Here is a 121896-nt window from a genome sequence, read left to right as displayed (position 1 = left end):
CCATTATTTACTGGAAAACACCACCAGCTACTCCTTCCCAGCTCCTTTTCCGTGGGGTCAGCTGGGCTTGGCTCCCCATTGCAAGCACTGCCTCCCGGGTCACAGCACCATCGTGGCACCCCTGACAGATGGAGAGGAGGCAGAAGCTTGTACATCAGGTTACAATGCCCAGAGCAAGGAGTACAGCCTGGCCATCTTTTGCTGCATTCTGGCAACTCATTTTCAGGTTATGACCCATCAATAGTGCATGCAGCAAACCCTCATTCATTTAGTTTAAAATGGTTAAGAAAAGCCCTGAAAGCAATGTTATATGAAATTACATGTTAACTATACTAGTAAATTCCAGTCGCTTTATTAAATGTGGCACCATTTACGTGTGTGGAAAATGGTTACAAAAGGGGTACAAGTACTTTGATTTAAAATGGTCTCTAGTGCATTAATGTGGTAGGGAGTGTGCACATCACTTTTTAAGCCTTGGTTTTATTGCTTTGGCACCTCCTTTGCTTAGCACTGTTTGTCACCTGCTGGCCCAGTCTGTCTTGCTTTCTGACCTTTACCCTGGATAAGGCTAGGTCTAAGAAGCAATATGTGAAAGCTGATGTCTGGATGCTCTTCATCCATTGGTCAGGTGGAAGATTGCAGAGGGATGTAAAAGAGAGAATGCCCAGTGGAACTATATAGGTCAGCATAAGGTTTAGGGCACAGTGGAAGCAGGAGGAAAGTTTCTCCATTGCACCTTAAGTAGAAACTAAGTTTTTACAATATTCTTCCAATTATTTACCACAAGCAAGTTTCAGCGGCAGCTATCGTGCTTGATTGCTAAAGGTCCTTTTCCCACCATTGTTCACCAAACTGTTTTCATTATTAATCTTTAAAGAGTCCAACAGGTTCTTGATTCGTTCACTTGTTGGTCCCCTCTTTCTCCTCTTGCTCTTGACACTGTTACTTGTTACAGATGGCAGCAGTAGGGCTGCCAGTCCCCAAGGCTGGCTATTACTTAATGAAGAATGACCTTTATCTTCCTGCTGTAAAATCCAGGCACACTCTCTGGCCAAAGCTACAAATCTATCCAGCTGGCTTTGATTAACATTCTTGCTCACATTGAGGGTCTGTTCAAAGGGGTTCTGAATGTAGAGAGGAGAAGGCTCAGGCTTATTTTGCACCTTTCCCTGCAGATATTTCAAAGATAGGAAAGACATATTTCACATGGGTATTATGCACACAGCAGACAGAACAGTTCAGCTAAGTTATTACAGCAATATTAACTACTATCACTTTAATTGCAAAGGTGTTTTGACCTATTAAGGAATTTATTTCATAAAAAGGAAAGCAGATGTTCATCAACTTAATTAACCTGTCAATGTAACCATGTCATTTCCACTATTTGCATTCTTTCAATGTCTATTTCTTGCTCACCACAGCACATTTAAATGTCTCATTATGTCTTATGCAATTATATTGTTATTTTGACAAAAACAGAATCTGAAAATAGTGTGTGCAGAATTCCCTGAGTAAAATTCATATGCCAGAATATGACACAAAACACTGTTAACTGTCACAGTTACTAACCAGATTTTACTCATTTTGTGTTGACACAACCTGTGGTGAACAGTAATGCCAGTAAATAGTTTCAAACTCAGATTGGATGGCATCTATACTCTGGGTTCCCAACCCAGATCAGTTATTTAAAACTGCAAAGCCTTTTGGGATACACTGTTTGTATGAAGATCAAAAAATGTTGGATTTTGTTGTACAGTCTAAGTTTTAAAAAAACAGCTCTCCAATCAGAGAAGTGGGATAAAGGCAGCAGCTATTACTACCTTTCGTGTAACAGAACATTAAACTGGGAAGCTGCGAAGGCTTATAGTTAATGCTTTACAATACAAAAATAATTAGTGCAGAAACACTATCAAGAAGTAGGTGTTCAGTGGTTTTGCTTTCTTCTGCAGCATTCTTTGAGACTGTCAGCTTCAAACTAGTTTTATGGACAAGATCAATTTACAGGCATTCTGTATAATTTCTGCAACTGCAAAGTGTGCTACAAATTGCAAAATACAAAATGTTTCCTGAATGATACAATTTATTTATGATCATTAATCTTTTATGATAATGAAGAAATGTACATTCAATAGATAATCACATCTTAGTACGGTCTATGGATAAGGACAGCAGAATTTGGCCCTTTATGCAAAAGGGCATAATTTGTATCTCTCTTACATAGCGAGAGCTGTAACAGTTAAAGAGTAATGGGGAGAGATCAAAATGCATTTACCTTTCTAATATTTATAGAGTTTTTATTGAAAGCAAAATTCCCAAAATATTCAAAGAAGTCACCCAGCAGCACATCTGAAATGAAAAAGGTAAAATCAAGAAAGGGATATGGCTTTCACAGAAATAGAAGACACTGAATGAAGATTTCGCTTACCTAACGTTTCTGTATTTTCTGTAGGCTTAATTTTGTTCAAATTGCTAGCAAAGGTACAGTCATTACCTTGGATTATGTGCTTATCTTCTGAATCTGAAATGACAAGTAGTGAAAAATGTGATTAAATGTGATATACAGTTAAAAAGTCTACCATATTTATTAAGCATAACTCAGACATCCTCTTCAAAAAGAAAGCTATTCCTACAATCATTGCAATTGGATACAGAAGGTAAATTACTGTTTACAATTAATTATGTAAAGTGATTAAATTTATGGATGGGGGAAGTAGAGTGTTTAGGACTAAACAGGAGAGTTTCAAAAGCACAAATGAGTAAATGCATGACTCCTATTTGTTCTATTGAAAATCAGCCACTACAACACCTAGGCTGTGTCCAGACTCAGGGGGTTTTTCGGGAAAAGTAGCCTTTTCCCGAAAAAACTTCCCCTGCGACCAGACTCAAGCCGCGTTCTTTCGAAATTATTTCGAAAGAACGCGGCTTTTCTTTCGATGGCGGTAAACCTCGTTTCACGAGGAAGAACACCTTCTTTCGAAAGTTCCTCTTTCGAAAGAAGGCGTTCTTCAATGTAAATAGGGCTTCCTCGAAAGAGAGCATCCAGACTCGCTGGGTGCTCTCTTTCGAAAAAGCGGATTGCTCTTTCGAAAGATCCGCCTGCAGTCTAGACGCGATCTTTCGAAAGAGGCTCTTTCGAAAGATGCTTTCGAAAGAGCCTCTTTCGAAAGAAGCCTGCAGTCTAGACATAGCCTTACAGAAGGAGGCTTCACTTTTGGCATATGCCATCACTAATCAGTGGGGGTTACAAACACAAGTAAGAACTGAATGATCAGTATACATCCTCTTTGGATACTGTCGAAACGAGCGTCACATTCAGTAAAAGGTATGGAGAATAGTTTATTTAGACATGCTGCAGCATAGTGAGAACCCACCAAAGTGTGTTCTACCTTAGAATACAACTACAACTCCTCTTATAGTAGGAGCTACATAAGAAACTATCACTCTGCGCATGCTTGTTACTGGGCAAACTTTCAGCATAATTACATTCTCTTTGATGATAAAATGTTTCACACTCTCACACTTTCAAACTACGTGACCTTCTTGCCTACATGAAATGGCAGCTATTTACAGGATGGATTCCACAATACTTATCACAGTGAATTGGGATTTTCAAGTAATAGTCCAAGACACCTATTGCACTGACACTGTGGTAATTCCACATTTGAAATTTCAAAGGGAATTAAAAATAAAGCTTGTTGGTAACAGTTTTTAAACTAAGAGATGGGGGAAAGCTGATTGGTGTGGAGAAGCATATAAATCAGATGGAGACTTCTCTTACAGGAAAATCCATTGATAGAGATTCTCTAAGCTGTAGTCAGAAAGAGAGGAGGGGAGAGGACAAACCATGGGCTAGAGCAGACAAACAACCGCATATAAAGGAATACAATGCATCAGGGAAGGGCAAACAAATAAACAGTGGCAAATTTTTAAAGTGCTTCTACACGAATGCTAGGAGTCTGACTAAGAAGATGGGTGAACTAGAGTACCTCGTATTAAAGGAGGAGATTGACATAGTAGGCATCACTGAAACCTGGTGGAATGAGGAAAATCTGTGGGACACAATAATACCAGGATATAAAATATATTGGAAGGACAAAGCAGGTCGTGCGGGTGGTGGAGTGGCACTGTACGTGAAAGATAATGTAGAATCAAATGAAATAAAAATATTAAATGGATCAACATGTTCAATAGAATCGCTATGGATAGTAATTTCATGCTCCGATAATAATAATTTAGCAGTAGGGATATATTATCGACCATCTGACCAGGACAGTGACACTGACGTTGAAATGCTGAGGAAGATTAGAGCGGCTACCAAAATAAAGAACTCTATAATAATGGGGGATTTTAATTATCCCCTTATTGACTGGGTACATGTTACCTCAGGAAGAGAATGGCTCAAATGACTCAATGGCTTAAATGACTGCTTCTTGGAGCAGCTGGCACAGGAACCCACAAGGGGAGAGGCAATTCTCGATTTAGTCCTGAGTGGAGCACAGGATCAGGTCCAGGAGATAACCGTTACAGGACTGCTTGGGAATAGTGACCATAATATAATAACATTTAACATTCCTGGGGTGGGAAGAACACCTCAACAGTCCAGCACACTGGCATTTAATTTCAAAAAGGGATATTACACAAAAATGAGGAGGTTAGTTAAACAGAAATTAAAAGGCACAGTGACTAGAGACAAAACCCTGCAAGCTGCATGGAAACTTTTTAAAGACACCATAATAGAGGCCCAACTTAAATGTATACCCCAAATTAGAAAACACAGTAAGAGACCTAAAAAAAGAGTCATCGTGGCTTAACCATCATGTAAAAGAAGCAGTGAGGGACAAAAAGGCATATTTCAAGAAGTGGAAGTCCAATCCTAGTGAGATAAATAGAAAGGAACATAAACACTGTTAAATTAAGTGTAAAAATGTAATAAGCAAAAAAAGATTGAGGAACAGCTAGCCAAAAACTCACTAAGAAATAGCAAAATGTTTTTAAGTACATTAGAAGCAGGAAGCCTGCTAAAAAACCAGTGGGTCCCCTAGATGATCAAGATATAAAAGGAGCAAACAAGGACGATAAAGCCATCGTGGAGAAACTAAATGATTTCTTTGCTTCAGTCTTCACAGCTGAGGATGTTAGGGAGATTCCCAAATCTGCACCGTCCTTTGTGGGTGATAAATCTGAGGAACTGTCCTGGATTGAAGTGTCATTAGAGGAGGTTTTGGAACAAATAGAGAAACTTAATGTTAACAAATCACCGGGACTGGATGGCATTCATCCAAGGATTCTAAAAGAACTCAAATGGGAAACTGCTGAACTATTATCTGTGGTTTGTAACCTATCCTTTAAATCGGCTTCCGTACCTAATGACTGGAAGGTAGCTAACGTGACACCAATATTTTAAAAGGGCTCTACAGGTGATCCTGGCAATTACAGACTGGTAAGTCTAACTTCAGTACCGGGCAAATTAGTCAAAACAACAGTAAAGAATAAAATTGTCAGGCACGTAGAAGAACATAATTTGTTGGAAAAAAGTCAGCATGGTTTCTGTAAAGGGAAATCATGTCTTATTAATCTATTAGAGTTCTTTGAAGGAGTTAACAAACATGAAGATAAGGGGGATCCAGTAGATATAGTATACTTAGATTTTCAGAAAGCCTTTGACAAGGTCCCTCACCAAAGGCTCTTGTGTAAATTACATTGTCATGGGATAAGAGGGAAGGTCCTTTCATGGAGTGAGAACTGGTTAAAAGACAGGAAACAAAGGGTAGGAATAAATGGTAAATTTTCAAAATGGAGAGGGGTAACTAGTGGTATCCCCTAAAGGTCAGTCCTGGGACCAATTCTGTTCAACTTATTTATAAATGATCTGGAGAAAGGGGTAAGCAGTGAGGTGGTAAAGTTTGCGGATGATACTAAACTGTTTAAGATAGGCAAGACAGAAGCAGACTGTGAAGAACTTCAAAAAGATCTCATCAAACTGAGTGATTGGGCAACAAAACGGCAAATGAATTTAATGTGCATAAGTGTAAAGTAATGCACGTTGGAAAAAATTACTCCAACTATACGTACAGTATGATGGGGGTTAATTTGGCTACTACAAATCAGGAAAAAAAGATCTTGGAGTTGTCGCAGAATACTAGGACTGGAAGGGACCTTGAGAGGTCATCAAGTCCAGTCCCCTGCCCTCATGGCAGGACCAAATACTGTCTAGACCATCCCTGATAGACATTTATCTAACCCACTCTTAAATATCTCCAGAGATGGAAATTCTACAACCTTCCTGGGCAATTTATTCCAGTGTCTGACTATCCTGACAGTTAGGAACTTTTTCCTAATGTCCAACCTAAACCTCCCTTGCTGCAGTTTAAGTCCATTGCTTCTTGTTCTATCCTCAGAGGCCAAGATGAACAAGTTTTCTCCCTCCTCCTTGTGACACCCTTTTAGATATCTGAAAACTGCTATCATATTCCCCCTCAATCTTCTCTTTTCTAAACAAACCCAATTCCTTCAGTCTTCCCTCATAGGTCATGTTCTCTAGACCTTTAATCATTCTCATTGCTCTTCTCTGGACCCTCTCCAATTTCTCCATATCTTTCTTGAAATGCGGTGCCCAGAACTGGACACAATACTCCAACTGAGGCCTAACCAGCGCAGAGTAGAGCGGAAGAATGACTTCTCGTGTCTTGCTCACAACACATCTGTTAATGCATCCCAGAATCATGTTTGCTTTCTTTGCAACAGCATCACACTGCTGATTCATATTCAACTTGTGGTCCACTATAACCCCTAGATCCCTTTCTGCCATACTCCTTCCCAGAGTATGAAGTGGATACTATCGTGGATAGTTCTCTGAAAACGTCCATGCAGTGTTCAGAAGCGGTCAAAAAGGCAAATAGGATGTTAGGAATTATTAAGAAAGGTATAGAAAATAAGACACAATATCTTATGCCCCTGTATAAAACTGTATTACGCCCACATCTTGAATACTGTGTACAGATGTGGTCTCCTCACCTCAAAAATGATATTTTGGCCTTAGAAAGGGTTCAGAAAAGGGCAACTAAAATGATTAGGAGTTTGGAACGGGTCTCATATGAAGAGAGGTTAAAGCGACTTGGACTTTTCAGTTTAGAAAAGAGGAGGCTAAGGGGGGATATGATAGAGGTCTATAAAATCATGAGTGGTGTGGAGAGGGTGGATAAAGAAAAGTTATTTATTAGTTCCCATAATAGAAGAACTAGAGGACACCAAATGAAATTAATGGGTAGCAGGTTTAAAACTAATAAAAGACAGTTGTTCTTCACACAGCACGTAGTCAACCTGTGGAACTCCTTGCCAGAGGAGGCTGTGAAGGCTAGGACTATAACAGAGTTTAAAGAGAAGCTAGATTATTTCATGGAGGTTAGGTCCATAAAAGGCTATTAGCCAGGGGATAGAAATGGTGTCCCTGGCCTCTGTTTGTCAGAGGCTGGAGAAGGATGGCAGAAGACAAACCGCTTGATCATTGTCTTCGGTTCACCCCCTCTGGGGCACCTGGTGCTGGCCACTGTCAGCAGACAGTCTATTGAGCTAGATGGACCTTTGGTCTGACCCAGTGCAGCCACTCTTATGTAACTGACTAAAAACTTTGACTGCTATTCTCCATACGCAAGCCTGGGTGGGAGCATATCTAAAGATTAGAACAGATGACTGGTGAGTTAGGACTCTTGAATTCTATTCCACACTTTTTCACTGGAATACCCTCTTTGTTCTTGAGCAAAACCTAATCCATTTCCCATGTACAAAATGAGTAAAACACATCACAGGGACACACAGCAAGTATTTGCAAGTTATATTTTTACTGAGGAGGTCTTAATATCTTTTGCTATTAACTTCTTTACAAGTTTAATACTGATGTCAAAGTTGATTACTATAAAGTAATACACATCATATCAAATGACAGTGAAAAGATTACATTACATGGTCATTTCGGGCTCATTTATTGAGGAACAGATGATCAGCAGACCTAAACAACAATAACCTGGACTTTTAATAAAGGCTGATTTTTAATTGCCTGATGCAAAGAACAAGCTCACTCTGAGCCAATTAAAATTACACTTTTCTAAAAGCATTGCAACTCTTCTACTGCACTTAAATAAATGATTTGGTATAAAATTAATATCAATGGAAATTAATACTGCAACCGTAACATTTATTTAAAAGATATAATAAATCAAGTGTCTGATTCTCCAAAAAAAATCATCTTGCAACAGTTAGTCGGTAGCAATGTTCAACAACTCAGACATTTTTTTCAAATATATGGTACTAGATTTACCCAGCGTTGCTCAAGCACTTCACCCCCCCATAAAAAACCAAAAATTAACAGGTATATGCTTCTTTTAAATAATTGCTCTGGGATGGGGCTGAGGATGAGGGGTTCAGTATGCAGATTGCCCCGGTGAGAGAGGACTACCCCAGCCCTCTCTCACCATAGCAGCTTGGGACCAGGTGAGAAGTGCCTCTCTATAGTGGCTATGTTCCCATACAAATTGGGGGAGAGCTTCAGCTCTCCCCTCTCTCCCCCGCCACCCAATTTCTTATAAGATGCCCAAGGGGTGAGAAGCTCAGGGCTGGGACAGGTGCCCCCAGCCAGCCCCTTTCACCTGCCTGGTGATTCTGTCTCTTTTCTGTATGGTTTTAAGTGTCTCTGTACGAATCAAGTGAGGGGGACAGAAGAGCTTCACCTCCCCCTGCTCTCCCTGAAGAACAACTGGGGATTGAGAGGCTCAAGGCTAGGGCAGTCTTGGACTGGGGGCTTTCACCAGCCTAGTGATTGTCTCTTTTCTGTATAGTATTATGAGACGCAATCCCATTACAGGCACATTTCATTTTCCTGGCACAACCAAAGCCTTACTGTTCTGTAATTTAAGAGGAATCTCTACACAGAATTATGTGGTCTTAGCACTTACTATTTAAGCGGAGTTCTTGAATAGAGACGCAGATGGACAGACACACTTCCTCAAATATACAATAGATTTGCAACACTCAAGATTACTTTGAACCATCAAAAGTGACAGAGATTCACACGGTGAAATCGGAGTAGAGAGAAAACACATGAGAGTTAATTCAGTCCTACTCTGAAATGGAGCTGTTCTTACCTGCTAGAGCTTTAAGTTGGTCTAGTGTTGGAATAATAGGCGGTGTTCTCTTTTGGAGGAAAAACAAGGTCATCATTGTCAGAGAGAAGTTTGTAATCCAGTGACCAGGAATATTACTTGTGATGCCATGTACACGGGCCCAGCACCGTACGCTGAACACAAGAGCTCTTACACGTGAGTCAAGGCTACCATATATATAAAGGAGTTCTGAACTTCTCAGGGCAACTCTGTGAGACACAAGCCCAAGGAATAAATTATAAACATTTAAGAGAATCACCAACTGTCAAATGTAACCATAACTCATGCTGCTTTAAGATATAACAATTATAAAGAAAGAGGTTTTTTCTTCAAATTGTTGCAAATGACATAAGTAGTACAGAGCATATGAAAATGTCTAGGATGATGTTCTGGATGGCTCCATAATGACAGACTTAATTGAAGAGAAATCATATCAATACACTTTAGGAATGGAATTTGTGTTGTGGAAAACGTCCATAAAAACAAATGCCACCTGACAATGGAGAAATAAAGTACTCTAGAGTCAGAAAATGCAGAATTAATTTTGTGCAAATTTAAGTTAGACTCATATGACTTTTGGGCATCTTGAAATATGATATTTGTCATAATTTTTTAAATACAAAACCAAAAACAGTTTGGAATATTGCATAAAAATCAAGTAAAATTTAAAGACCTAAACCTCAATGAGAGCTACAAAACAAGCCATATTTGAAGACAGTCAGTTCAGCAGTTTTCAAATTATGAATGTTTAAAATAAAACATCCCCAAGTCTGTAAGAGCCGAGTGTAAAGTGTGTGTGGTTTTTTTTGTTTTGTTTTTAAATAAAGAAAAGTATTAATACCACAGGTGGCAGTTATGGATACACAACTCAGGAGATACTGGCTCCCCGTACTGCCTGTACTCCTCTAGATCATGCAGCACCACCTCAAAATGACAACAAACTTCCTAAAGTCTGAGTCAGATTCTTGGAGTAGAAAAGTTACTTTTCTTTTAAAAGGTGCTTTACGCCATCCCCAATGATATGCTATTTTAGGCCAAGCAAAAGTGACGACAATTCCTCCTGCATCTGTATGTGCATCAAAAAAGAAAAAATAATGCTTGCGACAAGCAAAGCTACTGAAACACATTTTGTGGCCTTAGCTTGTTCCACAGCCTCATTGAGTATATTTACACTGCATACTAAGCCTGAGCTTTCACTCAGATTTGAGCCCAAGCCCACCTACCACCTACATTCAAATCTGCCTGAGTTCGGTCAGCAAGCACTTAAGATCTGAATTCTAGAACCCTGGTAGTGAGGTGGGTTAGAATCTCTCACCATGACTCAGGTCCAACTCTTGCCATTCTGCATGGTGGCAGCCGATTAAGCCTCAGACCCAAGTCACCTGCTCTATTTAGCACATAATGGATGTGTTACAATTGCTGTACCTGGCTCTCAGCTGTACTAACCCCAGATTTCCAAATACATGGAGAATACGCCAGCACAAGACTTGGAAATTAAGTCCACAAGCTCCGATCCCACAATCCCAGATTTACAATGCAATGTAAATATACCATTCACATGTAACATTTCAATGTGTCCTCACAGTTAATTAACAAAAATTAATGAGTCAAGTACAAGATTTTACTGTAAAGTGTATGTGCAGTTAAAAAAAGGAAAGGGGATTATAATGCTATAAAAACAGATAAAATGTACATATACAGATACCCTTCCCTACACACACACTTCAGTTAGCACATTCTCTTCTTCATAAGAGTGTCCACAAGCAGAATTACATTAAGGACTGAAGGAGCAGGAAAGGGTATGTATTTAATTCTAACTTTAATAACAACAATGCAGCGAGAGAATTAAGTGGCATACAAACTACAATGGTACGCAATTTTAAGACCGTTTTCAGTTGCTTATAGCCTGCAAAACTAACAGGCAGAAATTTTTCATGCCAGGCTGTATGCCTTAGGCTAAAATTTTTGGGAAAGTTTCAATGAAAATGGTTCAGCCACTTCCCAGAACAAGAATAGGAAAATAACCTGCCTATGTTAAAATTAGGGATGTAAAATAAATCCTGTTTAATTAGCTAATCAGTTAAATGTATAGTTTAACCAGTTAATCAATTAAAGGAGCGAGCAAGGAGCTGCTCCAGCCTGGCCAGAGCAGACCCTGCCTATGGCATCTCTGTTACACGTGAGGCTGCACCAGCTGGCCTGGAGCCACTCTTGCCTGTGGCAGGCCAGGGCACCCTGCAGGCAGTTACTGCTCTGATGTCTCGGTCAGAACAACCCCTGCCTGCAGGGCACCCAGGCCCACCACAGCGCTCCAGGACCCTGGAGCAGCCCCTGCCTGTGCTGGGCCAGGACACCTGATTGGGAGCAGCTCCTGCCCGTACGGTGCCTGGGCCTGGTGTAGGCCCTGTCTGTGATGGCCCCCTCTCACCAGTCAACCAGTTAAATCTTCATATCCCTAGTTAAAATTAATGTTTCACTAAGAAGCACTAGCACTGCTGTGCTTTGGAACTACAATCTGAAATTTAGCTAGGGGTTCACATTGTATCAGGAATGTACCTTTAGCTGTTCCTATGAAATATCAAGCAAATACGGCAACAGCTGTTTTCATAGTCTTAGCTAAAATTTGGCAGCTAAATTCTCCAAATGTTTCACGTGTTGTAACAAATCTCAATTTCTTTCTTCTAAAAACAATTGCCTGTTGGCACAACAGATGCACCAATATATCTTGAATGCTAAGCCAATATAAAAGAATTCTGTTTGTCTGGGTTCAGTCCAGAAAAGACAACTTCAAATAACCTTAAGCCTGATCACTAAAAGGCAACTGAAGGAATATACAAAACAACATTGGTATTATACCATTGCCTTGTCCGGAAATAAACAGACAATCAAAAAAAATTTATGAAAACACCTTTCATAGCCATTTTATTGTATTGTTTTGTATCTGTCCATTATTTGACATGTTTTCATGTCTCCAGTTTTAGAAAACATATTTATTATCTGTATTTTTATGGCTAAGTTAAAAAATACCAGCCCTCAAATGTATTTAAAGAAAGAGTTGTCAAATATTTCCTATTAGGCTCATGTGGTCACACAGAAAAGGAAACCAATTTTTTCAAATATATCATTTGTTCGACAGACACACACACAAGCTTCTATAAATAACTTTCATCATAGTTTTCCAACATACTAATTATTGTCCTAGTTACATTTTTTTAAAAAATGCTACTGCCATATCATTACCTATTGTTAGTTGTTAGGTCACACTGGAACCCTGTTGGTTGATGGGAAAATCTCACCAATGGACAGCGAGCATTGAGTATCTTTTGTACACCCACACAGCCTGGGCCCAAATTGTCAATGCAATCACCAATCACAGAGAGGATTCTCTGTGATGCTGTTCTTTCAGAAGGTACTCTCTTCATCTGATATTCCATATAAAAGGCACCTGTTTTCTAACACAAAAAAGAGAAAGGTAAATTATCAGCTCTGAAAATAAGGTAAGATTCTGGGAGACTTCTGAAAGAATTGGAATCACTTGTTAAAAAGGGTTCACAATTAAAATTTTTAAAAAACACACATTGCAAGTAGTTTGTAAGACTCAAAGCAAAATATTTAATTGTTCATTTTCTTTACCTCTCTTACATTCTTTCCAAATTAGCAACAAACAACAACTAGAAAATTAGGAATTAAATTACTTAGGTATATCAATGCTGTAATCTCACTACTGTATACAATTAAGTAGTGCAATAGTTTCAAAGATTTTTTTTTCAGTCATGCAAAAACTGAAAGGTCAAGATAAAGCACACTGTTTTAGTGACCTAATTTAATAATAAAAAATAAAAAACAAGAAGTGCAACCAAGCCACAAAACATGTTATTTCCTCTCTTAAGGTGTTTGTTAGCTTGTACCAACCACACTAATGAGGTTCTTTGTTAAAGAATATTTCCTTTCAGCTGTTGGAAAATCCCGAAGATTCACCAAATTGGTTAATCATTATTGCATAATGCAGCCCAGCTTCTTTAAGATTCTTACATTCACTGTTTCAGAAAAGAAAGCTAATGGTCTACTTATCGAGTCAGAACAATTCTCTATAGCAGTATTCTAACTGAGCCAATGTGCCTTTTCCTAGTGCACTAGGCTAATGTGTCTAATGCATTTGGCTAATTCATGTCTACTTTGGGTTACAGGCAATAATACTTGTTTCTTTACACCTGTGAAATAGTAGTAATAAAATAATAAAAATAATAATAATAATAATAATAATAATAATAAAATAGAATTTTTCAATCATTAAAAAAAATTGCAGGTGATCTCAGCCTTACTGTCCTCACCACATAATATGCAATCCAAAAGGTAGGGGTCCAGGCAGAGACAGATGAGTCCTAGAGGTGAATACCTGGCTGCAAAGATGGTGTCGCCAGGAGGGCTTTGGCTGCCTTGAATATGGGATGCTGTTCCAAGAAAAAGGACTGCTAAGTAGGGATGGGGTTCACCTTTCAAGGAAGAGGAAGAAGTTATATGGATACAGGCTGGCTAACCTAGTGAGGGCTTTAAACTAAGTTCAATGGGGGCAGGTGACCAAAGCCCACAGGTAAGAGAAAAACATGGAAGATGGGTCAGAAATGGGAGGGAGCATGGGTTATTTATAATAGCAGAGATAAAGGAGGGACAAGGCAGAACTGGGGGGCAAAATCAAATCAGTATCTTAGATGCCAGTATACAAATACAAGAAGTATGGGAAATAAGCAGAAGAACTTATTGTGCTAACAAACAAACAAAACTATGACATAGTTGGTATCACAGAGACTTAGTGAGATAATACACACAATTGGAATATTGGTAAAGAAGGATTAAGCTTTCGCAGGAAGAACAGGTAGAGGTAAAAGAGAGGAGGTACTGCCGTATTTATTAAAAAAGTATACACTTGGATAGGTTGAGATGGATATAGGAGATGGACTTGTTGAGAGTCTCTGGGTTACGTTAAAAGTAGTTAAAAAAACCAAAGGTGATGTCATGTTAAGAGTCTAGTACAGATCATCTACCTAGGAAGAAGAGGTGGATGAGGCTTTATTTTAAACAACAAAATCATCCAAAGAGCAGGATTTGGTGGTGATGAGGGACTTCAACTAACCAAACATATGTTGGGAAACTAACACAGAAGGGCACAGATTATCCAATACATGTTTGGACTACATTGGAGACAATTTTTTATTTCAGAAAGTTGAGAAACCTATGGGGGAGGGAGAAGCTGTTCTAGATTTGATTTTAACTAATAGGGAGGAACTGGTTGAAAATTTGAAAGTGGAAAGCCACTTGGGACTTCATGATTCTAAGGACTGGTACAAGGGAGAAGAGCACAATAGAGACAATGGATTTCAGGAAGGCAGTAAACTCAGAGAACTGGTAGTTAAGGTCCCATTGCAAGCAAGACTAAAAGGAAAAACAACTGAAGAGATTTGGCAGTTTTTCAAAGGGGAATTAAGGGCCCAAAAGCAAACTATTCCACTGCATAGGAAACACAGAAAGTATGTCACGAGGCCACTTTGGCTTAACCAGAAGATCTTACATGATCTAAAAATCAAAAATGAGTCATATAAAAAGGGGATACTATGTCAAATTACAAAGGATGAATACAAGCAAATAACTAAGTATGCAGGGGCAAGATTAGAAAGGCAAAGGCACAAAACGAGCTAAATCTACATAGAGAAATAAAGGGTAACAAGAAGACATTCCACAAATATATTAGAAGCAAAAGGAAGACCAAGTACAGGGTAGGCCCATCGTTCAGTGAAGAGGGAGAAACAATAATAGGAACTTTGGAAATGGCAGTGGTGATTAATGATTTCTTAGTTTAGGTTTTTGTTAAGATGATTGATGGTGACAGGATGCTTAACCATAGTGGATGCTAGTGGAAACAGGAAAGGTTTAGAAGTTAAAATAAAAAAAACAAGTAAAAAATCCTTAGAAAATTAGATGTCTGCAAGTCACCAGGGCCTGATGAAATGCATCCTAGAATATTCAAGGAGCTGATGGAGGAGGTATCTGAACTTTTAACTATCATCTCTGAAATATCATGGGAGACAGAAGAGATTCCAGAAGACTGGAAAAGGGCATGTATAGTGCTCATCTATAAAAAGGGAAATAAGAACAGTCCAGGAAACTACAGACCAGTCAGTTTAACTTCTGTGCCAGGAAGATAACAGAGCAAGTAACTGAGGAATTCATCTGCAACATCTGGAAGATAATGAAGTGATAGGTAATAACCAGCATGGATTTGTAAAGAACAAATCATGTCAAACCAATCTGTTAGCTTTCTTTGATAAGATAACAAGCCTTGCGGATAAGGGTAAAGTGGTGGACATGCTATACCTAGACTTTAGATAAGCATGACCTTCTTATCAATAAACTAGGAAAATGCAACCTAGACGGGACTACTGTAACGTGGGTGCATAACTGGCTAGATAACTGTTCTCAGAGAGTAGTTATTAATGGTTCACAGTCATGCTAGAAGGGCATAAGTGGGATTCCATAGGGGTCTGTTCTGGGACCGGTTCTGTTCAATATCTTCATCAATGATTTAGATATTGGCATGGAGAGTACGCTTATTACGTTTGCAGATGATACCAAGCTGTAAGATGCTGCAAGTGCTTTGGAAGATAGGGTCAAAATTCAAAATACAGGCAGTCCCCCGGTTACGTACAAGATAGGGACTGTAGGTTTGTTCTTAAGTTGAATCTGTATGTAAGTCGGAACTGGCGTCCAGATTCAGCCGCTGCTGAAACTGACCGCCAGTTCTGACTTACATACAGATTCAACTTAAGAACCCCAGGCGTCCCCAAGTCAGCTGCTGCTGAAACTGATCAGCGCTGATTCCAGGAAGCCTGGGGCAGAGCAACTCTGCCTCGGGCTTCCTGTAGTCAGCGCTGGTCAGTTTCAGCAGCGGCTGACTTGGGGACGCCTGGGGCAGAGCAGCTGGGGTGCTGCCGGGTTGGTCCAGTAGTGCCCAGAGCGGGCGCTGAAGGACCAATCGGCAGCGCCCCAGCTGCTCTGCCCCAGGGTCCAAAACAAAAGCCTGGTCTGCTTGGGGGGGGGGGCGCACACTAGCCGCGCCCCCCCCCCCAGCAGACCAGGGACATGGGGAGCAGAGCCGCAGCGGCAGCGGGGTGCCGCGCCTCTGAGGCTTTGCTCTAGCAAAGCCTCAGAGGCGCGGGACCCCCCCGGGCTGCGGCTTGAGTCCCGGTGCCTGTGGTCTACTGGGGACCGTCTCCAGCAGACCACAGGCACCAGGACTAAAGCGGCAGCCGCGGGGGGGTCCTGAGGCTTTGCCAGAGCAAAGCCTCAGAAGTGCACGGAACCGCCGCTGCTGCCGCTTGAGTCCGGGTGCCTGTGGTCTGCTGGGGACTGTCCCCAGCAGACCACAGGCACCCGGACTCAAGCGGCAGCATCGGCGGGTTCCCGCGCTTCTGAGGCTTTGCTCTGGCAAAGCCTCAGAAGCGCGGGAACCCGCCTGGTGCCCCTGGTCTGCTGGAGACGGTCTCCAGCAGACCAGGGGCACCCGAGCAGCTTACGAACGGGGCGTTCTCCCCCGGAGCTCGCAGGTAGCAATCCGCTACCTCGACCTCCGGGGTGAGAAAGCCCCGTTCGTAAGTGCGGATCCGCGTAAGTCGGGGACTGCCTGTAATCAGGATAAACTTGAGAAATGGTCTGAGGTAAAAAAAATGAAGTTTAATTAGGACAAATGCAAAATACTCCACATAGGAAGCAACAATCAATTTAATATAGTAGACTTCCGATAATCCGGAACCTATGGGACCTAAGTGGTGCCGGATTATCAGATATGCCGGACAATCAGGAGATACTATAAACTGGTTATATATATACTGTATACATTATATACTGTATATAAAGTGTTCTTAACCCTTTTTATGTACATACTGTATACAGTATACTGTAATATTGTCATTTTTTTAAGCCTTTTTTACCCTTTTTGCTCAGTTGAGCTGCTGCCGCTGTTACCTTGTGGCTCATTTTTTGCTGAAGCTCACTCACTAGGCTCTTGTCATTTTGATGCCGGACTATCAGGAGTGCCGGACTATTGGATGCCGGACTATTGGAGTTTTACTATAGATACAGAATGGGAAGAGACTGTTCAGGAAGGAGTACTGCAGCAGAAAGGCATCTAGAGGTCATAGTGGACCACATGCTAAATGAGAGTTAACAGTGTGACACTGTTGCAAAAAAAGCAAATGTGATTCTGGGATGCATTAACAGAAAGTTTGTGAGCAAGACACGAGAAGGAGTTCTTTTGTTCTACTCTGCGCTGATTAGGCTTCAATTGTGCCCAATTCTGGACACCACATTTCAAGAAAGATGTGGAGAACTTGAAGAAGGTCCATAGAAGAGCAACAAAAATTATTAAAGGTCTAGAAAACATGACACATGAAGGAAGACTGAAATAATTGGGCTTTAGTTTAGAAGAGAGAAGACTGAGAAGGAACATGATAGATCTTTTCAAGTATTTAAAAGAAGGAGGGAGAAAAATTGTTCTCCTTGACCTCTGATGATGGAACAAGAAGCAATGGGCAGCAAGAGGAGGTTTAGGTTGGACATCAAGAAAAACCTCGTTAGCGTGGTTAAACACTGGAATAAATTGCTTAGGGACATTGTTTAATCTCCATCACTGGAGATATTTAAGAGCAGGTTGGATAGACATCTATCAGAGATGATGCTGGTGCTTGGCCCTGCCGTGAGGGCAGGGAACTGGACTTCATGATGTCTTGAGGTCCCTTCCAGTTCTAGTATTCTATGATTCTATGTAAGCACAAATGCCATCCCTTACAAGTGTCTTTTCTGTAGCAAACCTTGTGGTAGTAAGAGGTTCATTTTTTGGCTGTGGGTAAGTATGTCTCCAACTAGAATTGTTGGCATCCCAGAATACTCTCACTTAAGTTCACATATATTGTGAAGCACGCGGTATGTCCCAATCACATGTATTGTGTTAAAAACTCTATACTCCCAACAAGTCAGTAAGCAATGCCAACTTATCTTTAGTAGGCAGAAGGCATATTCTACTACTATTCTGCACTTGCTCACCATGTATTTAAACTGCCTCATTCTCCTGAAACACATCAGAGCAGCAACCTGGAGATCTGAAGACATCTTAAGTTGCCTAAAGTTACAGTCACTGCCCTGAGTGGGGTTTTTGGGGGAGGCAGGTGAATGGGGCAAGGAGGAAAGAGATAACATAGATTGCCCAAGCTGGAAAAAAACGAACAGACTTCTAACACTTTGGCATCATGCAGCCAGCCAGTGCATGTGACGTAGGTATCCATGGATGTGTGCTGGAAATCCACCAGGACCTACATAATTAATGTAATATCTTTTCCTATTAATATACGTGAAACGGTAGATGTATATATATGTCCCAATCAATTGCACAGGCCCAATTCAGGAAGCCTATCTGTTCAAGCTAAGAAATATTTTCAATTATGGGGAGCCCGGGCCATAAATATGGCCGCCACTTTTTTCCAAAACGGAGCTTTTTCGAAAAAAGGCAGTCTAGACGTGGATCTGTCGAAAAATAACCCCTTTTTTGACAGATCCTGTATTCCTCAAAAAATGAGGTTTACAGGATGTCGAAAAAGGGTTTATTTTTCGACAATCTGTGTCTAGACTGCTGTCCCCCCCCCCCCCCCGAAAAAGCTCTGTTTCGAAAAAAAGCAGCAGCTATGTGTATGCTAATGAAGCACAGGATATTTAAATCCCTGCTTCGTTAGCAATTTTGTCATGCCTAATCTACATCTCTCTGTCAACAGAGAGGTATAGTCTAGACACACCCCCAGATGGTCTTGTAGAATTGCTGTTGCTATTTTAATTCTAACAGCAACTTACTGCCTCTGCATTCTCTAGCCTCAAAATTGCCTCTGAAATCCCTACCAATGTCTCCTGGTGGTAGATGGAGCAGGCATACAAAAAAGAAACATTGCCTCCATAAAAAGCAGTAACTTTAGACCCTGCTAATTAGGTATAGGAGGATCTATACTTTTAGCCAGCATATATTCCTCTCTCCCTCACAGTCAGTGAACTCGATTGCCCAACACCACCCTAAGAATATGTGCAGCGTGATAGTGAATTGTGGCATCATGAATGCACAGCAGTGGGGCAGGCTACCCTGTGTTGACAGGTACACACTTAGTGACCCCTTCATTTACATGCAGTAAAGACAGTTTAATACTATTTCCTTTGTTTGATATAACACCATTACACATGGACACTATTTGCTTTTATCTATAAGTCCACTTGTTATTAATTGACAGTATTTTAACTTCACCAGTTCAGTGAGAAAACCCAAAATGGGCTTTCATAGCCCCACTGAAAATTTATAATGATACAACAGCACTACCAAAGAAAGTGGCTTTAATATCTTGATGAAGAAGAGCTCCACTAAATAGCATCAACAAACAGAGTGCATTAGAAAAAAAACCAAGCAAGATAACCTGTAGCTTTAATTTTACAATACAGGGTGGACAATAATGATTTTTTTTTAAAACTGGATTTCCATTTAAATTGAAATCTCATTTAAGTTAAATACAACTTTATAATCTGTTACGTTTTGTAATTTTAATTATTTTTGTAGATAATAGTATCAGCCAGGACATGTTTGTGGCCAGAGTTTTAAAGAAAGTTAAACCATTGAACTAGAGGAAGTCAATGGCTAAGCATATGGAAACCAACTTTTAACAGTCATTTTGTAGGTGCAGAAAGTTATTTTCCTAATTTCAGCTTACTTCATTAGTTCAGCTCAATGACAAGTTCATTAAAATTTAAGAAACCGACTAGTAGCTGAATTATAAAACCTTTATTTTCCTTTTCCAACCTATGAACAAAAACTAAGTGTGAGAGGAGATTTATAGTTCTGAAATCCTGAAGGACATAGTAAAGAAATACAGGTCAATTCACTAGCTACAGATAATTTTTAGTTTAATACATCAGTTAAGTTTTAAAAGAAAAAAAATATTTTGACATTGTCTTATTCTCATGTAGCCAACACATTTAAGATCACAATTTTCTAACGTAACACAAAATGTAAAGGTGAAGAATGAAAGAATAAATGCACACTAAGATTAAGCTGTTAAATAAAAGTGCATAAACAGTCTATCCCAGTATTTCTCAATTTTATTTGTCCATGGAACCTTAAAAAAAAAAAAAAAAAAAACCACACACACACACACACACACACACACCGGGGGGAAATGGTTGACAAAAGACCGGTTCTGGGAAGGAGGGAGTTATCGGGTTCTTGCGGAACCCTTACTTTCACTTTGGAACCTCAGGGTGCCGCAGAGCACTATTTGGGAAACACTGGTCTATCCTCTTGGCTAACAAGAAGTAATATAAATTTTAATGTAAAGGCTAACCCAATTTTTCTTTAGAAAAATATGTACAAATGCAAAACCAGATTCAAAATGATTATTTAAATCAACATTTCCAGCTTGCTGATCTACCTCAAATCCACCCTATTAAACTGATTTAATAAATAAAAATCCAAAGTAAGACATCTCAGTCCTGCTCATATCCGAGGTAATGGCAGAGACAGATTTCAATAGGAGGTTCACCTATGGACCACTGTTCTTTGGTTTCGCTCAACTGACTTAACAAAATATTTAGAGGGACTACACATACATATTGCCAACATTCTAGTATATGCATTGCATTCATTTTTAATTACAGATGTCGCCTCAATTTGTTCTAATGAAGTTAGTTGGAGCAATAAAGTAAGTTATACAATGCCTGTACCAGAAATACTTCCACAAATGCCACCAGTAAATGCCAAGAGTTAGGAAAAACAACTACTCATTCAAATTCCTCCACATAGCAGTGGAATACAGTAGCATATGTAGGAGTTGTGTCAAAGTGGAGAGCAGAAGTGAGGGATCATTAGCAGTGTCCCCTCTAATTTTTTCCATCTATGTGCAGAATAAATTTTGTTATGTATATTGAGGTTTGTGTGGATGTGCACCACCAATAGAAACACATGCTACTGGCTATGGGCACTCTGCTTATCAGCTGGGTGTCATTTGAATCTCTCCAGGAGCTGCCCAAGCACTCCTGTTTAGAGGAAACACCGGTCATTGGACAAATTGTGGCCAGGTCTACGCTAGAAAGTTAGGCTGACCTAGTTATGTCACTCAAATATGAAAAATTTGCACCCCTGTGTAACAGTTAAGCCAACCACAACTCTAGGTTGACAGAAGAATTCTACCATTGATCCAGCTACTACCTGTCTTGGGGAGATGGATTATCTACAGCAACAGGAGAACCTTCCTTTGCTGTGGTTAGTGTCTACACTGAAGTAGTACAGTGGCCCTGCTATAGCAATGTAAATGTAAATATAGATCTAGTCTTATAGTCAAAATGTGGCATCCTAGAAATATAGGACATGCATGGAAAATTCAACAATTGTATATTAAGTTTTAAATCCTGCATACTCCAAATTCTCAGGAAAAAATCCTGTGTGTCTTATTTAAAGTATGCCAACTTGCAAGCAAATTGGTTACTTCACTCAGCAAGTTGGGTGGGGAGGGTATACTTCTATTTTAAGCCCTAAGGGTTTGTCTTGGTGCTTGTTAATTTGACATCTGAATGCCTCACTATTAACTATGGAGTACAGTTGATATACAGCAGAGTGAACATCACTGGCAACACTATAGTTTGCTTGATACCGTTGTAAAGAACAGAATTGCCAGACACGCAGATGAACATAATTTGATGGGGGGGAAAATCAACATGGTTTCTGTAAAGGGAAATCATTCCTCAGTCTACTAGAATGCTTTGAGGAGGTCAACAAACATGTGGACAAGGGGATCCAGTGGATACAGTGTACTTAGATTTTCAGAAAGCCTTGACAAGGCTCACAAAAGACTCTTAAGCAAGTAAGCTGTCATTGGATTAGAGGGAAGGTCCTTTCATGGACAGATAACTGTTTAAAAGATAGGAAACAAAAGGCAAGAGTAAATGGTGGGTTTTCAGAATGGAGAGAGGTAACTAGTGGTGTCTCCCAGGAGTCTGTACTGGGACCAATCCTACTCAACATATTCATAAATTATCTGGAGAATGGGGTAAACACTGAGATGGCAAAATATGCAGATGATACTCAGCTGCTCAAGACAGTTAAGTCCAAAGCAGATTGTGAAGAGCTTCAAAAGGATCTCTCAAAAACAGGTCACTAGGCAACAACATGGCAGACGAATATTAATGTTGATAAATGCAAAGTAATGCATATTGGAAAACAATCCCAACTCTATATCTAGGTATAAAAGTGATGGGGACTAAATTAGCTATTACAATTCAAGAGAGAGATCTTAAGAGTCACTGCACATAGTTATCTGAAAACATCCACTCAATGTGCTCGCAGCAGCCAAAAAAGCCAAACAATGTTAGGAATCATTTTGAAAGGGATAGAATAAGACAGAGAACATTTTATTGCCTCTGTATAAATCCATGGAATGCCTACATAGTGAATATTGTGTGCAGATGCAGTCCCTTCATCTCAAAAAAGAAATCTTGGCATTAGAAAAAGGTCAGAAAAGGTAAACAAAAATGATTAGGGGTTTGGAATGACTGTCATAAGAGGAGACATTAAAAATATATAGAAAAAAAACTTTAAACAATCTTTCTAAAAACGTACCAAAAGATTATTTAAAAAAAATTAAGTGTTCAGCTAATTTAGAAGAAAGATTGGATGGCTAGCACCATTCACCAAATGAAATTAATAGGTAGCAGGTTTAAAACAAACAAAAGGAAGAATTTCTTCACACAATGCACAGTCAACCTGTGGAACTCTTTGCCAGAGGACACTGTGAAGACCAGGACTTCAACAGGTTTTCAGAAAAAGAACTAGATAAATACATGGAGGATAGGTCTATCGGTAGCTATTATGGTGTCCCTAGCTTCTGTCAGAAGCTGGGAATGGGCAACAGGGGATCGATCACCTGTTCTATTTATTCCCTCTGGGGCACCTGTCATTGGCCACAGTCAGAAGCAGGGATGTAAAATTTTGATTAATTAGCTAATTGAATAGTCGATGCAATTTGCATCGACTATTCGATTAGTTGATAAGGGCACCTCTGCCTTTGAAGTGTTGCCACACTTCCCCAGAGCTGTTGCTACACTTCAGTGTGAAAGCAATGGGGCCAGCAGGAGCCTCAAGCAGTCCCCCAGTATCCCTGTGCCGTTTCAAAGTGGCAGCACTGCCTGGGGTTAGCAGGAGAGTCCCCAACTGACCCCGGGCTCCACACGGCACTGCCACTTTGAACCGTTGTGTGCAGTCCGGGGCTAGCTGGGGACCCAGGCTGCACACGGCAATTCAAAGTGGCAGCGCCGCGTGGAGCTCAGCATTAGCTCAGGAACTTTGAAGCATTCCCTTGTCTCCTCCCCCCTTACTGCCTCTTTTTTTTTAATAGAGGCAGCAAGGGGGAAGAGGAGTGACTAGTAGTGTGTCAACTATACGATAAGCATTTGCTTATCGGACAGTTGACTAGTCAACTAGTCATTAACATCCCTAGTCAGAAGACAGGATACTGAGGTAGATGGACCTTTGGTCTGATCCAATGTAGTCTCTCTTATGCTTCTTGCCATGATGAGAAAAACCACTGTTTATTCTTACTCTGTTTCCACATTACAGATCTCAAGCTCTGTACTTCCAAAACAATTAAAAGTCTCTCAAGAGTTTGTGTCTGAAATCTTTTGAAAACTTCGGAATAGCATTTCCACTGCTTTACTTATATCCACTATGTGGTTAAATCTGCGAAATAATTGCTACAAGTTAAAGACATGCAGTTTATCCTTACCGCTCGTGTAGAGTTCTGCCCAATTTCATCCAAGTCCAAAAACATGTCTAAATCGCATCCTAATTTGCCAAAGGTGTTCACTGATGAGCCAAATGGCTTCACTGTGCTCTCTGGAAAATATGCACAAGCAATATCTTGAATCAGAGAACAGACTAGAAATCGGAGCTTGATGTTCTCCTCTGTTAGCTGATACTCATCCATTAGGGTATATAACTGATTGCTTACCTATTTAAGAAAAACAAAACAAACAAACATCAAAATATATGAGTTCCATTTTCTTATTTGTGTTTGCTTAGCTCCCAGTGTTTCTGGCCTAATTTAATATCCCCTCAGAGGCTATTTCTTCAACTCCTTAAAATGAATGCCAGTGATTTGTCACATATGCTCTTCTAGACGTCAACAAAATAAGATGCTCTAGAGATTTGGACACCAGTTCCTTCATTTCAGAAACCATTGTCAACACAGCTATAGAAATTGAGGATTCTTCCTTATGGAGCAGCAAAATAAAATACAAAGGCAAAAGAAGACAATAGACTCAAATGAAAACATTAATACTATTGGCCAGGATATCCAGCATTTTGATTCTCTCAGAGAGATCAAAGTATTCACCATAAATGTTACAAATGCCTCCTGGTTTCCCTAATTTCCAGGCTATTCAACCTACCACTGGGGGGTTGATCTAGTAGTTCTAGCCCACAGTACCTCTCCTACACAGCTACAATTTGGTAATGGCTTAAAAAAAAGTCTTTTAGTTTTGAAGAAGAGATGGGATGCGCCCCTCACCTCCACAGATCCCTTCATCCTATCAAGCCATCCAATCCATTACTGGTGCAATTTCCTACTGGAGTAGAGTGCCCCCACTTCTGTTCAGTCATCTGCAGTGGGTGCCATTATCTCTGAAAGGTATCCCAAATATTATTGCACTGACAGCAGTAGTGCATCAAAGAAGGTGCTTTGACAATCTGTACAGAGTTCTGGAGTATATATGACATTCACAGGTAAATAAAAGGAGAGCAAAGAAAGGTAGAGGGGATACATTCCTCAGCTGGAGAACACCACTGGTAGTATTCCATAATACTCTCAGACATGAACATTGCACGTGATATCCTACTTAGCTTATGTTTCAGAGGTGTAGCTGTGTTAATCTGTAGCTGAAAAAACTTAAAACAGAACAAATAGTCCTGCAGCCCTTAGAAAATAACAAAAAATGCAGATGGTATCATGCTACTATCTGCATTTTTTGTTAGTCTCTAATGTGCTGCAGGACTATTTTCTGTTTAAGTTTTTACTTGGCTTATGGTTAAGACTTTCCTCTCTGCATCTCTCTGAGCATACTCTCTGCTCACTACCATTCAAGAACCTAATCACTATACATGAATCAAAGTATGCCGCCATTAGGTAAGATTACAATATTAGTTGCAGCATTGTATATCCAAAGTAACCCAGTACAAGTGAATGGTGTTAGGCTGGATTTACACTCTTACACCAGTATAAATCCAAATTAACTCCATTGGGCTGCATGCATTCCTGGGATAGGATGGTACAAAATGCTTAATCAGGAATTCTGCAGCTACTAGAGTAGGAACATTTCCCCTCTCAACAATTTTCCTCTGTGGTGTCTAACAGTCATTCTTGACTTGATCAGTACATATATGTATTTTAGGTTTTTTAATGAATATAAGAGGTATATTTTACTTATAGCCTGGGAACCTGGTCCCAAATTATAACACTCCAAGAGCTCTTACTCCTATTAACTTCAACAAAAGCTTTATTTAGAGTAATAAATAGAGAACAAAGAAACTAGCTCTGGACTGAAGACTAAAAAAAAGTATTAATGTACCATAAGATTTCTGAAAATAATTTTTTTCTAAAAAATGCAGTGAAATTGCACAAGCCTCCTATGTTTCTGTCTTAAGCAGATATATGTGATTACTCAGAGATTTCACTTCAAGGCATTAGCTCTACTCTCTCAGCAGCTAACTTAACATATACCTCCCTCTCAAACCTTTCATCTCTTTCCACCCATGTTTTCTCAATTACTTTTAAAGAAATATCAAGTCTTTGTTGTTTTTGTTGATGGATTCAGATATAGATTCGAAAATCTCAAACCTCAAACGAAGCCATGGGAATAGTGGGTAAAAAAATTAGTTTGCTGAAGAGTCAACTTTTTAACACAACTTAGTTGTTAACTAAAATGATTTGCAAGACTGAAGAGAAGCAGACCATCTCATTCAAAGGTGGCTTTCATACAAAGTAATGGTCATGGCAATTAAAGTAACCACTAAACATATTTCTTTCAATTTATGAAATGCATTTATCAAAGGCAATCCTCTGATAGCACAGATAAATATTTCTAAACAGTAGAATAAACCTGTAAAATCCTACAAGAATCTTTAGATAATTACACATTTCCTTATTCAAAACTTTTTAAAAAAAAGTAATCATAAGAGATCTACAGCCATAGACTTACGCTGTCAGCACTACAAAGCTTCTGAATAAGCTCACTGACTAGAATGGTGGCTTGCTTATGACAGTGAACTGGTGCCTGATCAGCAGCTTGAGTTGATAGGTTTTTCAATGTTAAAGTAAAAACTCTAGATTTAAATGGAACAGCACATTCCTCTTCAATGCCTGGCATTCGGGTAACATCCTGTAGTGAAGTTATGCTGTCTTTTTCAGAAAATTCTACCACAGCATAGGTACCCTAAAAGCATTAAAAAGCAAGAATATCTGGTAAATGAGAGGTACAAGTTATAAATAATTACACTGATATTACTGTTGCAACAGTCTTCAAAACTGTCAGGATACAATACAATTTTTAGTGTATGCATTTCACACTAATTCACACCTCATTATCTTTATACTCTTTCACAAGCTGTCAAAAAGAGAATGAAAGATGTATACTACCATTTGGCACAATGAACACATTTCTGCATTAGAAAGTAATCAAATTAATGAAAATACTTATTTCCACTACTGCTAGATTTGGGAAGTGAATGGAGTGCAAATGAGTATGTTCTGCTGTTAGAGAAGCAGACTAAGAGGTATGAAAGTTATTGATAGAGCTTTAGCTCAAAAACTTATCTGCAACTCATTTTTGGTGTCACTATTCAAACTAAAAGAAACACATCTTGACTTAAAAATATAGAAGTTTAAATAAAAATCCTTGAGTTCTTATCTTGTAAAATTTAACAAACATGAAAAAAAAGATGCACAAGTAATTTGTCCAAGAAACATGCCCAACAAAAACAAATCTCTTGGAACCCAGACACTAACATTTTGTTCTGCCTAAATTCAGTTTATAGTAAAAAATTGTATTGATAACACACCAAGTACATACATAGCTTTCATAAAAGTAGTGACTGTTAATTTTTCCATGATGGGACAAATACTTCAGAAATTTTCTCTCATCTATCTTGGCTGGGCAGTTAATTAAAACAGTCCGCTGTGCTTGCTCTAGCCTTTCCGCTTGCACCTCAGGAAATGTTTTCTTTTGGGTACTGACTTTAGAATCTGTGAGAAAGGGAAGAAAAAAATCAGCATATAAATGTAGGTTTTATACAGATTTTGGTAGCTTGATGTTAAGGAACCTACAGAACACAATCTTAATGAACAAAGCTGGTAATGTGCAATCCCCCAAAAGAGAGTTTCTCCCCCTTGCAACCAATTTCTCTTCACTTCTCTACTGGTTCACTCAGCGGTCAGTAACCTAGGACATGTGGTCCATCAGGGTAATCCACTGATGGACTGCCATTTTGTTTATGTTAACTATCTACAGATGTGGTCCCCCGTAGTGCCCAGTGGATGCAGTTTGTTGTTCCCACCATTTCCTGCAACACTCATTGGCTGGGAATGGCAAACTATGGCCACTGGAAGCTGCAGAGCACTGTGTCTGCAGACGGTTAAACAAAGTGTCTGTTGGCCCATCAGCTGACTACCCTGATGGACCAAGTCCCAAAGACTGCAGATCTTTGGTTTTACTTGTTCACCTGTAGTTTTTCCTTCTCCCATGTGTGCAATCCCAAGAAGTTTAAACTGGTGCTCTTTTCAGCATTCAATATTTTCCCACTAGCACTGACAAGAGCGACAGTGAAACTGGGAACAAACCCACACCCACAAAACAAACAAAAACCAGAGGAGTGCTATTTAAAAGCAAAAGTGCAATTCTTCCACAATTTTACTAAAATCAAAAAAGGGGAAAAACCAACTAATAGTGTATTCATTCCCATGCCTGTTACGCTGACATTAATGACTAGCTTTCTATTTCTGATGTAAAACACATCAATTTAAACTGAAACAGACAAAGCATATTACATTGAAAGCAACAGTAATACAAAATGCACATCAGGTAATGACACATTCTACATTATTTCTTGATATAGAACTCTAAACAGTATACCCAACGGAATTGGGTTTGGAAACCCATGCCAAGTCTCCCTTAATACTGTGCATTACATCTTAATGCAGTTGTTGTATCTCACTGTCTCTGATGCACCGAAAGTACTTCCCTCCTCTCTGTTTTTCCCTTTTGTCTTGTTCTTTCAGTTTTGCTTTCTGCTTTTCATTGTTCCCTTCTCCCCGTAGATTTTCTTTCATTTCGCAACTACTTTATGCTTATTTTCCCCCCTCCCACTTTTTTATCTGTTACAGGTTCTGTCACCCTAGTCCAAAAGCTGACACTAGAGAATGCTGCTCCTTGCATTGCAGGCAACTGTGCTCTTTAGTATCACTTGAGGCAGAGCTGGTGGCAGAGAAAACAGAAATAAAGAGGATGGGTTGCTGCCATTATCTATAGCATTGCAGCTGCATTTCTGAACAAATTATTGGGTTTACATAGTAGCAAAGTTGTACTGAACTTCAACGGTAACCATTCATATATGTTGTGCAAACACGTGACAAATGTGAACACTGTCCATTCTGAGAGATGCTGGGCTAATGTGATTCCGAGTAGAGAGTTTTGTTAGCTTATTTTTAACATCTAAAATAATCTCTTGAGAATCCCACTGATTTTGTAAATTCAGGTTTCAATGGTTCCTGAGCTATTTTCTATAAAGAATCTTACTGATTTTTTTTCAGGCTTTTGTACTGAACTTTAACCCCCACCTCTCAAGTTCAACTATTATTTCTTAATGAGGAAAAAAAGTTTATTTCGAAAAAAAAGTGTATTTCAATTTTTAAAATGTCATTTCTTAATACAGGTTAAACCTCTCTAATTCAGCACCCTTGGGATCTATTCCGTGCTGGACCAGGAGAGGTCAATATTGTCTAGCAGCATTACCAACACTTCCACAGATTATTGGGATCTTAGAAGCCATTTAGGGGTAAATTAAGAGTTAAATAACAGCACTGACCACTGAAAGCCAGAACTAGTGGCTGTAAACAAACTTTATGGGACCATGTGAAACTTGACCACACCTATAAGTGGATACCTGGCTAACAAAAATGATGCTGGACCACAGATGTTGCCAAACTAGAGTGTGCTGAATAAGAGAGGTTCAACCTGTATGAATGACCATTAAAGGGAAAAAAACAAGATAAAACATCTTAAAATGGGGTCCTTCTAGTTTGCAAGGATTAGATTTAGATATTTTAACTTACATGGTATGCAAGACAAAACCTATTAAAATATAAGCAGATACAGTTTAAATATTTAGACGTTGACTGAAACAGAGCACTGACATTTCCAACAAGTACAGTAACACAAATGATAATGCACAGCCTTTAAAATGCAGCAAAAGAGGTTTAAATTGGACATCAGGGATATGAAAGATTAACCGGTTAAGCTGAGAGGCATGGAGCAGCTCCGCACCCACTGCAAGCAGGGGGCTGCTCCAGCCCAGCTTGGTTCACCAAGCTGAGGGTGGGATTTGTTCCAGTCTGACGGGAAGGAGCAGCTCCCCATGTATGGCTCAGTGCGGTGAGCTCAGCCCAACCAGCCCCCAGCAGGCTTGGCCCAGCTTGCCCACACCAGCATGCACCACAGCAGGGCCAGCTAGATCCTGGTTAAACATAACTGGTTACCCAGGATTTTACATTCCTATAAAGTATGGTCTACACATGGTGCCTGGTCTGCCATGAGTATATAGGAGACTAGAGTTGAGGTTCCTCCCAGTCCTATTATTAGTTGAATGATCTTCAGAACTAGACACTTAGTCCTGCATCTTCACTAGACACATTATCTCCCTCCTCTTTTGACAGAAAAGGGATGGTTATTCTCCCTTGATGTTAATGATTCAGATTAAGATACAGGCAGTCCCCGGGTTACGTACAAGATAGGGACTGTAGGTTTGTTCTTAAGTTGAATCTGTATGTAAGTCGGAACTGGCGTCCAGATTCAGCCGTTGCTGAAACTGACCGCCAGTTCTTACTTACATACAGATTCAATTTAAGAACCCCAAGTGTCCCCAAGTCAGCTGCTGCTGAAACTGATCAGCGGCTGATTCCAGGAAGCCTGGGACAGAGCAACTCTGCCTCGGGCTTCCTGTAGTGAGCGCTGGTCAGTTTCAGCAGCGGCTGACTTGGGGACGCCTGGGGCAGAGCAGCTGGGGTGCTGCTGGGTTGCTCCAGTAGCACCGCTCCTCGGCGCTACTGGACCAACCCAGCAGCACCCCAGCAGCTCTGCCCCAGGCGTCCTGATTCAGCCGCTGCTGAAACTGACCAGCAGCGGCTGAATCAGGATGCCTGGGGCAGAGCAGCTGGGGTGCTGCCGGGTTGGTCCAGTAGTGCCCAGAGTGGCGCTGCAGGACCAACTGGCAGCGCCCCAGCTGCTCTGCCCCAGGGTCCACAACAAAAGCCTGGTCTGCTGGGGGGGGGGGGGGGAGGGACACACTAGCTGCGCCCTCCCTCCCCCCAACAGACCAGGGACACGGGGAGCAAAGCCGCAGCGGGGTGCCACGCCTCTGAGGCTTTGCTCTGCAAAGCCTCAGAGGCGCGGGACCCCGCCGCGGCTGCGGCTTCGCTCCCGGTGCCCCTGGTCTGCTGGAGACGGTCTCCAGCAGACCAGGGGCACCGGGAGCAGCTTTTCTCACCCCGGAGGTCGAGGTGGCGGATCGCTGCCTGCGAGCTCCGGGGCAAGAAAGCCCTGTTCGTAAGTGCGGATCCGACATAAGTCGGATCCGCGTAAGTCGGGGACTGCCTGTACTGGTATATGGCAGACAGTTACAACTTTGCCACATTGAAACACAGCAATGCTCAGAATGCAGTCCATTTACTGAAAATAAAGCATAAAACTTATAACAATGAGAATAACTAACCACTGGAACTATTTGCCTCATGGAAATATTTTAATTGAGATTAGATTTTTTTTTTAAACAATATGCCCTAGAAGATAGTTGGAGACAGTTATTCAGTTTGTGCTAAGAAGACTAAAGAAGTGCAACGGCCTCTTGGGCCTTTGAAACTATGAGTTCTGCAACTGATCTCATTTCACAGGGCAGTGTAGCCCTCATCTGTATGCTCCTCAGTCTGAAGGAAAAGCTGCTGATGTGGGAGGTCTAGGATGAACATTAAAAAAAAAAACCTACTCCGTTAGGAGGGTGGGGAAGCAATGGAAAGGATTCCCTAGGAAGGTCGTGCAATAGCCATACTTAGAGGTTTTTACGGCCGGGTGGGGTTGGTCCTGCTTTGAGTAGAAACCCAAATCTACTGTGATTCTGGATCCTGTAGCGTCTGCTGGCCACCTGCTCCTGCTGCCACCTCGCAGTGAGGCAGCCCGGTTCGTGCCCAGGCTGCCAATGCAGCCCCGCTGCCCCCCAACTGCCCGCTCCTGGCAGATGACGAGACCGGCCGTTGCGCGCATGGCGGACGCACCCGCTCCCAGCCCGCTGCGCTCCACCCGCCGAGCTGCCAGGGCCCTACAGCCGCGGCCACAGAGGGCAGGGCCTGTGGGTCCTGCTCCCCGTGCCCAGCAGCACCCGATACCGGAGCTGCCCTGGGCGCCCGCCTCAGCCAGGCCTGCCCCGCCGCGGGCGCCGCCTCACCTGCCTCCTCGCGGCCAGCGGCGCTCTGCGCGGCGGCCCCTGTGGAGCTGAGCCGGGCCTGGCCGGTCCCGGGGAGGCGCGGCCGGCACCGCAGCAACAGCCCCACGCGGCACGCCATAGCCGGAACCGGGAGGCGGGCGGGCGGGCCGCTGTGCGCAGGCGCGAACTCGCGCGCTGTACGGAACGGCACCAGAGTCAAATCTAGTTCCGCTCGCCTGCCGCCGTCCTGCTGGTGCGCCTTGCTGCGAGGGCTGCTGGACCAGGCTCCTGCCGAGTGTTACCCACGTGCTGCTCCTGCGGGGCAGCGGCCGGGCAGCCTCGTGCGACCGTGTGCAGGGCGTCTCCCTCCGTGCACATAAAAGCACAGGCGGGCGGGGAGGCAGGGAAAAGGCACGTGCAAGAGTTTGGGGAAGCAGCCAGGCTGGGGGCAGGCGCTGGCAGGACTCTCCTATTTTGAGAGAACTGATTAGTCGATAAGGTGAAACAAAATACTCGACAGTCCATATTCTTTCCAGAGATGTCCTTAAGTACACCTTGGTAAAGCGTGACATTGATACTGACACCTGGGGGGAGGAATCCGGTAATCTGGAGGACCACCATCAAGAACAGTGCCCGACACTTTGAGATCAAGTGGTTTCCATGAAGAAGATTAGAGAGCCCGAGGTAAGGAGTGTGCCTGGGCCTGCACCGGCACTGCTGGTGTCTTCAATGGAGATAAAGACCTCATGTGCAGCCACTGCCAGAGAGTGTTCCTTGCCAGAATTAGCCTAAATTCTCGTCTTCGCACTCATCAGTTATCTGTCCAAGGGGAAATCTTACTTGATTAGAGGAATCCCAGAGAGAGACATGTACACATACTGAAACAAAACAGTTATTCCTTTCCCTAGATTACATGTTTTAGAGTAGCAGTGGGCAATAACCTGTCTGTGGGCCTATGATGTATAGGAGTGCTGGCGAGCACCCCGTGACTAAGGGGTTAAACTCAGGTGGCTATCAAGGGTGTTGGCAGGGGGCCAAATGATCCAATGGGGATACAGTGCTGATATCTGCATTGGATATAGATACCTGGTCTGCTCTTCCTTTGTGGGGATTCTAAATAAGGGCTAGAGAGAGTAGATGCAGAGACCAGAATTACCATTCCTATAAGAAATATTGAATATGGGAGTAAACTGAACCCGGAAATACGGATCAGCATAGATCACAAGTAGAGGAAAAAGTGCATCTAGTCATGATCGGGGTATTTTTTATTTACTTTGGTTGGTTGTTTTGAACTTCTCTGTGGGTATGTCTACACTTGCCCCCTAGTTCGAGCTAGGGATGCAAATGTTGCTGACCGAAATTGCTAATGAAGCAAGGATTTAAATATCCCGCGCTTCATTAGCATGATCTCGCCGGCACATTACTCCACTCAACAGCTGATTTGAATCAGGAAGCGCACTCCTAGACACGTTAGTTCGAACCAAGGGGTTTGGTTCGAACTAACGTGTCTAAGAGTATATTTTCCAAACCTGAAAAAGAGCTCTGTGTAGCTTGAAAACTTGTCTCTCTCACCAGCTCAGATTGGTCCAATACAATTTATACAAGACAGTACCTCAGCCAACTTGTTTCTGTGAGATAACAGCAAGTCATACTTCCCCTTCTTACCAAGGCTTATGAAAGTCCCTCAGCTACTAGCATGGGGATAGACATGGTTCTTCAGAGCACAACGGGTTTAAAGCTGGAGAATAGCTTCTGAATGTGGCTTCAAATACAGGCAGATTTGCAATTAGCAATTTGAACTGATTAATCAGTTCATTATGCAGGGGAGTTGCAAGGGGTGCGAGTGCATACCTCTATGGTCCCCCAAGCAAGCATGCTCCGGCCAGCTGGGGAAAGGCAACAGCAGTATGCTGCCCGAGCCCTCACTCCCCCATGCTCCGACTGGCTGGAGGAAGGCTGGGACTGATTTTTCCCCCCTGGAGGAGGGGAAATCAGCCCCAGCCTTCACTGAGCTGGCTTGAGCATGGGGGAGGGAGGCTCAGGTAGCACACCAGTCCTGCCTTCCCCTGGCTGGCTGGAGCACATTTACTTGGGGGACCATGGAGGTACACTTGCACCCTTGTGGTCCACGTTTACAGAAAAATCACCTCCCTACAGAAATTCCTGTGTTAGGGATGTTAAGTTGCGTTTAATCAGCTAATTGAGTAGTGGATGGAATTTCCATTGACTACTCAATTATTCGATAAGGGGGGAAACTGTAGGAGCTAACCTGCTGAACCTCTGCTTTTTAATGTATTAAGAGCCGACAGCTGATTCCCCGCTCATGCTTGGTCCTCCGTGCTGTGCCTCTGCTTTCTAAATGTATTAAGAGCCTGGGGCTCTAAATACATTTAAAAAAGCAGAGGTGCAGTATCTGGGATCAGGCACGAGCTGGGACAGCTGACTCTCCTGTCTCCCCTCCACAGCGGAAACAGTGCTTTTAAGCTGGTTAGTGTGATAGAGGCAGTGGAGCAGGGGAAGCACATGCTTATCAGGTAGTCGCTTACATCCCTATCCTGTGTATGGACCTTATGAATGATGTAGAAAAGTTGAATAAGGAAGTATTATTTACTCCCTCAACTAACACAAGAACTGGGAGTCAATCAATGAAATGAATAGGCAGCATATTTAAAACAAAAGAAAGCCCCTTTTGCTCAAGGGGCTTTTGCGCAAGAAGGAGCAGTCCACACTGCTCCTTCTTGCGCAAACAACCCCTTTTGTGCAAGAGCCGTTCTGCCTGAAAATAAGCGGAAAAGCCCCTTACGCAAAAGCCCTTTGCACAAAATGGTAGCTTATTAAGTTTGCAAATGAGGTGTGGCAATATTCACTGCCGTGCCTCATTTGCATATGTTCTTGCACAAGAGAGCGCAATGTAGACGTAGCCTAACAGAGTTAAAAAAAGAACGAAATAAGTTAATGGAGAATAGATTCCTCAATGGCTGCTAGCCAGTATGGGAAGAGATCCAACACCATATTCTGAATGTTGGAAAAGCTGAAAATGGGCTGGAAATGGGCAATGGAATGAATCTCTCAATAATTACCTATTGTGTTCATTTCTTCTGAAGCACCTGGCATTTGCTACTGTCAGAAGACAGGATACTGGGCTAGATGGACCTTTTGTATGACCCAGTATTGCCATTCTGATGTTCTTATGTAGAACCTAGATGTATCTGCCCCTGCTGCAACCCACTAGACCCCACTTCCTTCCCAGAGCCAAGATAAAACTCAGGAGTTCTGAGAGACTCTATCACTCTCTTTCCGCAGCTAGTAAGAATATCTATTAAAATGTTAAACCTAATACAATTTTAAATCCAACAGTGTACTTTACATTACTTGCCACAAGATGTCAGAGCACATTATTATTATTAGAGCTGAGTGGATTGAATATTTGTCCTTTTCTATAGAAATTAGATTCAGGGCTCTTGTCAGCTAACTGCTAAATTATCTGAAAGAAAACTAGAATTTCAAAGTGCCTAAAATGCTCCTGGAATCATGGTTAAAGTTGCACCTCCCCAAAATCTGAAATGGCACCCCGATTGGTGTGAATAATTATTTTGTAATCTTAACCTTGGTTTTAGGACAGAGGACAAAGGAGAGATCTTTTTAAACATTATTTCTAGAATTGTACTTACATGTGACAGGAACATTTCAATTTACTCCACCTGTACGTAACAATAGTGTGTTCTTCCTCAGGAAGCCTATGACACATTCCTCATAAATTCACTGGGGTGATTAAGACCAAAACTCCTCCTCTTCTTCCTGTGAGGCTGGTCCAAGAGAAAAATGATCTAATTAAAAATAATTGTGGGTGTAAGAAAACTAACAACCTTAGGAGGTTCCTGAATAATAGCGAAGGTCCAGCTGCATGATAGCAGCTACATAACCTGACACTAAAACTGTGTTACTCAAACTCATCCTCCAAAGTTCATCTCTGTGAAACTCCACCCTTTTCTGTACTTCAGCTCCCACTTCTTAGAGCAGAGGCTCTCAACCTTTCTACACTACTATAACCCTTTCAGGAGTCTGCTTTGCCTTGTGCACCTTCACCTCATATAAAATTTACTTGCTTACAAAATCATATGTAAGTATCACAGCACAGTCACTGAAAAATTGTTTACTTTCTCATTTTTACCATACTATAAATCAATTGGAATATAGATATTGTGTAGTATATAGAGCAGTATAAACATGTAATTGTATGAAATTTTAGTTTATACTGACTTCATTAGTGCATTTTATGTAGCCTATTTTAAAACCAGACAAGTATCCAGATGAACTGATGTATCCCCTGGAAGACCTCTACCTTCCCACAATGGTACATGAAACATGGTTGAGAACCACTGATTTAGAGGACACCTCTGTGTTGCAGGAAGTGATTTTGATGCTCACTAGATGGCAGTCTGTAATTCTGAAGGCTGTCTCCTCTAACCAAGGGCTAACTTACTGGAACAGAGGTGTGTTAGGTGGAGCTATCCTGCTTGAGCTGTTGTCTCTTGGATGCATAAAATGGGGTAGAGAGCACGACCCCCCCATATCACCTCTGGGAGGAACTTCCAGACCCATCTTCCTGGGCCAACGCAACCAATCCTGGTGATTCCTTAGGTTCTGGGGCCACACAAGGGTGGGGAGTATGTGCCTTCTCAGTCCTGGCCTGAGAAAACTCAACACTAGTGTCTTCTTGGAGCACCCAAATGCCACAGCAGGGGATGGGGTGTAGGAAATGTTCCAACCTTCAGCTGATCAGAGGTCAGGGAACCTGCTCTTGATGCCTCCCTGCCCTGTGCCCAGCCAGGGGCAACCACACTCTCTTATGTGTGGGAGAGGGCTCTGCCCTTTCATTGTACCCCTCCTCCCCCACTCCCACTTGTTGTTCACATTTGTTAGCAGCCAAGCCCTGGTGGGGAACAGGAGGGAGCTGCTTCTTATGCTGGTTGAAGGTGACTGCTCCAGGTCACTGACTGCAGCATTACCACTGCCTGAGAGCCTGGCTAGGAAGGCAGCAGCGGCTCACCCACTATGTTCCCTGCGCAGATCCCGCTGCCAGGGAAAGGGGTTGAGCAATCTTGAAACATGCCAGGGAGAAGGGAGCTCTGGCTCACTTGGCCCCTATCCTCTGGCAGCCAGGCCCAAGCAGGGAGCGGAGGGGGTGCATGTCTCCCCAGCTGCATTCTTACAGGCAGTCATCCTCTTGTACAAAGTTGTGGCCACTTTTAGGCAGCCTGAGAAGTGGCTGATCCTGCTGCTCATGTAGGAGGCTGCCAGAAATAGGAGCTGAACATATTAGGGTGGTAGACGCAGCAGCAGAAGTACAGAACCCCTTCTTCCTATCCCATGGGCTGAGCAGAAATAAAAAGGTGGCAGTTGATGTAAAGTCTTGCTACATCGTTGCCTATTTTTGGTGAGATATAAAACTACAGTCCTGAATATGTGTAGTGATTCCCCAACTGCGAAGTTATTTACACTGCCTGTCTAAATCCTCCAGCACTTCCAGCTAAAGAGAGTAGTCACTTCCTGCTCTAAGTGTGCCAGTGTCTTGTTGGTAAATGGCACCTCAGCTCTGCCAGTGTGTGGCTGCATGTCAGTGGTCTAGTGTTGCCAGCTCCCATGATATTGTCATAAGTCTAGTGATAATTATTGTTTTCCTGAAAGCCCCACTGCCTTTAGCAGTCAGGAGGATGTGTGATGATTTCAGCCTCCATTCTTCAAGAAAAGGGAAGTTTCTAGCCCTTGTGGCGTTTAAAATGTGACCTTTAGGATGCACCCCAAAGGCTCTAAAAGCAGAAGGCAAATAAAGACTCCCAGCAAATTTATTATTTTACACAGTTTCGTGCTTTTGGGTGTGTCTGATTCATGATGTTTGAACATTTGGGACTGGCCATACTGAATACCTCCCATGGGAGGTGAGGGGGTTGTGAGGCTTCATTAGGAATCGGTATTGAGAGGTTCGGCTGGAGCTCTGGGAGTCAAGAGGCTGGAGGAGCTGCTGGCTTTTGCCATTCAGTCTGAGGCTGTGCAGACCTTCTACTGTGCAGACCCAGGCAGGAGCTCTACGGGCTTATTTGGCCCCATGGACAGGCTGGATCCCCGAAAGTCCCCCCCCCCCCACTCCTCCTTTTTTGTATGACACGGGGAAGGGCATTGCGAAAACTCTTGCTGAGAGCCACTTCTCAGGCTGCCCGGCATCTGGGCGGAGACTTCTGGTAACTGGGTCAGCAAAAGCCAAGAACACTCTGCACTCTCCACTGTGCAAACAAGAAGGGGCTAGCCAGCCTCATGTTCACAGTGACCCCAGGCTACGTTCCCTCCTCTCCCCTGCACGGGGGCATGTCAGACATACCCCCTCATCCGCTCCCTTGCACTGCACGGGGTGGGGGGTCAGAAATACCCCCTCCCATGAGCTCCCTTGCACTGCACACAGTGTGTGGAGGGGGTCAGAAATAGCTCCACGGGACTCCTTGCACTGCGGGGGGGGGGGGCTACCTAGCACTGCACCAAGTTGGGGGGGTCAGAAATAGCCCCACGAGCGCCCTCGCACTGCACGGGGTGGGAGGCAGTTCTTAGGCTGCAGAGACAGCTGCGGCCAGCTCCCTCGCAAGCTACAGCGCTGGGCAGACACCGCGCCTCCCACGCGTTTCCCGGGGCCGGGGTAACGCGGTGCCTATGGCCCGGCGGACGCCCCTGCGCCTCTGTGGGGCCAGGAAAGACCCTTCCCCAGCAGCGCCCGCGGCGGGGTTTCCGTAGGTTTCACAACGCACCAACCTTTCTCTTTCGGCTTCCTATCAGTGAATTAGAAACTGCCCGGTGCTCCCCGCCCCCAGTACTAGCGCGTCACCGCCCCGGGCCCCTGCTTGGCTCCGCTCTTCCGCCTCCCGCGGATTCGCCAGCTGGAGCTCCGCGCTGCCGAGGCGCCGCTCACCTGGCGCGCAGCCTCTCGCAGGTAACGCTGGGGCAGGCGGGCAGCGGGAGAGCCCAGGCGGGGCCGAAGGAACTTCTCGTGACAGGGGCTGCCCTTCTCCCCCAGAGCGGCCCGCGGGGGGAGAGCACCGGCCCCCACGTCAGGGGATGTAGCGGCGGGGGTGGGCCCCTCCGAGCACCCCGCTCCGGCACCTGCTCTCCGGGTGAGACGCGCTGAGCCGGGGCCTCCCAGACTCCCCGTAGGGAGCTCGCTGCGGTGCCACCTCCGGCTGGACTCCAGTTGTGCCAAGGCGATTTGGTGCGCCCGGGCAGGCTGCTCTGGCGCTGTATCGACCCGCCGCCCCTCAGCCCCCCGTCGCCAGTCTCGGGGGAGGAGGGAAACGCGGGCCGGCCTGAGCTGGGGAGCTTTGCCTCCAGTTGCCTCTGAACGCGCGCTGAGGAGTCGCACTGCAAGAGATGCCACTCAAGTGCGGGGGGCTCATCAGTTACTGCCAGCGGGCCGCACTGTGTCCAGTGCCGGGAACTCCTCTGCAGCCTGAGCTCACAGCTGTGGGGATCCAGCTCCTGTTTTCGGCGGGGTTGCCTGGCTTTGAACGGCAGGGCATGGCGGGTTAGTCCTGTTCATCTGTATTGTGTGTATAATGTGGTTGCCAAAACTGGAGCGGAAAGTATCTGTGCACAAATCGTTACTGTGTTGGTGGGGATGCTCCATGCTCTTGGGAAGAAAGGTTGCTTGGAAATGTGTGTAAACGTGAATGTGTGGGGGCGTGTGAGGAAGGAAAGTGGATGGAATGGAATATTCGTTTTTTCCTTGTGGCACATCTGGTGGTTTTAATGACGCACGCATGTAAAGACAGAAGTGGCCAGTGAGAGAGCATAGCAGGCAGTGGGGTTCACCTTATTTTTTACTGAAGTGAAATATTAGTAGCTTCAGAGGCTATCTGAGTTTGTCTGTACAGGGTAAATGTTAAAAAAAACACATTAAAGACTAACAAAACGTGTAGATGGTATATGCTCATCATACCATCTACATGTTTTGTTAGTCTTTAAAGTGCTACTAAACTATTTGTTGAAATATTAGTATAACTCAGCCTATTCCCTTGGCCTATGGCATTGCTCACAAACTAACACTCCCTGCCCATTACCTCCTTGGCTATGAGCATAGGGATTCAAAACCAAATTCTCACGAATGACTTCTCCTGTAAACAAGGACTGAAAATACATCTGTTCCTTTATTCCCCAGTCAGACCATGTTAGCACCCATCAGTGTCCCATAGCTAGGAGGGGAAATAGCAATGTCTGAAGGTTTGTTTTTATTTTAAGAACTACTAGAGAGGGAAAAAAGAATGTTCCTTTGAAATATGTGTTCTAGGTCCTTATATGGCTCTCACCAAAAATTATCTGTTTTGGTCATGTATTTTGCTATAAGTTGTATTAGATCGTGTATTGGACAGATGTAGTCAGAAAACCTAATTTTGGAGGAATATGTAATGTCCCTACTAAAGAGGAACATGGCAGATGGAATGCATGAACATACGCCTGTGAATGCTCCTAATTAGTCTGTGGGTCTCACACTTCAAGCTTGAGTTGACAAACATTGTGTTCTAACTAGCTGATAAAGGCCCCGATGGACTCAAATCTTTTCCATCCCCTATTGAATTTGTTAAGCACTATGTTGTTTAAATACTGTATCAAAAACTTTAGGCGGGGTCTGCTTTAAATATAGGTTGAACAAATGGCTGTTTAAGGTTCCACAGTTGTAGGAGCTCATATTGTTTAAGGATATTGCATATGTGACAGGTGCAAGCTTATTCTAGTTTCTCTTTGAAACCCTTTTGGAAGGTGTATCTGTCTCCTAATGAAGATTACTGTCCAGAAAATATTCCATTGCACTGTCTGTATTCAAGTAATGGGTTAAAGAATCAGGGACAAATTATGTTTTGCATTACACAGGTGTAGCTCTAGTGTAACTCCAGAGTTCCATGAAGTGACACCAAATGCCTGTCTATGGAACTCATCACAGAATTTGACCCATTGTTGGTAGTAATGGCAAATATAAAAATGGGAGAATGGCCTGGTACTTACAAAGTCCCTGAACTATGTGAGGATAGTGACATTGCTTAGAAGGTGCTGGGATTCGTACCAAAGCACTGTCCCTATTCAGTAGTTTTGCCCAGGTTATTAGCCTGTGTTTAGCATCAGTCTGTTCAGTCTGTAGATCCCCTAGAGTAGTAGTTTTCAACTTTTTTTGCTCACGACCCAGTTGAAGAAAACTGTTGATGCTCACGACCCAACGTAATTTGACTAGAGTGTGGGTTCCAGAGTGGGGCTGAGGATGATAGCTTTGGAGTGCAGGAGGGGGCTCCAGCTTTGCTGGTGTCAGAGCTGTGGCAGGAGGGGGTTACTTTGAGCGGTTCCCTATCAGCAGAACAGCAAGGGTGCTAAGGCAGGTTTCCTGCCTCTCGTGACACCACAGAGCATGCTAGGCCCAGGATGCAGCCAGCAGCAGGTTCCCAGTCGGTGGGAGTGTGGAGCTAGTGCTCAGGACAGGGGCAGTGCGTGGAGCCCTGTGTGCTCTCCCTCCGCCCCACCTGTTGCAGACTGCTTTTGGGGTACAGCACAGTCTGCAGTGCCAGGACAAGCAGGTAGCCTGCCTTACCACCCCCACTGGTCACTTGATCACCCTGCAGCAATGAGATTCAGTGCCTGACATTCCACTACCCAGTTTGAAAACCACTGCTCTAGAGTTCTTGAAACTATAGATTGAAATTGATATGGTTCTTGTTAATTTCATAGTCGTCCCCCCATCCCCTCCTTCCCCCCCCCCCCACCACATCTGAACAGCCCTAAAGACAATTTAGAATCATTAGGATTTTACACTGCTGCAGGTGTCTTTTCTGTAGCTTATGGGAGCTGTCTGTCTGAAGATTAAAGGACATCTGCTTGTGTTGGTTCGTATCTGGAAGGTTATTGCTTACAATCACTCTGTCTAGAAGTTTTTTCCTGTTGAGAGAGCCTAAATTTTGTAGAAATAAATGAAAACTTTCTGCAGATAATGTTTTTTTTCCAGTGGTTGGAGAGTATAATTTTAAAGCCCTCCTTGAAAGCACTTAAAAGTAAAAATACAAAATTCACTCTTTTATGTATAACTGATTACTAGTCACACTATACCTTTTTCCTCATTTAAAAAAAAAAAAGACAGTAGAGATGTGTTTTCACTGAGTAAGTTAGTTTTCATTTCCAGGCCCTAATCCTGCAAGTAATCATGTATGGATGCAGGTGCCCTGTGGTCTCAGTGAACTGAAACCTCCAGTTGTGTAGGGTTTTTTTTGGGGAAAGTGGAGATAAAACTGAGAATGCAGAAGTAGTTAAAGCAACATCTTTTTTTCTTTTTCTTTTTTCTTTTTCTTATCTTTTTTCCTTTTGTGTCCTTTTTCCTTTTGTCTTGTGGCTAAAAACTGTTCATGAAAATTAGTGTCTTTGGCTTGCTGATTCCTCATGTGATTATGTTTAGTGATAAAGGATCAGAGGAGGTCTCATGCTTACTTCTGATTTCTGCAACCTAAAGTTTATGTGAGATAACATTTGGAAAACACTGAATTAAAGAGGCAATGACTTGACCCCATTTTCTATACTGAAATATACGCAGTGCTAAATAGGGTTTTGTGGAAAATAGAAAATTCAGTAGGGACAAGTTGGAGCCACCCTTCTTGTGTGGTGCTTTTATTGTTAATTTCTGCAGCATTTTAGCTTTCTTTTTAAAAAAGAAAAAGTTTCTACACCTTATTGTGATTAAAATAATTTTCCTAATAAATAAATCTTCTGTGCAGTTCATTGCTTTCCTCCATCTGTAGATAATCTCCAAAGGCTCTGATGCTATCTGTATTTTCTGAAGCCATGGATAAGTGAAATTGACAATATTATGATCATTTTCATTGTTGCTCAGACCTCTGCAGGCAGCAGGGAAACTGTTAAGAATTATGTGAGTAAAACAGCAGTAACGTCAAGCAGTGCAGCAGAGTTTCTCATAAGAAAGATTGTCAGTGAATCAGACATAAGATGTCATGATGTCCGAACATGAGAGTTGTCAGTAATTTTGTTAGCTGAATAACACTGAATGCCAGGTTACATGATTGACAAGTATGTTCAGACACAATACAGATTTGTAAGAAGGACCTGTCCTTATTATGGAAGACCTGACCCTTCTGTAGTAGCTAGCAAGCTTTGAGCAGTGAGGAAGGGTCAGTAAGTTCTTCTTTCTAGCAGTTTAAGGGTGGGCAGGAGAGGAATGTATACATATATTAGCCAATGTCTGAAACAGAGAGAGAGACAGACTCCAAAATAGGGTCTAAGGATAGTGCTGTGATAGAAATCCCAGTGCTTTTTCCTTTTCTCCCAAATGGCTGGGGGAGTAATTGAGAGAGCCTTCACTCTAGTGCATTATTGTCAGCCTTGCTGATATGTGTCCTCTCTTCCCTCACTTCCATATCTGGCTTTAAAGCCTCTGATTAGTCAGTGTCTAATCAGTCTAATAGAAAATGCTGGGGGAGAAGGGAGTTGTGTTCCTCCCACCCCCATCATGCTTGTAATTACTGCGAGTGCCATGTTTTCTTGAGTTCCCCTAAAACTTCCTCCTTAAGACCAGAACCATATTTGTTTGCATTCATTTGGCACAGAGTGAACTGATCTAGATTATGCTGCACATGGGTGGAGGAGATGTTGCTGCTTTCTGCCCTCTTTTCTTTTTACTCATGGAGCCTGAAGGTGCTACAGAGAGGCAGAGCAGCATGTTGCAGAAGTGCCTGCCACATTCCTTTCCATGGTCCAGATCAACTGAGTTTTCCCGGCCTATGATCTCAAACTTGAAGTTTACTCTGAAGTTATCTGCCAATTTAGCCATGTCATTCTTTAGTTTTCTTCAATTCTGGTTCTGACGTAAATGCTCTCTACATATGACTTGAGAAATATTTTTCAGAAGGGTTCCAGGTCCTTACAGCCAGGGGAACAAAGATAACACCTTGAATAGAAACTACAGCTAGGCATGCTGCATTTTCTGACAGCTTTAGCAGATTAGATTACAGCTTGCTTTCCTCAAGATGAGTGACTTGTACTTACCTTTTTGTTTTTTAAATGCCACTTTCTGCTTTTCCTCTCCTACCATGAGTAGGTAGTTACATTAGATTATGGAAAACGCAAACCAAATGCAAATGCGATGCACTTTATTCCATTCTAGGGGAACAGCATGATCCACTTTCCAGGGTGTTTCCAAATGATAAGCATAGAAATTAAAATATGGAAACGAACAATAAAGAACTGATTTCCTGCCCTGCTTGGAAATCCTGGTTATCTTTTTGATTCTTGGATGCAGTATCATATGTTTGTCTTCAAAAATTCCCCTCTTATCTGAACCCTGTGATCTTCTGCTTTTCTTTCCATGAGACCAGTGAAGTGAATGATCATATGAGCATGGGGCAGTCATTCAGTTTTAGGAGGCTTGCTGTTTCTAGACAGGTTTGCAAACTGTTTTGAATAGAAGAAACAAAAGTGAAAAATTTCATGCATTCATCTGGGAATAGGGACTGAATATACAGACAAATCTGACTCATGTTTTTTATGGTTTACTGCAATGCATTCAGAATTAATTTCAGATAAGCGTTCATTGGCTAATGAAATCTACATGAGCAAGAATCCCCTTAGTCTAATTATTTTAATAGTAGTCTTATTTAATGAATTTTAAGGAGTCTGAGGATTGGATGCAGTTTAAGAAAGAAGGTTCTTAGCATTTGTGGGTTGGGGAATAATTTGGTTGAAATAGCACTGACTTAAAATTTTGTAAGAATTTTTGTTAGTGGGTAAAAGTGTTTTATGTAAATTGAAAAACAGATGAAGAAAAAATAGAAACTTGGAATATAGAGGAGGGCAGGAAGAACAGACATACTTTTTCGGATTTCTGAACAGCGTTTTCTTGGCTCATCAGGATTCTTTTATGCACTCACAGATTTGAACACTGAGAATTTTCTAGCATATATACTTGCATCTTAAAGTCAATCCTCATATTTTTATAACTGATTATCCTGTGGCAGGCTAAAATCTTCACCTTAAAATCTAACAGTATAATAAATAATTACTCCTCACCCTGTTATCTAACTGCCTATTTAGTCAAAACTAAATAGTTTTGTTAGTTGCTGGTCCTGTTTCTAACATTTTATTTTTGTTTGTCTTTTACAGGTCCAGTTTTCTAAACTTCACATATAATGGAGTATATGAGCACTGATAGTGACAATAAAGAGGAGATTGACTTGTTGCTAAAACATTTAAATGTGTCTGATGTGATAGACATTATGGAAAACTTTTACCCAAATGGAAAGCTGGCAGTTTATGAAGACAGTCTGATTACTGTGTGTCAGGAAACAAATCAAAATGAGGGATGTACAGAATCCTTATTATTCCATGGCAGAGAGGTTTCTTTGCTGTCGTGCGTCAGGTATGGGACTGAGGAAGACTTGCTCGCTTTTGCAAATCAAGTATCCAACACTGCAAAGCAAATTACCGGACAGAGACGACAAGAATCTGGAATCCTATTAAACATGGTATGTTATTTTGCATGAAAAAGAGAATAGAATATTTTGAATGTAATTACTGCATACTAAAAACAAACCTACAGATTCTTAAATGCACATTGACATAATAGCATCCAATAGTAATAACTGAAAGTATGGCATAATTGTAAGAAAAAGTGCAACCAATTAGATTATTTCATGCATAATTTATGCAAAGATCATCCTTCCCAAAACAAGTCAGTGTTGGAATAGTGTATCTCAATAGAATTACTTCTACCTTGTAGTGCCTACTACTACAAAATATGATAATCTGATATACACACCATCCATTTACAAACTTTAGAAAATTACAGCAAGGAATGGTTAGCAAGTAGGGATGTCAACGTAAAGTCATGCTTAACCCATAACATGCTTATCACATACATGCATTCCACCCCCCTTGGTCCCTCTATGTCAGAGGCAGCAAGGTGGGGAGCGGAAGCTGGTTCCCCACAAGCAACGGCTCCATGGAGCCACCTGCCCCCCTCACCCCAGCACTACTGCCTCTATTTGATAGAGACACAGCAGCGCAGAGGCAGCAACACAGAGGTTAGGAGGATAGGAAGGAGCCGATACGCATTGGGAATCAGGTTTTAAGATGGCTCTCCCTTGCATGTCCGCTCTGGGAAGCTGCCTGCCCCCCATGTTGCTGCCTCTATCAGAGGCAGCAGCAGAGGGTGGGGGCAGGAGAGGCTGCTGTGTAGCAGCTTCTGTCGGTTCCGGGCCTAGGAGGACTAGCTCCCACCTTCCACCCCATGCTCCTGCCTCTGATACAGAGGCAGCAGCGCAGGATAGCAGGGAGTTAATGATTGTTTAAGGATTATAGCATGTTTTGTTACCATAACACTCAGATCTCAAAATGAAGGGTGAAGTATACATTTTGGTTCCAAAATTATTTGCATTCCACAGAAGTCTGGTATCTTTCCACTTCTGTTGAAAACCACTTGCATTGTAAATAAATCATCTTGGAGCAGAGGTGGTAGAAATTGTTACTCACTCAAAACAAATGAATCCCAGACCATTTAAATGTTCCAGGATTTATTTATTTATTTATTTACTGGCTCCCTTATTTTGGATGTTTGCCTCACTTTGCATCCCACATTTGGCCCTTGGCATGTAGAGAGTATGTTGTTCTGATATATATGCTTCCATCTGAAGACCCTGGATCTGAACTGCAGGAATGTTTGAACTCTCGACTTGAGCCCATTTATTTTCATTCACAGCTAATTATAAATAATGATAACTGTTAGTGATGGCTTTCAGAGCAATCCTATTATTACTTGTTCTAAGATTCAAAATTAAAAGCTCACTGGGAGTTGATGGACATTTAAAAATAAGGGCCAGTTGTTTCACTAATTCCCTAATCCCTGAGGTAATGGGTATGAAGAACTTTTTTCTGTTGACTCATAGCTTTTGTCATCCTAATACAGTGGCCTTCCAGGTGTCAGGAGACCTTCAGGTTAAAGTCTGAGCGCACATAAATACAAAAAACTTTAAAAACAACAAATAGACTGGTAGCACTTTAAAGACTAACAAAACATGTAGATGGTATCATGAGCTTTCGTGGGCAAAGCCCACTTCAGATGACTGGAGTATTGGAAGTCCAGAACCAAGAATAAATAAGGGAAGGAGGGGGTGCAGGGGAGGAAAAAAATTGGAGGGTGGGGGGGAAGAGGACATTAGGTAGATAAGTTTCAAAGGGTTAGCCAAGCCAGTCTAACAGGAAAAACTTAAAAAACAACAGATAGTCTATTACAGCGTTTCCCAATTTTATTTGGCCATGGAACCCTTTTCACAGTAAAATAATTTCAAGGAACTGCTAGGGTTCCCAGGGTAAATTTTGGCAAGCAAAAAAAAAAAAAAAAAAAAGCCCCTCCAGAATTGGTTGAGCAAAAAAACCTGCAAAATTCCCTGTCTCTTTAAGAGGGGGCGGGGCAATGCCACATTCTCAAGGAACCCTTACTTTCACTTCACAAAACCCCGGGGTTCCATGGAGCACCAATTTGGAAACACTGGTCTATTAGCTTCTTAAAGACTAAACAGTTAAAAGAAGCTGATAAGAACCATTAGTTTGCATTAGGAGAGGAAGAGTACTAACAACAGATTCTACACAGACATCAAGAACCATTGGCACCTTCGTTGTTTGGTTGGTTGATAATGTGCGAGTCAATCGATATTGCAATTTAAACCATTAGCATGAGAGCTATCTTGAGAATGAAGTGGCGTTCCAGTCCTTCTCTGTGTATTTGGCTTGTGGAATTGGTCTGAAACAAAACAGCAACTTGGAGATCCCTTAATGAGTGTCCCGGAAGTTTAAAATGTTCCCCAACAGGTTTTTGTGTGTTGCCTTTTCAGATATCTGATTTGTGTCCATTAATTCTTTCCTGTAGGGACAGTCCAGTTTGTTTAACATATATTGCAGTGGAGCATTGCTGGCATTTGATGGCATAGATCACATTACTGGATGTGCAGTTTAAATGAGCCTCTGATTTGGTGGCTGGTGTGGTTGAATCCAGTGATGAAATCAATTGTATGGATGTGTGGGCAGAGTTGGTACCGGAGGTGATTCCTGGATGCTTATTATATAGCTGTATAGTGTGGTTACCGGAAAGGATATGTTTCAGGTTACGGGGTTGTCTGTAAGCAAGAATAGGCCTTTCCCCCGAGGCCTCTGAGAGTGAGAGATCATTTTCCATATACAGTAAAACTCAAATTGTCCGGCATCCAGTGGTCCGGCACTCCCAATAGTCCAGCACCAACTGGAACCCGGAAGTGCTCCAGCTAGCCGGACAATTGGAGCTGCTCCACGCCGCTTCCTCAAGTCCGCTGCTGCCGCTGCTGAAACTGACCAGCTGCAGACCTGGGGAAGCGTTGCGGAGCAGAGCAGCTGGGGTGCTGCCGGGTTGGTCCCACAGCACTTCCCCTCACCTCCCTGCTTGGTGACTGGCAGCACCGCAGCTGCTCTGCCCCACGGCTTCCCCAAGTCCGCCGCTGCTGAAACTAACAGGTGTTGGACTTGGGGAAACCCTGGGACAAAGCAGCTGGGGTGCTGCCTGGTTGGTCCTGCAGCGCTGCCCCTCACCAGCACCTGATTCACCCCACGCCATGCTGTTCCCTGCCTGAGCGCCCCCCCCCCCCTCCAGACCCATCACAGCCCCCCTGCCGGAGTACCTCCAGATACTCCGGCATATCCGATGATCTGGCACCCCCTGGGTCCCAAAGGTGCCAAATTATCAGAAGTCTGCTATAAATAGTTAACAGAGATTCGTTCCAGATGTGAATGTAAAACAAATGAGTCTACTCTCAATTGTGCTGTTTATTGAATACTATACTCTGACTATTTCTTTTCTTGAATTCAAAATTCTCTCTCCCTCTCTCACCTAATCTAAATATTAGCGTGGCCCCCAACATTGGGACACTCCTTTTCTATGTACTCTCCCTTTGTGTTGTTGAGGCATTAGTGCAACTGATGCCAATTGTTTCAAATGTGTATAAAAAGTTTTGCAAACAGTACAATATTTTTGCAAACATATGTTCACTTTTAAAACTAGATGACACTGTGAAATGTGGCCTTGCTTAGTGAAATTCATAGAAACCATTAAAATATTGTGCTGCGTATTTGTGACACACCTGGACGGACTTTCAGTTAGCTACTTGGTTATTTTGTGTGCATTATAATTTATGCAGAGAACACACATGTATGCATGCACCAGTTCTTTGTGGCTGCAGGCAACCAGTTAGGCAACTGAGGAGGGGAACCAGGGTATTGTCAATAGATCATCTCACCCCTTCTATGTGGATCCTCTTCTGTGGAGGAGTGTGCAAGGAGCAGAAATGACTTCAATCTTTGGTCTGCTGCAGTGGAAGCTGAGTGGTTCTGCTGCCATTCAGTTTGTGGTGGGACACATTGCCTTTCATCCCATTCCTTCACACTCACGGAGCACCCCAATAGCTTGGTCTCTAGGACTTCATGCTCTGATGCAGGAATTGCCTATTACTGGAAAGATTCCAGGGTTTGGTTATTTTTAGTTATTGCCATACCCTGTGCTTTTTTTTTTTTAAACCAAGTTACCTGTGTATTTTTCAAATCACTTTACAATCAAATGATGTATAAATAAATGATTTTATGGTGAGCATAATTTAGGGACCCATTTATTTTGGTATATGTTCCATTGCTCATTCCACTCACAAATGCCCCTACAAATTATATTTGTTGGGCTAGCCCACTGGACATTGTGATGTTTGACAAGATTCAGGCCTCTATCCTTAGGTTTTTTTACCTTATTTTTAAAAAGTTACCATTGAACCTTGGAGATTATATCAAAGCATCTTTACTTTCTCAACAACCCAGTGGCTAGATAGAGTAGCTTGTCATCCGTGTTTGCTCTGGCAGAATTTTGGAAGTGGAGAGAACCTCCTAATGATACCTTGTGGTATGGGAAAGTATGAGAAATGTTTATAAGGGACAACTCACACTTGATCTGTGGCAGAGTCCAAAATAGTTTCTTACAAATGTATCTGCTAATTTCTAAAAGATGGAAAAATTCCTGAGAAATATAAAAGGTTGTTTCTCTATGAAACATGTTACATTTTTTTCAGACTCTGTTCTGGTAATATATGGAATGAATAGAGGAGCTGGACATTAATGCAAAAGGAGCATACATTTTTTTGCTCCACTGCCCACAATGTGTACCTAGTGCAATTTGAAATATAACGGATTTTCTTTTTATTTGCTCATAATCATGAAAATATAAACAAAAGCTTTCATTATTTTTAACTTCTTGAAGCAAGCTTAATATTAAATAAATACACTCTCATTCTTGTGGGCAGGTGCAATACATGAGTGTCAGTTTTATCAGTCAAGAAAATATTTTTTAATTGAAAAACATCTTGTGTTATTTCAAAAGTAGACAGCTCAAGCTTGGGTGTTTTTTTTTTTAACATGAATGATACTTTAAAAACATAAATCTCCATAACAGGCTGTTGGGTATAGCATGCTACTGAGGAGCTTTGCAAGACAGTATGTGAAACATTTTGCAGCACAGATATGAAAGTAATGTATTGCATTGGTCCACTTTTGTTTCTTTATGTGAATTCAGAAATGTATTAAATCCTAGTAAACTGATTATCCATATCTGGAATATAATATCTCATTTTACTGTAAATTCTGAATTCAGTGAAAACTTATTCACCAGAAGTGTAATAGCATCAAAGATAGAAGTGCTTAGTATAGCATCAATAACACAGATTTATAAAATCATGTTCATTTTTTTTCCTAGTATAAGTCAAAGTGTGAGGACACATGTCAAAGTTTAAGCCATACTTTTGCCTTTTAGTAAGCTGCAGACAGTCACATTTTTTGATCATTTATAAGTCTTATTTCCCTGTGCTTCATGTGACATTGGGAAATGCAGAAAGTCTTACTCATAGTCTGTGTTACAGAAGATGAGTAACAGCTATGTGGCACAACAGGTTAGCAGGTTCCAGTAAAGAACCAACAAGCCTTCAGGTAAATTTACACAACCCTCGTAGTTCATCTCAGAAAATGTGGTGGTATTGCCAGGCAATTAATTGCAATTTATAGACAGTTAATCATTAGATAAAAATGTAAATATATTTGTCAGGAATGAGTATGCCTCATGCTGTTCTCATTTCTAAATTAAGACTACTAAATATATCATGGGAGTCACATGTGGACAAAGGGGTTGATCAGGAAATGCTGAATTAAGTAGTCTTAAGTGAATACCCTTTCTCTGCATGTGTCGAATTTTCAGAAGCTGAAAGTTAAATCCTAGTAAACAGATTATCCACATCCTTTCTAACGTTTGGTTCCCTCCTTTTTTTTTTTTTTTAATAGATCACGCCGAAAAATGGGCGCTATCAAATTGACTCTGATGTGCTTTTGTTTCCATGGAAGCTGACCTACAGGAATATTGGCTCTGATTTTATTCCTCGAGGAGCTTTTGGGAAAGTGTATTTGGCACAAGACAGAGAGACAAAAAAGCGAATGGCATGCAAGCTGGTATGTTAGTATGCTGTTTTTCTCCCCCAAGTAAAATATTGTGCAACAGGATACATTTTCTAAATTTATAAGAGGATACTTCTGCATTTAATTTCAGTGCCAGTTGGGGTATCACTTTTGGTTTTATTGGATTACATAGGAGGGAGGGCCCTATGATTAACCTTTGCACTAATGCATTTTTTCAAGAGTGCTTAGTGTTTGAATTACTAAGTGGGGCTTTTTTTTTCTTCTGCACTGTCAGCAGAAAGTTGAAAATGTTATTTGGAGATCTTTACATTGAATCTTACAGCAATCAGTATCACACAACATTGGAGATGAAATCCTGGCCTCATTGAAGTCAATGGCAAAACTCTCATTTTCTGACTCAAATGGTGCCTACACGGCATCCTGATACTCTTCTGGAACTTAATCACATGTGCAAATACTTTCCTGTATTGGAGTTTAAGTGACATGTAATATGTGCTATTTCCATATTTCCTTTGGGTGTATTGTAAGGATAAGTAAAAAAGATCCTTGATTTTCCACAACTTAGAGTTTGTCAGGCCCATCTCTTGTATGAAAACAACTCAGCATTTTTCTTTAAAGCACTATATTGTTTTTAGTAATAAATATGTGGGGGCAAGCGAAGGCTCAGATTAAGACACACTCTGTGGCTTCTCATCCACTCCCTCCCCCCCCAATGGGCCATGTAACAGTGTCTTCCCGTTGCTCAGGGAACATGAACCTGGCTTTCCCTCGTGCAGAAGAGCTGGAAGGAGGGGTTCACATGCCTTTTCCCAGTCCATGCACCCAAACTGGGACTGCTTTAGTTTGGGGCTTGATCACATCACACCTCAAGGTTAGAATTGTGTACATGAGCCCTATGCAAACAGTACTTCTCAATTAAATAAACATTCCCCTATGAAACAATTGGTTTGTAGCCATGAGTGGTTTGTAGCCAGGGACATTGAACTCTTTTGTAGCAGAAGATCACTGCTCTGTATCTTCTATCGCTGCTACCTAAAGAAAGTAGGTTGTCACTTCACAGTGACTTTCTTCACCATTGTGGTACTGTGCTAGCTTTTTTGTATTGATCAGCATTTAACCCAGTTTCACAAGGTGCTGAACTTGTTTGTTTTACTGCATGTGTAAGTAGCGACAGCCACACCTATTCAGACCCATGCTGTTGGCAGCATGTGATTCTCAGAGGATAGATGAGACTTCAGCTGGTTAGTAGGAAAATGGAGCTTTTATTTTTTTATTGAGCTAGGAAGTCTGAATTGCACAAACTCTTTAGGCTTGGATGGGAATGGATGTTGCTATATAGCTTTGTCTAGGACAATACTCTCTCTTTGGGCATGAGTCCAAAAGTTGTGTCTGTCTGGCACAGAAAGGAGGAACAATTCAAGAAAGCAAAAATAGATATATCTTAATGAGTAAAATAGTTGCGTTTGCCTTTATTTTCAGTTAACATGTAGAAAACCTAGCCTTAAAGTGGCTAACTTCAGAATAAGTTTTGCTGAAGCTGGTTTGTCTTCGTTGTGTTTCAATTTGGTAGGTTCCCGTGGAACAGTTCAAACCATCGGATGTTGAAATCCAAGTCCGCTTCCGCCATGAGAACATTGCTGAGCTATATGGTGCCATCCTATGGGATGAGACTATCCATCTCTTTATGGAAGCAGGAGAGGGAGGGTCTGTCATGGAAAAATTGGAGAGCTGTGGGCCTATGAGAGAATTTGAGATCATTTGGGTGACTAAACATATCCTCAAAGGACTTGACTTCCTTCACTCAAAAGGAGTCATACATCATGATATAAAACGTATGTATCTTTCATTCTTTAAAAGGCTATTTCTTTTTCTTGTTACGTATGGAATGTTTACCCATTTTTTGAATACTTCTACTTTAGAGGACAGTTCTAAGGCATGGAGGACCCTCAAGTCCTATTGGTCTTAGAGGGGAATTGGCAAAGAACCTGAAGAGTTCAAACAAACCCTCTCAGAGCGATTGGGCTAAAACTTTGCCCCTCTCTGTCACCTCTTTGTCAAGGATGAACATTTTGTGCTTCTGTTTTAGTTCTACATTATTGATGTTTGTACTGTGGATTTGCATTGCTATTCTTGAGACTGTTCCCATGATGTAATTGAAGTAGGCACTTGATTAATTTTTTTTATTGAGGCTTTTAATTTACCTTCTATCAAGACACATGTAACTGCTACTGCCCGTAAATATTATTTCTGCCCAGCAACACTGCCAGAGGTCAAATCCTGCTTGTCTTTCTCAGGGAAGGATGGTTTTTAATTAGTATTTGGCCTCTAATATTTATTTTGCAACTGATTTTTTTTGATAACCATGAGGGTTTGAAAGTAGGCTTCAAAACATTTAAATGTTCTGCTAGACTAACAATGCCTAAAATGGTGGCAACAGTAGTTTGTCAAGAGCTGCTTATTCTATGCATATGATTTTTTTAAAAAATTCTTACAAGTAAAGTTTTGAAACTGGGGCAACTATTAAGTTAACTCATTTCTTTTCCTACTTGCATGTTGTGTCTTTTTTTTCCAGTAAATATCTTGCAGAATAATTCGCAATCGTTGATCATAACAATTAAATTAACACTTGTAAGTGATGGATCAGATAAAATAATTCATACATATTTGAGATTTGAAAAAAGATTGCTTGAAAATTGGAAAAAATACTTTTTTACTTCCCTGTGTTGGCTGGGTTAGGAACATTGGTTAAATAGATTAAAATGCAGGCTTGAGAGCATCAGTTTTGATTGTTGTCATCACTGGTCTGGATGTTGTGTGGTGGTGATGCATTATGTCATCTTGTGGTGACGAGTTGCGTCAGTGGAGAGAGAATGGGGATAAAAGGAGAATTACTTCTGAAATGAGCTAAGCAGCCAGCCAGACAAAGGTGTGGGTGTGTGTGCATGCACACCTGCGCTTGCATGGATGTATGTGTACAGAAGCAGGGGAATATCGGCGGTGTTCCCCTCCTCTTGTTTCTATCTGAAGGGCTTGACCATTGTGGAGAATGTGTGTTGAGGCAAAAACAGCTGCAAATGGAGAAGATGTCTCTGCTTTCTGAAGCTTTTTGAGATTTTTATCCATTTTAGAAGTTGAAGTTTCAAAAGTGAATGTATGTAAAATCTCTTGAGCTCATGGCAGTGGAATCTTCATCTCCTTTTGGAGGAGGGCAGGTCAGATGGGGTGTCTCATTCTTACCTTCCAGGTAGAGGAGAGGGGGCAGTGGTGAAAGGGAGACCATTTCTCTAAAGGAGAAGAGGTCAAAAGGGTCTCCCTGCTGGGACAATATTTCTTTCCCCTCCAGTTTCTGTTGGTGGAGAAATCGCAAGCTCCAGGGTCTGCTTCAGGTTCCTGTACCATCAAATCCTCCAGCAGAGGATGAATTGGAGGGGAGCAGAGCTTCCCCATGCCAGGGTCAGGAGCAGAAACTCCCCCTGTGACTTTCAGCTGTGCCTCTCTGAGCCCTTCCTTATTTTAACCTCTGGCTAGGAAGTTGTGAGATCAAGAAACTGCTCTTTTGGGGCCTGGTCCAAAGCTCATGAATGTCAGTAGGAGTCCTTCCATTTACTTGCACTAATTTAGGATCAGGCTCTTGGTATTTGCAGCCCTGCCAAAATGAGGAATTACTGGAAGTCTTGTGCTAGAGCTTACTCAGATAAGATTTTGAGCACTTATCTCAAACTTTGTAGTCTAGGGAACAATAAGTGCAGTTAAAGGTACCTATCTCAACCTGTTACTGCTTGTTTTTACAGCAGGATAATGTTCTGCATTCTCTTATTCACTGTCATACTACATTAATCTGTGTCTGCACAACTGTACTAACATGTTGATCTGAAAGCTCACTTAAAGAACCAGTAGGTTGCAAAATGACAAGTCTGCTTTGTTTTTTAACTTGCACAAAGGTAGATTCTCCGGGACCAAGAGGGTTTGAAAAGAAGGGCTGCAAGGATTTATCTCAGACTTTATATAGATATAGATAGATTTCCCCCCGCCCCCCTTCCCCCGAGAGTAAACATGGAAAGTTTCATCCCACAAAGAACTGAGTGTTTTTATGATTTGGTTTGCAATTGCAACTTAACCTGTGATGTTTACTACACGGAAAAAGATATGACAACATAATAAATATGTGATTCTGTTGATTACTTGGTACTTGCATTCAGGTTCCAGGATAAGGGCTATAGCATGTAACAAGCACTGTGATTTAAAAGATAGAATCTTAGAACTGGAAGGGACCTCAAGAGGTCATCGAATCCAGTCCCCTGCCCTCACAGCAGGACCAAGCACTGTATCATCCCTGACAGGTGTCTGTCTAACCTGCTCTTAACCATCTCCAGTGATGGAAATTCCACAACCGCCCTAGGCAGTTTATTCCAGATTTTAACCACCCTGACAGGAAGTTTTCCCTAATGTCCAGCCTAAACCTCCCTTGCTGCAGTTTAAGCCCATTGCTTCTTGTCCTATCCTCAGAGGCCAAGGAGAACAATTTTTCTCCCTCCTCCTTGTAACACCTTTTTAGATACTTGAAAACCGCTATCATGTCCCTTCTGTCTTCTCTTTTCTAAACTAAACAAGCCCAATTCTTTCAGCCTTCCCTCATAGGTCATGATGTCAAAATTCAAATCATGATCATTTCACTTTTAATCATTTTTGCTGCTCTTCTCTGGACCTTCTCCAATTTCTCCATATCTTTCTTGAGAGGTGGTGCCCAAAACTGGACACACTACTCCAGTTAAGGCCTAATCAGCGCAGAGCAGAGCGAAAGAACGACTTCTCACGTCTTGCTCACAACACTCCTGCTAATGCAAACATGATTCTGGGATGCTTTTTTTGCAACAGTATCACACTGTTGACTCATGTTTAACTTGTGGTCCACCATGACCCTAAATCCTTTTCAGCAGTACTCCTTCCTAGACAGTCACCATTTTGTATGTGTGAAACTGATTGTTCCTTTCTAAGTGGAGTACTTTGCATTTATCCTTATTAAACTTGATCCTGTTTACCTTGGACCATTTTTCTAGTTTGTCCAGATCATTTTGAATTTTGATCCTATCCTCCAAAGCACTTTCAACCCCTCCCAGTTTGGTGGTATCTGCAAACTTAATAATCGTACTCTCTGTGCCATCATCTAATTGTACTTTCTCTACACCATCATCTAAATCATTGATGAAGATATTGAACAGAACCGGTCCCAAAACAGAACCCTGTACAACCCCACTTATTATGCCTTTCCAGCACAATTGTGAACCATTAATAATTACTCTCTGAGAATAGTTGTCCAGCTAGTTATGTACCCATCTTATAGTAGCCCCATCTAGGTTGTATTTCTCTAGTTTGTTGATAAGAAGGTCATGTGAGACCGTGTCAAATGCCTTACTAAAGTCTAGGTATACCACATCTACCGCTTCTCCCTTATCCATGAAGCTTAATATCCTATCAAAGAAAAACCTGCCTGGATATAGGAAACCATGAAACACCCATAGGGCAGGTCTGTGGCCAGCATAATAGCCACTCTGTACATGGTTCCTTCCCAAACATTTTCACTAGAAGAACCATGAAGAACAGTGTTAAATTCCACTGCTGAATTGTACTGAAGGGGCAGTCAGGCACAGGAGCATTGGGGGCATCATGTCACAGCTACCTGTGAGACTGAGGGCTTGGAGCTCAGCAGAGAGAAGCCCTACATGTGAAATCTCTTTGTTCTGAATCCTAGAACTCCTAAGGATTTGGAGGCTATGCCATCTACTTGCTCTATGACCCTTGCCTCCTTGAGGTGACCCTGTTGAAATTGCCAGTGCCATGCCTGTGGCTTTCATGGTTAGAAAATAGTCTGGCCTACAAGATCCTTCTTAAAGGGATGTTAGTCTGTGTCTGAAAAAATTACATGGAGTCCCGTGGCACCTTAAAGACTAACAGATTTACTTGGCCATCAGTTTTTATGGGTAAAAACCACTTCATCAGATGCATCTGAAGCAGTGGTTTTTACCTACAAAAGCTTATGCCTAAATAAATCTGTTAGTCTTTAAGGTGTGACAGGATTAATCATTGTTTGTATTAGATCATTATAAATCTCGGAGCTAAATAACTTACTGCCAGTGGTGATACTGAGTCATGACGTGGCTGTATAGGTTGAATATATGTTTATTGCTAGAGCTTGGTCTGTCTTCCTTTTTCTCTAGTTTTGCATGAGATGTTTATGTTGCACAATAAATGGCACAAGCTTGCTAGAACCTAAAATTGTCTTTTTTACTTGTTTGTCTTTAGCCAGCAACATTGTTTTCATGTCAACAAAAGCCGTTTTGGTGGATTTTGGTCTAAGTGTTCAAATGACTGATGACACGTACTACCCCAAAGACCTCCGAGGGACAGAGGTATGAGTGGGTGCATGAGAATGTCCTGTGATTACATCATTTTTGCCTTGTGACCATTCTTAGACTTTCCAGACTGATATAGTTTAGGGGAAGTAACCTTTGCTAAAGACTTCAGTGAAATCAAAGTTTTATAATGTTTTAAAAATTGTTTTTTCTTACAGTTGATTAGTTTTGTAATATAGTCTTGATTACAGTTGACTATTTAGATTATTGACTGGGGAAGTGTAACTGTTCTATTATCCCCAAACAAATCAATTTACTAACTACAGTTAAATCCAGATCCAAGGATGAAATTTAAATTCAGTGATAAAACTCCCATTGATGTCAATAGGCCGAGGGTTTCACTCCTGAGGGATAGCTCCATAAAGGGAGTTAGGTACCCCAGTTAGATCCCAAAACCCCAGATCAGCTGCAGCCAATTCTGTAGATGCTTAAATTCCATTGATGGTATGGAGGAGTAAGGGAAGTTGACAGGAGTGTTTGCTGCCATTGGTCTCCCTGTTGTGAGGATGGTGGGCAAACTCAAATCAAGGTACGTCGACGCTAGCTACATATCTTGACTACACCTTCCTCTTTAATGTAGACCTGGCCTAAGTCACAGCAAGATCCTTGAATCCAATATTCTCCCATAGAGATACATAAGATAGATTTTAGGCCCTGATTACGTGCAGCTGCAAGCTCTTGGACAAGCCAGTGGGGCTCCTTACAAGTCTAAAGACCAAGATAGGAGGCTTGCTTAGCAACCAAGAGGAGGCAGTTGGCTTGGATGCACGAAGAAAGTATGACCTTGCTTTGTATTGCCAAAGAGGCTGTGCTACAGGAAATGTTTCCACAGAAATTCTGACCCTTGTCATATTGATAGCATTTCTGAGCAAAACATAAGTATGTGTTTAAAGGAGACCTTTACATAACCCTCTCTCGGGGAGTGACAACTACTTGCAAGGCAGCACGGACTACTACATTTCAAAGACACAACTAATGTTTCAGGGAACATTTTGTTTCAGGAGGATGCGGGAACTTTTTTTTTTTTCCTGGCTTTCTAGTCAAGAGTCAGAACTGAGGCCCTTTTACCTTACTAAAAATAACTATCCCTGTGCAGTTAGGCTGACAAAATGTCTTTTCATTCCATGTGAAGGTATAGGTGATGGAGCCATGTAGTGGGAAAGTGGTGAAATCCTGAGGGGGGAGGGACTTTCCAAGGGAGGAATATTTATGTTTGTGGAATAGAAAGGTGGAGTTGGAATAGAATTGGAATTAGACCAAGATTTCATGAGCCCAGTGCATTTAGTGAGAGAAACAGACTTTCTATTTATGTAGGATTGATTAAATGATTCTGTAGTGGGAAGCCAGTTAGGTGCCTGCAGTCCTGTACTTTCACAAGGCATATGCAAATTTATCCAGTCCTTTAGTGCAAACATTCATCTCTTCCACCTGCTTTGGAAAAAAAACCACAAGAGAGCAAGAGTCTTTGGTATTTGCTCTGCTGTTGGCACGCTGCAGCCTCATAAGAGACAGAGGAGGGATTATGGGGGTGAGAGGAGACTCAAACTTTAGGTTAAGCTTTGTGGGAATACACACTGGCTACCCCATACATTTTAGGACCTAGAAGGAGAGACTCATGATGTGCTTCCTGCTGTTGTATCCCTCCAGCCTCATCAGCAGCAGGGCCTGCATGGTTTGCAAGGTTACTGTGTCATCAGTGGATGGTTTAGCTTCCCATAACACACCTGTTTCCTTTCTGTAATCTCTGAAAGCCCTAGAGAGAGATGGGTATTGCTATTCCCTTTGTCCAGGCAGGTATTTACACTGCCATCACACCTCTGATATAGAAGTGGTAACTGGTGGTATAACTATATGGAGCTATTGCTCTGTGTGACTTGCCACTTCTGAGCAGTTAAGAAAGGAACAATGCAAAGTTAAGTTCTTGTTGCTGGTAATTTAAGATAATGCCAGTGCTGGTTTACCAGATTTTTAGAGGAATGTGGATGAGGGAGAAGTGTAAACTGAAGCAAATAGACTGGCCTGCAAATCTAATGGGTGGACTGTTTGTTTGGCCTGTCAAAATTTAGCTCCCCAGAGCCAGGAGCTGTAGGAATGCTGTGCAGAGAGCATCCTCATCCACCAGCAAGAGGCAGTACCTCATGCAGGCTGGCCAGCTGAATACTGAATGGAGCTGGCTGGCTCTGAGTGACACTCTCTTCATGCTGTGGGGTGGCTGTGGCTTCTCTGAGGGTATGCAGGGTATACAGCTGAATAAGTGGGATGGGCAGGGGGTATTGTCCCATGGTAACTAACCTAGGGGGAAGGCAAAAAAGCAGAGGCTCACCTTCCTTTGAATGCTCTTCCCAGATTTACATGAGCCCCGAAGTGATACTCTGCAGAGGGCACACGACAAAAGCGGACATCTACAGCATGGGGGCTACCATCATTCACATGCAGACTGGCAGCCCGCCGTGGGTGAATCGATACCCTCGCACCTCATATCCATCGTACCTCTATATAGTAAGTATCCCTAGAACAGCCTGATCAGCCAGCCAGCCAGAGAGAGAGTGCCCTGGGTTCTAGTTGGTAAACCTCCAGCCTTCCAAGGGACTTGAAATATTTGCTGCTAGAGGCAAGATGCCAATGGCCCAACTCTCAAAGAAATACTGTAGCGCACAAAAGACAGCTGTGATGATTAGGAGGAGACACAGAGACTGAGAGAGCGCCAGTGTTAAGATTAAACAGCTACAGATTTATGGCTCTTGGATGTGATGTGGGGGTGAACTTAGAGTTGTGCAAAATGCAGCCATTTCAAGTCCAAATCATTTCACATTTGTTGGAGTTATGGGGTTTGAACAAACCTAAAACCTCAGAACAAAAGTAATTAAACTCTAAATTTCAATCCAGTTTTGCACTGAAGCTTGGTGAATCTCTTGTGCACAATGCCTTAAATGGGATCCAATTTGCTCAGAAGGTTTCTCAGGCCTTTGTCTGAACAGGTTTGAATTTTTGCATTACATATAAATCTGAAGGCAGGTGAGGTTTACATGATTCCCTGTTCCATAGGGTCTCTTCAGCACTGTTCTAGAGTAACAAGCTTTTATAACTTGTGCGTTATGAGAGGGGAATTCCCAATTGTCCAAAACTTCCGTGTTGCCTTTGGCCTTATCGTATGAATGCTGAGAAGGCTTTCTCTCTTGTTTGCTAGATACACAAGCAGGCGCCCCCGTTAGAGGATATTGCAGAAGATTGCAGCACCAGCATGAGAGAGCTGCTGGAAGCCGCTCTGGAAAGGAACCCTAATCACAGACTCGCTGCAGCAGACTTATTGAAACATGACGCTTTGCACCCCCCGCCAGAGGAGCAGCCACGGTGCCAAAGTCTGGACTCAGCCCTGTTTGAAAGGAAAAGGCTGCTGACGAGGAAGGAACTGGAGTTGCCAGAAAATATTGCAGGTATAACAGCAAGCTTCCCCCTCTTGTGCTATTATAGCGTAATCCACATAAACAATGCATCTACTAAAACAAATGATGCTAACGAATTCCAGGACTTCTTGATGAGAGAAGTCAGTAAAAATCTTGACAAGATGAGGTCAGATGCAGGTCTCATGAAAATATATGGCAAAATTCCCATTGACTTCAGTGGAACCAGAATTTGGCCTAAATTCTGTAATTCCAGAATAATCAGCTCCTCACGAAACCCTGGCAGTCCTCCAGGACTGTTTTTTAAAAAAAATCCATATTACTTTCCTGTGTTTACTCATTCCAAAATTATGTCCGTTTTATTATTAGCTATTGGTCCAGGGGAGAGAGGGAAGGAGGTGTATGACTTTATTTTATTTAAAAAACTCTTTATACCTTGTCCATGAAGTTGAGAAGTGTCAGCACTAACATGCAAGGCCTCTGAAAGGGACTGTTTAAAAGCAAATGATTACACACATACCAAGCCACCAGACTATGTGCTGCTTATGAAGAGTGAGGCATAAACCAAGTTAAAATCTTGCTGAGTCCTAAGATATAATAGTAGGTCCAAAGGGAGAGCTGGCGCCAGCAAGCTGTTAATAGACTTATATTTTAAAAAAGAAAGGAAAAGAAAAATAATGTTGTCTACAAATACTTGAAAAATTTGATGTATGCATCCTAGCAACAGGCACTTTGAATAACAAAACACAACCAAACAAAATCCCCAGACCTAATGAAGCACTTTATTTATTTATGTATTTATTTTAAATAATAATTTAAAAATACACCTAATGCTTGTGCATAATCAATAATACAGTGCAACAAAACCCCAGCAGCATAAAAGTAATGCAAATATAATTGAATTTCTATAATGGCACCATCCTGCAGTTTGCTTTCTTAAGTGCATAGTCCTTTGGCTACAGCAGCCCTCCAGAGGCAGGGCTGTGTTGAAGATCAAGGGACGTTCGGCCATTAATCTGGGAGTCTAAGTTTGGCATGTGAGTGCCCAGAGCACTCATTGGAAGAGTGCTTGAGGGTGTCCTGAGGTTGTAGTAGCTTCTTTAGAGCCATAGCAATTTATGAAATTATGTGCTAAGTAGAGCAGAGGCCCAGCCCCAGTTCTATATTTTGCACAGCCTAAGCGGAGATGTAATCTGGCCAGTTGAGGGTTGGTTCTGAACTGGCATAATGCTGGTAGAGTTTCCTGACTTAGCCCAGCCTCTCCTTTGGAATCCTGTTTTAGGGCACTATTGAGGGATCTCTGCTTCCCTCTGATAGTTCCCAGTTGGTATATGGGTCTTTCAAGACCCATACAGTTTTGATTTTGCTCTATTGTCAGGCTCTAGGAACCTAGGAGCTGTAACCGGCTCTAGCCCATCCATCTCCACCTCAGAGTCTCAATCAGTCTAGCCCACTTTTCTCTAGAGATGCCAATGACTTACAACACTTTGCTTAAAAATGAAGCTTCTTTTGAATAAGTTCCAAAAAGGAGTAAAAATAAGAATTAGACCATTTAAAAACATTGGTAGTATTTGAAATGAGTTTTTGTCTTAGATCCTGTGCAGGGCTGGCCTTACCATGAGGCGAACTTAGGCGGCTGCCTCAGGTGCCAGGCTGTGGGGGGCGCCACTAGGACCCAGAGTGTAGAAAATTGTGTCTATTGCTTACATATTCTCTCTGCAGTACCATGAGAGGAGTAGAACAGGAAGAAGGCAGAATTGATACCGTTCAAAGTTTTGGCCCAAGTGAGGGGGCATAGGAGCGTCATTTGAGCTCCCCGTCTCAGATGCCAAAATGTTGTGGGCCGACCCTGATCCTGTGATATTAATACAGTTCACCGCTTTCCTTTTCAGATTCTTCCTCATGTACGGGAAGTTTGGAGGAATCAGAGCTGTTAAAAAGGCAACGGTCGCTGTACATAGACCTGGGCGCTTTAGCTGGCTACTTCAATATTGTTAGGGGACCACCAACATTAGAATATGACTGACTCTACTGATTTCTTGTGTCTGCTGGTCAGAATTGGAAATCTGTCTGTTCAAGCTAATGTATATAAAGTAGTGCCTTTTTCAGCTGTAAAATGTGAACGGCTTTCAACTGCACAGATGATTAAGCTAACGGATTTATGGACTCTGATAAATATATCCGAAGCAAGCAATAACATGTTGTTCTCTGACAGAAAACCAACAATACACAAGAGAAAAGAACACCTTTCTGGGAATATTATCTGGAGACTTTCCATGCACTGTGTATGGTTTTTTTTGTACACGCACTTTCCATGCTGTGGGCTGTAAATAGAAAAATCCTTTCATTTAAAAAAAATATATGAATATTGGGGGCAGATCCTCCAGTGTGACTTAACTGCACTGCTCTAAATCTGGCTGGGGAGACTCTGGTAGTCCTACCCAAGCTTCGGCTGGCTCAACCTTAGGTCAGCCTTTAAATCGATGTGGACCATACCACCCCCAGGACCCGTGGAGAAGGTATCCGTGGGGTACAGTGGTGTGCTGGTCACTCTTTGTTTCTTCACACACCAGGAAGAAGGGAATTTGGAGCTTCTTTGGTGAATCCACAGCGCATGAAGGTTCTCGTAGAAGGGAGGATCCTCCACTGGCTTTAGAGCAGCTTTGTGCTATGAGACCAGGGGAACCTCCCTTCACAAGCTGAGCATTCTGGCCCTGAGCCTGCATGTGATTCTGAATGTTATGTACATTAGAGGGGTTATAAGTCTATTTAGGCCACTGATTAGTTGTCTGCCAGTAATGTTGGGAGAATTCCTGATTGTGGTATTAACCCCAATAAGCTGAATGGAATGCTTTAAAACTGTGTTTAACTGACTTAGTAAACTATGTATGAGGAAGCATGTCATTAGTGACGAGCTGTGTTTACGTTCCTATGGAAACAGAATTTACCTTGTTCTCGCTTTGTCTAATATATCTAAAACATGATGTTTTGGATGATAGTAAAATTGTGTAAACTACATAGTTCTGTACATCCCATGGGATGAGAATGTAAACTTTTATAAAACTCTTCAATGCTTAGGTCCATCTCTCTTTTAAGCATTTGTAAAACATGGCATACTATGTATGTTGTATAGCAAATCCCTTATGAAGCAAGGTCTCATTTTTAGATATAAATTATTTCATGGTGCCTGTTCAAGAGATTTACACTGATTATTTTCACTTTGATACCAATATGATTGGATGAATAAATCCGTTGTGTTGTGTTGTGAAGTGTTTATTCTGTTAGTTTATTCAAGTTATTAGTTAAGGCCGAATTGCGAAGCCTTCTGGGAACCTTAAAGTGGGCATGTGGATCTCTGCGTATGCCTCCCCTGCCAATGTAAATTATTCTTTTCCAATGGCAATCTGAAGGTTTGGGAGAAGAGCAATGTGACATTTCACTGGATGCTCCCAAACCTCCCTGAACTACCAAGTAAGAAAGAAGTGAGCTTCACTAGTAACCAACATTTAGAAAAGTTTCCAAGGGTATGTCTACACTGCCACCCTAGTTTGAACTAGGGTGGCTAATGTAGGCATTCGAAGTTGCAAATGAAGCCCAGGATTTAAATATCCCAGGCTTCATTTGCATCTTGCTGGGCGCCGCCATTTTTAAATCCCCCTTAGTGCGGACTCTGTGCCCGCAGCTACACGCGGCATGGAGTAGGTAGTTCAAATTAGGCTCTCTAATTAGAGACATACCCCAAGGTACCAACTTTCAAATAAACTTTGGTGAAGGATGGGGATATGGGAGATCTAAGGACTTGCTAAGCCTCCAGACTGTAGAGGGTTTTGCATGTGCTCTCGTGACTGCTGTATAGAGTCACTTCAGAAACATTAACTGCTTGTCACTTCCTTCTTTTTTCTAGAGCTGGCATGTGAGGAATTGTTTTCTGGTTTACGTTGGAGGCAGTGGCGTTAGCTGCCTTAACCTAAGCCGCAGTGGGAGTTGATATTAGAGCTGGGATTGAACCCAAGAGTCTGTTGCTCTCAATCCAGTGTTTAGCCCACTCTCATCATCAAACTCTCTCTCCTTGGGACAAGGAACCACCTTGGCTTCTCAGCTGCAGAAACAGCCTGTTTATCAGGCTGGAAGGAGTTAGTCATTAGTGGCAATACAGGCAGAATGCACCTCTCAGCTGCAAATTGGGGTGGGATCCCCATACTCCCTTGTAAGGAGGAGCTGCAAAGGAAGAGTGACTCAGATGTTTGAGACTGATGTGGGCAGCTGCTTCATTAGATGAGGTCTCTGGGCTGCAACCCAAATGTCTGCTGCCCCTCCTGAACTGAGGAGATGGCACTTCCACACCAAGGGGATGAGGTTGGACTTGGGTTAGATATGATTCTTCATTTGGACTTTTCTTTGTCCCAGAAATGGAAGAAACTTTGAATTGGCTGGAGGATCAAATCTCCTCACCAGCTCAGGGAAGGATCTCTCAAAAAATGAGGAGAAATGAGGACACAGAGGCAGTTGGATGCCATAAAATCAAGCTGCCCTTTCGCTGTCTCAGCAGACTCACATTACAAAAGCATCTCTGCGTCTTGGCAGCTAATTGACTCACATCATAGTAGCAAGTGTATTCAAGATTCCTCAGTTTACCTAGATTTTGTCACTCCTTGATATTAACAATAAAAACCTCTGACAAACTGATGATAGAATTTCCATAATGGAGACCAACACAAACTTTTGTAGCCAGACAGAATCCAGGACCTGCAGCACCAATGGGAGCAGAAAGCAATAAAATCTTGGGGTGTGGGTTTTTGTTTTTATTTTTTGTTACTGGACCCATGTAAGAAGGGGCCCATTTTCACTTTCCCGAGTAGATAAAAATGCACCGTTTTTTCCTTGCCTGTACGGTGAATAGCATTGTAGCAGTGAAGCAAAAGAAGCTGTGTCGTGAGCTCAGCAATTCTCTGCCCGTGGTGGATTCTGAGCTTTCATGAAAAAAACTATGTAATTCTATTTTATTCTGCCCAGCCTAGGACTCAAAGGGACCTCATGGGTCATAAAGTCCAGTCTTCTGCAGCAGGCAACACGCACATATAACCCTATTCAGAAATGTATTAATTTCATCTTAAAGCTTGTTAGGTTGTTGGCTGCACAACTTCTATTGGGAGATAGTTCCAGAACTTAACTGCTTTGATGGTTAGAAACTCCTAATTTCCATTTCATCCATAGCCAGCTTATACCTGTTTGGTTTTGTGTCAGCATTGTCCTTTTGTTTGAATAGCTCATCTCTCTTCCAGCTTATCTGAAGAAGTGGAGTTTGCCCATGAAAGCTCATGATACTATATGTATTTTTGTTAGCCTCTAAGGTGCCACAGGACTATTCCTTCCTGGTGTTTACCTCTCTGGTGAATTTATAAAAAGAAATCGTATCCCCTCTCTGCCTTCATTTTGGTAACTTAAATGGTGTTGTGAGAAAATTTCATAGCGAACCTCGAGTTGCGTATTGACTGTCCAATTATTCTGTGAAACTTGCTGTTCATTTTAAAATTGTATCCTTCTACTGTTGTTTCAAAAATAGTCCTGGGACTAACACAGTAGCATTGGACAGTGTGTGTCATCACTAAAAGACTCACTGTGTACATAGATGGTATTTTGGAAAACTCCATTCATGTTGGCTGTGGCTATCAAGATGAGCAGGGGTCAGGTTGTAGGTGTAACTAAGTCAGGGCTTGTCTGTGCAGTGCAGTTTTATGCACTAGAGGGGTGTGATTTCTAAAACTCACCAAATGTGCTGCATGCTAAATGGCCTTTGTACACCCTGCTGGTGTAAGCAGCATTTCCTTCCTGTGTCATATTGTCGAGTTGTTTGTGACTGTTAGTGCCAAATTCAGGGCAGACTGTCAGAAGCAGGGCAGATGTCTATGACATGTTGAAATACAATCCAGACCAGGGAGGGATTGTCACCCTTGTTCTGCAAGCTTGGGTGTCGCAAAATGCTTTGCTGTTGTAGCTCCCTTTCAGGCCCCTCACAAACAGCCTGCCAGCATGTAGGCCACACCCTGTGCACCTGTGTATAGCCACAGTTCTGGTTCAGCAACTCTGATTACCAAAGCCTGTCAGCAACACATCAACCAAACTGTCTCCAACCAGCCTTGGTTATTACTTGTAGGGTGATCCTGCATACTCCCAGTCCCAAATTCCTGCCGCCCCCGCCCCCCATGTGTGTTCTGTGTTCAGATAACAAGGTCTGTGGCCCTTTATAAGCCCTGGTTTACACGGAGGCTTTAGTTCAAAATAAGGCCCTAAATTTATAAGAGGAGAGTCCACACTGCCAAGCCTGTTATTTCAAAATAAGGGGACACTAATTTTGAAATCTGTACTCCTGCATTTCTCTGGAAATAATACTAATTTCAAAACTATTATTTCAGAATAGTGTTAGTGTGGATGCTCCGGTGCCGCTATTTCGAAATAACTACTCCCCAGAGTAATTCGAACTAATTACTGCCCAGTGCTTCCTGAGGTACTATGTCAAGGTAGTGCATCCCCATTAATGGAGCCTGCATTGGACTAATTTCAAGGTTTCCCCATAGTGTGGGGACACACTTTCAATTTTGTAAAATTGGGAATTATGTCAAATGTAATTATTTTGAAATATTTTCTTACTGTAGGCCTAAGGGAGCAATATACAGTAATACCACCTTAAATAGCATTACCCACAGAGTAACAGGGCACTAAAGTCATAAATAGTTATAAGAAAAACAAAGATAAAATGCTTCTTAGTATTTAAACTTTACAAACTCAGCTTGGTTCAAGGTGAAATGCCTATCACATGCTTCCAACAGCATTACTGATAAACCATCAGGCTAGGATCTCTCCCAAAGTCAAAGAGCTGGATCCTTTTGTCTTAGGTTCAAAATAGATGGATAGCAAGAGATTTGGAGTGGTTTGTCCTTCACTTTTATAGTTTCATCACCCTTTGAAATGTATCTTTCTGAGGGTGGCCCTTAGAGAAAATTATTTCCAGCTGTGAGCAAGGAGACATGCAATCCAGAAGGGGGAAGTAGGCTTTGTTGCTGTTACCTTTCCTTGCCAAAGAATGGCTGTGTGATAGGTGATGGCCCATCAGCTTTAATGCAACCTGGCTGGGGGTGAATGTGTCCTTTGCCATTGAGAAACAGGCTTACCCACTTCCCAGACTTGTCTGGTGTAAACACTTCAATCATAAGTTCTGCAGATGTTTACAACTTCACACACAATGTTGCCATATTCTTTTTTACCATATTATTGGCCAGTGAGTTATCAGTTTTCCAATGATACTTTATAAGGCATATTTTGTACTGAAAGTTTTACAATAGTGTGGAGGGTGCAAATGCAGGGATGTATTCTGTCTCAGCACCTCCGTCTGACAGTTAGTTCTGCAACTAGATTTCACCATCCCAGTAACAAATGTGAATGCCTGAAGCACTACAACAGTCACAGGCAATCCCACTGGACACTCAGGTCTATCAGGCAAGCTGAACTTAACAATAGTTGGTTGCCATACACCAAAGATCACAAAAGATTCAGGTTTCTTCCAGTCCCGAGACCAGTCATTCACCCCATATCAATTTGTACTTCAGATCTCACACCTAGGCTATGTCCAGACTGGCATGATTTTCCGGAAATATTTTTAACGGAAAAGGTTTTCCATTAAAAGTATTTCCGGAAAAGCGCATCTAGATTGGTCCCGGAGTTATTGTTATAACGATGCGCTTTTGTGGAAAAGCGCGTCTAGATTGGCGGCACGCTTTTTCGCAAAAGCAGAAGCCCTGAACCATTTTGAAGAGGGCAAAAGGCCACCAGACCTTTCCGGAGGCGGGGCCGGAGCTCCGTTCAGACACATGCTTAAAGGGGTCTCGCCGGACAGCCGTTTGTCTCATGCTCCCGTGAGTTGGGACCTCTGGCAGGGACTGACACCCTTAGCAGGTTTGGTGGTTGCCCTCTGACTTTTAGGGACATCACCCTTTTGCCCCCAACTGCTTTTTCCTGCGTTTTCTTTCTTCTGTCCTGCTCTGTCTGCCATGGAACCATGGGTGGCCATGTGCCTGCTCGGGCCCCTGTTGAAGATGTGCAAGTGCCTGCAGCTCATGCTGCATGCCGGTGCTGCAGGACCAGAAGGCAGAGATCACGTTTGACGCCCTCATCAGGGAGGCCATGGCGGCCCTGTGGCATCAGCACCCCACCGTGGAGAGGCCAGTCTGGAGATTGGACACCAGAACCGACTGGTGGGACCGGTTGGTCCTCGGACAATGGGACGATCAGCAATGGCTCCGGAATTTTCGCATGCGAAGCGGACCTTCCTGCAGCTGTGCGCCTGGCTCACCCCCGCGCTACAGAGAGCCACCACCCGGCTGCGGGCACCCATCCCCGTGAAGAAGAGGGTTGCCATCGCGCTGTGGAAGCTGGCCACACTGGACAGCTACTGCTCGGTGGCACAGCAATTCGGGGTGGGAAGATCAACCGTCGGTGTGATCATCATGGAGGTAAGTCCCAGGGGGAGTGGGGTGGGGGGAGGGTGCTGCACTCCATGCCCAAGGGCAGCCAAGACTCCAGGCTGGGTTGCCTAGGGGCTTGGGCCGTCCCACCCTTGCACAGGCCCGCTGGTGGGGGAGGGCGTGGGACGAGGGGGCCCCTGGTGTGTGTGTGTGTGTGTGTGCGCGTGCGTGCGTGTGCGTGCGCGTGCGTGAGGACAGAGGGAATGAAGGGGGGGGGCCCAAGGGAACGCACACTCACCCCTGCCGTATGTGATGTGTTCCCTTGTGTTTCTCTGCACCCTTCTGCAGGTCGTCCATGCCATCAATGACATCCTGCTCCCAAGAGTCATCCGCCTGCACGACGTGGATGCTACCATGGCTGGCTTCGCTGCCCTCGGGTTCCCAACTGCGGGGGTGCCCTGGACGCAACCCACATCCCCGTCCAGGCCCCGGAGCATCGAGCAGCCCATTTCATGAACAGGAAGGGGTACTGCACCATTGTTCTGCAGGCCCTCGTGGACCACCGGGGCCACTTCCTGGACAGCTACGGGGGCTGGTCTGGCCGGGCACATGACGCCCGCATCCTCCGCAACTCCGGACTCTTTCACAGGTTGGAGGAGGGCACCTACTTCCCCCGGCAGGACTTGACTTTTGGGAATGTGCCTATGCCCACCTGCGTCATCGGGGACGCGGCCTACCCCCTGCTGCCCTGGCTAATGACCAATGACCGCCTCAACCGGGCCCGAAGTCCGGTGGAGCTCACCTTCGGATGCTTGAAAGCCCGTTTCCGTTGTTTGCTCACCCGTCTCGAGATGGGTGAGCGGAATGCAATGGAGGTACTGGCCGCGTGCTGCGTGCTCCACAACATTGTGGAGCGGAGTGGGGAGGCCTTCCTCCCTGCATGGATGGCAGCCGAGGCACAGACGTTCGAACAGCCCCACACAGCTGCCATCCGCCAGGCGTGCCAGGATGGGGTGCGCATCAGAGAGGCCCTGGTGGACATGTTCGCCCAAGACCCGTAGTAGGGTCGCCTGGGTCTTCCCATACGACTCCCTCCCATCCCTACCCTTCCCCACCCCCTCCCCTTACCTCCGCCCAATTGTAAAGCATCGGTTCCAAGCACATCGGCCGTCATCATGACTTAGGCCACTTGAGCTGCACGCTGTGTAGCATTAGGCAGCAAGCAGCACGTGCAACCACGTGCAGCCTGGTGACCGAGCGGCATGTGGCCGCAGCAGGCAGCTGCAGGGCATGCCTGGGACTGTGCTGCTCACACACATTTCAGCGGGACAAGGGGGAAGGGTGGATGCCAGCTGGAACCGGCCAGGGCCCCAGGGACTCAGTCCAGAGCCCGCACCTCCGCCCAAGGGTGCAGCACGGAGAACGGCACACTGTCCCATGCCTGGCTGTGAGGAACAGCCAGCTGCTCTTGGGTAAACCGCAGCGTCCACAGTAAACTTAACTAAGGATTTATTAAATAGGAAAAAAGAAATGAGGGTTATTTACAGGCTAAATCAGACAGACATAGATACACAAATGAGATCTAGTCTATAGTTACAAATGGTGACTGAGTTGCAGCAATCTATCATCACTGAATGCCTTTTAGTGCCAAGTAGCCAGGGGATCTCTTGCTTAGAACTCTTTGCCTCACAGAGTCCAGACTACATAAAAATCCCATTTCTTTTCATCAGGGATATTTACTCCTCTGGCCCAAAATCCAAACTGATGGGATGAGTTCATATGCAGGTCTCTCTTTTCTGGAGGGAGTTGGGAATTCAGTCTAGAAAATCTCTGTGCTTTGATGCTACAAAATACATTCTTTACCTTCAATGGCCTATCTTGTGTGCAGGACCAACACTTTACGTTAATCAATGCTTCTTTTCCTGTTTGGTGAGTTACACATTTTCAGAGATTTATAGCAAAAACACTCAATATAACTATCGCATGGGCTATAGAGATTATAAGTGAGATCAACAAATGCAGCATCCTACAAGCATTTCATAACATCTAAATACTTTATCATCTTAATATCTATCATCTATTTTGATGATGCTAACACATAGGTAAACAAGACTTGTTTCCAGCCATATAATTTGTAAGATTTCCATGAGGCCTCAGGCCTTGACGTGAGCTGGTACTAAGTCTGCCAGCATCACAGTGATCCTCAACTTTTCCAGACTACTGTTCCTATTTGTCTTGCATATCCCCAAGTTTCACCTCACTTAAAAAGTACTTGCTTACAAATCAGATATAAAAGTACCATAGTGTTACAGCACTCTTTTTATTATGTAATATAATAGGGCTTTCAGTGCAGTTAACTCATGCAATTAACTAAAAAATGAATCATGATTAATCACAGCTTTAATTGCACTCCTAAACAACAGAATAGCAATTGAAAATATATTAAATATTTTGGATGTTTTTCTACATTTTCAAACATCTTGATTTCAAAGCAACATAGAATTCAAAAATATATTACTCATTTATTATTTTTATTATAAATATTTGTAAAAATTATGTTTATCAGAAGGTCACTTCATACATGTACTATAGGGCGATGTCTATCATGAAGGTTCAACTTACAAATGTAATATAACTGCACTCAAAACCAAAACACTATAAAACTTTAGAGCCTACAAGTCCACTTAGTCCTACTTTCTTGTTCAGCCAATCACAAAGACAGACAAGTTTGTTTAAATAAACATGTCCGCTGCTTTTTTTCCGGCTTGGGGAAAAGCTGGAAAAAAGCGTCTAGACTGGCGCGATCCTCCAGAATAAAGCCCTTTTCCGGAGGATCTCTTATTCCTACCTGAAAGTAGTTGGATTGTAGTCCTACCTGAAAGTAGGAATAAGAGATCCTCCGGAAAAGGGCTTTATTCCGGAGGATCGCGCCAGTCTAGACGCTTTTTTCCGGCTTTTCCCCAAACCGGAAAAAAAGCGGCGGACATGTTTATTTAAATCCGCGGATTTCCCTATGCTGACTTACCTAATTTGCATCCCTTTTCCAGAATTTATGGCCAGTCTAGACGTAGCCTTGTTGTTTAACAATGTGATTAATAATGCAATCAGTCACGACTAATTTTTTATCTCTTGACAGCCCTATAATAAATTAAATCAATGTAAATATTCATATTATTCTATACTCTGAAATGTAAGTACGTACAGAAATATAAACAAGTCATTGCCTGAAGAAATTGTAGTTTGTACTGACTTTCCTAGTGTTTTTTACGTAGCCTGTTGTAAATTCAAGCAAATGTCTACACTATGCAAAAGATTGATGCTGCTGCAGTCAATCTCCCAGGGTTCAATTTAGCAGGTCTAGTGAAGACCTGTTAATTTGAACTGAGAGGGTGACCCCACTTGCACTGATAGTCTTGCTTCTCATGAGGAGTAAGGGAAGTTGATGGGAATGTTTTCTCCCATCAGCTTCCTGCTGTGTGTACAGTGTAAAAATGTGATTTAAGATTTGTCGACTCCAACTACATAACTAACTTAGCTAGAGTTGCCTATCTTAGGTCGACTTTCCCCTTTAGCATAGACCTGGCCTTGATGAGTTGATATATCCCCGGAAAACCTCTGAGTAACTCCACGGGTACTGTTTAGGGATCGCTGCAATCCACAAAACTTCTGTTCAGCTGCCATTTAACTTCATTAGGCATCTAAAGTCCCTCAGAGTTCAAGTTTTTGCAGTAAAAGGTCCCTAAGCATCTATGTTTCCACCTTTGAACATGTGCACTGCAGCTTCCTTCTAGGCATGCAGATGTCTGTTCCCCACCTAAGTCCCAAAGCAAAGTGCAGGGATGTTAAGTACTGAAGGCTGGAATGGTGTTGCCTCAGTAACACCGCTCAGACTGCTCAGCACTTTTCTACTGACCGGAGATAATGCAGCCTCCTCATTCAGCTCCAGGTTACTCATAAAGACCCTGGGCACTGTTTGGTGACAAAGGTGCTTGGGGAGGTTTATTGCTCTGGAAGCACAGTCCTCATGTCCTGGCTCTGTGATTACAGGGAGATGGACCCATGAGTGAATGTGCACCACCAGTAGAAACAAAACATTGCTGTGGGCGTTCTGCTAATCAGCTAAGTGGCATTTGCATCTCCTCTGACTAGCCACGGACACACACAGCTTACAATACAGGGAACACCAGAGCCCACCCAGTGCTCTGGGGGCCACTTGCTTTCCACCTGATGCTCTGAGGCTGGGAGAGGGCTGTGAATTCACCTGATGCTCTGAGGGCCACACTCCACTTGCCTGGGTCAGGGGTGTCATGTACTGTCCAGTGCTCTGGGATTGGCGGGGATTGGTAGCTGCACAAGATAGGAGATCTGGGCTTGGGGTGGAAGGAGAATGGTATGGGTGGGGTCTCAGGCAGAAGGGCTGGGCTGGGCTGGGGTCTAGCCTCCCAAAGCCCATGTTTCACCCATCACCTATGAACATCTGTATATAACAGAGAAACAGGGACAGATGGCTGAAGACAGGTAGTGTTAAGAAGAACACACAAAGTGCCAGTGCTGGGAAGGGTGAGAACACGTAGACAGCTAGTAGATTTGGGAGGGAGGGACACCATAAGAAAGGTTTGGGAAGCTCTGCCCTAGGCCATATAAAGAATCAAGGCGACGTACGGCAACCTTTATAGACCGAGACAAAGAACAGGGATAAACACCGTATGTACCTCCTTGTGGGTCTCTTGAGATCTCTCTCTTACCTCCCTTTGTCCTTATTTCACACACAACATCCCTACTTGTTCTGTCAAACCATCTTATCTTGTACTAGATTGGGATGTATCTATAGTAGCAGGCTTCTGAAATGCATTTAAAATTTACCCATTTTATTTCACCAAGGCCAGGTCTGCTCTGGGTCACATCCTTTGGTTTAGTTCTCTCTCTCTCTCTCTCTCTCTCTCTATTACATTCCCCTTCTTTTTGTTATTTTATAGGCAGGATGTTTTCCCATCACCCCAGAAAAGCATAAGCATGAAATGAAAATGATCCAGTGGGCCAAACACTACTTCTTGTCCATTTTGCTTTAGTCATCTATATATTCATGTCCTACATGCTCAGTGATCTGCATCTGCACATTCCCCCATACAACTTATGGCCAGATTTTTCTGTCATTTTATCTTAGTCCCATATTGTTGCCTGGGAAAGTTAGGTCTGGGACTTTAGTTCAGAGGCGTAGTCTTAAATTCATTTTGAAAAATTGGGCTGGGCACAAGTACAATATGTTCCAGCTTTCTGTGTACATGAGAAGAAAAGAGGAATTTGGAATAGAGACATGAAAATAAGGACTTCATATATGATTTTCTGGTAATTAGCTATTACATAGTGCTGTCCATCCAAGTTATAGGTTACCCTCTTACTGCTGGTTGTTACCATCTGGGAAGCTTTGCTGGACAGGAGCTAGCTGGGCAGCTAGCTTCTCTGTTTCATTGCATTGGCTCAATTACCATGAGCACACACTGGAGTTACAATGTTAACAACATTCCTGGCATAACAAGCGGGGTGTGGTGCTCTACCATGTACATCGCTCTGTGATACACCAGTAGTTAAAGTAGATTTATTTGTTTTTTGTAGTTGCTGTCTTCCAGATGACCTACTGAATGGACAGTAACCAGTTTGTCAAATATTGCTCTCAGGAGTCAATACCGGTAACCTGACACTGAACAAAATTGTTTTGAATAACATGTGCTTTAGTTAGGATGCAGTGTCACTGACGCCAAATTTTGGATTGTAGTAAGAAGGAATTTGTCTATATAAATGGCAAATTACATACAGCAGAGCTACTCTGAGCTGATCCAATTCAGACACAGGAAGGATGGATGCAGGGCATATCACAGCTCTAAAGTTGCACAGAAAATGTCTCCCTTTTTATGCATTACACATCTCAAAAGCTTTGGATTGGTTACTTTGCAGGAACTGATCCCTGTGTGGTATGTGCTATCTACGCACTGACCAAGATTTGACTTCCTCTTTACCTCATCTCTACATTCTTTGTCCCTTGTTATTGTATTTATAGCAGATAGTTCTCTGGGTGTTCTCCCTCTTATCTGTGTTGGCTCAGACATTCTATCTTTTTAGCCTACTGACCTATTTACTGTTATTGAACACAAATGTTGTTTTCAACCTAATAATATATTTCCTTCCCTAATCCTACCTTCCAAAAAATGAGACCTCCTTCCATGTGTTAATTACTCATGTCAGGCCAGGCCTCAGCTATAATCCTCTGCTTTTTTCATTTTAAATTACCATTTATTTCATGTACATCACATATCTGTCTTTCTTTGCCTCCCCACCCCCCAGTTTATTACCTTGCACTAGCAGCACATACCCAAGATCACAGGATTGTAGTAATCTGAATTGCAATTAATATTAGGCTTTAAGTATGAACCATGGTGTGCAAGCTTTCTTCCACTTGTGGAGCCCAACAGGATATCTCCATTCCCTACATGATGTTATTCCCAATTGCTTGTTGCTTGCTTGGGTAATAGGCACCAATTGCTCTCTTTTCCTTTGTACCAAATTAGCTGTGTTAATGGACAAGGGAGGTGTAGGGAGTGGGGAGAGATTAGTCAACAGTGCTCCCATTCAATAGTGTCCATTGCAACTTTGGCTGTATTATCCATCCCCTGGCATGGTGTTATCCTCACTGAAAAGTTGTGTCATCTCAGAGCACATATTGTGTACCTGAGTTGTACATCTCCTTCACTCTCTCTTGAATGACAAGTCAGGCCTAATCTCCCTCTGTGTGGAAGGGAGGTTCAGTTAGGCTGAGCACTCACAAATTTATTTATAGCAGGCTGCATTTATTTAATATATTCTTGTGTTGCCATCTTTACATTAGGATAATGCGGTTTATAGGTCCTGATCTATTCTCTAGTGCACCCATGCTGTATACACACACACACACAAACACACATCACACCACACCCCTATACATTAACAAATCCTTTAGCGTTCCTTGCCCATCTAGGAATTGCAATCATAACTGGCATAAATTATTGATTTCATATTGTGCCCAAGATCCAGGACCTTCTAGCTTTGAGAATGAAATTTTCTTTCCCAATATTATGAATTTCTTATTCCAGTAGTGTGGTTAACATAAATGTATTTTTTAATAACCTTGACCATTCCCCCCCTTTCATTTTTTCTGTTCTCTTCATTAGATGCATACAAATTTGGTATCGTATTCTGTACACAATTGCCTGAGAATTATTATTATTATTATTATTATTAATATCCAGTGAAGCAATCACAGTATTCACAAATATATTACATCATCTTAAAAATATGCAGTGGAGTACATATGTACATGCACATATATATGCACATAAATACAAACATTTTTCATATGACCCCAGTTCCAAATGGATATTCCAGATTCAGATAATTTTGCAAAATGCACAATAATTTCATCTAGATTTTGGTGTCTCCTGTTTTGAAAGACAACAGACTGTGCAATAGTCATTTGCCCTGCTCTCAAGTCTTGTGCACAATCCTGAGAGGATGCTAGTATAGAAATATATAGCAATAATACAGTCATTTTTACATAGCAGCCAAATTCATCCATATTTCAATGATAAAGATTTAAAGTCACAGGCAAAATGAACTTACTTTGCTCAGGAATATACATTTTAAACAATAGTTAAACCTGGCTCTGAGCAGTAGTTTTAATAATGCCTTCTGTAGACAGTTGCATAATAAATTGTCCATATACGGTAGACTTTGTACTGATATAGTCTGGTGTCTTCAGTCTGTGGGAGGCACCTTTAAACAGCTTAAGTTCGTTAACATAATAAAGTTTTTGCTTATGTATTTTACATTTCTCTTGTATTCAGTTACCAAAATTTGATTAAATTATTCCAGTAATTTAATCCTAGTAATAGGGATAAAATCTTGTATAACATAAGTTATGCGTTTGATCTGATTTTCCCAGTTTCTTAACACAAATATAACTGTTTCAGACGCTTTTCCAGTTTTTACATAGACATTCATTTTTACTTCTTTAATATGTACATTACCTATTTTTTCACAATAAATATAATGCTTGACTGCTAAAATAAATGGTCAGAATCATTCACTGAGCACTCTGTTGTAGCAAGAGTAACAATTTTTAGTCACGCCTTTTAGAGGGAATTTGCTTATAATACTAGTTCAAGTTTTGTTAACTATTTGAAAGCACACACTTTAACAATCACTACTGCTTATTAACATAACATAAAAGAAAAGAGTATAAAATTAAATAAAAATGAATTTTAAATACAGGAATACAGAAACACTTTGGTTATGTCTAGACTGCAGAGTTTTTCCGGGATACCGGAGGCATCCTGGAAAAAGTCTGCTGCATCCAGAGACAGTTTCCAAAAGAGTGGGCATGCTCTTTTGGCATCCCTGTAGTCTTCATTTTATAAAGAATAAGGGATGTTCTGTAGCAGGAGGTTTTTTCCAACATTTGGCTTCGTGTAGAGGGGCCAAATGTTGGAAAAGCCTCTTCTGAACAAAACAAATAGAAAAATTTGCATATATTTTTCTGAAAAAAAAAAAAACAAAACCCCAAACCGCAGCAGTTTAGATGTAGCTTTTGAGGGGTATTAAACTTTTCTGGCATTTGGTTATGTCTGGGAGACAAAGGTGGAAACTTGTTGAAATTATTTCTTTAACTGTAATGTTTTGCAACACAATCAGACGTACTATACATTGTTGGTTTTTCAAAATACATTTATTTCCTATAACATTTTGTAACTATATTTTAATATTTAACAAAGGTTTAAATATATTTGTAAAAGCTAAACAAGAGATCAACATATTACCCCCACATTAATGTTGAGGCTTCCCCTTACATCTTTTCCTTTAAATAAAAAAATATGTTTAATAAAAGCGATTTTTTTGGGTAAGTGCATCATTTGTTAAGGAAAAAATATATCTATCTATATATTTTAGAAATACGGATGTCTATCTCTCAGTGAATCTGTTTGTTCAAGAACTCCTCCTAAATAGTAAAAGCTAGGACCACCAAATTTGGTATGCAGCTTCCTCTTATCCTAATTTAAAACAAAGTTAGGGTTTGGGTGTGCCAGGAAAACAGGAAGTACTGAGAATGGGACTGTTTTCCGTAACATGGAAAGGGAGGGGGCACAGCAAGGAGGGAAGCAATACTCACAGTGGCCAATGGGGGCAGGAAAGGGAGTGCAGGAGAGAGCTATAATGCAGAGTGGCCACTGGGGGCAGTTGCAATACCAAGAGAGTGACCAGCAGGGCTGGATCTCTCTATCTTGCCTGCCACCAGACTGGGTCAGTACCCTCCCCCCCTGCAATCCCTTTTCCCCTTCCAGATCTTGGCCACAGTGTCGGGGGGGGGGGGGGGAGGGGGGGAAGAGGGGGGAAGAGAAGGGCCTTGCTGGCCAGAGAGAAGCAGAGGGAGAGAGAAGATCCCTGCTGGCTGGGTGAGCTGGAGAGAGCCAGAAGGCCTGTGCCAACTGGAAAGGTTGAAGTGGGAGAGAACCCCTGCCAGAACCCCTGGGAGAGAACCCCTTATGAGGAGAAAAGGCTCTGCTGGCCAGGGGGAAGAGAAAGCCCTGCTAGCTGGGGAGGGAGAGAAAGACCCACCATATGGGACTCACCCATGAATCTCTCACCCCCCAACCCTCACTCTTGCACCCCCCTACACACATTCCCAGACCCCTGCCCTGAGCCCTTTCTCAACTCCCCCACCACCCTGACTCCTGTACCATTCCATGCCTCCAGCCTCCTGTCCTGTCCCCTACCCCCATCTCAAAGGCCCTGTCCTGACTCTTGCACCCCCCCACACTGCCAGCCTGGGTAAATCATCTAGTACACATATATTTATAGCTGAGGCTTTGCAAAAAAATGTAATTGTTATTGTGATGGGTATACTGCAACCATTATATTAAAACAGTGTGGTACCATTTACATTAAAAATATTGACTTTCATTGCAACAAAATTAAAACAGACAAAAATAGTCATGTGACATGCATAACACAAGACAACATACATGACATACAGACCAAACTAATTATTTTAAAAATGCTATTAAATGGAAATAAGAAAAGTCCATAGTTCAAATATGAACCAGGGATTAGGATTAGAAGGAGAGTTATCATTTCTTTTGCTTGGCAGTCGCATCATCAAGAAAATTCAGAGTATTTCCAATTGTTGCATTCCTGAACAGTTAAAATAATTAATGCACTGGGCTTATTTAAAGTTTTTAACTTCTTTTCTCTTTGTTTATTTGTTGTTTTGTTTTTGTTTTCAGTTGCTTCCTCTTTTTCAGCAATGGAAGTTTTTGTAATAACTATAACTTTCAACTTTCAAAACAAAGAAAAAGCATGGGATAGGGAGCGGGGACAAGGACAAGTACAACCTAAGAAGGGAGAGAAGTCCAAACCAAGAGAAATTAACTCTGTTAGGTTCTTAAAGTATAGGTGGCAAAAGCATATTTAGAAAAGTCAGAGAAAATATAAAAGAAAATGTAACCTGTATGTAAAAATATTTGAGAAAAAAGATGATTAGCACTGAGCTAGGAGTGGGTTAAAACAGGGGTTGAGAACCTGTATCTCTGGTTTTTATCCTGGCTCTGAGAGGAGAATGGGGGGTTGTTACCTACTCTTGCAAAACCTGAATTTGTTCCCCTGTATCTGTGCTTTTGTCTGCATGCCAAATGGATTGCCCTTCCCTGCTGCTGTTCTCCATTTCTAGTTAACAGCATGTGTTAATGCATCAGTCCTATGTATTAGCCTGCTCACCATTGGTTTTTCCTTTTTAAATTATTTTTTATTAACTCCCCTCCAATTAAGTCATACCTCCTGTCTTCTAGTTTGCTCTGTTAACTGTTCTGTTTTTATTCTCATCTGATTGCCCAATTTACTACCTTCACCAAGCATTCTTGAAACTACCCGCCTGAGGAAGTGAGGAACCAGTTTAAAAGAGCCAGACATGTACCCAGAAGTCTCCTACTACAAGACAAGCCCAACAAAGAAACCAACAGAACACCACTGGCCAACACCTACAGTCCTCAGCTAAAACCTCTCCAATGTATCATCAGTGATCTACAATCCATCCTGGACAGTGATCCATCACTTTCACAGGTCTTAGGAGGCAGGCCAGTCCTCACCCACAGACAACCCACCAACCTGAAGCAAATTCTCACCAGCAACTGTACACCACACCACAGTAACTCTAACTCAGGAACCAATCCCTGGAACAAACCTCAGTGCCAACTCTGCCCACATATCTACACCAGCGACACCATCACAGGACCTAACCACATCAGCCACACCATCACGGGTTCATTCACCTGCACATCTACCAATGTAATATACACCATCATGTGCCAGCAATGCCCCTGTGCCATATACATCGGACAAACTGAACAGTCCCTGCGTAAAAGAATAAATGGACACAAATCAGATATCAGGAATGGCAATATACAAAAACCTGTAGGAGAACACTTCAATCTTCCTGGACACACAGTAGCAGATCTAAAGGTAGCCATCCTGCAACAAAAAAACTTCAAGAGCTGACTTCAAAGAGAAACTGCTGAGCTACAGTTCATCTGCAAATTTGACACCATCAGTTTAGGATTAAACAAAGACTGTGAATGGCTAGCCAAATACAAAAGCAGTTTCTCCTCTCTTGGTGTTCACACCTCCACATCAACTGCTAGAAGGGGGCCTCATCCTCCTGACTGAATTGACCTCGTTATCTCTAGTCTTACTCTTGATTGGTAGTCTTTTCTTATGCCTGTATATTTATACCTGCCCCTGGAATTTCCACTACATGCATCTGACGAAGTAGGTCTTTGCCCACGAAAGCTTATGCTCCAACAAATCTGTTAGTCTATAAGGAGCCACAGGACTCCTTGTTGCTTTTGCAATTTATTACTTTTTCTCCTGTGCACTCACTCATTCCTAATGTTCCCCGCTTGTGCTCCACAACCTTTTTTAGAGAAGGGGGAGATTTTCCCTTGGTGTGGCGGGAGCACAGGCACCAGACTCAGGCTTTGAGGGTTACAGTGTGTTCCTATGATTTTCTAAATGCCTTTTGTGGGTTTGTAACACTGTAGCCTCTCTTGTCTCCACTTCCCTGCTGTAAAAGAAGCATAATGCCTGTCTTAGGAGTTTTTTGAGGATAAATAGATTTCAGTCGGGTTGCATCATCTTCTAAAAGCAAAGAAAAGCAAATTATTCAACAGAGATACTTGTATATGGTTTATATAAGAACATAAGTACGGACATACGGGGTCAGACCAAATATCCCCTTAGCTCAGTACCCTGAATTTCAACAATGGCCACCAAGTGAACCATCCCCAGTTGCCCATTCTCAGCTTGTGGCAAACAGAGGCAAGGGACACTGTTCCTGCTCATCCTGGCTAACAGCCATTGATGGACCCATCCTCCATTAATCTACCTAGTTCTTGTTTTAACTCTATACGAGGGGAGAGTTTCAAGAGGGGGACACCATTTTATGAACTTTTTTCTTTTTTACTACTGCGATGCAGTAGGTGCATCTAAAGCAGTACACAAATGATATCTGACCTGATCATCGACAATGAGTAGAGCAAGTATCTCCCCTGTTACCCATGACAGGGAAAGTTTGTATATGTTTTCTTTGTAGTGATATTTATCTTATGCAGGAGGACAAGCTGATAAATGAGTAGCTGCTTATCTGCTCACAGAGGCGTCTCGCAAGAGACAGAAGTTATATTCAGAATGTGCACTTTCTGATGGTTCAGCAGATGAAGTCTATAAGGAGCCACATGTCTATTTGCCAGCCAACCCTAATGGGGTCAGGAAGCTGAACTGCTGCTTGGCTGAACAAGCTGATACTCAGGTGACTTGCTGTGCTGACTGGTTCTCATTCAGCCACTTCCTCACAACGGGTGCTGTCTTGGGCATGTGTAGCTTCTCTTCCTTCTCTTTAGTTTTCTCAGGGACAAGGTCTCCTAACCTGATTTCCTCTCTCCTGTGAGGATGGTTTTCACAGGAGAAGATAAATGCCTTTATTATCTAATTGCAAAAAAGGTGAGAGAGGATAAGGAAACCCACTGGTCTTCAGCTACCACTGAAAATGGAAATCTACAAAATCCTGATCTGGGAGGAGATCTAGTAGGACGATAGCCCTGGGGTGAGAACTTAGGACTAGATTAGTTGGGGGATGCTGGCAAAGGGACACAATGGGAATCAGCAGCAGTGTCACATGAAAGCAGAGGTACTGCATAAGGCATACCACAAGGCAAGAGAGGGAAACAAGAACTCTGCTGCCTCCAGACTTGGTGCTTTTTTAGCTAATTCTATGGCATACTTGGTGGTCGTAACTCCACCCACCCCCCTCAGATGACTGTAGAACCTTGGAGGAACTTATGACAGTCACCCCTGCTGTGAACAGTGAGACTGGGGAGGAAGAGGGAGGGAGCATGACAGCGGACTCAAACCAAGCTGTGAACTACTAACTGTTTGAAACTCCACAGGAGCCCAGCCAGTCCCACTAGGCAGGTGCAGGGGAACCTGCAGACGAAGGAGAAGGCAGCCTACGTAAGCATGTACATGCATTATTCCTTCACACTTCTTTTGTTTTGCTTTTCCTTTTCTTCAAATCTCAACTCCCTCCCCCACTCACTTTTGTTCCCATTTGAAAATGGTGCCTGGCCCTTCCACAAGGTAAGACAAAGGTATTAATTTTTCACTGTTAGAAAATAACAAGTTTCAGGGGGTAGCCGAATTAGTCTGTACAGGAAAAAACAACAAAAGGTCTGCAACAAAAGTAGCACTTTATAGACTAGCAAAACATGTAGATGGTATCATGAGCTTTCGTGGACACAGCCCACTTCTTCAGATGACCAGAGTTAACAAGTTAGGGAATACATTCTACAAGGGCTTGTATGATAGGCCAGTTACACAGTATGGCTATGTCTACACTCACAGCTTCTTGCACAAGAATATCTTGCACAAGAACTCTTGTGCAAGAAGTCTTGTGCAAGAAAACATCCACACTGCCATGTGCGCGCTGTGCTTTTGTGCAAGAGCTCCCATGGCAGTGTGGACGCTCTCTTGCACAAGAAAGCTCCGACGGCCATTTTAGCCATAGGGCTTTCTTGCGCAAGAAATCCCTGCCGAGCGTCCACACTGCCCTCTTGTGCAAGAGCTCCTGCGCAAGAGGGCTTACATCTGTTAAAAAAGAGTGTGGCTCTTGCGCAAGAAACCCTATCTTACCATGCCGTACTGTAAATTTCCTTGCACAAGAGGGGGTGGGCAATGTAGACGCTCTGTGGATTCTTGCGCAAGAATGGCCGTGAGTGTAGACATAGCCTATGTGTCCTGTGCTCAAGGAGAGGTAGAATAAAAAGAGAGAGTCAGCCCCATCTTTTCATTTCTTTGTCTTATTGGGCTAGGCAGGGGGATATGGAGTACTTTGTTTATCTTGATAGGGATGTTCATTTTGTCCTCTTGAGCCATCTGGATGACACTTTTGAAGTGTTACTCTGCAATCCTCTCCCAAAGAGTTCTAGGGATGGCAGCTTTGCTTCTTCTATCACAATAGGATACTTTCCCAGTCCACTCCACATTGAGTTTAGCTGCCTCCTTTGGTGTAAACAGACTAGTGACATATGGGCCCAAGCAGCTTTGGGACATTATAGCAGCTGGGTTTTCTATGCCTTTACCCTCAGGACTGAGATGTCAGTCAAAATCACCACTGCCATTTCCTTATACCCGCACTGGGAAGGGCAGAGGTAGGCACTGTATAGCAACATGCAATAGAACATCTCCCTCCTCCCACCTAAGCAGCACTCACCAGTTTGAGCTGGAAAGTGATGCTGCAGCTGCTACACTGTCAAGAAGCATTTCTTATTATGGGAATAACCCAAAGGGAGTTTTGAGAATTATCTTTCTCATTCTATCATGACTATAAATCAAACAGTGCATCTGTCTGGTTTTATCAGCAGCTTCTGTTGTGGTGGCTGTCATAGCCCTCCCACGTGTTATGAAAATTGGCTTATGAATATGCATAATTCAAAGACGCTTTAGGCAAAATGCATCATGTGCAGTCACAATCTCCTCAATGTTGTATATTCTATTTCTGTGCATGTATCATTCTTGTTTGTGAAGTTAGAAATGTGAAGTGTGAATCTATTTAGAACCCTCGATGTGCTAATGGGGGCCATTAGTAATACTATAGATACTACAGTATTTGGGGGGAGGTATAGCTCAGTGGTTTGCGCACTGGCCTGCTAAACCCAGGCTTGTGAGTTCAATCCTTAAGGAGACTATTTGGGGCAAACATCTGTCAGGGATGGTACTTGGTCCTGCTGTGAAGGCAAGGGACTGGACTCAATGACCTTTCAAGGTTCCTTCCAGTCCTAGGAGATAGACAATCTCCACTTATATCACATAAGGGCCTATTGCTCAAAACAATGATCTATAAATTGGGTTATTTTTCCTGTAAGCCCAAGCTATGGTTGGTCCTACAAACAAATGTGGCCTAGCCACCTGATGCTGGAACCCATTTTGTATCTGGTACTTTTCCACTTAAGGTGAGAAAAGTTTGAGCTGAACACACAGAATTCCTTGCCTTGGGCAAAAGGGATATAAAGGCGGGAAACCGAACAATCAGGGTTGTTGCCAGAGGTCAGGAGATCCCCACTTACCACCTAAAAAAACCTGCTAGAAAAAACTAAGACTGAACAGGGGGAAGGATTGGGCCCAAGCTAGGAGTCTGCCTATCTTGTGAGATGATTAGGACAACTGATAGAGTAAGAATTTGCATATAACAAGTTTTCTAGGCTATGTCTGCACTATAGCTGCTTGCGCAAAAACATATGCAAGTGAGGCAAAGCATGGAATATCACTGCGCCTCATTTGCATAATTAACGAGGCTCTGTTTTTGCACAGGAGGCTTTTGCACAAGAGCTGTTCTTCCTGAAAAAAATGCGGAAGAATGGCTCTTGTGCAAGAGAGGTTTTGCGCAAAAGCCTCTTGTGCAAAAATGGAGCCTCATTAATTATGCAAATGAGGCATGGCGATATTCCATGCTTCACCTCATTTGCATATTTCTGGTGCAAAATGGGGCAGTGTAGACATAGCCTTAGTGTATTAGTATTAGTTGGTGTCTTTTGTTTATTTTGGCTCAGTAACTTACTTTGATCTATCTGTTTTCACTTGTAATCACATAAATACAACTTTTTACACTTAATTAAACCACTTCGTTTATTATCAGGCCAGATGTAAATAACTGTTACCTGGGGGAGATCAACCATTGTGCATCTCTCTCTTTATGAGCTTTCTCTGTGTAAAGCTTTTATACAATGTAAAACATATTTATTTGGGGGTTTGGTCCTCTTTGGGGCTGTGTTCCTGGGTGCAGCCAATAACTCAATAGCTGAGCCTTCCCAGAGCTGAGCTGGTTGAGCATCTGTGTTACTCTGCTGGGGATCTGTTACTCCAACTTTTTCTGTCTGGGAGAGATCAAAGCTTCTGGTCCAGCAGGTCAGGGTGGCAGGCACCCCAGAGAGCAAGTAGCCAGGGTCAGTGGCAATACCAGCTTACTGAGTGACAGTCCCAAGGGAACTCCTGTGACTGAACCCATCATAGTGGCCTTGAGGGCTTCTTTCTCCTTGTCCACTGAACAGCTGGCCCTGCAGACAAGGAGAAAGAGGTTGGACAAGGGAGGAACAGCTGGAAACAAAGGCTATTGAAAGAGCTAGTCATGGAACTACATGGCTGAGGGAGGCTTTAAAACATGTCCTCCATGTCAGCCATGACAGTGTTCTCTGTTGCTTTTATGAAATGGTGTCTGTCTGGTGTGCTTTACATTATATATTGGCTTGGTCTTTGTCTGCTGCTACAAATTCTGTAACACTAAATATACTTTTATAAACATGGTTGGAACTTTGACTCCTGCTATAGATTCTGTTATGTTTGGTGTGGACTAATAAAGATATTTTGGATTTCCAAAAATATAGCTTCACTATGTATCCTTGTGCTCAGCTGTTCAAAGTCAGCAGATAGATGTTCCATCTCCACCCTGCAGCCTGGCATCAGCTTTTCCCTCATTACATCACAGATACTATATAGGACACAGCCCGCAGCCACCATCATTGGGTTTTTTTTCATTGAGGCCCAATTTCAATGAGTAAACAATGGTAATGCTCCTTCAATCTACCAAATTCACATTCAATGTCATTCTGCTTCTGCTGAGCCAGTAGTTGAATCTTAACTTGGTCTCGTCAAGGTGTCCAGGGCATGGCTTCATGAGGTAGGAGAGCAAGGAGTAGTCTGGCTCCCCCAGAATCACTATTAGCATTTCCGTATCACCAATGTTTATCTGCTGGCGGGGAATGAAAATCCCCGCTTGTAGCTTTTTGAAGTGTCCTGTGTTCTTCATCATGCAAATGCCATGCATCTTCCCTGACCAGTCCACAGTGATATCACTGAAGTGTCCCTGGTGATCCACTAATGCTTGTATAAAGATAGAAAAGTAGCCCTTTCTATTGATATACTCTGTGACAAAGTGGTCTGTTTCCAAAATAGGTATATGTGTCATGTGTGTGGTGGGCGGGGGGACTGGTGTTTATTCGTGCATGACAGGGTAGAGGGTGATGGGAGGGGACAATTGTCCCAGGGCCCAGTGGTTCAAAAGGACCTGGGGCTTCCAGCCACCACCACCGCTACTGTGGTAGTATTGGCACCCAGCGCTCTGGGCCCTTTAAAACGCCACTGGAGCATGGTGTGGCATGCTCCAGGCAGTGCTGAGGGCTGGCTACTCCCAGTCCTGTCCCTTCCTCCTGAGGCCCCAACCCACCTTGTCAGCTCCCCTATGAGTGTGTGTTAGGGTGGGGTTGGAATTGGTAAATTTTTGTGGTGGTTGGGATGGAAGGAGCAGGATTTGATAGAAATCATAATTGTCTATGAGCACACACTGTATCTTTCATGTAGATCTTTGGTAAGTTCCAAGAGCTGCTTAGAAGCGTTTGCCTCGGCTGCTTCAGCCTGCCAATTTGGCCAAAAGACACCAAAGTAGCTGGGATCAAAATCTGGCTGTAGAAACCCACAAGTCTGGTTATTTGCATTACAGTTAGGTGCCTGCTTTCTATTAGCCTCCTATAGGATTACAGGGTTACATTGTATGGCTGTCAGAATTCTGTATGATCATTTATATTACAATAGCAACTAGAAGTCACAATCAGTAGAACTCTGTAAATCCGTGGATATCCACTTTATATCCATGGGTATCCATATCTGCAGATGTCAATGCTGGTACCTGTGGCTCATTTTTGTGGATATAAGTGTGGATGCAGATACAAATTTTGTATCCTCATGGGGCTTTAACAATCAATGCTCCATTGTGGCAGGTGCTGTACAAACAAGTAAAGCAATGGCCATCCCTCTCCTAGAAATACCACAGTCTAAACTTTTCAATGAAGTGTATTCAGGTGTCACCAGCAAACCCATTACATCAGTCTTCCCCAACACAAGTATCACAAACAATCACATTCCAACATTCCTGTTGGAAAATAATTAGGAAGTCTGGTTTCTGCCTGGTATCCACAGCACAGCACGTTATACTCAAATCAGACACTTAAATCTGCCACGAAAATAGATCTGTGCTTCTTGTGACCATGTATGCGAGGAGGCCATTCCTCAATCTTCCTATAGCCTGATCTGCATCTCCGGTACACGTAGTTAGCTCAGGAAGCTTTAGATTGATGTTTGCTGCTCTGGTGATGTGAAGAAACTATGACACATGGGAGATGTCCCTTTTCAACAGAAGGCTGTAACACTGAGTATTAGTTAGATAGCTCTTCTTTTTTCCAGATCAAAGAGGCAAAACCTTAGCCAAACAAATTTATTGGCTGTATGAAATTAAAATAAAGCCAGCTTTATTATCCATAGTTTCTCTCATACAAACTGCCACACAGTGAAATAACTGGATTTCAGAGAGATGTAAAAGATGGTTACTTACCTCGTAACTGTTGTTCTTTGAGATGTGTTGCTTATTTCCATTCCACTTAGGTGTGTGTGCACCGCATGCATGATTTCCGGAAGCTTTTTACCCTTAGCAGTACCCACGGGCCAGCAGGGGAGCCCCCTGGAGTGGTGCCGATATGGCTGTGCATATATTCCTCTGCTGGCCCCTTACTCACTCAGCTCCTTCTTGCTGGACATTCCAACGAAGGGGAGGTGGGATTGGACTGGGCATAAGCAACACATCTCAAAGAACAACAGTTATGAGGTAAGTAACCATCTTTTCTTCTTCGAGTGCTTGCTTATGTCCATTCCACTTAGGTGACTCCCAAGCCATACCCACAGAGGCAGGGTTGGAATCCTAAATGGAAATGGACTGCAGCACTGCCCTATCAACAGCTGCGTCCTGTCTAGCTGGTTGCGTAATTGCGTAATGGTTGGTGAAAGTATGGCCCAAAGACCATGTGGCTGCTCTACAAATGTCTATGATCAGCACCTGTGCCAGGAACGCCATCGAGGAGGCCTGAGCTCTGGTGGAGTGGGCTGTGAGAGGCAGGGCTAATTTCCCCTTTAGGTCATAGCAGGCCTTGATACATGCCATGATCCAAGAGAATAGGCATTGAGCTGATACTGAGAGGCCCTTCATTCTGTCTGCTACAGAGACGAAGAGTTGAGTGGATCTACAAAATTATCTCGTCCTTTCTAAGTGAAAGGCAAGAGCTCTTCTAACATCTAGTGTGTGGAATGCTTGTTCCCTCTCATCTGCATGCGGTTTCAGATAGAAAATCAGCAGAAAAATTTCCTGAAACATATGGAACAGGGACACTACCTTGGGTAGAAAGGCGCGGTGTGGACATAGAGTTACCTTGTCCTTAGAGAACACTGTATATGGCAGCTCCAAAGAGAGGACTCTCAACTCAGATACTGTCTTAGCCGAGGTGATATCCACTAAAAAGGCTACCTTCCAAGATAGGTGAGAGAGAGACCATGTAGCCATTGTCTCATACAGGGCCTGCATGAGTCCCCGGAGCACCAAGTTTAGGTCCCACTGGGGGATGAGCTGCCTAACCTGGGGATAGAGGCTATCCAGCTCCTTCAGAAAACTCTTGATGATGGCATGGATGAAGATGGAGCTTCCCCTCCTCTCTCCCCCCCCCCCCGATGAAATTTCATGATGGCCGCTAGGTGTACCAGGGGAAAAGGAGGGAAGGCCCACCGGCCACTTCATCGCTAGTGCATCCCCCACTGACCCTGGATCCTGACCTTGGTACGAGCAAAACCTGGGACACTTCTTGTTGGACTGAGATATGAAAAGGTCTAGGAGGGGAGTTCCCTACTTGCAGGAGAAAAGGTGAACCACCTCTTCCTTCAGAGACCATTTGTGCACCGACAAGGCCTTGCTGAGGTGATCCGCCAGGGTGTTGCAGGCCCCCAGGAGGGCCATCCTTGAGACTACCCTTCCTTCCTCTGTCAATGCCTCAAACTCCTGTTGAGACTCCTGTGGGAGTTGGGCTTTAAACTTATCTATGGCCATCCATGAGTTGCATGCGCACCTGCTGAGCACTTCCTGCTGGTTTGCAATTCTCAGCTGGAGCCTGGCCGTTGCATAAACCTTTCTCCCTAAAAGGTCAAGTTTTTTAGGTTCTTTACTCTTAGGGGTGGGACCCAGTTGTGCCTGCCTCTCTCTGTGGCAGGCGGCCTGCACCACTGCCAAGCCAGGTGGTGGTTGGGCAAAAGATGTTCATGGCCTGCCTGTGGCATGAAGTACCATCTCTCGATCCCCCTTCCAAGTCAGCGGCATGGAGGCTGGTGTCTGCCAGAGACTTTTCGTAATTTTTGCCACTTACTTGTTGAGAGGGCGGGAGATCCTTGCTGGGGCATCAGCTGCAATTATGTCCATCATTGGATCTGCATCCTCCTTAACCTCTTCGGCCTGCACCCCCACGTTTTGTGCCAGCCATCTGAGAAGGTTCTGATGTGCTTGCATGTCCATGGTCAGCATAGCCGGGGATGGGTTCGCCAAAGTCTCGTCTGGCGACAATGATGAGGAGTCCTTCTGCAGTGGTGGCTCTTCTGCGGGCACTTCTGCCCAAGGTTGAGCAGGATGAATCAGGGTAGGGCCTGACAAGGGCAGTTTGCTGAGGTGGGTGAATTGAGTCCCGACCCGACCCTGGGGGCTGAGTCTGCTCTCCGACCCATGGTCTCTCATGAGCCTGTTTGCTCTTCCACTAAAAAAGCGGAAGAACAAACGCAACCCTGGATGCAGAAGAGTTTTTCTGGGATATCTCCAGAATCCTGAAAAACTCCTGCAGTCTAGCTGGACCCTTGCTGTGTTGAGACAGGATGTGTAGGCTCTGAGGTGGGAATGAGGGATTTGGGTGTGGGAAGAGGTGAGAGGTGCAAGCTCTGGGAGGAAATCTGGATGCAGGAGGAGGTGAAGGGGACACTGGCTCGGGGAGGGGGCTCCAGGCTGGGCAGTGTTGGGATACTAAGCAAGCCACAGGCTTGCGGATGTGAGGGTGCAGGAATTTGGGTTGGGGTATGTGAGGGGCTGAGGGCATGAGGTTCCAGTGTTTGATAGGCTCAGATCTAGGGTCTGGGGAAGGGGCAATGCAGGAGTGGTTGTGGCCAGATGGGGGCTTGGCCCCAATTGGGGGTTTGTTGGCCAGGCTTTATTTTTAAATAGAATACTATGTTAAACACAAAAAGTTTCTGCATTGTCTTTATTTATGAGAATGGCAGGGAACCTGCCTTGAGTCAGGGGTCACTGACCCGTAGAAAAGTCATTTGGGAGCAGGGGACACAGTACTGGGGAGGGGTGCTAGTGGGTTCTGGAGCAGGGAACAGGGTGCCAGTGGGGACAGGGGAGAGGGGGCAGGGTGCCAGGACAGGTTTCTGCGGCAGGGGACAGGGTGCTGGGGGGGACAGGTTTCTGCAGAGGGGAGCAGGGGGACAGGTTTCTGTAGTAGGAGACAGGGTGCCAGAAGGAACTGGTTTCTGCAAGGGGGGCAGGGTGCCAGGGGACAAGTTTCTTCAGGGCGGGCAGGTTTCTGCAGCGGGATCGGAGGGACAAGGGAGAGGGAACAGGGGGCCAGGAGGGCGGGGGACAGGTTTGGGGCAGGTGAGAGGGAACAAGGTTGGGGGCAGGGAGTTCCCTACACCAGCCACGGAGGGAAGCTTCCGACCCGCGCTCCCTCTGGACTGACCGCAGGGTAGCCGGGCTGGAGCGAAGAAAAGCGGCTGCCCGGCCAGCTGGCCATGGTGCTCAGCCAGGGTGCCACCAAGCTCCACGTGGGCAGGCACAGAGGGGAAGCCACCCAATCAGTTGGACCATGGTTCAGCCTCCTCTGAGCTGAACGCCACAGCCAGCAGGCCAGGCAGCTTCTCCTCTGCACCAGCCCACGTGGAGCATGGTGCACCCTGGCTGAGCACCATGGCCAGCTGGCCGGGCAGCTGCTTTTCTTCCCTCTAGCCCGGCTGTCCTGCGCTCAGCCAAGGGAGGCTGCGCCTAGCTCCAGCTGTGAAAGCCACAGTCAGCTGGCTGGGGTGTTTCAGCCCTCCTGACCTCCCAGCTCCCACCATTCCTCGCAGCTACTCACCTGTGTTGTTGCTCAGTGAGTAGCTGCTACTCAAATGAGGAAATCTAATGTAAACGTACTGCGCAGGTGCGCAGTTCAGAGAGGGCTCAAGAGCTACTCTTAGAGCCCCTGAGATCTACCGGTAGCTCACGATCTACTGGTTGGTGACCACAGCTCTAGATCATGGGTTCCCAAACTGGGGGGCTCAACAAGTTTTTTTGGGTGTGTGTGTGAGGGTTTTTCAAAAATCAGAAAGAGGGGGGCGTGATGCTGAAAAGGTTGGGAACCACTGCTCTAGATGACAAGGATTCCACCTCTGACTTGAAGGAGTAGTCCAATGTGAACCATAGTGGTGCTGCAGCTGACTCCTGTCCATAGCATTGGCTATGTTGTGCCATAGCTGATGGTTTCCCCTGGTGTGGCAGTGGTGGTGTCAGCAGAGGAATAGATGCAGACTCCAGTGCCGGAGGATGTGGCACCGGTGGCATCTGATGGACGGTTGTTCTGACCCACAGTGGATCCTGTGCTAGTGAGATCGGTGCTGTTAACACAGATGGTTTTGGACCCGATTCCCCTCCCGGTGCCTGGGGAGGTGGCACCGAAGACAGTGCCGGAGTTGCCCTAACTCCCTGGCGATCTTGGCCTGAGTGCACATCCGTACCATGTGGTGCCAGCCCCGGTGACAATGTGAGCTTGATCAGCTCCTGGGCTGCCAGAAAAGTATCTGGGGTTGAGGGCTGTAGGACCTCCTCCACAGACAGATCCTGAGTCTCCGGGCTACTTTCCCATGAGGAGCTCAGCTTCGTTGATGGCACTCCTGAAATGAAGCATCAGGATAGCCCCCTCGCGGACGTTCTCCTTGGTCTCTTCTTGAAGGTGATCGCTCTCTTTGTGCCTTCTTGTGCAAACACAGTGCTGAGGACTGGGAATAACGCCTCGGTACCATCCGGTGCTCTGATGCCACAGAGCACTTCAATGAGTGTCCAGCAACCCAGATCAACCCCAGTGCGATCCTCACCAATGGTGCTGACTCTGGTGCCTGGGGTTGGAGTGCCGGGAGTAGCTTAAGTCTCGAGTCATGCTCTCTCTTAGTCCTCGGCTTAAAAGACTTGCAAATTTTGTAGGAATCCATCAGATGGCCTTCCCCCGGGCACTTTAGGCACTCCTTATATGGCTCACCACAGGGCATAGGCTTTGCACAGTGCAGGCACAGTTTGAAGCCCTGAGGCCATGGCATACCCCCCCCCCCCCCCGAGAGGTAGAGGGGGGAAACAAAGGATGAACTATTTACTAACTACTCTAACAATTGAAAACTCAACAACAATAAAGAACTATTTACATCAGATAAGAGTACTAAGGACAACTTGCTATAGGAAGTATCAGAGGAGTAGCCATGTTTGTCTGAATCTGCAAAAGCAACGAGGAGTCCTGTGGCACCTTATAGACTAACAGATTTATTGGAGCATATAGTCTATAAGGTGCCACAGGACTCCTCATTGCTTTTGCTATAGGAAGACAAGTGTTCCAGCAATACATCATGGGTGGTAAGAAGGAACTGACGGGGTGCGAGGCCAGCACGTGAATATCAGCAGCCATATCAGCGCCACTCAAGGGGCTCCCCTGCTGGCCCCAGGGGTACTGCTAAGGGTAAAAAGCTTTGGGAAATTGTGCATGCGGCGTGTGCACACCTAAGTGGAATGAATATAAGCAAGCACTTGAAGAAGAATAGCTGACTCAGGGAGGGATGGATATATTAATTCTTCATCTGAAGTGAGCTGGAGAGTCCCTCTTTTGGATACAAAAGAAGGCTTTTCCAGATAGCAGGAACTGCACGAGGAGAGAGCTCTCAAACCCGCAGTGATTGTGTCACAGGACAGGGAGGAGGCCGAAATAGCAATAACATCAGAGAAAAGCAACAGATTTCCTTCCTCTTTAAGTCTCATTTACAGTAATTCAAAATGAACTCTAGATTCCCTCCCCCTGTCCAAAAACCCCAAAGAGTTTTGTATGAAGAGGAAGTCTTTAAGTGTTCTGTACAGACGTGCCAGCTCCATGGATGCTCTGGGGCTCTAGCACCTCCTGAAAAAAACAGGGGGTGCTCAGAACCCACAGAGCCAGATTAATCTTTCAGTGTCCTCCACTAGCTCATTTCAAAAGTGGTGTACAGCCAGATAGTCCCACCCCATGCTGCACTGAGTTCTTTCATTTTCATGCTCACCTGCTCCTGGGTGTGCATGTGGCCCTTCTGGCCCAGGCTTGCAGCCATTCGGCCATACACATCAGCATTCCTGAGCCTGGTGTGGAGATCCTGGAGGTTAGCCTCCTCTCCCCAGACCTCAAAGAGATCCAGGATCTCTGCACTAGACTAGGAAAAGGACCTCTTCTTCTGCCCTGGGCAGGGGCTTGGGAGCTGGCTGCCAGCTTGCTAGTAGCTGTGCATGGGGAGGAAGAGAGGGGTTCAGTGGGAGCACTGGGGTTACTCATGGTAGCACAACTGGGCCCTGCAGTATGGCACATGGCTGGCAGGGCCTGTTTTGTGCCATGAGCTGTTTCCCCTGTGGCTGCAGCTTTAAAGGCTGCAGGGGAAGAGAAACTATAGAGTTCTGAGGGGTGTGGACAGAGTGGCTGCCAGGGCAGCTGTGAAAAGCCCCGAAGGCAAATTATTTCAAAATAAGCACAGCTGCTCCATACATGCATACCCTATTTTGAAATGGGCATTATTCCTCATGAAATGAGGGTTTATTATTCCAGAATAAGAAGCCTGTTATTTCAAAATAATTTTGAAACAATGAGCTTGCTGTGTGGACACTCACCTTGTTATTTTGAAATAGTGTGAGTTATAGTATAGACATGCCCTGAGAGTTTGCTTGTGAGTGGGGAAGGAACCACGTGCAAGCCAGACTGGGGACATTTGATTTGTTGTATTTTAATTTCTAAGGACTGGAAAGGAGTATATCTTGGGCACCACCGGGAGACTGAACCCAATCCTTGCTCATGCCATTGGCACCTGACAGAAGGATTGCATACTATGGAGCTATATAAATTATAACGGTAATGAACTGTCTTCCTTTCAGTTATTTGTTCCTGTGCAGAAGTAGGAAAGTGCTATTTATTCTGAGGAAATTTATGCTCATTTCAGAATGTAGTGAGATGGTTTATTAGCAAGACTGTGGCCCTAAACCCATGGGCTGTGTCTAGACTGGCAAGTTTTCTTGCTTTTTTTGCTTTTGCGGAAAAACTAGCCATCTGTCTACACTGGCCACTTGAATTTCCGCAAGAACACTGACAATCTCATGTAAGAAATCAGTGCTTCTTGCGGAAATACTATGCTGCTCCCGTTCGGGCAAAAGTCCTTTTGTGCAAAAGCTTTTGCACGAAAGGGCCAGTGTAGACAGCTCAGATTTGTTTTGCACAAAAAAGCCCCGATCGCAAAAATGGTGATCGGGGCTTTTTTGTGCAAAAGCGTGTCTAGATTGGCCTGGACGCTTTTCTGCAAAAGCACTTTTTGTGGAAAAGCGTCCGTACCAATCTAGACTCTCTTTTCCACAAATGCTTTTAACGGAAAACTTTTCCGTTAAAAGCATTTGCGAAAAATCATGCCAGTCTAGACGTAGCCATGGTGTCCAACACACTAATCACTAGCTACATGTGGCTATTTGTCTGATTGAGTGTGGCTAGTTGGCTTGAACAGTGTGGCTCTTTGGCCAGTTGAGTGAGTCTAGTTTGCGATAGTGGCTACTGCTTCAGAACTGGTTGGACGCTGTGGCCCTAAACCATACTTCTGTGTTTTCACACTGTTTATATTTGTTTTACATTATTTTTCTATTTTTACAATTGTAAAGGTTACACTACACTTATTACGCTGTCTTTGTAAACAGAGGAAAAAAACCCTTCTATTTATACCTAGGAAGTGGTTTTAGTGAATCTCACTCACTGGTGTGTGAGAAGCTATCCTGGTAGAGGCAAACTGCATGCATGAAAAATTAAAGCCAGAACCCACTGCCAATAGATACCATGATCAGAAAAGACACATTGAGCATTTTAGTTGCAAATCGGTACCAAGTGAGTTCAATTCCAAAAAAAAAAAAAAAAAAAAAAATATCTGGTTAGCTTTTAATATTGTATTGTTTTAAATAAGCCAGATAAATTGCAATAAATTGTCCATCATGTGCTCTTCTTTTGACTCTGGTACTCTACCAAAATGAGAAGAGTAGGTGGAGTCAACAGGAGAAGGTCAGCTGCTGAATTACTGATGTTAAGATGTTGTGGTAAGCAGACCCAAGTATGTCAACATCAGCTATATTAGTCATGTAGCTGAAGTTGTGTAATGTAGGTAGATGGCATGGAGTAGTACAGACAAGGCCAGAGTCTCCCAAAGTCTGCACTCTTTGCTTATCTTCAGTTATTAAAAGAATATTGCTTTCTTTAGAGTTCTCTTCAAAAGGCGGCTTTTATAGCCCCCATCTCCTTTATATGGAGGGGGGTCCCTCCATCTATACTTCTAGCCACTTTACTATTTGAGAGGCTGCTGGCGCTGTCTACACACAAGATTAGACCTCAGTAAAAGAATCCTAATGATTATAGCTGCCTGCTGTGTCCTGTGAAATATCTGTGACACAAAGGGGGGTGGGGAGTTTTTGCCAGGATGGAGGTGGAATGGCTGCCCGCTGATTTTGAGCAGCCAGAAGCCAGGATTATAAGAAGAGTTCAGTGCAGAGCTATTTGACTCAGGGAGGCTTCGGAAGATAATTTCAATAATCAGACACAATAATGTGTGTTGCTGTAGTGTGCTCTCCCTGGCATTGCTCTTCTGCACCATCATATGAACCTTGAACGAGCGCTGTGTGTAATAATATAGCATTGCAAAAGCACCTCTGGCTATTCTCTGTGGATGATGTTAGCCCCAGCCAGCAGTCTCTCACGGGTCAGTGTATGTGCAGTTGCAACTAGTACTCTCCTCTGGTGTGAAGTGGTAGAAGTAATGTAGTGGTCCCAGACACCACATGGAATGTGGGAAGGGGTGTAGGGAGGTCCCAGAACACAGTTCTCTATGGATTGCAGAGGGAGGCAAGCCCAGGACTGTTGAATCTGATGGCCAGCAAGAGTCTGCAGCATGTCTGTTTGCTATCTGCAAAGCACTAGTATCTCCTCCTGCATATCCCTCTCCTCCTGTGCCTTTCTCCTATTCACTCTATCCCTGGCCATGCTGTTCGCAGTGGTGATCCAAGGATCTCATGGGACATGTCATCCCGTGTCCTCTTCCTTCCTCATCTGGCTGAGTCACTCCACTGGTGTGAATGGAGACACCCTCAAGGCCACCTTCCCAGCTGCAAGAAATACACTGCACAGAGGTACTATTGTGTGAGAAGATATGGATATCACAAGATAAATGGAAAGTTGGTGTACTGAACTCATTCCCTAGGATCCACACACGTTGCATGATCTACATTCTCACTTCTCCTTGGGATTCACAGAGCACATCAGCGATCCCGGCCGGAGGTGGGGAGGGGACAAGTTGGGACAATACAGGGGGTTGCTCACAGACATATATATATATATATATATGCAGATGGGGTACCCAGACCAATAAAAGAAAAGAAGGTAGGCACTTTTATGGACACACAGAGAATGTAGGTGTAGACAGAATCACAGTAGAAAAAGGGGATGCTGAGAATGGGAAAACAGTTCCCTCTGCGAGACTCCAGCAGGAGCCTCTCTCGTATTGACAATCAATCCATGCGAGGGGCGACAGACTTTGAGAGGGCCAATGGACTCTAGCACCACCTAGGAGGATGTGAGCATGTCCATAGTTATAGTTAGTGGGTATGTTGATTTTGGGGATTATATATATGCTGCTACTTTTGTGATTTTTTTTTTTTGTCTACTAGAGCTGGAAATGACAACATCTAGCTCCAATGTTGACCTATCCCGTGCTTCTCTGTCTTCCTTCACTATCACCACGACCTAGCCTGAGTCAGACTCTGTCTAATTCCCATCAAACCAAACTGCCTAGCTAAGAAGTGCTTTTGTGTCTGGCTTTCATTTAGGCATCACAGTCCCCTAAAGTGGCATCATAATGAGACTCCCAGCCTAACTGATAGCTGCCTGTTTGTTGCTTACTTACTCACAGTTGCACTATTAAACTTAGGGAGGACCCTGTAATTGTTGTCATGCCCATCCTTTTAGCTGCTAGCTTACTACTGGGCAGACATCTTAAGAATTCAATACACAGCAACATAACACCACCTTTGCAGCATCAATAGCTAGTCAGCTGAATGTCTCAAGCCCTGGAGGTTTTTTGCCTTCCTCTGTAGCATGGGGCACAGATCACTGCTGGAGGATTCTCTGCATCTTGGGGTCTTTAAACCATTTGAGGACTTCAGTATCTCAGATATAGGTGAGAGGATTATTCTAGGAGTGAGTGGGTGAGATTCCATGGCCTGCACTGTGCAGGGGGTCGGACTAGATGATCATAATGGTCCCTTCTGACCTTAAAGTCTATGAGTCTATGAGTCTAATTTAAACAGATAGCACTTCATAAAATAAACACTCATCTTATGCATAAGAGCTTTCCACCCTAGGAAAACACATCCAGGATTATTATTCACTCGCTCTCAGACTCTGGCATTTGTGTGTAGACGTGAAGGGCATGGCTACATAGCCATTAAAACTCAGGCTCAAGAGGCTTGCACTAAGAGGCAGCTTAATTGTTGTGTAGAAGTTTGGGCTTGGACTGGAGCCCAGGCTCTAGGACTCTGCAAGGTGGGAGGGTCCCAGAGCTTGGGTTACAGCCTGAGGCTGAACATCTCCACATGACAGTGAAACAGCACCTGAGCCAGAGCCCCATGAGCCTGAGTCAGCTGGCATAGACCAGTCATAGGTGTCTAATTGCAAGGCAGACCTACCCGAAGGTGATGTTGGTGCTGTTTCTGGGAGCAAGCCTCTGATCTTGAGTAGGCAGACATGTACAATGTGTTAGCCTAGCTTCAGCCAGGGTAGCCAACAGCCATATCGGGCCCTGGGAAAGGTAGAGAGAGGGACAGAGAGGGACAGCTCCATGCTCCTGGGAGGAGTGAGGCCTCAGATGGAAGGGGAAGGACCGGGGCAGCCAGCCCTCAATGCCTCAATTTAAATGGCCCAGTAGTGTAGTCCCTGGGGTGGGGCTGGCAGCCAGTACGCTCCAGCCCCACTCCCGAGGAGCCCACTGCCACCCTGCGCTGCTGCCTCTGTATCAGAGGCAGAAGCGTGGGGTGCCAGGCGGGAGCTGGTCTGCGAGGGGAACCAGTTTAAAAACCAACTCCCCTAATGGACTGGGGTTGGGGGAGGCTGAGCTCCTGGACCTGGTGCAAGACAGAAATGAGCTGGACTGCCTGCCCGCCTGACTCCTAGCACACTTTAAATGGAGGGCCGTAGTGGGGGATAGGTCATTGTCCCAGTGCAAGCCAGGATTGTGCCAGGCTGCTGGCCAGCCTGCTAAAAAATTTACTGGCAAGGGGGGGAGGGATGTGTGTAGTCCATAGCAGAAACTTCTAAAGTTTTGCTTATCGGTTAATCAGTTAATCAACTACACTGTTACATCCCTAGTCTGCACGGGTGAAATGAGAGGGCAACAGTATATTTTGTGGGCAAAAGGAACGCAAGAAAAATGAGAGACAATGATACATGCAGTTGAAGGTGAGAAGGACTATGATGCTCATCTAGTCTGACTTCCTACATTATACAGACCATGGTAATTCCTGCAATGAAGGGAATTCTTCTCCTCTACCATGGTCCCAGAAGGAGGAGAGGAGGAAAGAGAGCCATGTGCTCATGACATTACCAAAAGGACACTGCATTGTTATGTTTATGTGAAATGCAGAAATCAGCTTCCTACATATGTGTAGATGTTGCATTTGTTTAAAAGTATCAGAAAATTGCAATATGATAATGGAGGTCAGGCAGGATTGACTCAGCTCATTTAGGTTTACGTCTCCATACCCAAGTGCAAGTATGTTTACAAGCTACACTGGATATGCATGTGTGTGTATGTAGGCAGCTGGGCCTATAATTAGATCCACACCTTCCTCTCCCTTTGAGTGCGTAAATAGCAGCCTACGTGCACATAGAATTGCACGCATTTGCGTGCACTTGCCTAGGTACTGCATACAGTATGCATACTGTATCACTGTATGACTCTTCCTTCAGCGTGGTTTCAGGGCAGGAGGTGTCTGGTATTTCCCCATACCAACATTTCACTACAGTGAGTCATCTGCCAGGAGACCTTTATGTTTCACTGGCAAATGTATGTATTAGCTACAATGACAGTCAGAGAAGGGAGAAAAAACCACAGCACACTACTGACCCAGAGGTTCCTGTTTAGATGTCAACTTGCAGATTACTCTCCTATATACAGTCTTCTCAAGCTGAAGTTTCTCCTGCATAGAATCAGCCCAGAAGTGAATTGATTTTGTGGAAAGTTTCATAAAAAACACATTGAGCCATTTTTACAATACTGAACTTTGGGATGTGGGGAGCGGGGGCTAGGGGGGAGGTTAGTTTTCAGCTGCCCTTTCTGTGCATGTATTAGTCCCCAAAAAATTTATTTGAAGTCATTATATTCTGGGGAGTTCTAAATGGTCTAAGGGAGTGAGGCTCCTGCCTGACACTGAAATCAGAGGGATTAAGTTCCTAACTCTCTTAGGGTATGTCTACACTACAACGTTCATTCGAACTAACTTAGTTCGAATTGGTTAATTCGAACTAAGCTAATTCGAACTAACGGATCCAGACTAAAAAACTAGTTTGAATTAGCGTTTTGCTAATTCGAACTAGCATGTCCACATTAAGTGGACCCGGAAGCAGTGCTGGCAGGGTATCAGAGGAGAACTTAGAGCGTGGAGATGCTGTCTCAGGCTAGCCGAGGGCTGTGCTTAAAGGGACCCGACCCCCACCCCGGGCAGACAGTTCTAAGGGGTGCCCCACTTGCAAAGCAGTCCTGGCTTGGAGTGCCCGGACTACCCACACTGGGCACATCACACCACTCGGCCATCAGCCCGACTGCACTTGCCGCAGGCTGCCATCTGGGGAGAGGGGGCAATTGGGGGGCTGCAGGAGAGCTTCCACCCCCAGAAGCCCGCAGAGCCAGCCCAGTCGTCCCCATCGGGGGCTCGTGACCCATTCCTCCCTCACCTCCTTCCACTTACCCTTCTCTAGCCCCCCTTCCTGATGTACAAAATAAAGGATACGTGTGGTCAAAAATAGAAACTCTCTTTATTGAACAAAACTGGGGGAGACTGGGAAAAGGAGGTGGGAGAGGGGAGGGCAACTAAAATGATCAGGGGTTGGGAACAGGTCCCATATGAAGAGAGGCTAAAGAGACTGGGACTTTTCAGCTTAGAAAAGAGGAGACGGAGGGGGGACAGGATAGAGGTCTCTAAAAGCAGGAGTTGGGTGGAGAGGGTGCATACAGAAAAGTTCTTCATTAGTTCCCATAAAGAAGGACTAGAGGACACCAAAGGAAAGGAATGGGTAGCAGGCTTCAAACTAGTAACAGAAAGCTGTTCTTCACAAAGCAAAGAGTCAACCTGTGGAACTCCTTGCTGCAGGAGGCTGTGAAGGATAGAACTAGAACAGAGTTTAAAGGGAAGTGAGATCAAGTCATGGAGGTTGGGTCCATGGAGTGGTATTAGCCAGGTGGTAGGAGTGGTGTCCCTGCCCAATGTTTGTGGAAGGCAGGAGATGGATGGCACGAGACAAATGGCTTGGTCACTGTCTTCAGTCCATCCCCTCCAGGGTCCCTAGGGTTGGCCGCTGTCGGCAGACAGGCTACTGGGCTAGATGGACCTTTGGTCTGACCCAGTACGGCCATTGTAAGCTCAGGGCTCAGGGTCGGGGGTCTCAGTGGACCCCCTTGATTCTCTTGCACACCTGCTCCTGGGTGGCCAGGCTGGCAGCTCTTCTGCCCTAGCCGGCCACTTTCCTGTGCTTAGTGCGGAGATCGTGGACGAGGTCCATGATGTCTGCACTAGCCCAGGCGGGTGCCCACCTCTTGCGGTCCCGGGCAAGCTCCCTGGAGCCGCCAGCCTGGTCCCGGGAAGAGGGGGAGGGCTGGGGGGCATCGGGTGGCTCGATCCGTGCCAGGTGCAGGATCTGCTGACTGGGTGCTGGCAGGCTTGCACCTGGCATGGGCACCGTAGCCAGCCCGTGCCCCTTTAAGGGGTCCAGGGCCGGGAGGGGGGCAGACGAGTTTCCCTGGTGTTGGCCAGAGTGACCACCAGGGAAACCTGGGGAGGGCTAGCCTCCCACTAGTTCGAATTAAGGGGCTACACACCCCTTAATTCGAATTAGCTAGTTCGAACTAGGCTTAATCCTTGTAAAATGAGGTTTTCCTAGTTCGAACTAAGCGCTCCGTTAGTTTGAATTAAATTTGAACTAACGGAGTGCTAGTGTAGCGCCTATGAAAGTTAGTTCGAACTAACGTCCATTAGTTTGAACTAACTTTGTAGTGTAGACATACCCTTAAATACTATTAAAAAGCCCAGCTGTAACTGTCAAATATGGGTATGTCTACATTTGCACCCTAGTTTGAACTAGGGATGCAAATGCAGACGTTCGAAATAGTCAATGAAGCAGAGATTTAAATAAAAATGAGGAGTAACATTAATTTGAACCAAGGGGTTTGGTTCGAACGAACATGTCTCGGCGCGCACCTTCACTTTTGAAACAGCTGGCATTCGGAGTAACGCGCCAGCGAGATCATACTTATGAAGCGCGGGATATTTAAATCCCCACTTCATTGACTATTTTGAACGCCTGCATTTGCATCCCTAGTTCGAACTAGGGTGCAAGTGTAGACATACCCTATGTTATGTAGTCCTAGCTGAGGAACATGTGTTTTGGCTTGCCAGACAGAAAAGGGTTTTGCAATACCCATGTTATGGATAATTTCTGTGCTCTGACAAGCATGGCTCACAGTGCGTATTTGTTTCCTGAGTTTCAGAAAGAAACTCTGTGGTGTGATGCTCAGAATTTTTGCTCATGTATGGGAGGCTATCGATAGCGTGCAGATGGGGGACTCCAGCAATGTGGGTTCCATCCCTGACACTGTCTTAGCCTGCTAGATGACCTTGAGCAGGTCTCTTCAGTGTGTTTCAATTTTCCCTCTGAAAGATGAGGATAGTGATACTGATCTCTTCAAATTCTACTTGTGAAAGTGCTATATGATATAGGTGGACCATATGATCGCTATTTCTGGATGGTGAGCAGATGAGATTTCAGTACCATGCAGGAATGCTCATAGGTCCACTAGTGAACAGCTTCTCAGCTTTTGGGGGTCTATGATTCCAAAAAAAAAGCCATAAAATTGTTCCGTGTGACCCAAAAGGTTGTGAGATTCAGCTCATAAAAAGAACAGAGGGCAGGTTGGATGCTTTGAAGCAGAGGAATGGGGATGATGAAGAGTAAAGTGCTGGATTTGACAGGCCTTCCACTGCCAGCAAAATGTACCTCTCTTGGGGCAGAAGTGAAATCTGTGAGCTGGGTACATTTCCATGAGCTCCTATGCCCATGAAAAAGTGCCTCCTTTGGGATATTAAAGGCAATACAGAGGGGTCCCCTGCTCCCCTCAAAATGTGCAGCCACAGATTACAGTGCCTGAAGTGAAGATGGCCAACCGGCATATTTTGAGGAAGGGCATGTTTTGACAAGAGGACACCATTTGTTTTCCAAAGAGGATCAATGAATTCTCTGTTTTGATGATGCAGAGATGATGAAGCGTGCAATGTATATGTATCCATACTTAATTTTCACTTCAATCTCCACTGAGATTTCTATGCAGGTTGCTTGACAACATGTGTCAGCTATACAAAAATGCCAATTAATTTCACTTACTGTCTGACCAAAAGATATGCCTACTACATCCTCCCTCAGGAATACACTAACACTCTGGAGAAAATTACTTCCTTGGTGATGACCTTTCTAAATAATGTTACCTTGAACATCCCTGCCCCCCTTCACTTTTTGCATCGGCTCAAATTAAAACTATCCATGAAGGTGGAGTAATTATGATTTATGAAGATGCTGACATGTGAAAATGCTGTGGTGAAAGGACCATGTGTCCTAAGGCTCTGAGAGTGATCGAGGAGTTTCACATGCCCAAGGAAGTGAACACATAGCAACACTGCTTCTGAATGATGCAACAATGAGATACTGGCCACTAAAATGTCATACAACTCCTGTGCAAAACTGAAGCTATAACTCGAATACAATGAGCCAGACCATGTGTGATAGGACAGGTAGATGCCAAAGCTGCTGGCATCAGCCTGAGGAAAGCCAGCTTAGTACAAGGAATGGGCTTCCAGGTGAAGTTGTGGAATCCCTATCTCTCGATGATTTTAAGAACAGTTTGGACAATCACCTTTCAGGGACAATTGGTCCTGCTACAGTGCAGGGGGTTGGATTTGATGACTTCTTCAGGTCCCTGCCAGCCTGACATTTCTATAAGAAGCTGGATCCTCTGGTGGTGTAGAGCAGAAAGGCAGTTAGGTGGAACTCCTTTCCATGTTGCTGCCAATTCTAACCAAAAGGGGCATGGCCTGAGGAAAGGAGGCATGGCTGAGATGCCTTTGTGCCAGGACAACCCTAAACAGCCATTCTGGACCTTTGAGACTGTGGGTAGTCAGCAAAATTGGAGCAGTGCATAGGGAGATCAGGCCTGCTTGGGATCATAAAAGTGTAAATAAGGTATCTTTTCTCACAAACTGTTCTCTGTGCAGATCAGCCAGACTCCAGGATTGGCCTCCACACAGTCACATTCATTTGTCTGTAGGTTTCATATAGTGTCATTGTTTGGGGCTAGGAATCAGGAAGCACAATTTCACCTATTTGAAACAAATCATAAACCGGTTGTTTCTTTGAGAACTTTAATTTTTGCATAACACACAGACTGAAAACTTCTGATGCCATCTAGTGATGTTTCTTCACATTTCAACCTTCCCTTAACTTTTTAAAGTCTAATTTAAGTAGGATGTTACTGTCCTCAGAGCCCCAAAAGGTAAGGGAAGAAAAAGAACAATGCAACTACAACTGCAGTTAAATTGGCAGCTTCTCAGGTTTTCTCAATGTTGCACTAGAATAAGAATCTTCAAAGCAGCTGTCATGGATAATTTCTCCAAATGTAGCCCTGTATGAATAATACACTTAGAAGACATTTCAGAAGGGTAGCCGTTTAAGTCTTTATCTGCAAAAACAATGAGGAGTCCTGTGGCTTCCTACAGATTAACAGATGTCTTAGGGCATAAGCTTTTGTGGGAAAAATCCCTGTCATCAGATGAATTGGAATGGGGTTTACAGAAACATTCCAGTTCACCTGTCTCCCTTTGGAATTCATTTGCAAATTCAGGATTATCAATTTAGCACTGAATAAATATCTTAACTGGTTAATACATTACAAAGACCATTTTCCATCTCTTCATATCCACTGCTGGGAGTGAGCCACTTCCATCCTGATTTGATTAGCCTCATTTACACAAGTACCCTCTTTCTTTTGTTGTTTATATTAAGGATGTTAAATTGCAATTAAGTTACTAGTCGAGTAGTTGATGGAATTTCCATTGACTACTCGACTAGTCAATAGGCACTTCCACATTCCGCTGGGACTCTTGTACATTTCAAAGGAGGAATGCAGAACCAGGGACAGTGGGAAGTCCTGCTGACTCCAGGCTGCCTGCTTTGAAATGTACAAGAGTCCCCAGTGGACTCTCTTTAGCCCCTTTGAAATACTGAGCCGGGATTAGCTGTGCTGCACTGCTGCTTTGAAACACCAAAGTGGCATTCAAAGGGGCAGTGTAGCACAGCCGAAGTGGGCTCAGCTGTGCAGCATTGCCCTATGAAGTACCCCCTGTTCCTCACTTTTGCTGCCTCTATCTAAAAAAGGTGGCGGTAGGAATCGACTAGTCTTTAACTTCCTTAGTTTTATTTATAGTTTTACCTCTGCCTTTGTAAACTCCACTCCAATTCATATGAAGTGTGTTTCACCTACGAAAGCTTATGCCCTAATAAATCTGTTAGGGTATGTCTACACTACCCTCCTAGTTCGAACTAGTGGGGTAATGTAGGCATACCGCACTTGCAAATGAAGCCCGGGATTTGAATTTCCCGGGCTTCATTTGCATAAGCGGGGCACCGCCATTTTTAAAACCCCGCTGGTTCGATCCCCGTGCAGCGCGGCTACACGGGGCATGAACTAGGTAGTTCGAACTAGGCTTCCTAGTTCAAACTACCGTTACTCCTCGTGGAATGAGGAGTAACGGTAGTTCGAACTAGGAAGCCTAGTTCGAACTACCTAGTTCGTGCCCCGTGTAGCTGCGCTGCACGGGGTTCGAACCAGCAGGGTTTTAAAAATGGTGGCGCCCGCTTTATGCAAATGAAGCCCGGGAAATTCAAATCCCGGGCTTCATTTGCAAGTGCAGTATGCCTACATTACCCTCCTAGTTCGAACTAGGACGGTAGTGTAGACATACCCTTAGTCTCTAAGGTGCCATAGGACTCCTCATTGTTTTTTCACCTAGTAGAGTGTGGATGGCATTTGAGTTGCTATACAGCTAATGTATCTATCAATCACATATTCAGTAATTCAGTACATTAGCAATGATCAGTTTGCATTGCATGCTCAAAATCTAGAAAATGCTGGTGACTTTTCAAATATTAATCTCCCCCTGCAGCTTAAAAGAGATAATATAGGAATAAAAAACCCAGAATCCGCAGAGATTCATGTGATTGAGTGTCTGTGGCTACGTCTAGACTACACCTCTCTGTCTACAGAGAGGTGTAGATTAGGCACATTGAAATTGCTAATGAAGCAAGGATTTAAATATCCCGCACTTCATTAGCATAAACATGGCTGCCACTTTTTTCCGAAATGGAGCTTTTTTGGGGAAAAAAATAGCAGTCTAGAAACGGATCTGTCAAAAATAAACCCTTTTTAGATAGATTCTGTATTCCTCAAAAATACGTTTCCAAAAAAGCGTTTATGCTTCATGTTTATGCTAATGAAGCATAGGATATTTAAATCCCTGCTTCATTAGCAATTTCGACATGCCTAATCTACATCTCTCTGTTGACAGAGAAGTGTAGTCTAGAAGTAGCCTGTGTGTCTTTAAACAGGTTGAATTAAGGGTATAAATCTTCAAATGATTCAACATTTTAAACATTTTTTACAATCCTAAAATGTTACAAAATATTAAAGAAATCATGCAAGACACACTATGAAATATTAAAGTGACATAAGGAAAATCATACAGCAATCAACAAAAATAAAGTAGGTAAGTCACTGGCAAAAAAAATCAAGCATTAACCAAACAGTTTTACCAGTCAAACAAATTCAGTCCCCTCCAGCAGAGTGCTCACAAAGAGAAAACTTTGACATGGGGAAGTATTTGTGTGTTAGCTTTACTAGTTCACTAGCACTGTTTTTAAGATACTTACATGCAACTGTGTAACAGCCATGTGTTGCAATTGATCTTTGGGCAAACTCCCAATAGTTTCACTGAATCCCACCCATGGAATGGAACAATGGCACACAATGGACCTTTTGTAATTTTCCTCTCATTTTAAATTTGCCTTTATATTATTTTAATTCCTTTATATAATCTCATCTGTTCCATTAGATCTCCTACCCCACCTCCCATTCCTGCTAGGTTAAGTTTTTCACTAGCTCCTTTCCCTTATTTAAACCACTAACCAGAGGACACAAGATGGGTTCAGTTAAGCAATTGATGTGCTGTGGCAGTTATTGCAATCACAATATAAATATTGCACTTCTGGTTTCCCCTTGTCTGTCCCAATCAGTTCACCCAACATCCCCACTTTCTTCCAAGGGTTGTTCTTGCTGAGTTCAGCATTTCTATTTCTTCTTTCTTAGTCTCACTTTCACCCTAATAAACTTGCAACCTTAAGCATCACATGGCCCGTCACACAGAGATTACCATTCACTCAAAACTAACCCAAGCCAAGTTCCCTCTCTGCCAAGTTCCTTCTCTGACATAGTGTGTAAGGAAGTAGATCCTTGATAGTGCACATTCTGATCAGGGCACTCACATCAACTTCCTCATCTGTATGCCTCGTGAAAATGGATGCAATGTCGTTCACTTCAGTGAAATGGCAATCACTTACTCAAGATCTGAACTGGTCCCAACTTTATATTGAGCCAGGATCTGACTTCCCAACCTATAGTTTCTTCAGGGCTTTGTCTGTTATCTTCCAACCATCTTTTTATAGACTGATAGAAATGCAGGGCTAGAAGAGATTTCAAGAAATTTGCTTGACAGACAAATTGAGATTAGCGTATTCCGGAGGGAGGGCCAGAAGAGATTTCAAGAGGTTGTCTAGTATCTCCCCTTGTACTGAGGCAGGGCTTCTTTCACCTGTTTTTTCCTTTCCAGTTTTGTGTAAACAGTTTTCATCTCTCATTATCTGACCCCCACTGATTTTCGTATTCTAACTAGGTTTCAGTTAACTCTATGATGTTGAAATCCCCTCTGCTGTGCAAATAGATTTTTGGTTCCTCTATCAGCACTGCAATGCTTAGAGGCTGTGTATTGTTACAGAGGTTCCTTAGAAATCTTTCTTCAACTGACTTTCTGATACACTTTGGAAATTTCTGACTTTTTCAAGGGCATTTCCCAGCTAGCAGTTTAGATTTTTATTTATTTCTAATCACTGTTGCATGAAATGGAGGATAACAAAACTTATAAAAAGTTAAAGAAGTAACTTGGGAAGCATTATACATTTTAACTGTTGGTTTTGTACACTATTTTTTTAAAGGAAAATGTAAAAAATTACACTCAAGAGGGATTCAGGGACCAGTAAAACAGAATAGAGAATAATATACATTATGTTGTGTAATGATTAAAGCAATAGAGGGACTGGAAAGAAAGAATACAAAACAATAAGTCTTGTGGATATAACTCCAAAAGATGTTTACTATGAGTATATCCCAAGGCTATGAGCATCACTCTTTAATTATTGGGTTACCACAGAAAAAACCATCCAGCAAAACACACATTTTTTACACAAAAATGGGAAATAATGATGTTTTTTCCCCTCTTCGTTGGAACAGTTTGAAGGTTTTGTGTTGATGCTTTTTTGGACTTCCTGGTGAGATCACTTTAAAGGGTTGGGACATAAGTTTAAAGGTTGAGCCAAAAAGTGAGTTCAGGGAACTAACCTATATGGAAATGGAGTGATGTGAAGGGAAACTTGCAGTCAACAAGGATTTCTGTGCTGGTTGTAGATTTGGGCCTGTTTTTTCTGAAAATCTCAACTAGGATTTTAAAACAAAATCCTCTTGACTATCCACACTCACATGGTCTGGAGTGTCTCATGACTGTAAATGCCTATATCAGAGCAGACTATCAGAAAACAGGGCAGACACCTCAAACTAGTGGTGTGTTCTATAAGTAGATTTCATCAAGCCAGTCTCAAATGGGAACTCCTGGATCACTATACTCATCTTATTATGGAGTCCAGTCTAGCTCAGAAAAAATGGACTTTGTGATAAAAAGGCCACTTACACTGAAAATCACAGTACATTCATGTTGCTCCCAGTCCCAAGAGACCAGTCATTTACCCTGGATCAATTGGTACCAAAGATTGGGGGAGCATGAGGGAGCTCCCTAGCTGACTGCTGGGACTTGCTAGATGAAAGCCCTGAGAAAAGAGTGAAGAAGGTGCTGAGGCTGTGAGGAAGTACCCCAGGGAATTGAAGCAGCATTGAGGGAAGTTAAAGAGATGCAGAGGGAGGCTGCTATATACAGGTACCCTGGGTCAGGACCCAGAGTAGTGGTTATGCTCAGGCTCCTCCCCACCCATCAGTCGCTGGGGAATTGGCCAGGGCCAGACCAAGCCATTCTAGCGCCCCGGGCAGACAGTTTAATTGCGCCCCGGGTTGGGAGAGGGCACATGCGTGGCCCCTTCCCAACCCGGCACGTGGGGGAGGTGCACGGAGCTGGCGACGGCAGGACGCATGTGCCTGGACTGGCCCAGCCCAGCTACCACCACTGGCACACAGCCCGGGGCCACCCGGGGCAAGGCCAAGCCTGTCCGTGCAGGGCCCCGCGGGGGTTAACGTGGCCCCCACCCCGGGGTGGCCTCTGCAGGGTGGCCGCTGGGAGCTGCTGCTGCCCGTGATCCAGGATCCAGGCGTGCTGTGCCTGATGGCAACTGTAAGCGCCCCTTACAGCTGCCATCAGGCACCCCCCATAGATTGGCGCCCCGGGCAGCTGCCTGGCTAGCCCATGCCTTAATCCAGCCCTGACAGTGGCCTAAATATTGGACTTTGGTGAACCCTGGAAAAGGGAAATATTGATTGTGACCCTGTCCGAAGGCAGAGTCATGAAGAGGATGCTGTGGTACTTGAACTAAAGCAGGTCTGCAGGCAGAGAAGATGAGAGTGGCCCTACCAAGAGAGGGAGCACTAGCAGACCATGCTGGCCAGCAAGAGGCACTGCTGTGATGGACCCCATCATGTAATAAACTGCTAGTTTCCCAAACATATTTTCAGGGTGCCAGATTGGCGCTCAGAAATCCTCTTTGCAATGGGTACCCTTCCCTATAAGAAGGCAAACAGCCTACCAATGAAATCTCTTTCCCTGCATCTACACTTAGAGCATCTATCTTCTCACAGAAAACAAGCTGAGAGTTATACTCCTCAAGTAGGCTTTTCCTTTGATGATGGAGTCAGGAATACATTCAGAGTCTTTGATCTTGGATTGTCACCCACAATGGCCACTTGCTTTGCAATTAGCACTTCATTCACATTCCACAAGTCTCCTTTCTCGTTGGATAGGTTATTTAATTACACCATGTAAATGTTTGCTATTACATTGTAACAGGATACAGAGAAGTGAAAATAATGAATGTAACATCCCATTAGTTTTCATGAAGTTTAAACATCAAATAACCCTCCAATATATGTAACAGCCAGTTTGATATAGGCCAGTGTTTCTTAAACTTTTTAAGATGGAGGAACACCAAACAATACTTTTTTTTATGATGAATACCAAGGATTTTTTGTTGAGAAAAAAAAAAGAGTCCAGGCAAAGTTATTGAGCAACTCTGTTGTTCTCCGTGGCACACTGCTGACTGTCTTGCGGCACACCAGTGTGCCATGGAATACAATTTAAGAAATACTGATATAAACTAATACATGGTGGATTACCCTGGCTTCCCACTATGAATTTATATGCATCTGGCAACTGGTCTGCCAGTATCACAACTCCTTTTTCTGGTCACTTTCTATGTCTATTTTAGTGAATTAATTTACTGACAGAAACTTTCAAGCCAATATTGCAGAATATGTGGAAAAAATATTTGAATACTTTCAAACTATTTGGGAACATGCTACAGAAAAGGAATGATTATTGGCACATAACTTTGAATTATGAACATATTTTTAAAATGAGAATTTGCTTAGGGACACTTTGTGAACAGAAAAAATCAATAATCAACTTAATCATAAGGGAGTGACTTTACTCTTGTCATTGGGGAGAGGGTAACATTTTCCGGGCAGTACCTGTCTCCCTCCCTCATTATGGTTGCCAGGTGTCCAGTTTTTGTCTTGATAGTCCGGTTTTTGCCACCTCTGTCTGGCAGAAAAAACATAAAACATTGGACATGTAAAATGTCTAGTATTTTCTGTTTTTCTCGGATGAAAGGCTGGCGGGGACATTCTTCCCTTGCTGTGTCTGGCAGGGATGCGGGGAGCGTAGCAATGTAAAGGTGCAGTGACTTTTTTTTTCTCAATAAGTTTGGTCCCCAGGTTTTTTTTGTTTTTTTTGCTCGATCAATTTTTTCACCCGCCATGTTCAGTATTTTTTTTTAAAGTATCTGGCAACCTTATCTCTCATGGTGTAGTCTGAAATTTTAACATGTTTTTGCTGCAGAGTGTGACACCTGAAGTATGCAACCGCCTCAGACTGCTGACCTGAGGTATGAGTGATTGTATACTGTGGTATTACTGACTTTCTGTGCATGTATGCCAGAGAGGGAAGGAACAGACTGAAGCTACAGGAAGTCATTTGATTTGTGTGACATAATTGCACATATTGAACCCTTAGGCCCAATCCTGCAAAGGGTTTGCACGGAGATCCCATGAAGCCACAGAACAATCTGCCAGCCTAGCAGGGACCTCACTGTACAGTAGTACTTCAGACAACTCATTTTCTAACTGTGCGTTTAGAGTCTGAAGAATGACTGAAGAACGGGATGCTCGCACCTTCACCAGTTAAGATTTTTTCCTGATGGATCTTGAAGCCATAATGTCCCTTTTAAACCTTTGTAGGAATTCTGTTGAACCCAAATATCACAGTCACATTTGGATGAGAGATTATTTCTGAATCCTCACTCCTCTGGAGAAAGAGGTTGTTAAGCAGCCTGTTTTATCTCAAGGACACAATTTTAAAAAATAGTAAAAAACAGTCTTAAGTGGCACGTGGGACAAAACGAGATGTCTAAAGTTCTATACCTTGAGTTCTAGTGAATGAATGGTGCATTTTGGTCTCTGGCTACAAACAACAAATAAAGACAAATGATGTGCTTAAAGCACTGAGTAAAAAAAAAGATTAAGGGGTCTGTCCTACCTAATGCAAAAAGACCAAGGCTCTTTTCCAGCCAGCTATTTGTTGAGATAACAGCAATGTTACAATTGTCCCTGTTTATACAACAGTAAATTAAACACAGCGTTTTAGAGCTGATACAATCTACAGAAGCCTTGTTAATTTACATGAAGTTAAATAAACAGCGAGTAACAATCGATTTCTCTGAACGCCCATATCACTTCCTGCTCATCTGCAGTAATGGAAATATTTATTTTCCCCGTGTTAATATTTTCTGATATGTCACTGCCTCTCCTTCCACAAAGCTTTCTCAATCATTTGAGCAGGGCAGTCTTCTGAACGCTTTCTCCCTTTTCTGGGTAAAAGCCCCAGTCCAGGTAGATAAGCCATTGGAGAAGGGAGGAAAGATAAGCAACCTTTTCTGAGAAAATGTATTTTAAAATGGTCAGGAAGTTCCTCACTGCTTGGATATAATGCAGCTTCCTCTGGCCTGCTGATAATGAATTGCCCTTGCCTTTGTTTACTTTATATATGTACACAAAGGTTCTTATTAAATAATATTTGCTAGACAAAAGATCTGGACAAGCCAAATGGAGTTTACACTTCATTGGTAGAGATAGAAAAGCCACATAAAGATAAAGTCTTTCATGTTAAAAAACTACAATGCCTGTAAAAATAATCAATGGCATACAATGTCACTTCATCGAAGTATAAATCAGTGTGCCTAGTACCCTCCAAACATGAAGCCTATGTTCCCATAGAGGACACACACAAACAAGGACAATGTTAATATTCTCCACATCTGACTGCATGGAAGAGAATCTTTGTCTTTCTGGACTAGGCAACAAACAGGTCTCTATCTTTTACTCTGTGCTTTCAGCCCCAACCATTTATTTACAGCTGGCGCATTAGTAGCAGATATTTTGAAGTTAGTAGTTTAGTGCTTTTGTTATAAAATGCTTTCCTTCCTTGTAACTTTCTGAACCTTTCATCTTTCAGGCTTGTTTGCCATGTTGTTGAAGCCATGACAGTTCCAAGATACTTGAGAGACAAGGTGGGTGAGTTAATGTCTTTTACTGAAACAGCCTGTGGTGGTATGAGAGACAAGTTTTCCAGCTATACAGAGCTCTTCTTCATGTCTGGGAAAGGTACTCAGAAGCCTGATCTACACTATGGCTATGTCTACACTACAGGGTTTTTGTGCAAAAACAGCTGTTTTTGTGCAAAAAAACCACGGACCATCCACACCTCAAGCACGTTTTTGCACAAGAAAATTTACAGTAGAATGACAGAACAGAAGGCTTTTTACATATAGATATACTTCTTTCTAGGAGGAATAACTCCTTTTTGCGCAAGAGTTCTTGTGCAAAAAGGTGTGTGTGGACGCTCAACAGGGGTTTCTTATGCAAAAAGAGCCTATCCGAAAAAGCACAGGTGCTCTGATGGCCACTCTGCGAATGGCCATCAGAACTTTCTTGTGCAAGAGTGTCCATGCAGTGTGGATGATCTCTTGTGCAAAAGCACATCACTTTTGCCATATGCTTTTGAGGTCTGGACGCACTTTTGAGTAAGAAGTTTTTGCAGAAGATCTCTTCTGCTAAAAGCTTCTTGCGCAAAACCCCTGCAGTGTAGTCAAAGCCTAAGAGTTAGGGCAACATATGGAAGCTTATGTCGACCTAACTGTAAGTATCTTCACTACCATGGTGTGCGATGGAAGTTCCTGCCCATTTTTAAACTTTGGCCTAATAACTCCACCTTCACTGGAGCAGGGGTTCTCAAACATCAGTGCACCATGACCTCCTTCTGACAACAAAAATTGCTACACAGCCCCAGGACGGAGGACTGAAACCTGAGCCTGCCTGAGTCCCACTGCCCCAGACAGGAAGGAGAAAAAACCTGAAGCCCGAGGGTTTCAGTCCCAGACTGGGAGCTTGTAACCTGAGTCATAACACTCAGCCTCAGCTTTGGTCCCAGGTGGTGGGGCGTCAGACCTGCATACAAGCAAGTCTAAGCCAGCAACCAAATTGAAATGGGGTCATAATCCACTTTGGGGTCCTGACCCAGAGTTTAAGAACCACTTCACTAGTGTCCTTGTATATCAAGGGCAAACAAAATATATCCCACCAGCTGGATCCAAACCTTTGTATGTGGCTCGCCACTGTCCTGTGGCCCAGCAAGACCCTGGGACAGGTTCCCTGCCTGCCATGCCCCCGCACACTGCTCAAAGTGGCCAACTGCAGGGACCACATGCGTCTGTGTGCACCACATGCCCCAGGGGAAAGTGCTTCACATCCTGACCCCACCCCAGCACAATCTCGCAACTCCCATTGGTAGGAAACCAGCCAATGGGAGCTGTGGGGGCCAGGCTTTCAGTGCAGGCAGTGCAGGGAGTTTCTCCCCACCCATACGTTGTGCAGCACACAGAGATACGTATGACCCCAGATGCTGGCCACTTTGAGTTGTGTGCAGAGGTGCATCAGGCAGGGAGCCATCCTGAGGGTCCTTCTGGGTTGCTGGCTGGGAGCTGTCTAGGTAAGTGCCTCTCAGCCAGAGTCTGTACTTGGCACCCCACTCCCTCTCATACCCCAGCATCCTATCCCTGTCTATAGTGAGCCCTAGGAACAGGTCAGGGTGAGTGCCGCTAGAATGTGTGAATGACAGAGAATTCTGTGCAGGTAATAACTTGTGTCAGCAAAGTCTGAGCTTGAGCATCTACATTGCACGTTCATAGATTACTTTTTCTGACCTATGCACACCTAGGACTCTGGCATCCCCTGCAAGACACAAACCAAAGTCAAAGCAACCCCATTCCAGAGGCCTGCCCCTTTCCCTTAGGCTGTGTCTAGACTACATGCCTCTGTCGGCAGAGGCATGTAGATTAGACACATAGGCAAAGGCAAATGAAGCCGCGATTTAAATGATCGCAGCTTCATTTACATTTACATGGCTGCCGCGCTGAGCCGACAAACAGCTGATCGGCTGTTTGTCGGCTCGCACGCTAGTCTGGACGCTCCCCCTGTCGACATCAAAGCCCTATGTCGGCAGCCCCATTATTCCTCGTGGGATGAGGTTTACCGGGGCTGCCGACATAGGGCTTTGATGTCGACAGGGGGAGCGTCCAGACTAGCGTGCGAGCCGACAAACAGCCGATCAGCTGTTTGTCGGCTCAGCATGGCAGCCATGTAAATGTAAATGAAGCCGCAATCATTTAAATCGCGGCTTCATTTGCCTTTGCCTATGTGTCTAATCTACATGCCTCTGCCGACAGAGGCATGTAGTTTAGACGTACCTTTAGTGTTGACACTGTTGCAACAAATGCCTTGCACTGTGGGAAAATGCTGCAGCCCACCTGTTTCCTAACAGTGATAGTTCTGTGGATGGCACTCAGGTGCCCATAAGGAGCATATAAACTGCATACCTCACTCCTTTGGTGGCTATCTCAATAGTTTGATTGCAGTGTGTTCAGGACCAGACTTGGGAGTGGGTGACTGCTCAGGGCACCACAGTCAGGGGGTTTCATGGTCAAGAGGCAGGGAGGTGGATGGCCCTAGGGTACGAGGCTGTAGAAGGGAGCTCAAGGTAATTGTGAAGGGGGAGAGAAAAGAGGAGGTGCTTTCATTTCTCTCCCTCAGAAATGGAATGGGCTTGCTTTGGTTTCCTTCAGAGACCTGGCAGCATCATTTTAAATTAAACACTATGAGGAGGCATTAGGAGCTAGGGGGATGGATGAGGAGGCAGCAGGGGTCAGAGTTGCCAAGATACAAGTTTATCCAAGGCGCCATTTTCCTTAAGGCCAGCTTTAAGAGTGTGAGAGGCTTTATACCAGTGGGAGGTGTTAGAGGGACTCTTATGTTATAATGTTGATCTGTTCATAATGTTTATAGTGTAATTGTTGTGTACAGAATTTGGGTAAGGTGCACACTTAAAATGGTGATTGTCATCAGTGACTGGAAAACAAAATGGAGTTTGTGGACAGTTGAACTTTGGACTTTTCCCGCCTTAAATGCTTGCACTTGTTACTAAAATTGCACACGGCACACTAGAACTGTGCTCACAGCACGCTAGAACTGTGCCTCTGGCACACTAGAACTGTGCTCACAGCACGCTAGAACTGTGCACCTGGCACGCTAGAACTGTGCTCACAGCACGCTAGAACTGTGCTCACAGCACGCTAGAACTGTGCACCTGGCACACTAGAACTGTGCTCACAGCACGCTAGAACTGTGCACCTGGCATGCTAGAACTGTGCTCACAGCACGCTAGAACTGTGCACCTGGCACGCTAGAACTGTGCACCTGGCACACTAGAACTGTGCCCACAACACTCAATCTTTGCACCCAACACACGTGCCAGTTTCCTGCCAAAGAAAAGATAGAAGTGCCACACCCTGTGAGAGGGCATGCACCTTTTGTCGGTGGTCTGTGAGTACAGCGCCTGTCAGGCCTTGGGATTTGTGCATCGTCCATCATCTGTGCCGAAGGGTCAGGATCCAGAGACGTCTCTCTGCACCAGTCACTTCAGCCTGTCACTTCCAACCAGGATTACACTGCTGTGGTGAAGACCCAGTAAGGACTGTAACCTGTACCACCATTTACTGTCATCATCACGCTTTGGTTCCTGGGGTCGAGCCAACCAGCGAGGGAACACTTGCTGTCCTCCCCAAGGGCTAATCGCAGCCTACGGGTTGAGGTCGCAAGCACCGCTTTTACCATCAGTGTGATTTTTGTAACGGGCAAATTAGTCGAAACAATAGTAAAGAATAAAATTGTGAAGCATGTAGAAGAACATAATTTGTTGGACAAAAGTCAACATTGTTTCTGTAAAGGGAAATCCTGTCTTACTAATCTATTAGAGTTCTTTGAAGGGGTTAACAAACATGCGGATAAGGGGAATCCAGTAGATATAGTATACTTGGATTTTCAGAAAGCCTTTGACAACGTCCCTCACCAAAGGCTCTTGTGTAAATTACATGTCCATGGGATAAGAGGGAAGGTCCTTTCTTGGACTGAGAACTGGTTAAAAGACAGGAAACAAAGGGTAGGAATAAATGGTAAATTTTCAGATTGGAGAGGGGTAACTAGTGGTGTCCCCCAAGGGTCAATGCTGGGACCAATCAACTTATTCATAAATGATCTGGAGAAAGGGGTAAGCAGTGAAGTAGTAAAGTTTGCAGATGATACAAAACTGTTTAGGATAGTCAAGACAGAAGCAGACTGTGAGGGACTCCAAGAAGATCTCACCAAACTGAGTGATTGGGCAACAAAATAGCAAATGAAATTTAATGTGGATAAGTGTAAAGTAATGCACATTGGGAAAAATAACCCAACTATACGTACAGTATGAAGGGGGCTAATTTGGCTACGACAAATCAGGAAAGAGATCTTGGAGTTATTGTGGATAGTTCTCTGTAAACTTCCACACAGTGTGCAGCGGCGGTCAAAAAGGCAAATAGGATGCTAGGAATTATTAGGAAAGGGATAGAAAATAAGACCCAGAATATCTTACTGCCCCTGTATAAAACTATGGTATGGCCACATCTTGAATACTGTGTACAGATGTGGTCTCCTCACCTCAAAAAAGATATTTTGGCCTTGGAAAGGGTTCAGAAAAGGGCAACTAAAATGATTAGGGGTTTGGAACGGGTCCCATATGAGGAGAGGTTAAAGCGACTGGGACTTTCCAGTTTAGAAAATAGGAGACTGGGGGGGGGGATATGATAGAGGTCTATACAATCATGAGTGGTGTGGAGAGCGCCGATAAAGAAAAGTTATTTATTAGTTCCCTAAATAGAAGAACTAGAGGACACCAAACAAAATTAATGGGTAGCAGGTTTAAAACTAATAAAAGAAAGTCCTTCTTCATACAGCGTGTAGTCAACCTGTGGAACTCCTTGCCAGAGGAGGCTAGGACTATAACAGAGTTTAAAGAGAAGCTAGATAATTTCATGGAGGTTAGATCCATAAAAGGCTATTAGCCAGTGGATAAAATGGTGTCCTTGGCCTCAGTTTGTCAGAGGCTGGAGAGAGATGGCAGGAGACAAATCGCTTGATCATTGTCTTTGGTCCACCCTCTCTGGGGCACCTGGTGTTGGCTACTGTCGGCAGACAGGATACTGGGCTAGAAGGACCTTTGATCTGACCCAGTACGGCCGTTCTTATGTTCTTATGTTCTTATACCTACCCTTATTTGTACTGGGAATCGTTCTATCTTCTTTCTTTTCCATTTTTGGGGTGGAAGTTGGGATTGTTGGTTGTTGTTTTGGATTTGTTTCATGCAAGTGTCATCCTAAATTTCTACAATACATGCTGTCCAAGAAGATGGGAAGATGACATTTTTAAATGTTTTGGACGAACGTGGAGAAGAAAGGCAAGAGTGTGAGAAGAATGGTGGACATGTTATGATCGGCGCAATCTTAACAATAGCTGAGACCAATCGATCCAGGTGATCCAGGTGATGTTGTTTAACTTTAATCTGGACTCTGAGTTTTCTTGTGAGGAAAAATCACCAGTGACAGATATGGTGTCAGGGGATGTCCCTTCTGGTAACCAGAGCACTTCACATCTTCGATCAGATACTTGTCATAAATTCTAAATTAATTCAAAAGATTCTACATGTAACTGAGACCCTGAGGTAACAGGGGTAAACTACAGCCCCATGGCCACATGTGGCCCATTGGTCCCTTCACTCGGGCCCTTGAGCTCCCACTGGGGAGCAGGCTTGGGACAGTCTTGCTGGGAGGAACAAGACACCCCCCATCCCCCATCCTCCCTGCACCCTGACTATGCTGCCCAGGGCACCATGGTTGGCAGTGCTGCACTTGTGCCAGCCAGGCTGAGGGGTGAGTCCATTTATCATCTGAAGCCTACATTTTATCTCCCATTCAAAACCAAACTCCCCTTCTCTGAACACCCCATTTTTAAATGTAAGAACTGAGAAGTTTCACCTTACTAGTTTGGAAGCCCTGAAGGTGGGCATCCTAGTTATCTCAGAACAGGTGCACGTGGAGCCTCGAGGCTGAAGAGCTCAGCTCTCAGATGAGATGGTAGTTCAGTAGAAAGAAGGGGTGGGCAAACTTTGGGGTTCCCTCGGGCACATAAATTGTATGGAGGGTCAGGTAGTGAAGGCCATGGGAGGGCTAATCGTTTCTGTGTCCACCCCTGTTTGGAATGGACCTCTTTCCACCTCTGCTGTGCAGCAAACTGCTGTCTTTTGGTTTTCACTCAATTGCAACAGCAGACCCAGGCTCTGGTGCTGCCCTGTCCCAGTGTCTGATGCTAAACTGTTGGCTGGGCCCCCTATGCCCTGAGCTGGACCGGAAGCTCTACAATGAGGGTCTATGTTTTCCTGCATGTTTCCATAGACCTTGATGCAAGTTCAGTCTTTGTTGTGGCCTCTAGACGTGAATGTACTGTAAATAATGCAGTGTAGACACACCCAGAGGGCATATTGACACTACAGTTGGGGTGTGACTACAGCTTATGTAGGCCCAGCTGTGACAGCTTTTATCTAACCAGCTCTGGCACAGGAGCAGTGAGGTTGAAGCAGCGGAGATTCCAGCACAAGCTAGCTGCCATGGCAATCACCCAGGGCTCCAGGGAACTTTATCTAGCCTATGGGGCAGTGGGCACTGCTACAGATTCACGGCTCGTAATGGAGCTTGCTAGATTACAGCCAGTTTGGGAAGCCTCCATGTGCTGCCATTGCACCCTGTAACTACAGTGTTGACTTAGGCAGACCTAAGTACCCAGGGCTGTGCCCAGGGGAACGTGGGGTGAGGGGAGTGTGGGACCAGGCCCCACCCCATCTCTGTTCTGCCCCACCATGCCCCTTCCAGCCCCTGCTCTTTCCCCTTGCTCCTGTCCCTGCAATGCAAGCCAAGGGGTGGGGCGGCAGCAGGGGTTGCCCTGCCCCCACTCCCAACACTCACCCAGACAGTGGGAGCTGGAGTAGCTTGGCAGCCTGCTCTGCTCTGCCTCGCTTCTCCATGGCGGCAGGACGCTGGGTGCCTTGGGGCTGGAGCGCTCTGCTTCCTGCTGCTGCGGAGAAGCAGAGCTCAGTAGGCTAGGAGAGGGCAGCAGGGGAGAGCAGAGCAAGCTGCCAAGCTGCTCTGGCTACCACTTCTGTGATGAGTGTGGGGTGTTGGTGGAACGACCCCTGCTGATGTCCCTTTTCTGTCCCATCCATAGGACAGCTGAGGCAGCTGCTGAGGGGCCCCCAAAGTTCAGGGCTTGGGGCAACTGGCGGCTCTGCTGCTGTCTTTCAACTGTCTCTCATTTCAAGGGGCATCATTCATCTGCATTTCAAAGTACCCATGTTCCACGGAGATCTGATGCCCTCACTGAACACGAGAGTGGGCCGGGACTGACCTCCTTCAGAGTTTGAGAGTCACCCAGCTCCTGAAAATAAAGGCCGATCTGACCCAGTACGGCCGTTCTTATGTTCTTATGTTCTTATACCTACCCTTATTTGTACTGGGAATCGTTCTATCTTCTTTCTTTTCCATTTTTGGGGTGGAAGTTGGGATTGTTGGTTGTTGTTTTGGATTTGTTTCATGCAAGTGTCATCCTAAATTTCTACAATACATGCTGTCCAAGAAGATGGGAAGATGACATTTTTAAATGTTTTGGACGAACGTGGAGAAGAAAGGCAAGAGTGTGAGAAGAATGGTGGACATGTTATGATCGGCGCAATCTTAACAATAGCTGAGACCAATCGATCCAGGTGATCCAGGTGATGTTGTTTAACTTTAATCTGGACTCTGAGTTTTCTTGTGAGGAAAAATCACCAGTGACAGATATGGTGTCAGGGGATGTCCCTTCTGGTAACCAGAGCACTTCACATCTTCGATCAGATACTTGTCATAAATTCTAAATTAATTCAAAAGATTCTACATGTAACTGAGACCCTGAGGTAACAGGGGTAAACTACAGCCCCATGGC

General features: G+C 43.7%; 2 protein-coding genes across 5 annotated transcripts; one reads left to right on the top strand and one right to left on the bottom strand.

The window, feature by feature from the left end:
* Nucleotides 1-336: 336 nt before the first annotated feature.
* Nucleotides 337-32217, bottom strand: MTPAP (mitochondrial poly(A) polymerase). The gene is made up of 9 exons (XM_075922589.2): nucleotides 31984-32217; nucleotides 27345-27517; nucleotides 26475-26708; nucleotides 24005-24229; nucleotides 12396-12607; nucleotides 9138-9364; nucleotides 2426-2518; nucleotides 2273-2346; nucleotides 337-1169 (listed from the first exon to the last, which is right to left on the bottom strand). The coding sequence occupies exons 1-9, from the start codon at nucleotides 32099-32101 to the stop codon at nucleotides 804-806; spliced, it is 1722 nt and encodes a 573-aa protein (XP_075778704.2). The 5' UTR covers nucleotides 32102-32217; the 3' UTR covers nucleotides 337-803.
* Nucleotides 32218-38548: 6331 nt separating this feature from the next.
* On the top strand, nucleotides 38549-64584 carry MAP3K8 (mitogen-activated protein kinase kinase kinase 8). Of its 4 annotated transcripts, none has more exons than XM_014569700.4 (8): nucleotides 38551-39119; nucleotides 45145-45506; nucleotides 51373-51537; nucleotides 53075-53336; nucleotides 57805-57911; nucleotides 60261-60413; nucleotides 61102-61348; nucleotides 63208-64584. In XM_014569700.4, exons 2-8 carry the CDS (start codon nucleotides 45171-45173, stop codon nucleotides 63339-63341), a joined length of 1404 nt encoding a protein of 467 aa, XP_014425186.1. In that variant the 5' UTR covers nucleotides 38551-39119; nucleotides 45145-45170; the 3' UTR covers nucleotides 63342-64584. The 4 variants fall into 4 exon arrangements, with proteins under 4 accessions (XP_075778707.1, XP_014425186.1, XP_025036598.1 ...); XM_025180813.3 differs by having other exon boundaries at nucleotides 38551-39526; XM_075922591.2 differs by having other exon boundaries at nucleotides 38552-38938.
* Nucleotides 64585-121896: the final 57312 nt, after the last annotated feature.

Source organism: Pelodiscus sinensis, chromosome 2 (genome assembly GCF_052426305.1).
Source record: "Pelodiscus sinensis isolate ZL-2025 chromosome 2, ASM5242630v1, whole genome shotgun sequence".
In the NCBI taxonomy this organism is placed as follows: Eukaryota; Metazoa; Chordata; order Testudines; family Trionychidae; genus Pelodiscus; species Pelodiscus sinensis.
This window is presented reverse-complemented; position numbering and strand designations above follow the sequence as displayed.

Bases quoted from the DNA above. Each gene is read 5' to 3' on its own strand.
- MAP3K8 (XM_014569700.4), top strand. From the start codon at position 45,171: ATGGAGTATATGAGCACTGATAGTGACAATAAAGAGGAGATTGACTTG. The intron at 57,912-60,260 runs GTATGAGTGGGT...TGCTCTTCCCAG, and splicing joins AAGACCTCCGAGGGACAGAG to ATTTACATGAGCCCCGAAGT. The intron at 61,349-63,207 runs GTATAACAGCAA...TTTCCTTTTCAG, and splicing joins GTTGCCAGAAAATATTGCAG to ATTCTTCCTCATGTACGGGA.
- MTPAP (XM_075922589.2), bottom strand. From the start codon at position 32,101: ATGGCGTGCCGCGTGGGGCTGTTGCTGCGGTGCCGGCCGCGCCTCCCC. The intron at 27,518-31,983 runs GTGAGGCGGCGC...CCTTTCTCACAG, and splicing joins CGCTGGCCGCGAGGAGGCAG to ATTCTAAAGTCAGTACCCAA. The intron at 12,608-24,004 runs GTAAGGATAAAC...TTTTTGTGTTAG, and splicing joins GGCAGAACTCTACACGAGCG to AAAACAGGTGCCTTTTATAT.